The 106024-nt window shown below is 39.8% G+C and overlaps 3 protein-coding genes, 2 long non-coding RNA genes and 1 other non-coding gene across 15 annotated transcripts; 4 read left to right on the top strand and 2 right to left on the bottom strand.

Annotated features, from left to right (window-relative positions):
* The first annotated feature begins 17013 nt into the window (after window positions 1-17013).
* Window positions 17014-26744, top strand: LOC140706955 (uncharacterized). Its single transcript, XR_012086927.2, has 2 exons — window positions 17014-18179; window positions 18522-26744. It is a non-coding gene; the product is annotated as an uncharacterized LOC140706955 (long non-coding RNA).
* A 4788-nt stretch (window positions 26745-31532) lies between these two features.
* LOC140707260 (U1 spliceosomal RNA) lies at window positions 31533-31696 on the top strand. Its single transcript, XR_012087180.2, has one exon. It is a non-coding gene; the product is annotated as a U1 spliceosomal RNA (small nuclear RNA).
* Window positions 31697-43754: 12058 nt separating this feature from the next.
* Window positions 43755-73073, bottom strand: RDH10 (retinol dehydrogenase 10). Its single transcript, XM_020811338.3, has 6 exons — window positions 72782-73073; window positions 70860-71095; window positions 51691-51789; window positions 49131-49276; window positions 47851-47982; window positions 43755-44976 (listed from the first exon to the last, which is right to left on the bottom strand). Exons 1-6 carry the CDS (start codon window positions 73071-73073, stop codon window positions 44853-44855), a joined length of 1029 nt encoding a protein of 342 aa, XP_020666997.3. The 3' UTR covers window positions 43755-44852.
* LOC140706954 (uncharacterized) lies at window positions 51788-72700 on the top strand. The gene is made up of 3 exons (XR_013545449.1): window positions 51788-64654; window positions 66730-66895; window positions 70667-72700. It is a non-coding gene; the product is annotated as an uncharacterized LOC140706954 (long non-coding RNA).
* On the top strand, window positions 73063-87702 carry RPL7 (ribosomal protein L7). 5 transcript variants are annotated; one of them, XM_020811325.3, is made up of 9 exons: window positions 74187-74235; window positions 77371-77463; window positions 78912-79061; window positions 80421-80526; window positions 81616-81782; window positions 82441-82578; window positions 83907-84016; window positions 86019-86229; window positions 87646-87702. In XM_020811325.3, the coding sequence occupies exons 3-8, from the start codon at window positions 79048-79050 to the stop codon at window positions 86225-86227; spliced, it is 744 nt and encodes a 247-aa protein (XP_020666984.2). In that variant the 5' UTR covers window positions 74187-74235; window positions 77371-77463; window positions 78912-79047; the 3' UTR covers window positions 86228-86229; window positions 87646-87702. The 5 variants fall into 5 exon arrangements, with proteins under 5 accessions (XP_078249965.1, XP_078249967.1, XP_078249964.1 ...); XM_078393839.1 differs by lacking the exons at window positions 80421-80526; window positions 81616-81782; window positions 82441-82578; ... (1 more) ...; window positions 86019-86229; window positions 87646-87702 and having other exon boundaries at window positions 73063-74235; XM_078393841.1 differs by lacking the exons at window positions 77371-77463; window positions 80421-80526; window positions 81616-81782; ... (2 more) ...; window positions 86019-86229; window positions 87646-87702 and having other exon boundaries at window positions 73063-74235.
* A 5203-nt stretch (window positions 87703-92905) lies between these two features.
* C4H8orf89 (chromosome 4 C8orf89 homolog) lies at window positions 92906-105467 on the bottom strand. 6 transcript variants are annotated; one of them, XM_020812760.3, is made up of 8 exons: window positions 105104-105392; window positions 103275-103326; window positions 101124-101287; window positions 99237-99387; window positions 97293-97376; window positions 96361-96471; window positions 94122-94186; window positions 92906-93208 (listed from the first exon to the last, which is right to left on the bottom strand). In XM_020812760.3, exons 1-8 carry the CDS (start codon window positions 105141-105143, stop codon window positions 93069-93071), a joined length of 807 nt encoding a protein of 268 aa, XP_020668419.3. In that variant the 5' UTR covers window positions 105144-105392; the 3' UTR covers window positions 92906-93068. The 6 variants fall into 6 exon arrangements, with proteins under 6 accessions (XP_020668419.3, XP_020668436.3, XP_020668428.3 ...); XM_020812777.3 differs by having other exon boundaries at window positions 99237-99384; window positions 105104-105389; XM_020812769.3 differs by having other exon boundaries at window positions 101124-101284; window positions 105104-105383.
* Window positions 105468-106024: the final 557 nt, after the last annotated feature.

Genomic DNA, 106024 nt, shown 5'->3' with positions numbered 1-106024 from the left:
TCAACTTTACCCCCGCTGCTTTCTTTCTGCAGTCACATTCCAGAGCTGAGGGTGAAACAGATTCATCATGTATTTGTCCTACCAGGAGGAATGGCAAGGATCGCACCAAAACACTTGAATTTTAGTTCCAATAAGTCTCTGCATGCACAGGATTAATCCCTATATGTAAATACATAGATGACCATTTGGAGAACCACAGCTACAGGTAAGCAACCTGTTCTTCCTCATATTTTCAAGCACAAACTGGTTGCCTTCTGATCATCTGAACTGATTATCAGTGTTCACAAGAGGGTTTAGTGCTCTTTAATGCCAATTGAGAAAAAGTAGGCCACACTGCATACAACAAAATGACCTTCCACTAAAGAAAAAAAAGCTACGGAAAGTAGCTTTTTTTCTTTAGTGGGCTGCTTTTTATGTGAGCAGCCCTCTAAATGTCCATATACTCTTGAGTCTATAAAACATTTCAAAGATCTATATATCCGAGGTGAGTAGTAGCCTGGACTTCCTCAAGGTGGTGCACTCCATATGTGTTTAATTGGGATAATGTGGTGGATCTCCAAAGCTACATGGACTGCACATATCCTTCTCTGGACCTTGGAGGGTTTTTTTCCCTTACAATAATTATTTTTAAACTGAAAAAGACCTCTTGAACCCTTGAATGGCTTGATTTTATAAACTGCTTTATGGTTGATGTATAAGAACCCCTGAAGTGCTAATGACCTCAAAACATGGTGCACAGGGGGATTTTAGAGACAAATGTGTTTTTTAAAATTCATTTTTAAAAAATGCTTCGGAGAGTAGGGGTGCTTGGGGGGCCACATTTGGATTACTGGGGCCCTTGAGCTGCATGATGTCAGCTCCTGGTCTAGAGGATTCTGGATTGGGAAGGTTATATTCATACCACAACTCTTGTCCTTGAACTGTACAGGAGTAAAAAATTGAAAAGGGAAAGCAGTTTTTGTACAGACTTACTATCTACTTGTTCTTAATCTGAAGAAGTATTCAAAGAGCTAATTTTTTCCTGAGGTGGTATTTCTTTAAGTCGTATCACTGTTTAGCCATAGGCTATACATGTTAATAATCATAAACTTGCTCTATTGTCTGTGAATTCCAACACCTATCTAAGCAATTTCCTGACAAAATCAGGTTTGCTATTTTTATTCTTACTAGTCCTACAGAGCCAAAGGCAGGATTTGTTTCTGTTACCCATGATACCATTTTTGCTGAGCCATATTTGAGATTCATTAAGGATTGTGGCTCACTGGAACAGTTAGAATGTATGTAGTATAGACACACTTATTTTAAAGGGCTTGGGGACCTATTTGTAACAAGTTACAAGCCTTAATTTTATTGTCAAGTAATATTTTAATTAGGCCCTAAGGTCCAACGAAGCACACAAGAGAAGGATTTTCATCAGGAAAACTGAAGGGCTAATGCAATTAAAAAGAAGGAATTTGAACTGGTCAATTTCAGCCCAAATGCACACTCCATTTAACCTTTCAACAGATGGTCTATGTTTGAGGAGGTATTACTGTACTCAATAACCATGGTCCCAAACTGTTGATACATTGCAGCAAGACAATGAAGGTGACAGAGTTAAAGACAGGATGTCTCCCTGTCTGAGGCACAGCTTGGCTGTTGAACACTGTAGAATATAGTATGTGTTGCAGAATCTGGTTGCTGCTGGAAAAAACTAGAATATGAGTTTTCACGTCTTAAAAAAAGCAGACTTAAAGACCCTATGATTACAAAGCAAACCTAAAACAAATTTCAGTTCTTTGGTGCATTCATGTCCAAGGTTGTGTTTGATTATTCCTAATTATATTAGCAGTTGCAATTTTGTTTGTTTTAGATTAAGGTAAGTATACTATCACTCGGCTAAGTTTCCAGGTGCAAAAACAAAATTCCAAAATCAAAATAGAATGTAATAAACTACATAATGTAAAAAAAAATTAAGTCATGGAGTAATACAAACATCTTTGCCGGCCTCTGAAAGGATAACCAAGTTGGTGTCAGGTTAGTGTCTCTGGGAAGGATACTGCACCGCAAGACAGGTGCTATTGAGAGGGCTTTGTTTCTGATAGCCACCTGCCATAACTCAGATGTTGAAAGCCCTTTGAGGCAACCTTGGAATTTGACTTCAGTACATTGGTATGAGAGCAGACATTCCTTCAGGTAGCTGGATCCTAAACCTGAATGTGGGATTGTTTGTAAGCAGAGCAGAGCTAGGAAAATGATTATGACACAAGCAATGTATGTTCTCATCAACATCTCTCTCTCAGTATTTCAAGAAGAAGGTAGCCATATTAATCTGTTGCAGGGGGGGAAAGTTGTGAATCACCTTAAACACCATAACATGTTTTATTTGGCAAGTTTTCATGGACTGCAGCACTCTTCATGGCATATATGAACTATTGGTTCTGTTGGAAGATTTTTTTAAGAAACATGGTGATGCAATTCAGTCTTCTGGATCACTGGTTCTCAACCTTGGGTTACTCAGGAGTTTTGGACTGCAACTCCCAGAAGCCTTCACCACCAGCTGTCCTGACTGGGGTTTCTGGGAGTTGCAGTTCAAAAGCATCCGAGTAACAAAGGTTAAGAACCACTGTTCTGGATGACAGCAAAACAATGACCAACAAATATGCCTCATAAATTTAATAAATCCAAATATGAACATTTTCAGCATATATGTCAGGTTTGATCACAGTTACCAGTAGGATACCCATTGGCAACTCAAGACAAAGATTTGACTATTCTCGGGAATTACACAGAGTTAAGCACATTCTTTAAAAAGACATTTTTCTTTATCAGGGATCAAGTATTTTCAACAAAACACTGAAATTGGTGGGGGGTGCACACACACACGCATATGCGAGAGAGGAGAGAGAGAGAAAAGCAGTTGCAATACAGTTACAATTTATTTGGCAATCGATTGTGGACAAACTGTCTTCAGATAAAAGAAAGGGAAAGGGAATAACCTCCTGTACCATAAAGATTTTACTTCCCAGATATTCCTCCCTAAGTATCCATGTTTGAATGATTCAATACAAATTCCTTTGCTACAAGGTCCCATAATATCTAATGGGATCTGGGATCCAGCTGATTTCGTGTATTTGTTTTTCATCTACATGTCACCTGAAGCACATCAGTATCTTATAACCCCTATTCAGGCTTTGCTTACCTTCCTTTCACCCATTATGCAAGCAGGAGAGTTTCCTTAGCAGCATCACTATCCTTACATGAAAAACAATCTGCAGAGGAAAGGTTTCTGCTATGTATAGACTCTCCATGTGAACAAAGACACAGAGTCCTGGGTAAGTTCACCCCATTCCCCTTAATCCATGGGCTGCCCTTGCCTTGGATATTTCATTTCAGTGGCTTATCAATCTTAGTGTCATCCTCGAAGGCTGCTGAAGTAAAACTAAATGAAACTATTTTATAAACAGCAAAACCTTTGCCATACTATTTTACTATGGTAATGTGCCTTACAGTCATCTGCATTAGGGCAGGAGCACACAAACTGCCACCTTATCACCTTTGTAGTTAGGCAATGAAGCATTTATACTTTAATGCCATGATTCTATATATCTTCATGATCAATCACACTTGAAAACAATCTGTGGTATCTCCCAATGTCAGTCTACATACCAGTCCCAAAGAAGGGCAGTGCCAAATAATGCTACCGTACAATTGCACTCATTTCACACGCTAGCAAGGTTATGCTCAAAATCCTACAAGGTAGGCCTCAGACCGAGACCGAGTACAAGCTGTATTCTGAAGGGGCAGAGGAACTAGAGACCAAATTGCTAACATGTGCTGGATTTTGGAGAAAGCCAGAGAGTTCCAGAAAAACATCTGCTTCATTGACTACGCAAAAGCCTTTGACTGTGTGGACCACAACAAAGTTCTTAAAGAAATGGGAGTGCATGACCACCTTATCTATCTCCTGAGAAATCTATACATGGGACAGAAAGCAACAGTTAGAACTGGATACGGAACAACTGATTGGTTCAAAATTGGGAAAGGAGTACAACAAGGCTGTATATTGTCTCCCTGCTTATTTAACTTATATGCAGAATTCATCCTGCGAAAGACAGGACTGGATGAATCCCAAACTGGAATTAAGATTGCTAGAAGAAATATCAACAACCTCAGATATACAGATGATATTACTCTGATGGCAGAAAGTGAGGAAGAATTAAGGAACCTCTGAATGAGGGTGAAAGAGGAGAGCGCAAAAAATGGTCTGAAGCTCAACATAAAAAAAACCTAAGATCATGGCCACTGGTCCCATCAACTCCTGGCAAATAGAAGATATGGAGGCAGTGACAGATTTTACTCTCTTGGGCTCCATGATCACTGCAGATGGTGACAGCATCCATGGAATTAAAAGATGCCTGCTTCTTGGGAGGAAAGCGACAACAAACTTAGACAGCATCTTAAAGAGCAGAGACATCACCTTGCCGACAAAGGTCTGCATAGTCAAAGCTATGTTTTTTCCAGTAGCAATGTATAGAAGTGAGAGCTGGACCATAAAGAAGGCCGAAGAATTGATGCTTTTGATTTGTGGTGCTGGAGGAGGCTCTTGAGAATTCTCTGGACTGCAGAGAGAAGAAACCTATCCATTCTGAATGAAATCAACTCTGAGTGCTCATTGGAAGGACAGATCCTGAAGCTGAGTCTCCAATACTCTGGCCATCTCATGAGAAGAGAAGACTCCCTGGAAAAGACCCTAATGCTGGGAAAGTGTGAAGGCAAGAGGAGAAGGGGCTGACATATGACAAGATGGTTGGACATTGTCACCAAAGCAACCAACATGAATTTGACACAACTCCAGGAGGCAGTGGAAGATAGGAGGGCCTGGCGTGCTCTGATCCATGGGGTCACGAAGAGTCAGACATGACTTAATGACTAAACAACAGCAATCTCCCAATGGCCAGTTATAAACCAACAGCTAGCTAATTTGCAACTTTCTAGGCTTCAGTTAGGACAAACATTAATTTAACTTCTAAAGGGAGTTCCCCCTTATAATAATGTGCTAACCACATCATTTGTTCAGATCCTTAGTTTCTTTCCATCATTAATGACTCATGAAAGCACTGTTCCTGAGTCCTACAGATGTCCTTTTACAGCTTAATTTAATGAATATTCTCATCAACGTCACTTTAAATAACACATTGGTTAAAATCAGCCTGAGATACATCTGTGTGTGGCCACATCGGACAGGCTGTGGTAAATTGTGTGATTTTCAACTTTTAAAAAAGGGAATTACACTAATATAGTCAGGCTTTTATCTGCCAAATTGCAAGATGTCTTCTTATCGCTATGGGGCGGTATATAAGTCCAATAAATAAATAAATAAATAAATTATATATGTAGATGGCTGTGATGTGTTGGCATAACAGGTCATAGGGCAAGATAGGAGGGTGTTCAAGGAGGACAAAATTCTTGCCATATATTAGGCAAGGGACCCAACCTTAGACTCAGTTGGGACACAATAGGAGCCATAGGTGTTAGGGAGTGCTTTCCTCTTGGATTCTAAAGGTATTTATTTTTTTAATGTACATAAACAGACACACTGCAAAATTTGTGCAGCCTGTGGCCTGCAAGTTACCTTGCTTTATCTTTTGTTTATTTATGAGGAGGCTTCTTTTGCATTTTGGGTACAACACTCAGATGATACATTTGCTATAGCATCTACTTTGACCCTAAGTTCTCTATGACACAGTATTTAATAGATCCTGTTGAGAGGGTAGAACCAAGGAAAAGCACACTGTGAAGGTTTGGTGGGCCACATCTTCTTCCCTTGTTCAGATGGACTGCGGCTCAGAGTAACAGACGGTGGTGGATATTACAAGAATAAAATGTCCTTCTGTGAGTCACCAGTGTCTCTGTTTTACACCACCCTTTCCACTGATCCTGCAATCCTCTGGTCTGCTGTTTGTCCTAGCAAGGATCAGCAGTCACGTGTGGCATGGCGCAGTTTTGGAACAGCTCATCTGCTACTCAAAATATCTCCCATTTCATACCAAAACATATCAGGATAAATCTAAAGTTAGGAAGCTCTTAACTTAGGAGCCCCAGTGTGTTTGCAACAGAGATTGATATAAATGCTTTCCTCCTAGATTTAAGGATGTGTTTCTTTCCTTTCATTCTGCCATATTCCCTTTTAGCAGCCAAGAATGCCAAGCACCTGAATTCCCAAGAGTTCTGATCTGATGTGAGCTGTGCTGTTTTTCATTATACTACAACAGAAGCGTGCAGGACAAAAAGCTATACACCCCTAAACGCTTGCAATGTAATTCAGCTCCTACCCAGCATACTCTGTTCTTTCCCTGAATACTCCCAAGGGAGCCAAGAAGGCCATGAATTTGGTTAGGAGCTGTACGATCAGTCTGTAAGTAAAATGCTTGAGATCACTGAGTACCGAAATCTTGGTGTTAAGGAGAGGGTGAGCCAGAGCTACAGCAGCTAGAATAATCTTTTGGTTGAGGACACAGCAGAGCTTTGTGTGTTTCAAAGAAAGCTACGTATTTCATTCATTACTCCATTAATTTGTAAACAATCCACCCCAAGGTCTGCATTTTTAGGATGGGGTGTACATGAGAGCCAAGTGAGGAATATTTAGACAAGACTGGACTAGCTAGTACAACACAATATTTCCACTGGAAGGAGTAAAAGAAATACTCTAGCCTGCACCACTGTCCAGAGTGGGAGTGGTTAATTTTATTCTACAAAATTCCTATAACTCAGTAGAATCCTAATGTAAAAGAAAGATCTTCTGAAAGCTAAGAAAGGGTTGTGAAAAGGTTTAAGAATAGTAAGTGTAGAATAGAAGCAAACAAATGAGGACTCCAACCAAGAGGTACATAAGATTAGCAATGGAACCGATTGTAGAGAAAATCTGCATGTACGGAAGTATTGTGATAACAAAATAATAAATTATATGTTTAAGTTAGAGGACAAAACTATCAGGCTGGTTTGAGGCATGGAAATACAAGTTTTAATATCTATGGACATATTTTAAAAAAAACATTTAAGCTGGTTGCAGTACGAAAGCAATAAAACAACTCAAAGCTTTCCCCATGTAGAGGATAGACAGTGGAGGTTCAAAAGTACCATGCTTCTGATATCTTTGTAGAATGTGAGAGCTCGTATAACAGCCTTCTTTGCTCAACTTTGTGTTTGTCTACATGGAGAATCTGTAGCAGGCTGGGTCAGCCTAGTTGGCTCGCTTCCTGTGGAAACTGCTCTTTTTGTTTGTTCACACACACTGCAGTTTTGGAGAGAGATCCATAGCCACATGAATGATAATTGTGAACTAAAACTGAGTTTTTGCTTGCACCAAAAGGGAGCAGCCCCTGCTGGTTAAGCAAAAAGGTACAAAGGCACACCAGACAAGGGCAGTCAGGGTCTAGATCAGTTTTGTGCTGTGTGATCACTTAAAATTAGATCAAACTTTACTGCGCTATCAGCAAACCTAAATTCGGGATAAATTAGTTAGGTAGCCAGCCTCACAGTTTTCCCTCCTGGTGCTGCAGCTTGCTGCTGACTACTAGAGCAGTTCCATGCACCAAAATCATGTCCTATATATAGTCTTCATTGTTGGGTCAGGCTGACAAACTCAGCAATGTAATACAAACACATACAGAAAAATAACAACAGATAATTGGTTTATTGCATTAGTTGGTGGTAAAATAAAATTAAAATACACCCTTCCTTTAGCTTCTTTATTACAGACTTGGCATTTTTAAAGCATAAAGTGTGTTATGCACTGTTAAAAATTCAAAGCTTTGAATACCACATGGAAAGAATTGGTTTTAAAAGCAGCCAGCTCATCTCCTCCAATAAATGTTTTACATATGATAACATATAAATATTAAGAGAACCGTAGGCTGCTTTTAAACAAAGCTCTGTTGATTCTTAATAGTTTGTATAATTAACCCAGTATGTTTGAGATCTAGTATGTAATTCTTCCTGGCACAGGATACGTCTTTGTTCCAGTTACAAGGAAAATAACCTATCATAACCTTAGAGGAGAGGTGAGCAGAGCTGGATATGGAGAATTACAATTTCCCAGCAGCTATATGTTTGCAGGGGGAGTAGAGATGGGCAGTTGGGTTTCTCTAGTGTGCTCCCTCTTTGTCTTGTCTAGTCTGTTACATAAGTGTCTTGACTGAAGAAAAATCTATATCTGATAGATACAGGTGGATGTAAGATCAGCTCATGATGGCAACATGCTCACAGAAAAGTAAGCAGTGAGATACATTAAAAGTGTGGTTCTTTCAGTCTGTTGGCAGGAAAGCAAAGGACGAGAGCATCATGACACCTCTTCCAGCTTAGGAATCAGCTGAAATGCCATGCACAGGTTTGTGAAATTTTCAGTGGCAGGGGCAATATCAACAACAGGCTGTAATTGGCATTATATAGCAATCACATTAAGTACTGAAAGTAATGCTGATGGTAAGTGGAGATTGATATACAGCTTCTTTATGGTAATACTGCATTCTGCTAAATAATGTGACTCGGTTGACCATCTGTTTTAAGGTGCTTGTTTCTGCTCATTGCTGGAATTAATCTTGCTTGCCCTGGACAGTGACATGAACACACCATCTGGGTAATTCCCTTTCCCTCTGGCTATATTCATGCGCTCATTCTTAGTCATCCTTCTAATGAATTACACTAAGGTTGCCCGTTATTCAGAGAAACACTAGAGAAACAACAAAAAATAACAAATCAGGGCATTTGTTTGCAATCACTGCTCTTGTCTTTTTACCACCTTCAGAATGTCAAAGGTCTGGATCACATGAGATCATTTCAATAAGAAGGAAATGGTCTAGCTTTTCCCATAGAAACAGAAATAACCTATAAGTTACCAGTGAGAGAAACAGAGCAGAACAATGGGTGGCTCAGTTTAAAATTTTCAAACACAAGAGATTACAAATTCAGTATGCTATTTGCTGAAGAAAGATACCAGGGTGGATGCAGATCAGATCTTTTCTCATTTTTGATAGCTGGTGGTAACATGGGACAGCTCCAGAGGCCAAAAAATATTTGTCCTTTGGATTACAACTCCCTGAATCCTCCAGCCAGCATGGGAGTTGGGACTCCAAAAAGGCATTTATTCTAGACTCTGTAGCTCACTAGTTTATCATAGCACCTGAAATCAGCTACCCTGGCATAGCACAAATGACGTAACTTTTAGAGGCCAATTGCCCAAAATTAAGAAATCACCACAGACATGATCAATTGCATGCTGGGTAACACAACTCGGTATGCAACTGATAACGTCTATCATGATTTCCTGACTGGGACAATTGGCCTTCAAAGGTTACCCAGTTGGCATAACTATGCAAGAGTCTATTCACGAATGGCAACTTTATACCCAGTGAAATAAGGCTCGTTGGTTCCAGCTGCAGTAGTAAGAAATTCAGTTTCCTTGAGAAGATAATTCTACCTGGAAGAACTGAGATAGAATAATTCTTTTACTAGATCCATTGAAACAATGAATGGATGACTATGTATTCTTTGCACAAACACACACTTATTTGAAAAGAACATTGGGGGGAAATTGCCTTTCAGTATCGTGGTCTTGTTGAGAAGAGAGGACTCCCTGGAAAAGACTTTGATGTTGGGGAGGTGTGAAGGCAAGAGGAGAAGGGGATGACAGAGGACGAGATGGTTGGACAGTGTCATCAAAGCTACCAACATGAATTTGACCAAACCCTGGGAGGCAGTGGGTGATGAAGAGTCGGACACAACTTAATGACTAAACAACAACAAATCTTGGTCTTGTGACTGGAATACCAGTTGATGCACCCTGTGCAGTGTATTCTGGCTAATATGCCTCCCTGCAGAATCTGGCTGGAAATTTCAAGCATCTTCTGAAGAAAAGAGTAAGAAGGGGGAAACAAAACAAAATCAAATAATGGAGCCTCATCCATCTGTTGGGACTTTGTTTGGTTTGGTTTAGCAAAAAAAAACTTATAACAGTGGCCAAACATTGCTTTTAAAAAATATATCTGAAGTTAAATGGCCTTGTTCCCATGGTCTCTCCCACAAATGCTACCCTAGCCTGTGATTTATATAAAAGTAGCTGTTCCCTTAATTTCACCCACAATAGCCTCATTCTTACTGTATGAACCTGCTTTGTCAGTATTTGCTTTGATTTATGGAAGATTTCAACCTACCAAAATAACTATCCTTTTTCTTTTCATTAAAGCTAATCCCCACAAAGACACTTTCATCTGCCGATTAGTCATGCTTCTGCAAGCCTCACTAACCAGAGGCTAAGTTATTGATGTGTTAAAGATGTAATCGCAAAGGCTCAAAGCAGCCAAAGAAGCCCCACCATGTTATCTGACAATGTCACCATTTTAATGGGCTTTCCCCTGATGATTTAACCAATCCCTGTGGTAAACAGTTAGCCATAATATATTTAAGTTTTACTAATGGGTCCAGCAAACCAAAAAATTTAAATGTTTCAAAATTAATAATCTGAAAACAAAACAAAATACTTATTATGTGTGAAGTGTAGATGCTGCCACAGTGATGGTGGATGGGTTCTGAACAGCAGGAGCCATAGCATTAGAATAATCAGATATATGAACAGCTATAATTAAATTGTGATGATCTTTCAGGCTCTAAATCAAAATTCAGTGAAGGTATCCATATGACATGTGACTTATCACAAGGTAGTCTTACAAGTTGAAAAAAATCAGAGACTAGAATGGAAGTGGTCTTTTTAGGAGGGGAAACCTCTAGTTTTTCTAGATTCTCAACTTTGCCTCATCTCACATATTTCCCCTGCCTCCTAAAAAAGGAATTGCTGCTCAGCAAGCCTTTAGGATCTATGATTCAAAGTGTACTGCTTATACAGTATATCACCCAGAAGTGCTTAAAACACTCTCTGGGTGGTTTATAATTTTATTATGCAGGCTACACATTGCACCCCCAGCAAGCTGGGTACTCAATTTATTGATCTCAGAAAGGTGGAAGGCTGAACGAACCTTGACCCGGGTACTCAGTCCGCCTGTACTATTGAGTACCAAAAAGGGCCCATATTTTTCTTAGCTAGAGTGAACATTTGACAGATTAGGAGCCCAAAAGGTTTATAATAAGTTAGTGAAGGTTAAGAAAAGTCTGAACATCCAAGCTTGTATTCAGATCAGTTCATGAACTAGAAGAACTTGGGAAGGAATAGTTCTTGTCTCTGTCAGGCCATATTTCTTGAGTAAATGGTGATTGTTGTTTTTTGATGTCTTTTGCATCCCACTTAGTACAAAAAACAGGTTTTTATCTTATGTATGTATGTTACTTCTCAAGAACCCAGTGAGTAATGTATGTCAGAGCAAAATCATGCTTTGCCTGTATGCCTCTCTCTTTCTTCACTTGTTCTAACTAATTACTTTGGAATTTCATAGAGGGTGGATTTTAGTGATTTGGTTAAGTTCAGCCTGATAAGTTGCAGCATGTAAATACGCATTTTCAAGAAGTGAAAACATATAGTCCATTAATATATGCATTTTTCTTGGACAGAATACCTGTTCCACGAGAGAATATGTAGGAATGGAGTTCCTTCAGTTAAATGCTTCCAGAGATATGTTTTTTAAAGTCACATCTATTTCTTTGAATTTTTATACATTTTCCTTGTTTTATGATTTTACACTTTCTCTTTTACACACTATTTTTTTTTAAATGCTGTGAAACCAACAGTTGAAGGGACCTAATCACAAAACATTTTCACAAACAGATACAAGGATTCTGTCATTCATCTGGATTAAGGCTTCACATTATCCCTCTTCCCCCTTGTTATCCTAGTGCTTGTCATTTATTCGGTTAATTTAAAAACATTATAAATTCTTTTCCATCTTCAATTCATATCATTATTGTTTCCCTAAGTTAATTTATCGAGACATCTTAAGCATTTTCAGGTCAGAATAAATTGTCCTTGTTCTCTTATTACAGTATCACAGTACTGCTAAATCTTGGAGTATTTCAGCTGCTAGTTTATTTTTTAATAGATGGTGCTGCGGTTAAACCACAGAAGCCTCTGTGCTGCAAGGTCAGAAGACCTGCAGTTGTAAGATTGAATCCACGCGACGGAGTGAGCTCCTGTCACTTGTCCCAGCTCCCACCAACATAGCAGATCGAAAGCATGCAAATGCAAGTAGATAAATAGGTACCACCACAGTGGGAAGGTAACAGTGTTCCATGTCTAGTCGCGCTGGCCACATGACCACGGAAGATTGTCTTCGGACAAATGCTAGCTCTATGGGTTGGAAATGGAGATGAGCACCACCGCCTAGAGTCGGACATGACTGGACAAATTGTCAAGAGGAACATTTACCTTTACCTTTTTAAGTGAAAGCACCTTATCCTCCTAAATGTTGTCTATTTCACAGTGCTTCCGGAAAGTTTCTCACCTGTGTGGAATGGGTGCAAAAATTGCCAGAAGAAGGAATCTAATTTATTGGCACATATGTATTCAGATATATGGGCAACATTCACATTTTGCATTAGAACTAAAAGTAAAGGGGGCTTGAAGACCATATAGGACAGGGAAAAGAAAGTAGTATATATAAGCAATCAACAGCAGTAGAGGAGAACCTTGAAGCTCCACATATCTTGGCCTACAATTCCCATGAATTGTAAGCCAAGACATCAATTATCATGAATAATGGCGAAGGATTGTAGTTTTTATAGTCTAGAACATATGGATTCCTCACCTTTGGTCTTAACTAAATTAAATTTGATATAAACAACTTCCAAAATTATTTCAAACATTTTGAATGGAATCATCCTATCAGCTTTTTCTGAGGAAATCCATTCCATTGCCAAACAGTTCGTACTGTAGAAATCTAATACCTTGTTATTTGAAACCATCAGTTCAGGTCCTGCTCTTTTATGCAGCAGAATAGAATCTTGCTCCATCTTCTATGTGAAAACTTTTCAGATAACTGAACATGGCTATCATGTTATCTCAAGAATATTAGCCCACCCCAGAGCTAAAGAAAACTTTGTGCCATTTTCTAAGTGGGGTCCTCTGTGTGCGAAGGTTTTGCCCCTCCCTGGGTACTAGAATGTCCTGCCCCTAAACCCATCTTTGAAGTCCTTTGCATTCTTTCCCCCCTATTTGTAACTTCCTCCAGTCTGTTCCTGCCTCAGTTTTGAAGTAATGATGGTGACATCAGCAGCAGGACCAGTAGGAGGGTGAGCAGCAACATCATTGATGGTGCTGCCATGATGGGGAACAACAACAATGGCCTTTCTATGCAAATGTGCTGGAGGTTGCGTTGTGTGTGTTTAGTCGTTTAGTCGTGTCCGACTCTTCGTGACCCCATGGACCAGAGCACGCCAGGCCCTCCTGTCTTCCACTGCCTCCCGGAGTTGTGTCAGGTTCATGTTGGTTGCTTCGCAGACGCTGTCCAGCCATCTCATCCTCGGTCATCCCCTTCTCCTCTTGCCATCACACCTTCCTAACATCAAGGTTTTTTCCAAGGATTCTTTTCTTCTCATGAGATGGCCAAAGTACTGGAGCCTCAGCTTCAGGATCTGTCCCTCAAGTGAGCATTCAGGGTTGATTTCCTTTAGAACTGATAGGTTTGTTCTCCTTGCAGTCCAGGGGACTCTCAAGAGCCTCCTCCAGCACCACAACTCAAAGGCATCAATTCTTTGGCGGTCTGCTTTCTTTATGGTCCAGCTCTCACTTCCATACATCATGACAGGAAAAACCATAGCTTTGACTATTCGGACTTTTGTTGGCAAGGTGATGTCTCTGCTTTTCAAGATGCTGTCAAGATTTGTCATCGCTTTCCTCCCAAGAAGAAGGCGCCTTTTAATTTCAGGGCTGCTGTCTCCATCTGCAGTGATCATGGAGCCCAGGAAGATAAAATTTGACACTGTCTCCATATCTTCCCCTTCTATTTCCCAGGAGGTGATGGGACCAGTGGCCATGATCTTAGTTTTTTTGATGTTGAGTTTCAGACCGTTTTTTGCACTCTCCTCTTTCACTCTCATTACAAGGTTCTTTAATTCCTCCTCACTTTCTGCCATCAGAGTGGTATCATCTGCATATCGGAGGTTGTTGATATTTCTTCCGGCAATCTTAATTCCAGCTTGGGTTTCTTCCAGTCCAGCCTTCCGCATGATGTATTCTGCATATAAGTTAAATAAGCTGGGGGACAATATACAGCCTTGCCGTACTCCTTTCCCAATTTTGAACCACTCAGTTGTTCCATGACCAGTTCTAACTGTTGCTTCCTGTCCCACATATAGGTTTCTCAGGAGACAGATAAAGTGGTCAGGCACTCCCATTTCTTTAAGGACTTGCCATAGTTTGCTGTGGTCCACACAGTCAAAGGCTTTCGCATAGTCAATGAAGCAGAAGTAGATATTTTTCTGGAACTCTCTGGCTTTCTCCATAATCCAGCGCAAGTTAGCAATTTGGTCTCGAGTTCCTCTGCCTCTTTGGAATCCAGCTTGTACTTCTGGGAGTTCTCGGTCCACATACTGCTGAAGCCTACCTTGTAGGATTTTGAGCATAACCTTGCTAGCGTGTGAAATGAGTCCAATTGTACGGTAGTTGGAGCATTCTTTGGCACTGCCTTTCTTTGGGATTGGGATGTAGACTGATCTTTTCCAGTCCTCTGGCCACTGTTGAGTTTTCCAAACTTGCTGGCATATTGAATGTAGCACCTTAACAGCATCATCTTTCAAGATTTTAAATAGTTCAACTGGAATGCCATCACCTCCACTGGCCTTGTTGTTAGCCAGGCTTTCTAAGGCCCACTTGACTTCGCTCTCCAGGATGTCTGGCTCAAGGTCAGCAACTACATTGTCTGGGTTGTCCGGGATATCCAATTCTTTCTGGTATAATTCCTCTGTGTATTCTTGCCACCTCTTCTTGACGTCTTCTGCTTCTGTTAGGTCCCTCCCATTTTTGTCTTTTATCATGTTCATCTTTGCGCAAAATGTTCCTCTAATATGTCCAATTTTCCTGAACAGATCTCTGGTCTTTCCTTTTCTGTTATCTTCCTCTATTTCTTTGTATTGTTCATTTAAGAAGGCCCTCTTGTCTCTCCTTGCTATTCTTTGGAAGTCTGCATTCAAGTTTCTGTAACTTTCCCTATCTCCCTTGCATTTTGCTTCCCTTCTCCTCTCTGCTATTTCTAAGGCCTCGTTGGACAGCCACTTTGCTTTCTTGCATTTCCTTTTCTTTGGGATGGTTTTCGTTGCTGCCTCCTGGACAATGTTACGAGCCTCTATCCAAAGTTCTTCAGGCACTCTGTCCACCAAATCGAGTTCCTTAAATCTGTTCTTTACTTCCACTGTGTATTCATAAGGGATTTGGTTTAGATTATACCTGAGTGGCCCAGTGGTTTTTCCTAATCTCTTCAGTTTAAGGTTGAATTTTGCTATGAGAAGCTGATGATCAGAACCGCAGTCAGCTCCAGGTCTTGTTTTTGCTGACTGTATAGATCTTCTCCATCTTTGGCTGCAGAGAATATAATCAATCTGATTTCGATATTGCCCATCTGGTGATTTCCATGTATAGAGTCGCCTCTTGTGTTGTTGGAAAAGAGTGTTTGTGATGACCAGCTTATTCTCTTGACAAAACTCTATTAGCCTTTGTCCTGCTTCGTTCTGAACTCCAAGGCCAAACTTCCCTGTTGTTCCTTTTATCTCTTGGCTCCCTACTTTAGCATTCCAGTCCCCTAGAATGAGAAGAACATGGAGGTTGCAGGTTACTTGATTATTATAAAAGAGGGTTGTGACACAAAAATGGTTGGGAACCACTGTTCTAACCCCTACACAACAATGGACTTTCAAAGTTGGTACTTTTCAACGTTATCTCAGAGAGAATTTTCTTTCCGTACCCTTCCCATCACAGTGGCCTTTTGATCAGATTAATTAAGGTCTATAATTTAATATAATTGATTAGGGTTCTTATCTATCCACTTCCCTGCCATAGCTTTCTACTCTGTTCCAAGGAATTTCCTCATTCTGTAAAGCACTTACCCAGTAATTACGACCATGTCACTAATCAGTTTTGTTTCTCCTATGCAGATTTCAGCATTATGTTTTGCGGTTCAAGTTCCCATTTTCCAGGCAACAAACAAACAAATGACATATGGTTTCTTTTCACTTGAAGAAAGGAGATGCTTCCTGTTATCTTCTGTCATGTTTGAAATTCCCCCAAATAATCCTCTTCTTGCAAATGAGTTTAGCAATTTTCCATCCCACAGCCATTCAAAATTAAAGTCACACCAATCAGTAATTTATAGGTATGAACTTATTAGCTATCAATTCTGTAGAAAGTGTTAAGATTAGGATACTAGTGCTAATTGCTCAAAAATACCAGTTAATTACAGTATATATAAATATTTTGGAGAGGGAAATATTCTATGGACATTGGAATGTTGACCTTTGTAGAGAGACCTCTTTTTTTGCATACCAAAAGCTATCCAAAAGCTAATAGTTATTTTTTGTTATGATCATGATGATTGATTTATTTATTCTGAATATGTTTATATGGATTTCTTGTACACATCTTGTTGGACACCAATTCTGGGAATTAGACAAATCCATGGAGGACAGTCTATTTTTGAGCAATTATGTATAATCTCCTTGGCCAATTTTTGTACTGTTTCCCACTAAGTCTGTTTAAATCACACAATACCTGAGTAGCACTAGTATCCTCATCTTAACACTTTCTACAGAATTGATAGCTAATGAGTTCATACCTATAAATTACTGATTGGTGTGACTTTAATTTTGAATGGCTGTGGGATGGAAAATTGCTAAACTCATTTGCAGGATGCTTCTGATGAGATCCCTGTGATATTATTAGATAGTAATAATGGCAAGGGACCAAGGCAGGAGTAGGAGCAGGCCCTCTAAGCCTCCAGGTGAGGCTCATGAGTGGGCCAGCAGCTGTTACACAGGCCAGGGCCTGAGCCTGCAAATACCAGGCCACTCCTGGCTCAGGTTGGCCCTGATCCTGCAGCTCCCAGGGTGGTGCAGGCCAGATCCTGACACAGAGGCCTTTGGACTGATTCAGCCAAGTGGTTTTAATGTTCTTAAGGTCTTCTTGACCCAAGGCAAAGCAACTAATTAAATTAAAGGATGGGGGGGGGGGGAGCAAGAATAAGCACATTCATTTTAAATAGCATGAAGAATCCAAAACTACACATTATAACAATGCGGTGCCCTTCCTTGTTCTTTTAATATATAAACCATCCATAAAATCTGAAACAAGATATGAGAGAAAATATAAAATTGCATCAGCTGATTCCACACACATGCCTTCAGCTGGATATGGAAACAAACAAGGAAACAGATCTTGAATTTCCAGAGGCCGCATATTTACATAATATGTACTGAGGATAAGTAAAGTGGTGACCGTAATGGTGATGTCCTGATCATGGGATTCTTGAAATATGTAATATGGCATTGCTGAAGACAGAATGAAGAACCTGGGACCCCATAAAATTTTGAAATCTAAATGTGGGCAGCAGGGACTGTCTGTGCAGGCAAATATAATTTCAAGGACATTATATTTCTAACATTTCAATAACTTATGAAAATATTATATTGTATTCTGAAATAACACACTGCTTATTCTTTTATTCTTTTAAAAAGGTTTCTAACCTATTACAGAAAATCAGCACATCAAGAAGGCAACTCCAATAAGCACATGTGTGTTCTAATTGTTCACAGGGGGATCAAGACTTGAAGGCACTTGATCAAGAGGCTCTTGTTTGTTTGTTTGTTTGTTTGTTTGTTTGTTTGTTTGTTTGTTTGTTTGTTTGATTGATTGATTGATTGATTGATTGATTGATTGATTGATTGATTGATTGATTGATTGTATCCCACCTTTCCACAAAACAAAAACTCAGGACAGCATACACATCTCTATTCCTCCCTACTTTCTTCTTACAAAACCTTATGAGGCAGGGAGGTCAGTCTGAGGGAACATGACCTGACCCAAGTCCATCCAGTCCCATTCATGGCTGAGTGAGATTTGAATTCATGGCTCAGTGCAGATCTGAATACATGTCTGTTGACCAGGTCACTATCTTGACTATAAGCTTCTCTGCATTTCAAGGAAAATGTGATTAATCATGAGATTTAATGAGATTGGTCCTACCACAGGAGATGTGTGGTCTAAACTGAGGGTAAGTAATAGGAGTGACCGTAACTTTCCTTCAGAGAACTGAAGGAAATTACTTGAGACTAGAGTTGCTGGAATACAGCTTCCAGAGATTATGCAAATTGTAGTTAAAAATATAACTCTTTAGCAACATACAGTATATGTCAAAGGTGTAAATATATATGTCAAAAGCCATGAATAATTTGTTTATATTCTCTTCATACTGACAGTATTGCTGTTACTGTTGCAAAGTAAATAACACAACCTGTGCTTTTTGTAAATGCTGCTTTTAAACTGGTTCTAGACTAAAGTATTTTCACCTTTAAAATTTACTGGCAATCTTCTTTACTCTCTTCTCTAAATCCAGACAGGTACATTTCAGTCTTATTGATCCAGAGAAAGGTCAATGGGCAGATGAAGTGAGAAAAGCTACTGCAAGACTACTGACAACAAAATAATCAACAGCTTCCTCAATGTCCAATGACTGAATGAAAAGAACAAATGTCACTAGATTTTTTTTCTGTTTTAAATAAATGTATTTGGTTTAGTTATAACCCCAGAGATGGGATTACTATCTAAGCAACTCTGTTTTATAGTCTCTACAGAGTACACTAAGGGGTATAATGTCATATATTATATTAAAAACTTGTTAAATATAATTATTAATTTACAAAATGGGAATTACTTTTGTGTTGTTATGGCAGATGAAGCATTATAGGAAAGCCTTAAAGCAGTACTACAGAAAGTTAGTAATTGCGAGCCAATGACATTACAAATATACCACATGTGGAATTACTAGAACCACTATGGCCTTAATATTAAGTAGAGTGAGGTGCCTCAAACAGTAGATATTGGGTCTCATGATAAGGCAAATGGTTAGTTATGTACTTCTTTTTTTACTGCCTGAAATCCAGTTGTGCAGGTATACACATGGCATAATGTTTAGAAGTGAATTGCCTTGAGTTAAGAAATACCTATAGACATTATCTGTTGCATGCCAAGTTGCAGAACTCAGTATGTAAAAGATAATGTCTGAAAAGATTTTTTAACTTACAGCAGTTTGCTTCCAAATGTTATGCCATTTGTGTTACTGCGCAACAGGATTTCAGCCACTACATTTTTACTGACAGATAATACTCCCCTTTTTTGCCTCATCTGCCAAAATAAATTGGTTGCCATAAGTTAACACCCTTAATTTCACTATAATAAAGGTATGGAACTTCACTAGGAATGAAGATAAAAGTTTTATCTATGTTAACTTTTGAATACTGCTGTAATTTTGAGCACAGCCTAGGAGCAGACTCCAGTAAGAAAGCTTGCTTAGGTGCCCTTCTGAGGCCATAATACTAAGGTTTTAACTACAAAAGGCACTTTATTTACTGATACATTATCTAATCAAACAGAAACCTCAGTAGGCTTCTCCACTGTGATTATCTCTTAAGGCCATGAGCACACAGGCCTTCATCTTTTTTGTATCAGACTATGTAATGTGTAAACCTCTTCTCAAATCAGTGATCTGAGGAATAGCTTAATTTGAGTGAAATAGTTTCAGTCAAATCATGTGCTCCATTTTCTCTCATGACACCTTCTCAAATTATTTTGCTGAATAGTTTAACACCTGTGTTGAGGGAAAGTAAGGTATGATGCTCTTTACCATATATATATATATTTAAATTATTCATTTTCAATGGGAATAGGATTGCGAGTAGCTGCAGAGGGAATAGATATGGGTGGGGAAAAGGTAAAATTCCAGGACACAAGAGAGTACTTTTACACTCATGGTTGTTGTGGGTTTTTCGGGCTTCTTGGCCGTGTTCTGAAGGTGGTTCTTCCTAACATTTCGCCAGTCTCTGTGGCCGGCATCTTCAGAGGACAGCAGCCCACAACAACCATTAGATCCCAGCCGTGAAAGCCTTCGCAAATACTTTTACACTCACTTGTACAGTCATGCTAAAGAGGAAGATAACAACAACAACAACAATTTAACAAGTTTTAGCAGAATTGCTATAGCTACTAATCTCTCTATTCCCAAACTGGACCTACACATTCTCTTTACCATCATCTTTGCCTACAGTTCCTCATATTTACACATCAGAAAAAGACATTATTGCAAAAGAGACATAGAATCTGGAATATAGCCATCATACCCTTTGTTAGTTATAAATAAAAATGTCTTCAACCCCCTTCCTTCTTGTGAAATAATTCCCTCCTCACTTTCCCTGACAAATTTCCTCTCTGAGGAAGTTCTGGGGAACTCCCTTGAGCAACTGAAAGAAAATGCAGTATCTCTAGTTACTTCCATAAATGATGCCCCCTCCCCTCATTTTGCATTCCTATTTGGAGTATTCAGTGAAGATAAATTTCTTTAACTGTGACGCTTATCTTCATGTTGACACTCTGTCATAATATGAAGGACCATATGGGAAAACTCTACCAAGGAAACTTTTATTAGGCAATATTCTTGAGATACTGTGGAATCTTTGTCACTGTGGAGAGATAACAAAGAAACTGACAGATGACTCCACAGAATACCAGACAGTCTAGCAGGCTGGAAAAAATTCCAGTATTGTTGTTCTACCACTCATTCATGATTTTTCCTCACTTTCTGTAATATACAAGAAAAAACCCAACTGATGTGTTTTTCTCTCACTCAGCCTATTTCACATCAACTCCCCCTCATATTGTAGTTGCAAAATACAGTCAGTGCTTATTCAGAGGTCAAGGTCCACTCAGATTGTGCTGCCAAAAGATTGTGTATTGGATTTTCTTTTCTGAGTCACAGGCAAGCCAATCAAGTATCGTTCCTTTTACCGTAATCCTGTCAAGTGGATTGAATTTTCCCTAGATTTCTTGTAAAGCTGTGGTTGCCTGGATTTGTTGCCAAATCGCCTTATATTAGTACATTTAGATAATTAATGGTCCATTTGTGTATTTCCTTGTAAACAAGCTCTTGATATCTTAACTGCACTGTAACATTAAGACACTCAGCTCTGTATCCCTCTAGTTCCTGAGAAAAGCTTTTTGGGTGCCATTTTTATTTCTGTTCACGAAACATAAATAACCATTATACACCACACACATTTGAATATGGCTTTAGGCTTGAATAAGATAATCAGGAACCACAAAAGACCATCTTGGAATTTATCTTGCCAGAAACACAGTTTGAATATATTCTTCTAAATTTTACAGTGAAGAGAACTAAAACATAAAACTTCATATTGCTTTGCTTTTCAGTGTGTAAGTGCTGATCCTAGTAGTACAACAGCTAAGGCACTACAGCAATGGGGTGGGGATTGAATATAGACATAATATTTGTTTTGTAAGGTGGCTGTTGGATTCCTTCAGTTTTAACATTGTAGGACTTCTCATTCCCATCCTATCCCTTCCCTCACAGTTGTACTGTTGTTTCATTATGTAGTGGAGAATTATTAAACCTCTGCCATTATATTTTTGCTTTTGTTTTCCTCAGATTACCAGATGCAAATACAATTCATATGTTTTTCAATGGTCATATCTCAGCAGATGTGGCTTTTCTATCCCTTCTCAACAACAAACTGCACTTAACAAAAATGACTTATTCCACAACAGTTTGTTGAATGTATACTGGTTATTTTCCTAAGAATTGCCTGAAGTAACATGAAACAGAAATGCAAAGCAATGTATCTGCAAAAGACTAAAACAAAACAAGAAATCCTAAACAGTGCAAATGAATGCTGCTTCAATAGCAACAGTAATAACATAAACACTTAAAATCAAGCTCTGTTGAGCTGTGCAAGACTACTGTTTTGTAAAGTTTTCTTGAATAACTGTGGCTTGGCTTATTGATTAAAATGTATAGGAATTATTACATTACAATTCTGTGAACAGCGCTGGTTTATACTTAATTTTTTCATGGCCAATACCAGGAGACAGTCCCTCTCAGCATGAAAATAAAAACAAGGGTATTTTGATACTTTAAAGATTAACAGTTTATTTCAATATGACCCTTCATGGATTGCTCATGGAGCATTATATTTAGACCACAGGCTTGTATGCATAGGAGTGGTGAAGCTCTGTAGTGTCTAGCTTGTCGTGAAGGACCTTGCAGGATTCAAAAGTTTGCCTGTTTGTGTGATTTTACTTGTCTAATAATAGTTGTCCAATACCCATGCTTTTTCTCAAACTGTACACACACTGAGTTTCTCTCTCTTTTTTTTTTATTGGACTATGGAATGAATAGATTACTATAGCCAGAGGAACAGGGTTTACATTACTAAGAAAGACTGCATCTTCCTCCAGCCACTGGGTAATATTATATACCTGGCTACAGCTGAGTGTATATTGCCTAGTTAGTATGTCAGATAACTTTAATTTGAAACTAATCTGATAGAGGTTTCCATGTTTCTGTCTGTCTCTGTTCACACAGAGACCATGCACATCAGTATAAGGTAATGGGAAAGACGCTGACTGACTTGCAAGCTTTTGTCTTTGATTGGGAAGGAAATGACATCTGCATTGCCTGAAGTCACCCTGAAACCTATTGCTTAAAGTTGATAATACATAATTGCACACTCGGTTTTGGAAATGACTTTAAACAAACAAGCCTGGTCTCAGCATCTGACAATGGTGAATTACTGGACTTGTCTGTTTCTTCTTCACATCTTCCTCATCTCTGTAATGCCCAGTCTGAGTAAAAGTCCTATAGGACTTGAAAGCTTGTCTCTGAGGGTTTTAGTGATCTAATATATGCCCACATTTGTTTTTAGAAGGTTGTGGGGTGGGGACCAAGTGAGACTGAAAAGAGGATAAATATCACATTGTAATGAACTTTCAAAGTGACAGTGGTGCTATTAACACCAATAATTAACATTCAAAATATGGATTACATGCTCCCAAACCACTGCTGATGGTCCTTGATTTTGGCAGCAAGAGTAGCTGTGGAGAGTTTTAGACATTAAAGCCCTCTATCCCAAGGCTTTGAAAGGCTTCCAGAGATAAGAGACATCCTGAGGGAGCCTCAGAACCTGGGGGAGGGGGTGGAATAGGAAACTTTTAATGATTGATAAAAGCCTGAGGCTGATGACATCATCACTTTGAGCTGGCATGATCTTACACAAGAACATTTTGGCCATAGTGGCTAAAAATCCACGGGCTTTAATTAATATTTTTGATGTACATTGAAAAGTTATGACTCTTTCTTTTCAATCTTCCTTTCTGCTTCCCCCCCCAACCATTACTTTGAGAAGCTGAAGAGTCATGAAACTAGATTTTTTTGTATTACCATTTCTGATTCCAGATTTATAGCCATTTAATCTTTTTTGTACCTGTTGCCTTGTTTGCTTTACATATGCCAAGGGGCAATAGTGGCAAAAGATAACATAGTTCATATTATCAGATGATGAAATATATGAGTACCTGGTGCTGTGGACAATATTCTTGCATACCATGATGACAGCATCTAGATTTATGTCAAGCTCTTGTTCCTATTTCTCTCTCCATGCTGTGTAGTTGTCTTATGTCAACAGTTGCTTAAGAATAGAAGGCTGCTTGTAAGCAAGTGTGAGCCAGCTACTTGGAGCCCTGGAGAAGGAAGTGTTATTGTCCAGAATGGACTGTAGATCACTAGTTGTGCATGTGGGAAATCTAATTGGGAACAATAAATGATTACCAATGGTGTCCTGTCATTTTCTTTTGGGAGTCTGCCTTGTAGTGGGTTGTTTCTGGGCACCCAACTCACCATCTTTCTAGGTATCCATCTTGTCATCAAAGGATTGTATTAAAGGAGTTGACTGTGGACAGTAGATTTTGTTCAGGATGGACCATGGAGGCATGTGAATGCATATAATCATCAGTGGGTTTTCAATATAAAAAGATGCTTAGATAGCCATTGTGAAGCTACATGTGAAGTTCACATTACTGGTAAGGTGAAAGTTCTGGAAGTTGTGACAGAACTTCTCAAGCGATTCCTTTTGTGGAGTCCAAGTAATAAAGATGTCATTAGTGATTCTAGGATAGAGAAGTGGCTTTAGCACAGAGGAGATGAGAATGCATTGTTCCAGGTCAGCCATGAATATGTTTATGTTCTTCTTCGTGACCTCTGTGAATTGGGTTGTTCTGCACCTGCACAAGATGTTTCGGAAGTTTCTAGAGCTTAAAAACATGTGATAATGAGACGTTCCCCCGTGGAGTGCATGCTCTGCCCTCCCAAAGTCCCATCAGTTCCTTTTTACCACCACTTCAGTAGGACGTCTTTTGGAAAGCTAGAGCGATACACAGCAAGTATTTCAATCTTCCTAATCATTCTATAATAGATTCTAATCAATTTTCTTTTACGTTCCCATGATTATCTACTGTTTTTCCCCATTTGCAGTTTTTTCTCTTCCCATGGTTTTTCTCCCCCTCCCTAAATCAACGGTTTCTCCTTCTTCCCCTAATTTTATGGCCCCCCAGGACCATTCAAATGGTGCATTCTTTGTGCCAATAAAATACCGCTAATAGACAGGCAAGATCATTGTTTATTTTGTCTGGGAGAACAACATCAGACCCACTCATACCCTTAGTGTAAAAAACTCACCAAACTGGCACTCAAATTATGATTACAACAATAATGATCTTACCTTTGGGAATGGTCCCTCAATCTGACCATGGACCCGATGACATCACCAACTTCTAAAGAGATGGCTTGCTGTGAAACGGCTTGCTCCATATCGAGCCTGACACCCATTCCATCTCATCAGAAAGAACTTTTGAAGCCATCTTTGAAGTTGGGCTCGACTCCCATCTCCAGAGTTCTGACCCGTTCTGACGAGTCATCTAAAAAGAAGAAGGATAAAGTCAAGACAAAAAAAAACACCAAAGAAAATGACAAAATCCACTTGACCCTCCTCAACCAATGATTCAATCACCCATTTTAGAAGAATCATCTTGAGAGGCCCCTGTTTCAACATCAGACAGGGATAATCCTACTCTGACACTGGCCCAGGCTATAGCTTCTATTGCTAGTCTGTCACCCAGTACAGGCTGATTCCTGGCTGATGTGCAATCCAGCCCGGCCTCAGCCCATTCAAGCCCTCATTCATCAGCGCAGACAATACCTGTTCAGCCTTCGGAATCAGAGTTGTCCCATCATTTCCCCCACAAGCACCTGGAGAAAAGACGGCATGTCTCTCACATCCAATATGCTCCTTTTTTAAACATTAGATTTATACCCCGCCTATCTGGACCGATGGACCACTCTAGGTGGCTTCCAATATAAAATTAAACAATAAAACACAACAAATACATGGCTAATACAAAACAACTAGAATAAACTAAAAAATAGGAAAAATAATAATAAAGACATAAATTATTACCCTCACATAGAGACATAAATTATTACCCTGAACTGCTTCAATACCATACCAGAAGTGACTTTAGAGACGGGCATCATCATTATGATCCTTATTATGCAGAAGCATTTGAATTTATTTATTATGGCCAGGTGACCAGCTCATAAAACATATTTATGGTTAAAATATACAAAATGCAGTTTAAAAATTTACAACCAATTCATAAAACATATCATGTGGCTAAAATATACAAAATGTAGTTTAAAAAGATAAAATCAGTTCATAAAACATATTATGTGGTTAAAATACACAAAATGCAATTTAAAAAGGTGTACAACCAGTTCATAAAACATATTATTTGGTTAAAATATAAATATTTCCTTCTTTTGGTTGGGGCCACAATATTTCTCTAAACCACCCTCATGTTAAAACCAGTCGACCTGTGAACTCAGGAGACTATAAGGGAGCTCTGTGCCATTGGTGCTGCACAAACTTTTGCTGCAGAGCATGTAATAATGGAGTCTTGATCGGAAAGAAGTAGCCTGATGTAAAATTCATCAGGTCTCCCTGGATATATGAGAATGATTGGGCTCAAGAGATTAGTGTGTAGATCTCTATAAAAAAGACAGTACAGCAAGACTTGACCTACAGTTTCCACTTGGCCATCATTACATGGGCACAGGCAATCCGAAATAGGTATATGTTGAAATCTTCCTTCCATGAGTTTAGAGGGTAAAACATTAAGTCTTGCTAATGTAAAGGGTCTTCTTGTCTTTGTTGACATTGTGCTCTTCAGATATGAAGCTATTGTAAAGGCATTATTAGTAACAACACTGTATTTGGCCGACTGGCTCATATGCTCTTGAAGTTCTATGTCCCAGGTTCTTTGTTTGAGTGCTGCTTTAGCACCAACATGCCCCATCACGAAAAGAACATTGGTGGAAAAGCCCATTTGCCTTATTTCTTTTGTAAGTTGTAATTTTCATTCTGATTGAAAGGAGTCAAAAAGTGACAACTGTGCCAAGCCTTCTGAAGAGAAGAGAAGCTTTAGCTAGTAATTAACATGTGGACTTTGGTGCGTGCTCTTATGGCGATTAGGCCAGCCTCTAAACGAAGGCCTACATTAGGTGTACTGGGGGGTACAGTCAGAATAGATGTCAAAAATTTAGTTTGAACTACCTCAAGAGGACCTAGGTCAGATAACACCTACATTGACGTGTACTTCGACTCTCTCTGAGCCAGAGCCTTCCTACCGCAAGAGAGGATCACCAAATTAAAACAAACTATCCGACCATTCCAGCCCTTAGCGTCGGTATTGGCACACTAAGCTCAGCATCTCCTTGGGCTCATGGCATCTACTACTGCCATCATTCAACATGCATGGCTCAAAATGAGATCACTGCAAGCATGGTTCCTGTCACTATTTGACCTCATGACAGATCAACAGCAAACGTCTCATTGTAACACCAGAACTTGCCAATCAACTTACCTGGTGGACATTCCTCCCTCATTTGATAATAGGCAGACCCTTCCAACCTCTGCAGCTATCCACACAAGTCAGTACCGATGCCAGCCCATCGGAATGGGGAGCCCACTATCGACATCACAGAATACACAGTCTGTGGACGAAATGAGAACAATCATTACATATCAACCATCTGGAACTTTTGGCAATCATCAAGGACTTTCATGCCTTCCTACCACTCATTGTGGGACGAGCAGTACAGATAGCTACAGACAAACCACAGCGCTGTACTATGTCAACAAAAAGGGGGTACCCACTCACTATCACTTCTATATCTTGTGTTCCCACCAATTCCTCTCATTCAAAGATCAATCATTTGACTACGACAATTCCAAGCCGATGCCATCCTCAGAGAGTTTACCATTGTGATTGACTAGTCTTGGGCACTGCGTATTATGATGAGGGAACAGGGAAAGTAATTTTTGCTGCAACTCAGGCAGCATAAAGTCTTGGGCTGTCCCTGACACTTGGTATATTTGGGGTGCTTGCATATAATTCTTCTGTCATTCTCTGTGTGGGGCTGCCTTCAAAAAGTGCTCAGAAACTTTATCAGGTCCAGAACTCAGCCAGATTGTAAACTTGGGCTGGTTGCAGGAATCATATAACTTTCCCCCACACACACAAACACACACAGTAGTTCCACTGGCTGCAGAACAGTTTCTGGGTACATTTCAAAGTATTAAACCTACATATAAAGCCCTAAATGGCTGGGGTCTAAGCTGTTTCTCTCTTTATGAGCCTACCACAAGCAAGCAAAGATCTTTCTCTTCCAGCAGGCTTTTCTTAGCGACTGGTTCTCTGAGAGGGGTTTTCTAAGGAGATTGTTGTAACTTGTTGCTTTTAAATGTGTTTTTAAAATGGTTTTTATTTACTGTTTTTAATATAATATTTTAGTTCTTTTTTTAGCACTTGCATACTTACCATTTTTAGCTTTTAAATATTGTGTTTTTAATTTTGTATGTAAGCCACCTTGGGTGCTTTTTAAGGTGGGCTAAAATATTTTAAATAAATAAATAAATACACCTCAACTCACTCTCAGTTTTTGCCTTCCTAATGTTATCCCTGCAGTTCTTTGCTACATGCCTTCCTTCATGGCCTTCTTTCCACTTCCTAAATGTGTCCTTTTTTGTTTTCAGCTTTTCTCTGAGGTGTTTTTTTTTTTTTGAAGCCACATTGGTCTTTTTTGTTTGTTTGATTGTGCAGTTCATGGCCCAAACATTACATAGCATACCTGTTGAGCTCCTTGTATATTATTTTCTTTCTTCCTTGGTGTAATATATTGCTTGTGTAATGCTAAGTTACCTAGGCATAGCTATGGAACAGGATTCCAGCCACTGTCTCAGATATTATGGGGAGATGTCCTCTCCCTATTCATTATTGTCAAGTGTAGCATTCCCAGAATGATTCAGGGCCTATGATTTAGGAGTGGGTGACCCTAAGAGTGCCTTGGCTTGATGGACGACAGGATTGTTACAGGCTGTCTACTCTGCTATTTGTTCAATAGGTCAAACAAACAGTACAAACAGTTCTTCTTGACCTGTAAAAGCTGGCAATGTTAACCTGTTCTGGGGCAGTGTCACATCAACATATGGAAGGGTTTTAGTATTATTTTTCAAAGGAACATTTGTATCATCATTTCCTATTCAACAAATGGTGTGTGCTAGTGTATGTGAGAGAGAGGGAGAGAGGAAGACTGTGATCAGGTCCATGTGAGCACATTTATCATCTTTTGTAACAGACATTAATGCTACATGCACTGCCACCCCATCATGCCACTAAAGACTGTCTGGCACTCAAACTATTTCCTTGGCTCAGAATTCTTTAATTTGAACTGTATTTTGAGGTAGACTCCAGTTGCTGGATCTCAGGGTTCCTGTAATTTTTTTTAAGTATGGCTCAATAGCTCAGTGGTTTAAGTATCTGCCTGCAGTGTCAGAGGTAGGGAGTTCATTTTCCCACTGTGCCTTCTGCGAGTAGAGCCAGCCTGTGTGCCCTTGGGCAAGCTGCACAGTCCCAGGGTGCTCCCACAAGGAAGGAATGGTAAACCACTTCTAAGTATGCTCTACCTAGAAAACCTTGTAATGGATCACGTAAGTTGGAATCGACTCCATACCATGCAATTATTATTATACCCTGTCTGTCTGTCTGTCTGTCTGTCTGTCTGTCTGTCTGTCTGTCTGTCTGTCTGTCTGTCTGTCTGTCTAAACAAACCAATGTAGTGAAATCAGTGGACTGACACCAACACTAGAAGCTTTCTTACTTGGTTTCACACAGCCCATTTTCTCCTGATGCCATGCTGGTGTAGTGGAAACCAGGGCTTCTGCAACAGGAACTATTTTATAATGACCCCAATGCCCCAGGTTTATAAAGCTGGAGCTGTTCTTGATGTTTTAGGCTTTATATTGTGCTGGGGGAGGGTGTAATGGTGGTGAGAGCTAGAAGTTGCTAGTGAATGACAGATAATGGTTTCTGGGCCTTGAGACACTAGTTCCATATTTTTTGCTCCATAAGATACACCTGACCTTAAGACGCACCTAATTTTTAGAGGAGGAAAACAGAAAAAAATATTCTGAACCAAATAGTGTAATAAAATATTTAATAAACTATAACAGAATAACATTTGAACTATGTAAAGTGAACAGCAGTCAACAGTGGCATTAAGAACCATTACCACTGTCATTAACAAATGGAGAGACTTAAAGGTTTATGTACTCTAGTTTATGTACCATAAATTTGTGTACCTTAAATTGAAGTTAAGTACATATAAACCATTATCAGCCAGTGATAAGACCTATACCACAGTGGTCCCCAACCTTGGGCCTCCAGATGTTCTTGCACTACACCTCCCAGAAGCCTTCACCACCACCCTCTGCTGGCCAGGATTCCTGGGAGTTCAAGTCCAAGAACATCTGGAGGCCCAAGGTTGCGGACCACTGCTATACCACACTACCTATATTTTACATTTCCTTTCATCCACCTCCTCCCCAGGCTCATTGAGAAATATCTCAACGACAGTTGAGATTGTTGTGCAACTCTGCCCAGCTACAGCTCAAGCCTATATTAAGTAAGAAATGGTTTGTCTGATTTGGCACTGCATTGAGAGGTCCCTTTTAGTTGCGTGGAGGATAAATAGTGGAATTAAACTATTTAACAGCTGGTTTTCCTTATTTACTTTAGGTTATGCAAAAGAACAGCAACACAAAGCTTAACCTGATCCCATTCACCAGAAGTAGCACATGCTCAGCATAAGACCAAATTTCGGTTTTTTGACATAATTGAACGTTTATAGCATGTAAGGCACAACAGGTTAGGCAACACAAAGCCAGGAACAATGTTCTTGGCAAGCCAAAAAACTGAATACAAACTATAGTAGTTGAAATTAGGAAGCAGGTACTGTAATCCAGTTAGAAGTCACAAAGAATTTTGACTTTCTTAATTTTCAAACTACTGTATCAGCAAATGTAATATGTGCTACAGGCAAGAACTCTGTTCCAAAAACACTAACCAAATAACTATGCCCTGTCTCTGAGACTTCCTGGCCTTGTTCTGATTTAGATACATCAAAGAGATACCACAACCATAAGGACTTGGAAACAACTAAAAGTAAGACTGAATTTTGCTTTCCCATGTATGCAGGGTTAATTTGTGATCAGCAGTCAAGTTTGTGTTCTGGCTCAAAAAGCACAGTTAGTTTCCTTGCTGCAACACCCTTTGGAAATACATTCTCTAGTCGATGCCCAGAACTAGTTGAAAAGTTTGTAAGTCAAATCCAAATTTCCCATAGGAATGCATTGAAAATTAATTAATGCGTTCTTATGGGGGGGGAAAGGTCAGAAACATAAAAAGAAATTAAAAGAAAGTCACTTACCATGTACTGTAGACTGTACCCAGCTCCTCACAGTGCCTTGGTAGCTCCCCCCGGAACAGCCAAAAAAGAGCACCAAACAGCTAAAAGCCGGCAACCAGCAGGCAGCTGGCACCTATTTTATGCTCTTCTCCGCTCCTTCCCCCTCCCTCTCCCTGCCTAACAGCTGATCGGCGCTGGTCTGAAAGGCTTCCCAGGCAGCTTTTAAAGCAAAACTAGGAGCTTTTAAGGCAAGTATGCACATTTCTACACAAGCAGGTTTCAACTCAAACAGCGCACCTTTTCACCCAAACAAGCAGCTTTTAAACTAAATTTTACATTTTAAAATGACAATACCAGGCAGCCCCAGGCAGTCCCAGGTCTCTCTCCCAGCTCTCTAATCACTTGGAGGAGCGAGGAAGCAGACAAGCATCCTCTTTGCTGAAAGTTTGAATTTCCCACTTTCCTTGCCTTCGCCGCGCATTAGGTATGCTAATATCTGTGCACTGGAGGATTGTGGGAGAAGCACCCTGCCCTGATGGGGGTCCCACGGGGCACCCCAAAACACTGAGGAGCTCTCTTGGTCTCTGGCAGGACTGGGGCTGAGCAGCCCTGTTCTGAGTGGGAGGTGCAGCTGGGGGATCACCATGCCTTGGGGGGGGCAGGGCACAGAAGGGGGCAGGAGGTGCAGGGGCCACTCCAACTCATACCTGGCAGGGGAGATACCATGATTATGAAAGTGGTTTTCCCAGGGTGAGGCTCATGCATTGCACTTCAGGTGTGCTGATCACTGTGATTTCCCCAAATGTGGGGAAATCACCTGCATAATTTGTGGTAGTGGGGGACTGTGTTTGTGGTTTCCCCTGGTCTTTCTAGAATCACTATTTCCCCTTCAGTTATTGGCTGTTTTCACTGCCCTCTGCCATTTAAACCTGCTGCCATAGGCCTGTTGGCACTGCTGGTTTTCTAGGTGGGCTCCAGGAGGCAGATCCTGGAAAGCCAGCAGCACAGATGGCAGAGTGGTGAGGTCCAATGTGGCTGCCATGGCGAGCAGCTTCTGGTGCCAATTCAGAGGCCTCCCAGCACCACGGTGGGAGACTTCTGGATGATGGTGGCTGAACCCTTTTTTACAGTATTTGCTCCATAAGACGCACATACTTCCCCCCCCTTTTTGGGGGAAAAACTGTGTCTTATGGAGCAAAAAATACGATAATTATAATTCGAATGGGACACAACCAAAATGCCATGTGTAAGGAAGTAATACGAGCATTAGGAATTTCAGATAGTATACTGGAATTACTCTTGTGGGAGAATAGACCAGGAAATATGCATCCATCCATATACGGATGGCAACATGGAACAGGAAGAACCAGCAGCTGTAGCAATTTCCCTGAGGGATGTCAGTATTTGCTTGTTCTCTCATGCCTTGTGCAGTTTTACTTTCTGTTCTTCCCTGACATTTCTGTTCCCCAGTTTCCTTATTTTGAGAATACTGAGAATGCTCCATTGACATGTAAGGGGAAAATCTAGCTCTAGAGATTCACTCACCAGTCTCCCAAGGTGGAGAAACACAAACAACAATTCCATATCTGAACGGTAAAGGAAACGGAATACAGTTGCTTTAAAAACAAATAACACGGACGCTGGGAGCCAGTCATTTACAAACTATGCATGGTTTCCCCTTCTATTTGATTGCCTTGACTTACCTGTAGATATGGAAGATGTTTGAATCAAATATGTTCCCTGGGACTTCAGCTAATTAAATGTTAAAAAAGGAGAAAGTGAAGTTGGTTTCTGGTTTTTTCTGCCTCTCAGAACTGCTGGGAAGTCTTGCTTTCATTTGTTTACGGAATGTGGGTATGCCTTCTAAAATATGTATTTACCTCAAAAGGTGACATGGAGAGCTCAAGAAGATGTTTCACCCTCCTGGAAATATATTGGGCTTTAAAGAAGAGGAAGTGGGAGAAGCAGAGCCTTCAAAGCCAAAAAGCAATGTGGGAAAAGACAGGCAGCATTTCCGTATGCTCTCTAGCACCATGAGTACACAGACCTACAATTTGATGAAAAGTACATTCCCCTTTTCTAAAGGAAATCAACCCTGAGTGCTCACTGGAAGGACAGATCCGGAAGCTGAGGCTCCAGTACTTCGGCCATCTCATGAGAAGAGAAGACGCCCTGGAAAAGCCCCCGATGTTGGGAAGTGTGAAGGCAGGAGGAGAAGGGGACGACAGAGGATGAGATGGCTGGACAGTGTCTGCGAAGCTACCAACATGAGTTTGACACAACTCTGGGAGGCAGTGGAAGACAGGAGGGCCTGGTGTGCTCTGGTCCACAGGGTCACAAAGAGTCGGACATGACAAAACGATTAAACGATGATGACATTTCCCACATATTTTTTTAAAGCCAGGTAATGATGCCTGTGATACCCAGAGTGGGTAGGGGATGAAGTAATGGACTAGGACTCAGGAGGCCTGGGTTCAAATCCCTGTTCAGTTATGGAAAGGGGCAAAGGTGCTGAAGATTTCCTTAATCTTTTTTGAATTAAAACCTCTTTTACAAGTTGTTTCTGTATTTACTCTCTCTGTGTTTCTCTGTGCACACACATGCAAACTCACCATAATCAGCAGAGAGGCTGATTCATGCTAAATGCGATAACTCAACTGTAACATGTCATGACCTTTACAAATATGGTTGGGCCTTCTCCAAGCCACCTGGGGAGGTTACAGTAATACAGACTGAGCTTTTTCAATGACGGTACTGTGGTTGTGGAATATATTGCTGCAGTTTATTTGCCAGAATGTTACTCTTGTAAGTTTTAGGCACTAATTAGTAATAATGTCTTTACCTGTCACTGCTTTGACTTGGCTGGATTTTTTAAAATTTGACTTGATATTCAAATCTGCCATTGACAGTAGATTGTTTTGTTTTGTGTGTCGATAGGTTTGCACTTTTAATTTCTGTACAGATTCCTGGTACTTTATGTCTCATTGTTCTTTGGTCAGTTCTGAACATTACCTTGAATAATCTAACAAATGGCAAAAAAGAAATGTTTTAAATAGTAAGCAGATAAATGGGCAGAGAGACAGGCAATTAACTCCATTCAGGCATTATGAAATAAACACACAAGGAGGGGGGTGTATTATTCCTGTCCTTACATTCTCTTCTTCTTGAGGAGAAAACCCTCTGTGTGGAAAGCTGATTTTCCAGTGGTCCAGATTGAGTGGAGGGCCTGCATGCATAGAGGAAGTTAATCTCTTCGGAAAATCACTATCCATGCAAAGAGATAGGAGGGCAGGCATGTTTTATAATGCCCGAAGAAAGAGAAAAACAGTACAAGCAATCCTATACCTTTCCAATCAGGTTCATGTCCAATTAAATTCAGTGAAGCTTATCCATAGGTAATAGGATATAGGATAGCAGGTGACACTTTTTATCCCTGGATCTAGAGGCAAATATTCTACATGTTGTTTAGTCGTTCAGTCGTGTCCAACTCTTCGTGACCCCATGGACCAGAGCACGCCGGGCCCTCCTGTCTTCCACTGCCTCCTGGAGTTGGGTCAAATTCATGTTGGTAGCTTCGGTGACACTGTCCAACCATCTCATCCTCTGTCGTCCCCTTCTCTTCTCATGAGATGGTCAAAGTCTTGGAGCCTCAGCTTCAGGATCTGTCCTACCAGTGAGCACTCAGGGTTGATTTCCTTTAGAATGGATAGGTTTGTTCTCCTTGCAGTTCAGGGGACTCTCAAAAGTCTCCTCCAGCACCACAATTCAAAAGCATCAATTCTTAGGTGGTCAGCCTTCTTTATGGTCCAACTCTCACTTCCAAACATTGCTACTGCAAAAACCATAGCTTTGACTATGTGGACCTTTGTTGGCAAGGTGATGTCTCTGCTTTTTAAGATGCTGTCGACGTTTGTCATCACTTTCCTCCCAAGAAGCAGCCGTCTTTTAATTTCGTGATTGCTGTCCCCATCTGCAGTGATCATGGAGCCCAAGAAAGTAAAATCTGTCACTGCCTCCATATCTTCCCCTTCTATTTGCCAGTGGCCATGATCTTTGTTTTTTTCTTTTGATGTCTTAATAGTGCATAACTAATCTTACGTAGATGATTGGTGATGGGGACTGTTCTTTTGATATATAATGCTATAATTCAGAGACAATAACTGTGCTAGAATTTTGTTTTTAGACTCCTCTGGCAACTCACTCTTGCTAGATTGTTGGTATGGCGTTGGGGGTGGAAAATACAGAAAGGGGGAAGGGAGGGAAGGAGGCTGTGAGGAGAATGAGAATAGAACTAGCAGACTGGCAGACTTGGGATTGTCACTGTGCCCTTACTTACAGGCATATAAACTGCCCAGAGACCTTTGGGTAGTGTGGGTGGCATATAAGTTAAATAAATTAAATAAATAAACCCCTGCTGTGTGGACTGCGAGGAGCTGGACACCATGAAGCACCCCATTAGGGTTAACTAGAACTGGGACTCTACTGGTGACTATACCCAGAGAACTATCAAACCCCGTGAAGGTCCTTAAGAGAACTGTCCCAAAGAAAATTGCTAATGGTACGTTGTTTCCCCTGTCCGAGTTGAAATAATTTCTTTTGGCTTTAATTTACCTTTGGTGTTGTCTATGGCGTCAGGAATGGAATACAGAGCCCATACTAAGGCTGCCAGGGCTAATGGGGCTCACAAAACAATATTTCCTCAGATCTGTGACAGTATGTGGTTAAAATGGGTTGTAGTGCAGAATTATGGTATATTATTATTTTTCTTGTATACTTCGCTAATCTTTTTCACCATTTGTATACTGTTTTTGCGTTGTTCCCTTCAGAGCTGTAAAATGTCAGGTATAATAAGAAATTTGCAAGGGTCAGAGAATGCCTAGAATAGGCAAAAATTTCACTGATGATGAAGAGCATGCAACTGTTGGGAGAAAATCTAATAGATGTTTAGATCGCAAAAGCTCCTCTCTGACTTTTTAGTTGCAGACCAGTAACTTTCCTGACCACTGAGCTTCAGTTGCTTCCCATATTTTGTTGCTCCACTGCCCCTTAATTGGATTAGGGAAACAAAGGATCCAGTTATCCATGTCTCTGAGACAACAATATAGTGACAGAAATCATTGTTTTACATTAGCACTAGCTAATTGGATTGGGAGAGCAAATTGGCCAACCTCAGTGAATAGAATTCTGTGCTTTGAATCAAGAATATATAGTTACACTATCAATAGTTTTGATTGGTGTGTGTGGGATGATGATGTTGGTGAGGATAATGTTGATTATTTAGAAAGGGGAGTGCATTCCACAAAGTCTCAGTCCAAGCAATGTTGTTCTTTCACTTCGAAGAATTTCATGATGCACTTTCTTTCCATTATTACAAACATACTATTTCCAAGAGACATTTTGTCTATTACTAAGTCAGTCTTGTTATTATTTAATAGCTTTCTATTTATGGACCAAATAAAATTAATACACAAGCCTCCTTCAATCATATGGAACGTAGCAAATGGCAGTTTCTTTGTCATTACAATGCTTTGATTTTTTTTTTGAAAGCCAGCTATGTTTTAAATAAATGAGAGCTTCCAAATCCCAGCAGAATAGATGAGTTGTTCTTTTCTCACATTAGTAGGCATATTTTCCTTGTATAATGAATGGACCCTTCAATATAAAGGATCCGATTAATTTCTGTGAGTATACAATTCCTTCTTGATCACCAGCTTCCACAGAAATAATACAGACTCTTTATGACTACACATGTGGCATTAAAGGGGATGCACTGGAGTGATAACCTTTTTTGTTTCTGGCTTATAAAAGCTGTGTAGGTGACATTTATGTCAAATGATTAGGTGAAAGAGTGCTGTGTTCCTATATTAAGAAAGGTAGCAATGGTAAAAACCCTGTTGAAGAGTGACAGATTTCTACATGAAAATGCTGGGAGAAATCGTTCTGAAATTTAACTATAACTGGAATACATTACAGGTCTGTGTATAGTCAGCATCCTTGTTTCTTTTTAAAAAAGAATTTTGAGTTCTCAGTCTTAATCCATTCGATCTCATAACCAAGATCCTAAATGACAAAATAGATATTTTTTAAAGTATCATGTGCTAACATTGCTTAATTTTCAGGCCAGAATTCAATTGTACTACATAATCACAGAAGGGTAATTGTGCAAGGGGTAGTAGCTAATCTTCTAGTTGCTAATCATACATGCATCTGTGACCCAGCCACATAACTGATTGCACAACAGACATCTGGAAAATGATTAAAACTGGTTGCTTGATTGCCCTTGTACACATGGTAAAATGCATCAGGATCTGGGCCAAAACGTAACCATTTATTTTCATTCTTCACGTATTCATATTTGGGAGGATAGGATGGTTAACTGATTTTGCTTTTATTCAATGAACTCTATAGACTTGTACAGATGTAACAGTTACTGGTGGAAAAAAACTTTCTTAATACAATTCAGCTGTTATGCTACTCAAAGCTACATATTTTCTCTCAGCTTTTAAGTACGTTTTTCTATACAAATGCTGTACACTTCTGCAAGTAACCTCCCTTTAAATTCATAGTAGCCTAACTAATTTCTGTAAAACTTGGAATCTCCAATATTTTAAATACTTTCTTTCTTTCTTTCTTTCTTTCTCTTTCTTTCTTTCTTTCTTTCTTTCTTTCTTTCTTTCTTTCTTTCTTTCTTTCTTTCTTTCTTTCTTTCTTTCTTTCTTTCTTTCTTTCTCTCTTTCTTTCTTTCTTTATTACCCCCAGCACCACCCTCTGGACATGGTCAGCCAGGAAGGAGCGGAACCACTGTAAAGCAGTGCCCCCAATTCCCAACCCAGCCAGCCTATCCAGAAAGACACCATGGTCGATGGTGCTGAAAGCCGCTGAAAGGTCCAGGAGTATCAACAGCGTCACACTCCCCCTGTCTCTCTCCTGGCAAAGGTCATCATACAGGGTGACCAAGGCAGTCTCTGTACCAAAACCTGGCCTGAAACCCGATTGAAATAGATCCAGAAAATCCGTTTCATCCACCAGCACCTGGAGTTGCCCGACCACAACCCAGTCCAACATTTTGCACAAATAAGGGAGGTTCGACACTGTTCAGTAGTTAACCACCAGTCTTGGGTCCAGGTTAGGCTTTTAAAGGAGTGGTCAGATTACCACCTCTTTCAAGGTGGTAGGGACCACTCCCTCTCTCAAAGAGGCATTCACGGCCTCCTGGACCCAAATGCGAACCCCCCTGGCAGATCTTCCAATTAGCCAAGATGGGCAAGGGTCGAGCGGAGTGGTGGTAGAACGGACAGATCCAAGCACCCTGTCCACATTCTCAGGTCTCATCAATTGAAACTCATCCATTAATATTTGACCTAAGCACGGCACACTGGACACATCCTCTGATCTTGCAGTAATGGTGGAGTCCAACCCACTGCAAATCTTAGCGATTTTTCCCTTAAAATGAATGGCAAACTCATCACAGCGAGCTGATGAGCAGTCCGGGACCACCACTAGATTTCCCCATTGAAGAAGATCCCAGACTTTACCGTAATTACTGCTTGGGACTCACTCTGTGTCCCAAAACTATTTACAGCTGGGCTGCCTATAAATAAAACACCAGATTTTCAAAGCTGAGAGGAAGGACCAAAGATTTACAGTGAAAGCCTGTAGGTATCAGTAAATCTTACAGAGTTCAGGTAAAACTTCAAATATGAATGGCAGCTTCCTGCTTCACACATTCACACCTCAATTTATAATGCATCTAAATGCTATTTATTCAATGCCATTAAAAAGCCCTTCCTCTCTTCCATGTGCTGGATGCCTTTTGTCAGGCAGAAAGTTCTATGTTGTTTGAACTATACTGGTTCTTGACCAATGTTAGAGAGGCTTTCTACAAACATTTATGATGACTCAGTAGCAGATTTGGTGATTAAAATAGCCTCTTGTTACCTAGCCACCAAGACTGGGATTACACCAATTTGTGGTAACACTGCTGTGTTTAGATTGCATTTTAGTAGAGACATGAACACATGCTTTGCCTTCAGTTCTGAATACAGAGCATTTGGGCATCACAGAGTCTTCATTTAAGTGCTACATATGTTTAGCCTGAGATTTTCTTGCCTTAAGTGGCATCTCAAATCAAGGAAGACTTTAAGAAAGTTTTTGAATTCATTCCCAGGTGCTTCCAAATAGCTTTACCCTCCTGGAGTTGGCACCATCCAAGTATAAACATGACAGCTAAACACTATGGCCACCATTTTATATTATGGTATGCATCCTTCAAAGATGCCAACAACATTTGGCTATTTCCTTTTATCTATCTATTAATGGCACGTGTTAATCTTTTTTCAGACACACTTCCCATATCTGGTCTTCCAAAGGGTCATGAAGAAATGGATAGGGCTGCTTTAAAGTGCAGCTGCTCTTAATCTCTTCTGGATGATTTCAGAGAACTGCCTTAATGCATACCTGGGAATTCACAAGTGGATTCCCAGCAGATGCATCATTGATAGCAAACAAAATTGAACGAAAAGACCAAACAGCAACCATTAATGCATATGATCGAAATGTTTGACATAGAAAGCATGTAAAATTAATTCATGCCCACTATTTACTAACCTACGTCTACTGTATATGGAATGCTATTACATATGCCTTCATTTTCCAGCTTCATTGCTTGATCACTACTGTATGCAAATTGCTTTTGAAACAAAAAGAATGTGTTTTCCTGTCACTGACCAAATTTCATTGGCTCAACTTACAGAAGTGTATGAAGAAGATAGAAGCCATTTTTCTTATTTAATATGTAGGCTGAGAATACACTCATATGGACACCTGCTTGGGAAGAAGCCACTCTTGAATTCAGTGGACTCCTTTCTAAATAGACATGCTTAGAATTGCACTGTTCATTCATGACAGTGCTTGCTACTGAGCCTCAGGATACTGGGACTAACAATTACAGAAACAAAATTAAGTTGCTTTTCAAGTCACAATTCTGGTCTATGTAGCAGTATCAGGAGTCTTTCATAATCTTACTTGGAGGCTGAAATAGCAACTCTAAACAAAATAACTTTTATATTCTTGGTATAAGGAGTATTACTATTAGACATGGGGGGGGTTCATTTTCATTGATGAAAATGAATCCCACTGGCACAGGTGGCCAGCCCAATTAACATCCACCCCCAGAACCTGCTGGATCACTTACTACACATTGCCGGGCTGGCATCATCGACAGCATGCCAATCATGGCAGTAACCTGGCTAGTGAAGCCCTGCCTCCCTATTCACCTGGTCACTACAGCTGTTAATGACGCCTGTTGCTCACACCACATAGTAGGTGGTCCAATGGGTTCTGGGGGCAGTTGTTAATTGGGCTGTCCACCTGTGCTGGCGGGATTCACTTTCATTGATGAAGATGAATCCTCCATGTCTACTATCTTACAAGAAAAGTAACCTTTTACAAAAAATATATAAAATATATAATGCACAATACAATAAAAGGTAAAGGTAAAGGTTTCCCTTGATAATTTTTGTCCAGTCGTGTTCGACTCTAGGGGGTGGTGCTCATCCCTGTTTCCAAGCCATAGAGCCAGCGTTTTGTCCGAAGACAATCTTCCGTGGTCACATGGCCAGTGCAACTTAGAAATGGAACGCTGTTACCTTCCCACCGAGGTGTTCCCTATTTATCTACTTGCATTTACATGCTTTCGAACCGCTAGGTTGGCAGGAGCTGGGACAAGCGGCGGGAGCTCACTCCGTCGTGTGGATTCGATCTTACGACTGCTTCGTCTTCTGACCCTGCAGCACAGGCTTCTGCGGTTTAGCCCACAGCGCCACCACATCCCTGATGCACAATACAATAGGATCCCCATATTTATGAGAGATTGGTTCCACTCTACCGTGGATATCCAAAACCGTGGATACAAACAAACCCTATATAAATACAACATAAATGGGGGCAGGATAAAGGCTGAAGACAGTTTCCGTTGTCACATGGCCAGCGTGACTAGGGCTGTGGATAGGGCTGTGGCAAATCACAGATAATCAACATTTTTAATAACTCTGATGGGACCCATGCTATTACATATGCCACATTAATATACTTTGACCTGAAATAAAATGTGATAAGCTGCAGAAAACACTAAGGGAGTTCTGTTTATTTTTTTCCAGTTGCATGCACAGCAGTGCATTTCACCAGAAGTACACTGCATTTCTCATGTGCAGATAATGTGGAATAAGATGTCCATATAAGTTTTTATGTTAGGGAATTAGACCATTGTATACTGCCTTTGTTTTTAAAGGTATAAAATATATAAAATTTATACTCTATATGTTAAGTCTCTAAGGCACTAGAAGGCTCAAGGGGTATTTTAGCTGCAATAGATTTTACACGGGTATGTCTGTGGAACCTGTGACTTGATCAAGCTTAAGTACAACTGGATAGAATCCAAAGAGATGCTTCTACTGATGGATCTCTTTCTGCCTGGGAGACAGAAAGCCTTGCTGTAACTTCCATGCACTCCTATAATCTGCACTGGAAGGCAGCAGCTGCCTGTCGTGACCACCTCATTCTCCCTAATAGCAGGACTAGCCCCTAAAGCAAAACCAGGCAACTGTGGCCCTGCACTTGTTTGAGGGCTGGAGTACCCATACCTCCTCACCTATGTTAGGATTGATGGGACCCACAGGCCAAAAGACATCTAGAGGGCCTGTGCTGCCTGCCTATGCCATACAAGCATGAAAAATACTTCAGCAGCAATCACTAGTGTTCTGCCAATATTGCTTTCTTCAACCAACACGGAGTGTTCAAGAGGTATGGTCTGTTTAGAGGTTTCCATGCTTAACAGAAACCTTTAGGATAGCCACTGGAAAGCTGCCCTATGTACTTCTAAATAAGAAGCAATGACCCCTCCCCTCCAGTTCATTGAACATTTGACCTTGAAATACGTAACATGATCACACAAATGCCTTCTGCTTAACATATGCCCAGATTCCATGGACAATCTACAAAGCTTCTATGTCAAATAACTCTCCAGCGTTAACACCATCCCACATCAGCCAATACATTCTCCCAAATAGTCACCCTCCGAAGTGTTGTTTCTCTGCTGGTCTAACTCCCAGTCAGGAACTATAGATCACTCACAACATATATGCACTGCAACCCAGTGTTTCTAGCTTGAACACCTCCTCTGTATCCATCAGGGCTAGTTGTTTCCTTCATTGCGTAACCTGCTATCCAGCATGCCCAGAAGCGTTGTTCACAATGAAATTATGAAGGATGAGGAAAGACAATGGCAAGCTGACTAAAAAAGTGAATTACATCAGATCACATAAATATGTTAGAATAGTCTTCATAAGCCAAATCTTTTCTTTTTCTCTGTCTTCTCACTCCAGAACCAGATTTATTTCCAGCAGTATCTTCCTTAAGGCCTGTGCTACTTTTAGTTATATGGACACAGCAGCGGGCAATAGATACTGGTGTAGAGGGGCGGGGTAAAAATCCAATAAATAAATAAATAAATAAAAATAAATATGTTGTACAATTTCTTGTTGGCTGTTGAATGAAGCTGCAATACAATCAAGGTTGTTTCAGAAAAAACAAATGGAGAGAGGAAAAACATAAATCGCCTGGGATTGCCAGGAAGAGATTGCTACTTTTGAATTAATGGGAGTGAGGACAAGTGGCTGGCATCATCGACAGCATGCCAGTCATGGCAGTAACCTGGCTGGTGCAGCTAGCCCTTATTTTGAAAATAAAGAGTGTATGGGAGAGAAATTCCCACCAAAATAGAGCTGTGAAGAAGCACAGCTCTAAATATCAGAGAGGGCAAGCTGGTGCTCCTACAGATGTTTTGAACTATGATTTTCATAAAATCCATTTAGGATGGCTCATGATCAGGGATTACAGAAACTGCAGTCTGAAACATTCCAGGGCCCTGGAGTAGACTTATGTATCCCTGAAACCTCTCCTTTCAACTCAAAGGGTTTAAGACCTGGCTATAGAAATAGTAATTGTACATCCCATCTCTCTCTATTCATTTTTTTCTGAAACAACCTTGATTGTATTGCAGCTTCAATTAACAGCCATCAAAATTTTTTTTTTGTGTGTGTGTGTATTATAAAAAATATGGGATGCATAATTTCTGTATATATTGTTAATGTAGAAAACTGAATATGTTATGAATAGAGATAGTATTCATATTTGTATATGAATACAAATATCCCCTCACTGGTGGAATTAACGAGGGTCCGGCCCCCTGGGACCAGACTGAGCACTCACGATTCAGCCACTGACACGAGCTCAACAGAACCTTCCTATTGCTCCATTGTCTGCAATGGATTAGCCAGTCCTGGCAGAAGGCAGGATGATGAGCCTCTCTGCCAGGCCACAGAGTGGCTAATCCACTGCGGACAACAGAGCAATAGGAAGGCTCCATTGAGTTTGCACCAGCGGCAGAATCGTGAGTGGACATTCCGGCCCCATGGGGATGGACCTTTGTTATCTCCACTTGTGGGGGGATATTTGTATTCATATACAAATACCTCCATCTCTAGTTATGAACACAAAAGAAGAAAAGGAAAAAAGCTATAGTGTAGTTCCCAGTGCTTCTCTTAATAATTCAGTGAGCAAACTGAATACATTCTAACACATTCCCTTCTTCTGGAACTCCAAAACAGAGGAAAATCCATAATGTGCGGAAGAGACAACATATCAGAGCAAATGTTATTTTCCACCAACGTTTTCACTCAAACTTTTGAGCCACCTCAGAGTTTCCTAAAATCCAGCATAAAAAAACACTGTTACTTTCATAAATTTGAAAGACTAGGACAAGACTGAAACAATATATGTTATTTCATATTTTGTGCTGAAATGCTGCAGAATTATTAATAAGATAGCCAGAGGCATATTGGCGTTTACAATACACAAGTCATATTTTCAAGAACAAAGTGGATCACTTTAATAACCACAAAGGTTGGTCACTATTTAACACAACATTCTAATAAAAAGTCACCATAGGTTTCATTTTATAATAAATTTACAAGTGGGTGGTATACATTTAGATATAGAGGTAGAAGTTCACTTTTACAATATTCCTCTAATACAGATTACCAAATTCAAGGCACAAAATTATTCTTACAAAAAAATTGTAAAAAAATTGTCTTCTGTTCTCTACTTCAAATACAGGTTGTGGAGGTTTGTAAAAATACATTTTTACGCTTCTTCCATGATTATCTTTTTAATGGCACAAGAACTAAAACTAAACTTCTTTTCTTAGCTCAGTTTGCTTTTGAATCTTATGCAAGAGCTCAACTTACTGCAGAGTGATGCGCGACAATATGGATAAATTATTTTTGTCATGAAAAGACTATGTAGTTGTGATTTAGATAGGCCTTCGTCATTCAAATATACATGTCAGTCTGAAAAAAGTTGACTCTGAAAAAACTAAGGGTTATACACAGCTGTAAATTATCTCCCAGTAAAGGGGAGAAGTATCCTGAATAATTTCATTTTGAAAACTTCCTAAAATATTACTTTTTTTGGAAGAATCAGGAAATATTTCATTAAGATGCATCTGTTCCACATTACCTGGCTGAATCCCTTGAAACACAGCCCAGTTACATCACATTTGTTTAAAGTGATTACCCCACAGAAAATACCACAAGAAAATTAATAGTTGCTGAAACCACTGGCCATCTTCTAGGTTGAATGACAACCTCAGGAGTAAATCTTACACAGTTATTTCTACAAAAAAAATGAGTAGCATGATACTGTACATTTAGTAAAGTTTCAAAATGACAAGGGTGACTAGATTTTATGAACCTGCTTTGCCTGTCACAATTTCCAAGATCTGGAGTCGCTTTATATACAGGATGTAAAAAACATTGATCTTCTGTTCACTATACAGGTATAAGATCCAAAAAGAATGCCACAGTAAAATGTTAAAAATTGCATCTGCTAAATGCAGACACACTTCACAATTGTCATAAGTTTTGATCATAATTAAGCCACCGAACAGTCCTTTGTAAAACATTAAATTCCATTTTTTGCTTCGTTGTTATTTGTAGCCTGCTTTCGTTGAGCAATGAAAGGGTACATACACTTGTCTGCTCCCAAAAACCGGTACATGCACACTACTGCTTCAAAAGGCAGGATGCTGAGAGAAGAAACAAAACAAGAAATATTATAAAAACTTTAGATGAGGTTAGAAAAGTACTAATTTTTACCAAAAGAATTAAGAAAGCTAGAACTACTATCTATAGTTAATATACTCTCAGTAAAAGGTAAAGGTTCCCCTTGACAATTTTTGTCCAGTTGTGTTCGACTCTAGGGGGCGGTGCTCATCCCCGTTTCCAAGCCATAGAGCCAGCGTTTTGTCCAAAGACAATCTTCCGTGGTCACATGGCCAGTTCGACTTAGACACGGAACGCTGTTTACCTTCCCACCGAAGTGGTCCCTATTGATCTACTCGCATTTGCATGCTTTTGAACCGCTAGGTTGGCGGGAGCTGGGACAAGCGACGGGCGCTCATTCCGTCGCGTGGATTCGATCTTACGACTGCTGGTCTTCTGACCCTGAAGCACAGGCTTCTGCTCGCGTGGATTCGATCTTACGACTGCTGGTCTTCTGACCCTGAAGCACAGGCTTCTGCGGTTTAGCCCGCAGTGCCACCACGTCCCTTACTGCCACCACGTCCCTTACTCTCAGTAGCAGCTGGTATCTGTTGTGGCTTGCTGGGGCAGAAGACAGAACACAGCTGAGTAGAATTCAAGGGCGAAATGGGTACTTATACTCACAAAGCAGGCAAGCAAGCTGATTGTTCACCTCCCACTATGTGTGAGTACCTAAGACAGGACCCTCACCTTCTGCTCCTAATAAAGAGGCTGGCAGAAGTGGCCATGCTGAGGGAAACCTGAAATTGTGGTGGTGCAGTGACCCATGTATTCTGATGGACTTGCTACTTTGTGCTCTCACTGAAGGCAAACAAAAAAGTAGCCAAAACCAACAAAGTAGTTGGGGGAGACAAAGAGCATTTTCAGCTTATTTGCTACTGAAACAGCCATCTCTCTTGTATAAGTAAGCAAAGCCTTCCAGAAAATGACAGATAATTGTTTAGGTAAAGAAAATGAACGTGTAGATTAGTGTTTGGTGTATGAAGTGTAGGATGGAGATTAGAAAAGTCTAAACTACTAAAAATTTATATTCTACTATGGTTCTCATATACGTTCTCAGAATTTAATATTAATTTATTGAAATCAATATATCCTGCCCTGTGTCTAGAGATCTCAGGACACATTATAGACAAAAAAATCAAATGAAAAAATGAAAAAAAAAAAGATAAAACAATTTAACAGAGTAAAACAAAAGACATGAGGAAAATCTGCAACCCATAGTTAGAGTCAAGCTATGGTTACTTGGTCCCAAAAGTCTGCATGAAGAGCCAAGTTTTAACTTAGCACCAAAGTGACACAAACATCTGCAGCAACTGGTTTCTCTATGGAGTCAAAGAACACCCGTTTTTAAAGATAGCAGGAAAAATAGAAATATTTCATGAAACCCTGAGGATGCTTCTTACTTAGCACTCCAAAACAAATTGATGCATTACCAAAAGAAAGTCTTCTAGAATGGTCTGCTCTTAGCTGCCCACACCCTGGATCTTTTGATGGCTTAAGGTATAGAAATAATGTAAGCAACAATTTTAATTAAACTGATCACTGCCTGTTTTAATATCAATGTATGTTGATACCAGTTTTAATATCAAGTCATTTCCTTGTAGATTATCTGGAAGCTGAGAAGTTGAGTCATGGAAACTAGACTTATTTTGTTAGAAAAAGTTGACCCTGCCCTCCTGAAGCAATAGACAAATAGCTGCTACATACCACTTTTACTCACTTCACTTCATGGAAGGAGCTTGTACCAATTAAGTTAAACCAAGTGCACCATCAGAAGGCAAACATATAGAGTTGTTTTCCAGCCCAGAGGTTACAGGGAAAGGGCAAATTCAGTACTAATTAACTTTCCCCACACCACTAATTAAGAAGAACATCTTGCTTTTCACTCTTGTCCACCTGTGAATTCCACATGATGAACACTGTAGAAAAAATGTTTGTGAAAGATGCTTTATTAAATATGGGTGGCAGCTGGGCCTGGTGTAAGGTTTTTACCTTTCTGTGAACTATAAAAGTTCCAAACATCACAGGAGTCAAGAGGGAGATATTGTGTATCTCAGTGCAGAGTACATTATTTGGAAGCAAAAGCTCAGGTTCAATCTCTGTCATCATTAGGTTAAAGGATTAGGTACCAGGTACCGCAGAGAGCTTCTATCAGTTAGAGTAGTCCAGTGTTTCCCAACCTAGGGGTCAGGAATTCGAAGGTGTCACAAAGTGTTTTTTGAGAGGTTGTGGGTGTCCTTATATATGTTGTAGACCTTGTTCAATAATTTCTTCCTTGACCTTTCAGAGCCAAATATAGACCAGATGGGTGGGATACAAATCAAATCAAATCAATCAATCAAATATGTATATGTATGAGAAACAGGCCCTTTGGAGGAAAAAGAAGCCTCTACTTTCTGAGAAGAGACAACATTACACTATTAAAAATGTCTTTTTATACAAACATGGTGGGGAGTTGCAGATTATTATAAAAGGGGGTCATGACTCGAAAAAGGTGGTAGACAGTATCAGACTACAGAGATAAAAAGGAAAATGGTTTGTAACAAGGCTGAGAGGATGCCCCTATGAGAACACTGCATCTATGCCACATAAAGTTTTACGTTTCTTTATAAAAAGACTGTAAGCTGTAAAATAAATTCTCATATGTATTCTGATTCCCAGCCTCATACAAGCTCTAAGGGATTATAGAGCTTCTCTACATGAGCCTGTTTATGCTACCTAATTTTCACTGTCAGTACATAATTCCAACTGACTGAACAGGTTGCAGACTAGCAAGAAATGTCATACAGTATTCCTGTAAGCTCTTATGTGTGAAAGAAGCACATGTCAAGTGCTGGTCAAGATGTCTATGTAGTCACCTTTTCATAAAAGTCACCATATACATCAGGCGAGGTGTGCAAATCATAGGCTGGTCTGTAAGTATAGCTCTCATAGCTTGTTTTACACAGTAATCTGGTTTCAAAGGTGGAAGGAATGGCTCAATTTCTTTTCTGAAAGAAAGCAGCAAGTCACACTTTAGAAATGTGTTTACAGAAATGTACATGTAGTGAGAAAACCCAAGTAATGCTAAGAGCACTCATATCTCGCTGATATTAGCAAGGGCAAGATTTACAGATGAGATCAACTTTCTGCTACTGAGATCAATGGGACCTTTATTATTTAATGCACTTTTAATATTGTACCTCTGTCAATAAGTGTCTAGCATTTTACAATAAAACTAGAAAAAAGATTATGATACAACAATTTTTTAACAAGCAAGAACACAATAGAAAATTACATGCATGACAGTAACAGGGTGTAGATACTTTAACCCTCCAGATATTTTGGACATCAACTCCTAGAAGCTTCAGCCTGTATGGACAGTGATGAGGAATTATAGGATCAGTAGTCTAAAAAGATCAGGGCAAAATCCTGCTAGGAAAAGCAAAGCATAATAGTTCTGTGCAATTTCTAGCTTGCTCCACTGGGAAGGGTGGAGCATTCACACGGGCAAGGAGTTAGTGAATATCTCTTGCACAAACACTAGAAGAAATGCACCCATGCCAGAGGGTGTTGGGTTAAAGGTTCACCTGCACTGCTCTAAACCAAGGAGGTGGAACTGGGTAAAGAAATTATAACTGAATGTTCGGTGGAAGCATGGGGGGGCAGGTTTCCCCCAGCACTAACATAAATCAAATAGCAAGAAACCCAACCTGATCTCTCTGGGGAGGGAATTTGATGGTCTCATGCCCTTAAACAGTTTCTTAATTAGAAAGTTTGTTCTGTATTGCAGAAGTATGTAAATATAAATTGAATAAACACTGCCCCAAATCCTGTTACTTATTTATTCTAGTAAAATGCAATTCTCATAAATCTCAGTGGTAAATTGCCAAAAGTTAAAGAAGTTCTGGAGAATTCTGGGAGTTTCAGTCTAAAAAAAAATAAAGAGAGAGAGAAAAGAATGGCACAGCACTATAAGAGGCATTGATGTATTACCAGAAAAGCAAAGGCTAATGAGCTGTTAACTTTGAGCTCGGGTTGAAAGATATTCACAATAATTTGTAAGTAGGTAAATGTTTTATTTCAGCAACCCCTAAATCTTGGTATTTCAATGTTTTCCTAAATGAAAATGGAAATAAGAAAGAGCATGTTTGTTTACCTAATTCTGCAGCCTCTGAACATTCCTGTGTCTACAAGGTAAGGGCAAACCAATGTTGTTTTAATACCATCTTTTTCTGCTGCTTTCAGTTCATGGCTCAGAGATTCATGAAAACCCACAGCTCCAAATTTACTGGCACAATAATCCTAGATTGGGAACATAAAAACAAATTTGAGGACTTTAGCAGGTTAGAAATTAGCTTTTTGTGTTTCTAAATCCAATATTTCTATGCAAAGCAACATTAAACAATGCTGACTTTGTCATTCATACTGCTTTATGTGGCTTTGTTTCTATTCATCAAACAGGATCACAAAGAAACAAAACAACAACAGTTCACCCAGATGTCTTTACCAAAGTTTGGCATGGCTTTCCATCCGTGTAAAATTAATAAAGTATTTCTGTCATAAGAAATTCAGAGAACAATAGCAACAGCTAACCTCATTTTTCTTAGCTTTTACGCTTGTAATACTGTTTATTCATATTTTTAAAAAATATACACAGGTATATTTGGCTTCATACCAAGTTTGGAAAAAAAGCAGAAACTACAGTGTGCAGTTTGTCTAAAGTTCTCAATCATTTCAATTCTTTTAACTATTGTTCCCAGTTCAGAAGCAGTGGAAAAATTAAGAAAGGAAATCAATATATTTATTTATTTATTTATTTATTTATTTATTTATTTATTTATTTATTTATTTATTTATTTATTTATTTATTTATTTATTTGATTTAGAGAGAAGATGCGTTTTGAAAAGAAGAACATGAGTGAAACTTCCATGCATAACTGAGCTTCATAGGCCAAGAAATCTTCATCTCTCACCATCTGCAATCTTTGCTCAAGATGAAGAAAAATTATTTGGGATGAGAATCATAACACAAAATACAAAGAAGTGCAACTTCTACCTCTTTCTCGTTTTATATTTTACAGACATGGGGCAGCAAATGGGGGGGGGGAGAGAAAGAGATACATGCGGACCATTCAAGGAAAGGAGCCAGGACAACAGTGGACAGGATTTCCATTAAACCACCGCAGTTAGGATGTGTGCTGCTTAACCCAGCAACTTTCCATAGCTTCCTGGAAATTTGGTTACTCGCAATGAATACATAGGCTAAACCAATTCTAGTGTGCTGTGTCCAGTCTGCTTGCTCACTAATGAGTTCTTTTTATACAGCATGCCAGAGAATAATGGCCAATCTAGAAAGACAATCAGAACACTTGACTAATGAATTATTACTGGCAGTGTAAAATAAGTCTAGCAAGACAAAGAGCTATTAGGAACAAAAACAGACTGTTAGCTGTGCGCTCCTAAAAAGCAGAAGGAAAACTGATTTAAAGAAAAGATCCTGTAAATTCTGCCAACCACGGACCTTCGAAGAAATTACTGGCTTGTGTGACTGATATTTTTCTGCTACAAAAAGTGGAAGAAGAAACTAGAGAACTATCTATCCTGGACTTGATTTTAACCACTACAGATAACTTATTAGAACAAGTGGCAGTAAGGGGAAAGTGACATGCTCTACTGGAATTCTTGTTTTCAAAGGAAACCAAAGCAGAGTGTAACCACATAGGTACGCTAGGTTTTATGAAAATTTTAACAAAGTCAAAGCAATTATAAATAAGGACCCGTGGCAGGATAGGCAGGATATCTTAATAAGAAAAGGTGAATGAGATAGGTGGGAGTTTCTAAAAAAGGAAATTCTGAAGGCACAACTACAGACAATTCCAACAAGAAAAAAAAAGCAGAAGACAGAAAATGACCAATGAAGTTTCACAAAGCTCAGAGAGGACCTGAAAATAAAAAAGAATACATATTGGAAGTGGAAAGAAAGCCAGGGAACAAAGAAATAGTGCAGACAGGGAGCAAAGAATTGCAGGGATGGCATTAGAAATGCCAAAACTCAGAATGAGCTAAGATTAGCAATATACGCTAAAAGCAACAAAAAAGCATTCTTGAGGTACATGCGTAGCAAAAGTGCAGTAGGAATATCCACAGTAAGGTTTCAAGAACATATAAGGATAATTCTACTACTTTGATTACATATTTCAAATATACACCTATCACCAACATCTTGTCTAAAAATACAAGTGCTTCTTATTTGCCCTGGTGATATCTGTCTCTCATTTAAGCAAGCCAGTCATCACCTTGTTGTAAACAAACTGGCTTTACACTTGTATATGTGGTCACTGGATTCCCCCTTGCATTGACAGTGTTAAAGGAAGACCCACACAATTCTGCACATGGTTTCCTTCAAACGGGATACTGGTCTATATGTTCCTCTGTAAGAATATTGTTCAACAATATCTGGATTCTTCAATCCGTATTATATTCTAATACTTCATTGTGCATATGTGATGATGTTGCTAAGCTGTGAGAATAATTCTTCAAAGGTATTTCTTGTATTTCCAAAAAGGATTACTTATTGCCTTTCTTTCTGCAGTGATAGTTGTGTGGTAGCTATTTCTAGAAATTAAAAGCATGTTGTTGTTGGCTACATTATTACCTATAACTTACACTCACCAGGACCTTAATTTTCAACAACAGTTTTAAGAAGTCTAACAAACCTCCACTCCAGCAGTACTGAATAGGCCAAGGGAACTTGCAACAGTGACAATGTGTCCATGATTCAGTTCCAGCATTTTGGGAAGGAATGCTTTTGTAGTCTGTAAAAAACACACATACAAGAGTAAGTTACTAATTCCTTATTAAACCTGATTTGCTTTCACACAAAATGCAAAACTACAAAGGATCTTTATACATCAGAATAATTTCTAGTTTTGAGGCACAGGTTTACAACGCTTTGCAAGTGTGGAGTTTAAATGTAAATAAAACTACTGCAACAAAATGCAGAGGTCAATTTATTTCTTCTGTTACTATACATAACTTAATTTGCTCTGTTTTGACCTGAAAGCCAGTGGCCAGGCCATAGTCACAAAACACTTTGAGCCATGAACGGCAGGAACCTAGCATATTTGTTTGGGACAGCATGTTTGTAAATTCCGTCTCCTTTCAGAACAGGTAAAAATACTGAAGCATGGTTTCACATTTTGTTTTTTGTGTTGTGGGAATCAGGGTACAGATGCCACTCTGCTTTGTTTGTCTTCCAACAAACAGAGACAGGATTCAAAGTTTGTTCTAGATGTCGTCTAAAGTCCATCTTAGGTCTGTTCTACATTCCATCTCTGGTTTGTCAGGAGAGAAACTACCTTCTATGCATCACTGACAGGAATTGAGCTTGATGATTCATAGGGTCTCTTCCTGCTCTGCAGTTCTAAGATGGTGATGATGGTGACTGATCAACATAACTAAGAAATAACACTTATGGTTCATGGTACATTGTGTTGCACAGACTAGGGACATATGGTATAGTCAGAGGCTTATAGTTCAGTCTGGGAGACCTGGGCTGGGCTCAAATCCTCACTTGGCCAGAAATATTACACAACAATATTACTAATTACTATAGTATGACTGCTAGTTTAGCAAACACAATTTCATCAATAGAAAAATCTATTAAAAAGACCCACAAGTGCTCATACAGCTATCTGGAGATGCCCTAACTAACTGTTTACAGTAAATGTTTAGATGATTGATCTTCTGTAATATGAACTGGTTTTGATTAGTATTATCCAAGTTGCATTTACTAGCCACAAAGAACAGTGATATGGATCTCAGAACTGTCTGATGTCTCTTGACACTTTTCACTGGAATATTCTAAGTCAAGGCCTGGATAAGTTCTTTTCTTGGACTATAACTTCCTGAATCCCCAGGCAGCACAGAGTCGAGTGCTAGGCTCTAATCTAAATCCACAGTCCATAACCAAGTTTTAAACACAGAAAACATTTGAAACAAGCTAGAGTTTAAGGGTCAGTAGTATTAGCTCTAACCAAAGACAAAATCCCACATAATGTTGTCTATAAGATAAAGGTAAAGGATGCATTACTCCTTTCACAAACTGGATCACTGAAAAGTAGAGTGACTTCTTACATGTGAGAAAAGAGGAAATGCATGACCAAAAAAGGGAGGGAAGATGATAAAAAAAATATTTAAAATGTACACATATACACATAAATGTGGAACTGCTAGATTTTAAAAAGAAGTACACAATACCTCTCACCATAACAGAAGTACTGTAATATTCCCTTGAGGTCAGGAACACTGATGGACACAAGGTTGACAAACAACAGTTTAAATTAAAGGGACATAAAACAACTGTCAGACAACATGCCTCATGAAGCTCCTATTTCAGTTTCTAACCATAATACAAGGGGTTGGTTTACCTAGGATTTGATCTTAAGGCTGGGCAAAATTTGGTCCTCCATATGTTAGACCACAGCTCCCAACAGTCCTAAGCAGCACAACCAATAGTAAGGAATGCTAAGAACTGCAACCCAACAACATCTGGAGGTGAATGCTTTACTTCTTATTTCTACAATGGTACATAAAACATTTGTTTAATAAGTGCACTTATATCCCCTTGTTCTGTTAGGGATGATGCATATAATTGGCTCCCCATTCCCTTATTTTATCCCACAGTCCTTGTCAAGTACTAGATGCCATACAAACCATACAGGTAAAGGGCTCCCATTACAATTCAAGACAATGCTTTCAGGATGTGTCTTGCTAGTTGTTTTTAGAAATCTGAGCAACTGTTTGAGGTTTCTTAGACTAAATGTTGGCAATCTGATTTTTTTTAAAGTTGTAACAAACATGCTAGGTCAGAACAAAAATAAAAATAACCAACATAAAGACAGTACTGGACAACACCAGCAATCATTATGTTAGACTGCACAGGGAAGCCATTGAAATCCACAAACACCAGCAGAGCTTCAACAAAAAAGAAGAAAGTTGAAAACTCAACAAAGCCTGGCTCCCAGCACTGAAAAATGCAGCCTGCAAAAGTTCAATGAACTCTACCCAGCTATAAGGACCAGTGATCACTGCACATAAAAGACCAGCTAACGACACCCATCAATCACAGTGACAGATCATCTCTCCCTCTTATCACAACAATAAACCCACAACAGAAAAAAAAAATCATGATCACCACAATCACCCATCTCCTGAAAAGGACAAAAACTGATCCCACAGCTATAAATACCCAACTATCCAAACAAACTGCACCAGAGCACAGACAGAGTTCTGATTCCTGTCCTCTGAAGATGCTGGCCACAGAGACTTCCTACATTAGGAAGAACAACCTTCAGAACACAGCCAAAGAGCCCAAAAAACCCATTGCAACCATAAAGTTATTTTGTAATCTCACCACACCACACCTGTATATGCCTCTATAGACTTGGCTGGGATTCCACCTGCAGAAATCTATTTGAAAGATTAAGACATCTACAACCACTTTACTGCAATCACTTTGCAGCTGTCATGGGCTTGCAGGAAGTGTCAATGTGCCAGAATTGCATTTCTGCCAAAGTGACTACATATGTAAGCCAGAAATAGGACTCATTTTTAAGTTGCTACACAATTAAAGATGACCTGATTCATAATCATATTGGTAGCTTTTTTTAAGTTAAGTGACTCAATTTAAAGAAATAAAGCATGAAACTTCGAAGCAGCTAGTCACCTGGTTCACTTTCTTTTATTTAAACCACTTGGCAAACAAATCTGTTCCCTGGGTAATTGACGGTATGAGTAATTTCAGCTTCATACTTGTAGAAAAAGACTACAGCTGACTCAGTTTAATTCCATGGTCATGGTGTCTCTGTGTTTTCCCATCAGAGATGTAAGAACAGTTTCCTTTAATGATTTTCACATGTTCTTATAGAGCTTTTTTTTGCACACAGGTGTTAAATGAGAAGAACTCAGAACTCTGAACACCACACAAAAGAGGGTTTTTACTTGGCAGCTGATGGATGACAGAAGATTAACATGTTCTCCCAATCTTGCTTCTACCACTGATCAGCATAAAGATTGACTTTGTTGTAGAATTTACTTGGTTTATTGAGGGGAAATGCAACCATATACCACTATCTTAGACCCTAGCATGAATCTTTTATTGTGTTAATCTTTCTATTCCACCTTATACGTCTAAAGAAGTAGGTGAAGGTCCACAAAAGCTTACATGAAATATATAAGAGTTAGTTTTTAAGGTGCCACAATTTTTTTGTCATTTTTATTTTGCTTTTGCCTGATATGCTTGCACAGACTAACGAAACTACCTATTCCAAAACTACACGTATGTGGGGTTAATGAACCCTCTTGGTTTAAGTCTGAACCTTAAAGGAACTATCCAATGTTTTAAAACTATATAGGGAATAAGATCCAGAATCGGATAGCTTCTCAAAAGTTCAGATTGAAATCTGGAGTGGATATATCAACACTGCGAAATCTGAGTTGCCAGCTTTCACTGATGATAATAAGAAGACCAGCTCTCTTTACCGAGTAAATCTGGCTTTGTAACAGTAATCTCTGTCTTAGTTACACCACTTCTTAGCTTCTATGATGTCTTCTACATGGGTTTACCTCTAGATAGTGTTTGGAAGCTTTCCTTGGTGCAAAATGTGGGAACTACAATGTTAACTGATGCACATATTGCAATATTGTCCTGATATTGAAAGACTTCCATTGGGAGGCCAATTGCCTCCCAGACCCAATTCAGGCTGCTGGTTTTAACTGTTAAATCCTGAAGTGATTGAGGATCTGCATATCCAAGGAACCATCATTATGAATCTATCTGGGTGTTAAAATGCTTGGCACAGACCTTCAAGAAGAATAGCACCATTAGAGACCTACATAATGGATATACAAGAAACAGCTTTCTCCCGGTTTGCTCCCAGAAAATGGCATGCGCTCCTCTCAGATCTGTGATCCACTCCCACACTTTCTGCTTTTAGGAAGAATGTTAACACACACTTCTTTAGCCTGATGACTTAAACTGATTTGATTATGAATTATTATAGCGATTATAGCAGCTTTAAATTATTTCAATGTTTACAAAGATTTTACCATATGATTTGTTCTTAATTTGCTCTTTATTTGTTTTAAATTTGGTTTTAAGTAAGTTTGTTAGCTATCTTAAGTACTCTTAGTGGAAAGGTAGCAAATAAGTAATAAATACATAACAATGTACATGGATATTTCATTCTTTTTCACTCATTCACTCACACACACACACACACACACACACACACACACATGGACAGGAATTCTTGTTTTCTGTGTAAAATGCTGGATTCTGACAAACTCTGTACACTGTCTGTTGCACAGACACATTATACATTATCACGTTGTGAATTTGTACTTTTATACTCAAAGGCTTCACAGACTGCCTTTTCTGATTTATTTATCATCAGTGCCACCCACATAAAATTCATTTCTTGCCTGGACTGCATGAAAAAATAGTTTATTCTAGGACAAATAGACTTGTTAGACATCTAGAAGGGAGTCCATAAGAGGTTGAATAATATTTTAGTGATTCTTCCATATACGAGAAATTGCATGGGAAACCATCATCTGCCTGGTTGAAATGCTTCCAGGCAACTACAATTTCAGTTTCAGTAAATCTTGCTATACGGTATATATGCAAGCATGATTGATAAATAAATAAATAAATAAATAAACAAATAAATAAATAAATAAATAAATAAATAAATAAATAAATAAATAAATAAATAAATAAATAAATAAATAAATAAATAGTTCTTGTGGGGTTTTTGGGCTCTTTATAATTGATTGATTGATTGATTGATTGATTGATTGATTGATTGATTGATTGATTGATTAAGCTGTGGGATAGCAAATTGTTCATAATTTAAAACGCTGACATTTCCCATTAACTTCCTTGATTTGCTTTGCCCAGTTCAAGAGAAAAGACGATAAAACATATAGAGACCAAGCTGTTGCAGTGTGGGCAAATGGTGCCATTACACCTCGTTTCAACATTTGAATCAATCTTTATTGCTTTGGTTACCTAGCTTCATGTTGGCTATCTGGCTACCACCACAGCCTCATAGGATTGTAAGTGAGGCAATGCAAAAATCTGAGGCAAGCTGCAGGATACAAGGAAGACAAGGAAGGATTTTGTTTCTATGACTGCATTATAGATATGCTCCAACGCAATTCTAGACATTGCAAAACACTGCCTATGTACAACATGATCCAGCTAAAATATAGCTGCTTTCCCAGTTTTATTGTCAATAGAAACCATGCATGTTCCATGTTCTGATGGCCTTAAGAAACAATTTTAATACGCTAAACAAGTATTTGCTTGTGATTTGGCAACTTTAGGATTGTAACATTTTAACTTGTGGTGAACTCTGTAATCGTCCCTTCATTTCCCCTGAAATTTTTTATTCTATTCTCAAAGTTGTTAATGAAACAAATGAAAAAAAAATGATTCAAAGTATTATAATGAGAATGATTATGTATGGAGGCTTGTTAGTACCTTTGCAAAAAGATCTGGACACAATTAATTGCAAATATGGAATAAAGCTTTCACAACAGCAAATACAGAAATGTGATCAATAGAAAAATTACGTAATATGCACCAGAATTAAATCCATCAAAACAAAACAAGAAGGTAGGACTCGCTAGCTAGCAAACTATCTACTTAAGGAAGCAGTTAAGAGAAGGTATTTCACCAGCTTCTTTCCACCATTTTGACAGCACAAAGGAACTTGCTTAACTGGTTTGACAGCCATAAAAAGAATTTCCTTGAAAAACATGTAACAAGCAACCACTCTTGATGATTCTAGGATTGGCAGGACTCTGTATACAGTGCCAAAAAATGCCAAGTCACGCATTGAGAAAATATGATTTTTTTTTTAAATCAAGAAACATATGGGATTTATTTGCTGTAATCTAGATGTGAAATTGTGCTGCATGGAGCATTGTAAAATCAGATAGTCTAAAAAAGAAAAGAAAAAAATGTGCATGAGGTAAGTGAAGAGAATGGCTAAGTGCACTAAACAGCAATGTTTCACCAAAAACCATATAGCTTTCAGCAGGTACCAAACACAGCCATCTCTGCTTCCTACTTCATTGTTTAAGGCTCACACCTAGATAATATATATAAAATTGGTTTGAAATCTTTCAGCACACATTCTGTAAAATGGATTTGAAACTTTAAGACACAAATTCTGCAGTAATATTTATTTAGGGTCTATAATGTAGAAAATATTGCTGCCATCACTTTGCCTACATTCTTTGTTACACTGTATATATTAATTTCCCACTAAGTACTGATCATTACACAACATAACTGCCAAAATCCTATTAGCTGCATCCACACATTTAATGCAGATGTTTTAATATTTGGAGGTGAATTGCCTCAAGGTGAGAAATCAATGTAGACACTTTCTGTTGTGCCTCACATCACAGGGCTCAGTGCACAATAGATAATGCCTAAAATGACTTCTTACCTTGAGGCTATTTGCCTCCAAAGTTATGCTGAATTCATTACTCTGGCATAAAATTAAAATAGGATTTTGGCCCCAGCTGCCTTCAAAAGGACATACTTTTACTTGAGTAGGAACACAGAGGTAGTTTTCTGGAATGCCCTTATAGCCTATATACCAGCAGTGATAGAAACATCCATATATTTAAGGAACCATACAGTCAGTGAATCCTAAAATAATTGAGTTGGAATCACAGAATAATTATGTAGGAAGGGGCCTATAAGGCCATCAAGTCCAACCCCCTGCTCAATGCAGGAATATAAATCAAAGGATATCTGCCAAATAGTTGTCTAAATTTCTCTTGAATGCCTTCAATGTTTGAGCACTCACCACCTCTTGAGGCAATTGGTTCCATTGCCATAGTGGTCTAAACAGTTCTGAACTTTTTCCAGCTATTCAACCGACATCTGACTTCTCGTAATTTGAACCCATTGTTCTGTGTCCTCTACTCTGGGATGATAACATATCCTGTCCATCCTCTGACAGCCTTTCAAGTATTTGAAAAGTGCTATCATATCTTCTTTTCTCATGGCTAAACATGCCCAGTTCTTTCAGTCTTTCCTCATAGGGCTCGGTTTCAAACCCTTGATCATCCTTGTTGCCATCCTCTGAACTAGTTTCGATTTGTCAGCATCCTTCTTGAAGTGGAAGGAGCCTAATAAGACAATTGGGTCCAACCTCTCTGCTCAATGATTGAAGAAGACACAAATACATTCTTTTGCTAAGTCATTCTGCAAGATTAGGGCCACTCTAGAAAAGGCTTTTTAACCTGATGATCTAGTGGATCTTACCAGCAAACTCATGACCAGGGCTATTTTAGTTAATCTCTGTTGGGGTTTTATAACCTTGCATGCTGCCTGTAGGTTTGGTTGGGAGGGGCTGTAGGTGGTCCTTCAGATAACCTGTTTCCAAACTATTTAGGGATTTAAAACTGAACAGCACTTTAAACTGGGCCTGGACACACAATGGCAATCAGTTCAACTCAGACAGAGGCTGTGTTATTCATCACATTTCACAACTAACAGCAGCAGAAAATTGGTACAAGAGTAAAAAAAAAATGACCCTCCTCTCTGTCCTGCAGTCCAGTTCAAATACACCACCCCTTCCTTCTGCCAAGTGCAACTGCTTCTGGTGGGGTAGGGTCAACAGCTCAGGACAGCTGTTCACTGGTGTACTACTACATCTTGTGTTCAGACAGAGTTAAAATACTTTTGTTGCTTTCTTGTGTTTTAAAACTGCTTGCGCTTGCCTCTTTTTTCTTAATTACACACATTTTAATTGTAACAGATTACACATTGACATGGAGTGTTTCTAACAGAGATACAATTTAGTTCATTAAACTAACCACTGCCTCATTTCTCTGTGGAAGAAGAATAACTGCATAGAAAAGCTCTTTCCCTTAACAAGAGACACTACTCTCCTGAGCACTTCTGTATGGGGTTAACAAGATGATGATTACTACTCAATTCCAGTTCATCCCATGTTACCTTACTACTCAAATGCAATAATATCCTGCATTTAATATCTAAGATGAAGCACTACAGAATACTCTGTAATAAATTTAACATTACAAAGATTAATAAGTTGTTGCCAATAACATATTAATGGTAACACTAAATTATCCAAATACTCAAATTAAGGCAGGACTCAAGGAGAACAACAGAGAGGATTTCACTAATAAGCCCCCCATAAGTGGGAAAGATATCTCAAGAGTTTCTAAGGAGTAGGCAAAGAAGTGAGTTACGTTCTAATTTAGCCCTATAGCAATGGGTTGCTCAAATATTAGCTGAAGTAAGGCATACACAAACATCAGGTTTTGATTGTCTCAGTCTTCTGCCTGTCACAGAAAGTTAACCTCTAGTCAAAGATAAAATCAAAGGTTAGAATGCCAAAATTGTTTGCAATACAAGACTACAGAGCAGGCCGACAAATTCTGAGTCTACTTTCTTAAGCTCATATATCAATTTGTATTCAAAATGTCTATCTTCATGGAAGCCTTTTCAATACAGACATATTTGCTATGGACATCCTGCACACCATATAGCTCTCAGAGGTACACCTTGGGTCAGGTTATTATGCCTCACCAAGTCCCATGTGCACTGACAGCAAAAGCCTATGGTTAATGCTAGAGAGAGGCAAGCTGTTATTCCAAGAAACTTGTACATCATTGCTGATCTTACTGCTGAGCAGCTCCTCTTCTGAAGAAGCCCAAGGATTCCCTGAAAAATGATGGTTGGCAAACTGTTCCCAGTTCTAAGTTTTTCAATAATATCTTCACTTTTTAGGCACCTCTCTGAGCCACATTTTAAAAGAACTTTTCAATTTCAGGGCAACACTTTTGCATCCTATTCAATCAATTTTCATATCTATTTTTCCTGCCATATATTTCTATCAAAATCCATAATTGACACTAGACGACCAGCCCTCTCTTTCTCTCTCCCAATACCTTTGTCACCTAAATCTTGGAAACAACACGGTCAGTTTTAAAATTGTTATTTTTGTGTAAAACAGGAGGTCATGCAAATTAATGCATCTTCAAAAAACAACATATTGAAAATAACATTTACATGTTACATTGAACGTGTTTTTGTTTTAGAGATTAGACGCATCAGTTTGGTTTGCCTTCTGTTTAACATAAAAGCATTGAGCTTATCATTAACACGGTGACACTTAACACATCATTCTTGTGCTCAGTCCCCTCCTTTTCACTCACATCCTTGGAGCTCATGAGGCACAATCTGAATACCTCTTGGCTACCAGGAATCTCCACTGAAGGACAGATGGCTGCCATCAGTCAGATATGACAACATTTAGGTAGATGGACTAATATATGGACACACTATGCAGCTATGTTCTCATGACCCCTTGAAAATTTCTTTGGGTCTTGGACCACTTCCAACATTTTCTAGTTCTATCAATCAAATATAACACACATAGCTCATTTTTAAAATAACATTTTATGTTTTAGTATTGACAAAATCAAAACCAGTGATCAGATTCTTAGTTGCACTGCAGAGAAGGGCCTTTTTAAGTACTGAATTTTAGGGTGACAAAAGACACCAACATGATTAACTGGCTTGGCCATCCTGTCCTTACAAATGCAGCCTCTATCGCAATTATGAGGAGGAAAAAAATAGATTAAAATATTCTCCACTGTTCCTTCAACTTTCCCCAAAGCACCTGGATGGAGTTCACAGAGCACAGTTTAAGCACATCTTGTCTAGCCCATTATAGAACATTTTGCAAACGGACATCAAGAGATTTCCTCTCAGGGCCAAAGACTGAAACAGGCAGCTCTCAGGGTCATCAATGAATCATGGAACAAACATTTTATCATTTAATGCTTTTTTAAGTACACAGTACAATATCAGCAGCCAGACAGTTAATTAGCAGCAAAAGCCAAATATATTAAGATGGAGCATTATCAATAATAGTATTTTTTTTTCAGCATCTCAGACTGTCTGCCTCAAATATTGACTCCTGACTAGCTAGCCTCTAAATAGTTTACCCACTGTTTATTATTTACTTCCCTTATTAAAAGCCTACCTTGGTTCAAAACTATCAGGAAGCAAAAGAAATTGGCACAGGCTTTAATAAGAACAGCAAATAAAGAAAAACTCCATAAAGGTTAGTTTATTTGTAGGTATAGAGTCTAAGCAGCCAATCCCCATTAAAGGAGTTACCTTTTGTCTTACACAGTTGCTCATTATATAAAGTTTCTTAGCACCTAAATCCTACGTCTTACTTGCTAATGCATTCCATCCCTACTTGTGAGAATTCATCACCTTAGTTGGATTAACACCGGAGATGCTTTCCATTTGGCTAGAAAGAAATGAATAATGCAAATATCCGTGCCAAACAACTCATTCTTAGTCAACCACATAAAACCAACTCAAATTTCAGTATTCTTAGTCAGCCATATGTATATTTCCCCCCACTTTAGGTCTTCTTAAGTGGTACTATGGCCATTTTTTAATTTCATGGAATTTAGACAGGTGATTTGGGGAATCATGAAAGGGAAGTTACTGGACCTAATCACCACTGTATTTGTACTGCCAGAGACAGAGAGAGATGTTTGTGGTAAATGCTGTCCAAGATGCCAAACTATCTTGACTGGCTTTGGCTAATAGGCACCCGGACCAAGCTGAAGGAGGAGTGCCATTTGCTGCTCCATCCAAAGCAGTGCAATGTCAGTCTATCAATACTATAACTGAAAGGAAGACACACTTTTAACAGAATGCCTCTTAGTTTTTGGTTTCAGAGCAATGTCCCCAGTATATGTGGAAAAAACTAAGACCCAGTGACAATTTCTTACTAGAAGCAGCAGCTAGGGTTGTCATTTTCTAAACAATCTCACTTCCCTGTCAGCCCCCAAGTATCATTTCCTATTGTTTTCCAGAGGGGTAACTATCCTTTTTGGAACAGCATGTAAGACTGCACTGGAGACAATATGTGAAGATCCTTCCTTCAGTACCAGAATAAATTAACCGAGTTCAACTCTGGATTGAACCTATTGTCTACACCAAAGGTTGACAGATCAGCGTTCTGTCTGAGCCTACAAAGACTTCAGAACACAAAGAATTTTAGACAAATAAAGGCTGGGACAGTAAAAGTCTGGTTTTAAATTACGTTATTTAGAAAGGATGATGAAGTGTAACAACATAAATGCATAATTATGATTCTCCCTTAAATAGGTGCTCAAGCAAAAAAAAAAGATTTAATATATAGATGAGGTGTATTTCAAGAGGATAAACAATATTGGTAGCTCATATATTTATTCTATCTCACAAGAACAATCAGAAGAAATTCAATTTCATACTAGAAACTCAGTTTAAGAAGACAGAGATCTGCATACAGCAGAATTTCCAGCTCAACGAGAACACTGAAAAAAATTTTCTACCCTCCAAAATATCATTTTCCTTCCTTACACAACACAGTTCAATTAAATTTAAGAAGATACAGGACTGCACCATTAAAAGAGTAATAATGTTGGAAGGCTGCATCAACACATGTATACAAGACAGGAGAGAATAGTTTATTAAGTTACAACAAACACAAACACAAAGCTTTATTACTTAAAATAATTGGTTACCAAAACATATCAACAGCACCAACATAACATACAAAGTATTAGCACTGCATAGTTACACATAAACCATGGCTGTGTACTTAAAGTGACACAGCCTCCCTCCTTCTTTAAGTCTTTTGATGCCTTGCACTTTTCTTCTTTGCTGCAAAAGCAAATTTTGCTACTTGATATGTAGCGGTTCTATCATTACCCACAATCAGCACATATAATTAAACCAAGAAGGACGTACAACACAAAGAGCTAGGGATGCCATCAAGAACTTGACTTCTGGGCAACTTAATGAATAATGAAAAAGATCTTCAGCTTCCCCTGATCTGCAGACAGAATCTTGGATGGAATTGGATGTTGTCCTATATTCCTTCCATGGCGGAGTTATGCTAAGTCTGAAGAAGTGGAATTTTATCCATGAAAGCTTGCAATTTGTTTAATTTTTAGTGGTGATGGCATACATTAAAAATGAATAACTGTTACTGATTTTCTTAAGGGACAGTAGAAAGTTTGAAAAAATAATTCTTCAAACCAAATAATGTTTTCTACAGTGAGTACCAGCAAGAATACATTTGTGAGATGGTACACAGATCCAGCAATGTAGAATAAAGGCAGTTTTTTTTTACTTTGACCAGGCTGCTTAACTTTATTAGAGATAACCTTGTTAAAGTTTAACTTTTTTAAGAGACTAGAGTGGACAAGGACTCTGTACGAATTCCATTGCTGTATAAAATGGGTCTGACTGAGTTCATCCTGTACTCCTAGGATAAACTCTGTAAAGGGGGATACCTTTTATTGGACCACTAACATTTAAATGAATTGCAAGCTTTCATGGATAAAATTCTACTTCGTCAGCCTTAGCGCAACTCTTTCATGGCTAGTGCAGAAGAATTGTCCAGAAATTGATGGTACATGTCTGTGAGAGGTGATGTAAGTTCACTTATTAATTCAAAATCAGTCAAGGATCAGATAATACACCTGAAGAGAGTTCTAGGCAAAAATCAACATGGAAGCTATTAAGAAATCAAAGCCACTTGTCTGCAGGTAAACTCAATTGCTCAAAGTTTATGTTGCTTTGTAATTTGAATAAATTAGTTGAGAAAGGAGAAAAAACATAGAAATAACAAAAACAGAGAAAATCCAGGTTTACTGAGACACATTTTGGACATCACTTTAGTTGTCTTGCTAATGTTCCTTTGTTAGGACATGAGCCTACATAACACTGAGGGAATACTTGTTAATGCTCTTTCTGCTGAAAAGTCTGTTGGTCTATATTTAGACATCTGCACAGAACCATCTATCTTTGACTTTAGCATATGCATTTAGTCAAACAGTTGTACTAACATATAGATTTTATTAATGTATACACAGAAAGGTCTACAATACTATTAACATTAATCCTGCCTGGCTGGCATCATCCCAGATTTCTGTGGAAGGGGTAAAGAGTCGCTGTGTGCACAATTTAAACATGGTAGATATACATGACATTTCAAAGCTATTTTTAGCTCAGCCTAAATGTTTCCATAAAAACAGTAGGTTAGGAGACAGGGTCTCTCATTCCCTTCCTTCCTATACAAATGCCCCTCTCTGGTTTAGCCATAGTTTTGTGTGATGTATATACTTCACTACTTACCGTGGTCAGCAATAATCAGGATTGCCCTTTTAACTAGAATGTGAAGCAAATTTGCAAATGCTGGCTATTTGCATTGACCATAGCTAGCTAGCACTGATGAAGATGAGATGTAAACCACAAGGAGTGGGGATCAGAAAAGAGCATGTTCTTTATCTGCCAACAGTTGTTAGGAAATAGTCAATGTTACGTATAATGCTGGTCTCCTTTTGTATTATAATGCTGCTTCAATGCACTGCTTTGCTGAACTTCAATTTTATGATTCTCCATTTTGGTCTTCTATGAAAGATGCCTTGAGAAGGTTTTAACCTAAAAGGCAGCTTTAAAATATTAAAATATTCTACAACACTGCTAGAGATTATAGTTTTATATTAGTGTTTGAATAGCTTTCAGATACCTGATGCCCAGCTTCTCTTAGACTTAAAAATGGTTCCCCTGAAGTTCATTGGAAGAGCCCATAGGTCAAGTATGAGATTTTCTGTATCACCTGCAGATATTTACTTAACCTAGACCAGAGAAGGAGATTCCTGCTGCAACCATCCTTCACCAGTGGTAATACAAACCAAAACAAGAACTAGTCAGGTTGCAGGTTCTAAGCTAGGCAGCAAAATATAGCTGTAGGATCCATCTCTGTTCTACAACAATAACTTTTTGTCTTCCAAGTACTGCAATTCATTTCCATCCTTTGTGCAAGAGAACAGCCAGGTTCTGCATCATTTGAAAATATTGATTTGACTTCTATAACACCACAAGTAACATAACTAGATGTTGCTCAGTTTGTTAAAGATCTTCTGCTTAGTTTGCACCATAAAACAGGCACACGATACAACCTTGGCTTGTACTGAAATAAATAGGTAGGTACGTGTGCACAGAATTGCAGTTTAGAACAAAGGACTGGCAGTATTCTCAATAATGGGGTTGTAACAGTTTTCTTCAAAGCATAATCTATACCCAACAACCAGCATAACAACATTGCTACAAGAACACGAAATCATAAACAACTATCTTATTGGCACTATCAGTTGTGATAAAATATGGATCATATTTTCTGGGTTTGGTAGTATATACATAGGCGAAGGATACAAACTCAATCAATATTGCTATTTTTCACTATGTGTGATTTGGCTACATTGCATGTTCTACCATATAGATCACAAGTAACCTTCTTTGCAGCCATATGCACACAGAAGCACTGCTCTCCACCACCACTCTTTGTAGTTATGACTCAGATGTACATATAAAAAAGAGTGCTGGACAGCTGCTTCCTCTTTCTGCTTCAGATAGCTTTGCCCGTTTCAGCTATAATCAGGAAAAGGCAATCTCAGTAAATAGACAGTGTTCCACTTCAACAAGTTCAACTGACTGGAAAAGCCAGCATGGAAACAGCAAATTCATCTTCTGAATATGGGGCATCAGTGCTATGATGGCAGAGTTACTTATAGGTACATATCAACTGAAATTACTTCAGTTATTTTTCATTTATTATTAGAAGGTATGCTGACTGAACTGTTCTATTGGATTTTGGATCAAATATACAGAAAGATAAATAACCAGATGATAACTCAGAAACAAGATATGTCTTCAACAACAGTTTCCTTGGTTGCTGCATCTGTGGTTCAGTTACATTCCAAAAGGCAACTATCAGAAGGGGAAAGGTAAGATTTTATAGCTACTGAAGGCCATGTTTCCATGGAAGACATGGATCACTGACAGAGTTTGTTGTTTTCTGAAAAGTGTAAAGTACGTCTTCCCATTTAAATCACATTCAAAGCAGTACTCTCCATGATGAACTAGATGGCCAGATATGGGGCAGTATATCTACTGTGATACTTAAGATTGTATCCAAGTGGGGCTACTTACAGGAACCAAGGTGATTTTCAGCCATTCCTCCCCCTGCTGCACTGAGCCACCCTTCAGAGCTGATTTGGGGGAGCTATGAGAGGGATATAAAAATAATGCCTCCCCGTTCTTCTACTGGTGAATTCCTTCAGCAATGGTGAGCATAACTGCATACATTCCTTAGATATAGCCCTTGATTGATAGAAGCATGTCATATTGCAGAAAGGGAGGAGCAATAAAACATGTTGGCTGAAATCTTGTGCACAAACATAACTCTTAGTGGTAAAATTCTGCGATTTGATTAAATGTTAGTAGGCATTGCATTATGTGCTGCCTGCCATGTTGTGTGACTTCGTATGCAACAGAAAATACCTCTGGATATTTCATAAATTATGGTGATTTGCTGCTAAAATGTAAACCTTTTGCATAACTGCACAACAGAATGTTGGCCATTAAAATATTTTAAACTAAGGATTCAGCAGGATTCAACTTTTTCAGAACTGAGATGATAACCTTTACAAACAGAGTTTAGGATTTTAGCTGGCTGATCAGTGTCGGGATTCATGTGTCTTAATAAAAGGCATGTTAAAAACTCTGGAACAATAGCATTCATTCAATTAATAACATTCATATTAATTTACATCATTTCCAGATGCTAATGTTTCACATTTTGTCTTGATATTTATGCTGTTCATCCACATTTGGATAACAAAGTAAATGCACATATGTTAGTTTTTGGCTGAGAAACAAATAAAAGCTTAAGCATTTGCAGAGGAAAATTTCTTTGTAAAGGAAGTTATTAAGAGAACACTTCAAGTACAGAAGTTGTGGGCCACTATTTGACTACAAAACAATGTTTAGTGCATTACTAACAATGGTTCTGAACCAGAGTAACTCCATCCAAACAATGTGAGAGCATCACAGGAGTACTTCAAAGGCAGAGTAGGAAATATGAAAAGGATTTCTAGAATATGATTAATATTTTAATTATAACACATTTTTTTCACAATAGACCTAACTGAATTCAATGGTACTTCCTTCTGTTCAAATGCATAAAGCATCATCTTACATGGCTTCAATCCTATACATGTTTACTAGTGAGTGAAGCCCGTTGAAAAGATTAAATATGCACAGGAAAACACTGTTAGCTTTTTACTGTTGCTTAGTATTTTAAGATGAGTCTTTAGAATGTACAAGGTCATAAATAATTGCTGATACACGCACTGGAGAAGAGCAGCTGGATAGTTCAGGATACTCCCATATTTTAATGGTAATGTTGTCGTAAGTGACAAAATTTCCAAGAACTCTAAATTTTATAGCCATGACACAAGGATATACTACCCAGTTAACAGTATCTCCTGCTTTTACAACTAGACAGATACAATTTGTTTCATGTGTAAAAAAGTCTTACATTCTATCTGTAAAACAAATCAGAACAGGATCCTTCAAATTTTGCAACTAGTGTATGCTGAAACTGTTCCTTCTTTCAATTCATAATTTAATTCACCCAGTGGTATGCATTATGACTCTAAAGGGTATACTTGACATGAGGTCAAAAACCATTATTCTGCTTTCCTACTAGGTATTTATGACAGGTTCAAGAAATACCTAAAGCTGACAAAACTGTTTCAATATTACAAATGGTGGAATTATCGCTGTGCATAATATGCAGTGGCTTTTAAGTAGATTTTATAACACAGTTCAAGTAATCCTGAGAACATCCAGGCAGCAATGCAATTCCTAAGAAGATTACACTTTTTCAATGTTTTTAATATAAGTCAGCCAAGAAAGCAGAGTAGGCAAATGAATGCCATGGTTCTCTCTACATAACTGTATTGTCCAGTACTCCAGGGTGTCTTTTCTGATCTAGGCTCCTCCAGATATGTCACCTTACAATTGCCATCATTCCCACCATCATGGCTTGGCTTGCACAATGGGAGTTGTAATCCAAAGCAAATGGAAGGAGCCAAGCTGGGAAAAGCTGAAGCCGTGCTGGCTGGCAGTGGTGGAAGTTATAGTCCAACACATCTGCAGGGCTTTCGGCTGTGGAAATCTGGCATTCTCACTTACCTTTGTGTAAGGCCCAGTGAAGACATTACACAAAATCCTGTTGGTCTAACTTCACACTGCATAATCCAATTCAGGCAGGAGAAATATTTAATTTAAAATAATTAAATGCTTCCTATCCCCCCACTTTCAAGTCCTGGGGCTTCCTGGGGGCCCTTTTGCCCCATGGAAACCTTTTGAAACCCTGGGGTACAGGTAGAAACCTTTACAAGTAAAAAAATTGCTGCCAGATCACTGCTGGCAGTGCCGAGCCTGGTGCTGATGATTCTATGGTGTTTTGTTTTTGTTTTTACTTGTATAGGATCCCTCCTAATTTCAGGCCCCCGAGGACTTCCCAAGGGTAAAAAGGAGCCCTAGGGAGCCTCAGATCCTAAAAAGTGGAAGGTAGTAGGTTTCAATTTCTTTAAATTACATTCTTCTAGAGCCCAGTCCAGGTTAAAAGGTAAAGGTAAAGGTTCCCCTTGACAATTTTTGTCCAGTCGTGTCCGACTCTGGGGGCGGCGCTCATCCCGCTCTTCAAGCCATAGAGCCAGCGTTTGTCCGAAGACAATCTTTCCGTGGTCACATGGCCAGTGTGATTTAGACACGGAACGCTGTTTACCTTCCCACCGAGGTGGTCCCTATTTATCTACTCGCATTTGCATGCTTTCGAACCACTAGGTTGGCGGGAGCTGGGACAAGCGACGGGTGCTCATTCCGTTGCGTGGATTCGATCTTACGACTGCTGGATCTTCTGACCCTGTAGCACAGGCTTCTGCGGTTTAGCCCACAGCACCACCACGTCCTTTCCAGTTCAGGTTAAGATAGTGCAAAGTTATGCGACAAGATTTTGTGCAATGGGATAGTTCTATGTGTGCAAAGGATTGCACTGCTAGTGACAGATGCAACATCAGTTGTATGTCTACAGAGATATCTTAACACTTCAGTGGTGGTACAGCAGAACTAAGTTATTCAAAGGAAAGTTCCATCGCTCTCAGCAAGGATGGGAGGTATATGTTTCCCTGGGACTTTGGACCGCGGTGACCATAGAAAATAGTGGCCTCAGTGGCCCAAGTATATTAAATGGTGTAAGTTAGCTTTCCATTTTCAGTATAAGACTTTTCTTGTGGTCAATTCAAACAACCTGGACAGAAAATATGGTTTAAAAATGTACCGCACTATGAAGTCATTCACAAGAACCAAGCGACCTCCCACTGTCAAAATTATTCACAAAACTGACAATCCTGTGATTGAGAAAATGAAAACTCCATGAACATTTTACCTGTACAACATAATCTATTGATGTCTCTGCTCTACTTAACATTAGTTAGATTCAAATCCCACTGAAATTAATAGGTATCCAACACTTATATTCATCTAACACAGCTAACATTCTCTGGATCAAGCTGAGTGAGTAAAAATACAAGCAAGTAACATAAGGACAGCTGCAAAACTAGACCCATCCCCTGTAAAAACTCACAAATGTTGTTTTAGAGGGAGAGGTTTCTGTCAATTCTGTAAAATTATTTTCATTTTACTAGGAAAAAAAATACTAAACATGGAAAGATGAACCAGGAATTTCTTATGGCATCTGGATGATGAGTCCTCCTCCTATAGCATGTATCTTAATGGACTACAATCCACTTTCTCAAAAGCATGAAATTTACAACATAGTAAATGTTTTTTGCTGCAAAAAACTAACATGACCATATCGCTACAAATAAAAATATTTACCCAGAAGTGTGCGTGGCAGTTAACCATCATGGTCCTCTCAATAAGCTCATCTGGGCATTCTAAGAGATGGTGCCCAGAAACCACTCCAGCATTGTTGACCAGGACGGAGACTTCACCAACCTCCTTGCGGACTCTCTCAGCAGTCGTGTATACATTCTCTCTTTTGCTCACATCACACGTATATGTGTGAACTTGCAAGTTGTAATGAGGTAGCACTTCCTCTTCACCATGCCCAGCTGATGAATCAAGACAAGCAAAGCAGAGGATGAAAGAGGCAAATCAGATGTATTTTTGCATGTTTAAATATCAAGAAATATGAATCAATTGGACAGGATATTGCCTCCAGCCCCAAAAGACAGACAGTGTAACAGTGAAGTATTAAGTTCTACAAAGCTTATAGTCAGTGATAATTTGTGCTCAACAGAGATATACTGTATAATAAAACTAAGGAACAGACTGACTTTAATCCCAAACAGAACTGACAAGGCTGAACCACAGGTAATTTCAAAATGGAATATCTGAATCAGAGATCAGTGGGAAGGGGAATGTGCAATGGCAGTCTATGTGTATCTCCTCAGAAAGAAGTTTTGGGAAGTTCCCTGGCCTTATTTCTAAATGTGAATAGCACTGCAATTATTTCACTAGATATACACACAATGGGCTAAGTGTAAACAAACTAAAAAGGCTGCAATCCTATACTGTACCTACTTTGACTCAGAGTACATACCATTTAACTCAACCGGATATACTTCCAAACAGACTTGTATGAAGAAGTTTGCACTAAATATAATCAAATAGAAACGCCAAAGCTTCCTTTCTACCTGAATTATACTGCAGGACTCCCACAATCCTTAACCCAGATTTCTACACAACCAGTACTTCAGCATGTTCCCATTACACCATCTCCAGAGCAACTACCATTCTTCCAGACATAGATTGACAAAGCACCCCCAGCTTGTTCTAGTGAAACACACAGAAAATTTTGTAAGCCCTAAGCCTTCTATGTAACAAAATATTTCCAGACGTTTTCCCACTTCTATATAACAGCCCTATTAATTTCACCAAGCACATGGATTATTTCTTGTCTTATCCCCTCTATAAAATGTAAAATAATTAAATAGATAAACATCAGAGTTTAATACTTAGTTGGCCAAACTGTCCCTTCCCTCTCCCATCCCACAACCTGTTTTCTTGGATTTTTACCTTAGGATTGTTTACAACTTATATGCAATTTAGCAGTTCCTAGCCAATTCCAAACAAAAATATCATATTTCAGATTTGCCATGTGCTTTTCAATCAAGGTAGCGTCTAGTACCTACTGACTGACTTTATCCTTCTATCCCCTATTAAACAAAGACCAAATTCCTTTCTAAACTTCTTGGGTGAGAACTGAGAACATTTCCCAGGGGCTGCAATCCAGCCAATATAAATATGAAGGGTATCATTCCCCTTGATCCAAGAACTTTTGAGTACTGTATATTTAAATGAAGAACCTCTGATACCACAGCAGATAAAGTCATTCTGAGACTGTTACAGAACAGCAGTGCATGTTATTGGTCCACTACTGCTCTAAAAGGGGCTTGTGCACATTTCTTCTGTAAAGCACCCAGGCGCCCTCCGAAGCAGGAGCATCTTCTTGCTTTCAGACAAAGAAACCTCTCAACCTCCCGCAGCAGGACTAATTCTGAGGGCTAACCTAATGAGAGGTGAAGCCAGAAGTGCTCAGCAGCCCAACCGATGAGGGCTAGTTTTCGCTCCGAACGTTACTCCTAAAGCCTTTAGGATCTGAAACCATCAACCACCACTCTTCATATACACCTTGCTGTTCTCACCAAGAAAAAGAACAACTAAACAGCACGGGCTTGAACAATCTAGGGCTCCCCCCCCCTCACCCGCTCGGAAGTTGGTCAACGGGACGGTACCTTTCTGGGCAGCGACCACGGCTTCCTCGGAGATCTCTCGGTAAATGTGCCGCACCATGCCCGCCGTCTCCTCGTTGCTCTGCGAGTTGATGTCCCACAGCACCAAGCGGGCTCGGCGGCGGGCGAACTCCAGGGCGAAGAGCCGGCCCAGCCCACTCCCGGCGCCGGTGATGAGGCACACCTGCCCGGCCACGCTCTTCTCCTTGGGGCGCAGGAACCACTTGGCGGCGGCCACGACGAACGCCCAGAGGACCTTGAAGGTGACCACGAAGAACTCCACGATGATGTTCATGGTGGCGCCGGGGGGGGGGGGGCGACGGACCCGGCGAGCGACTTGCGTGCCCCGGTTAACCGCGGCGGGCCCGAACGGACCGGGAGGCGACCTCCGAGTCCTCGGCACCCCGGAGTCCTCCCTCGGCAGCGCCGCCTCAACGGTTCAAGGAGGGCAGGCGCGCCAAAGCCTCGACCGCACCAGCGACCGGCCCCTCTGCCTCCCCTTTCGCGACGCGGTGCGCCGGAGGGAGCGCCCCCGTTGCCTCCACGCCCCAGGGGAAAAGGCAGGCGCCCGTCAGCGACCCACCGGGGGGGGGGGGAAGAAGCCGCCTGCTCCGCCTGCGGGCAGCTGGGCTGGAGCCTTCGGCGGGCACCCTCCGAGCCACACGCCGCCGCTTGCTCAGGTTAAGCCTCAGTGCCCTCGGCGGTGGCGCTTGGCTAGGGGGGGCAAGGCAAAGAAGCCAGGGCAGGGCAGGGCAGGACCAATTTCAACGCGCCGCCACCGAAAGGACGCTCGGAGCCACCCTGGAAAGCCCACGCAGACCCCGCCGCGGCTCCGCCAGAGAAGCCAAGTTTCAGGAACAAGTTTCTACCGAGGCGGCGGGTGGCCCTTCCTAGCCAGCGCCCGCTTCGCCTCTTACACCCAGTCAGTCACCGCCAGGCTCCTGCGAACGGGCGGGTTTTTTTTTTTTCGGCCACCTTCCCACTTCAGGGAGGAAAACACAGGAAAAGATGAGGGACCGCCGCCGCCACCGACACCTCCGCGGCTCTTGCGCGCGTCCCTGCCCGCCCCTACCTGTCCCTTCTCCTGCCTCGCGGCGGTGCCAGCGTCCCACCCCTCGCCCGTCAAAGTGAGCATTTTCCCACCGCTCCAGGCCCTATATAGTCCCGAAACGAGGGAAGCGGGGGGCCCTCCTCCGCTCACCCTCCCGCCCCCCCCGAACCCGGCCCCGCCCCCTAGCCGCGCACTTTGCATTCCTAGGCCTTCCCCCCGTCCCATTTCCGCCCAGCAGCGCCGCCCCTCGATTCAGTGGAGAGTCCCGAGACGCTGCGGACACGCCGCGCATCCGCGCAACACTCTCCCCCCCCCCCGGGCCGGAGGAGGGAGGCCCGCCCAGCCTGCGGAGCGACGCCTGCCGCGGAGAGGGAGACTCTCCGCGTTTCTCTTGTCGCGAGTGCAGGTACAGGCGGTGGGAGGCCGCGGCCCTCGGCACCCTCGGGTTATTAGGAGTGACTCCCATTTAAATCAAGGGGAAAAATATTTGTGGCAGGATGAAGAGCAACGAATGTTCTTACTTCCCGAGTCTTGTGCCACTTTAAAGAGCAACACATTTTATTTGGCATAAACTTTCCTGAACTATGAAGCTTATGCAACGAGACAAAAATAGGCTTCGAGACTAATAGAGTTGGTTGTTGTGGGGTTTTTTCGGGCTCCCCGTGTCCTGAAGGTTGTTCTTCCAAACGTTTGGCCAGTCTCTGTAGCCGGCATCTTCAGAGGACAGGCGTAGCACTAATAGAGTTGTTTCGGCTTGTGCCACACGACGGATGATTCTACTGTAGGAGTCTTTGACAGGCTGATCTTCTGCATTTTTATATTTTTAACAGATTGTACACCGCCCAGAAAACCTAATTCGTGGGCGGTTTAAAAGTGCAATCAATCAATGAGTCTCTAAACCCTTTGAAGTGCTGCCGACTGATCGAGGAGAGAAACGGGCTGGAGGTGTAAACGAAGCACGTTGCTGTCTTCCACCGATCAATCCACACGCCCACCATCTCTGAGCGTCTCTCCTCCGTTGTCCACGGCCCGCTGTCATCGGACCACCGCCCGCCCGCCTGACAGCTCTCTGCAAGCCTAAACCTGTCGCATTGAACGGGCGCAACCCGAACCTAGTTGTGCACACGATTGGGTTGCAGAGCTGGCAATTGGAGTTGCCCCCCCCGCCCCCCGCAAAAACAGAATAGAATGGGGATTTATGACAAGTTAATGGTTGCAGGATTCCAACTTTAGGAAGAGAAATATGTTATTTGTGTGCTACTTAGGTCATAGAACTTTGCTGGGAAGAATAGGGAGCAAGGTGCCTAGTGCTGGCGATCAGAATGGCTTGCACCATGTTTTAAGGCGAGCGGTTGAGCCCTCAAAGCACAAAAAGGCTGCAGTTCCCACACGATCTCCTGATGTTTTAACTTCTTTGACTAATTTGAAAATGCATGCTGGGAGATGTAGTTTTTACCTAACATCCCCCCCCCCCCCATTAGTAAGACTCTGAGATTGATTGCTGTTAAAACGTAAAGCACTTGTGGGTATTTTGAAGTATGTACTTGTAAATTGTTTTTAAACTCTTTAATACTGCTTTTGTGCTGCAAACAATTTAGAGGCTTCACATTAACAAGTGATATACTTGTACTGAAGAGGAAATAAATATGTAGGCACCATTAACTTTTAAATGGGAGTCACTTTAAGTAAGACTGATACTTGGAAGGGCAGCTATGAAGGAACTGGAAAATATCTTCAACAGTAAAGATATGTAACTGGAACACAAGATCATAGTATTCCTGATAATTATGTGTGGATATGAAAGCTGGGTAGTGAAGAAATCTGGCAGAAAAAAATCATTGCAATTTGGTCTTGGGGGAGAGGTTTACAGATGCCATGAGCCATCAGAAAAACAGAAAAACCACTTTCAGAACACGGCCAAGAAGCCCGAAAAACCCACAACAACCATTAACTGTTCTATTTTAATGTTAGCTTTTGTGGACAAGGCCACTTCCTCTTATGTTAGCCTTCAAGGTGCAACAACAATTTTTGTCTTAATTTTTTAAATTTTCTTTTGCCTGATATACAAATAAATGAGTGCTAGATTAGTACTAGATCTCTTCTTCGATGCACACCTTAACATGGTGAGGGAATCTGAGTGTGTCAGAGAAGCCAAAACTAGAGATGGGGATATTTGTATGCGAATATCCCCCCACGGGTGCAAATAACAAGTACTCTGCAACCTGAGAGAAAGGCTTGTCCTCCTGCCTTCTGCCAGGAGTGGGTAATCCATCCTGAGCAACGGAGTGATAGGAAGGCACTGTGGAGCTCGTGGCAGCGGCGGAATTGTGAATGGTCAGTCTGGCCCCAGGGGGCCGGATCCTCGTTATCTGCACCTGTGGGGGGATATTCATATACGAATACCCCCATCTCTAGCCAATGCTGTCCAGAGGCTAGACTCCCATTTTGAGTCTAGACTCCTAGCAGGGTTACTCAAGGCAGAATGGTCATACCCTTTCCCCCCCAAAAATAAGACCTAACCTGAAAATAAGCCCTAGTATGATTTTTCAGGATGTTTGTAATATAAACCCTACCTCAAAAATAAGCCCCAGTTAAGTGAAACCCTGCCCTCCACTATTGTGGAGCAACCAAAAGAAGATGGCATAACTTTATTTGAATAAATATAGATTGTTGTACATGAAAAAAATGAAACATCCCCTGAAAATAAGCTCTAATGTGTTTTTGAAGCAAAATTTAATATAAGACCCTGTCTTATTTTCAGGGAAACATGGTAGCTGAAGCACCAGACTAAAATGCATCCACCCTTTTCAAGGGTAACAGCTGCATCAGAAGAGAATGGATGGTTCCAATGGTGATGAGGATGGAGAAACATCTGGTGGCAGCTACTGGCTGCAGTGGTAGCTGAAGGTGGCAATGTCAGAAGATATTTCACAGACAATGACAGTGACACTTCAGCTAACGTTTGTTAGTACTGCACAGAAGAAGACAATGAAAAAACACTGCTGAAGCTTCCTTACCTTGAAAACCCTGTACTGTAATGAGAGTCCAAAATGAAACAAGAGATAGTGCTGGAAGATGAGACTTCCAAGTGGGGAAGTACTCAATCAGTTCTTTGTCCTGCAAAGGGCAACTACAAATAGCACTGTGACTATATTAAAGCTGAAAGGATGTCTAGTGGCTTATATGCACAGAGGTGAAATGGAAATCTGGTGGGGCACAACATACACAATTGTAACATGTAACATGAGAAGTATGAATCAAGGTAAACAGAAAACCATAAAGCAAGAAATAAACATTTAAACATTGCAGTGCTTAGTGTGGGTGAAATAAAGAGGACTTGTATGGAACATTTTCAGTCAGACAACTACAAAGTGTTTTACTCTGGAAATGACAAACTCAGAAAAAAACAGAGTGGCTCTAACACTGAGGCAAGATGTAGCATAGGTAGTTAAGGGTTATAATATAAGGTCTGACTGAATAACGTTCATCAGACTTCTGGGAAACCCTATCAACATAACCATAATTTAAGTCTGTGCTCCAGTTACAAGATGCTGAAGAAGATGAAATTGAAAGCTCAATGTCCAGGAGGACATTGATCACACAACAACACAAGAGATGATGCTTATAATCAAAGGTGAGTCGAATCTAAATATAGGAAACAAAGCAGAATCAGATGTTGGCAAATTTGGTCTAGGGATCAGAACCAAAGCAGGAGAATGACTTGCAGAAATCTCTGAAGCCAGCAATCTATTTATTGCAAATATATGCTTCAAGCAACCGAACAGACAAGTGTACATATGAAAATTCTTGGATTATGGTTATGTATTTCTTTCAGAACAATTCAATTTCATTAGAAGTCATTTCAAGTCCCTGATACTTTCTGCCAGTAAGATGGTTTCATCTGCATATCTTTGATTATTGATATTTCTTCCACCAGTTTCCACTCTTCCTTCTGAATCTAGTCCAGCTTTCTATACATGTCCATATGATATGTTGTGCATATAGACAGAACTGATAAGGAAATATAATGCATCTTTGTCTAACACCTTTGTCTATAATAAACCATTCTGTCTCTCCATATTCTGTCCTAACAGTAGCTGCTTCTTTTTCTTAACATGTGCAGAAATACCACAAGACTATCCTCCTTTTTCATCTGAGTTATTTTTGTTTTGTCCGTTCTTTTTTAAGTTTCTTGTCTAGAGATCTAGCACTAAACTAGTATATCCATCCTAGCAATAATATGATCTAGTACTAATCTGTCAAAAACAAAACAAAACAGAGGATGATCACACTTGAAAATGTGTGTTTGAATAGTTCTGGTTTGAAATAAAGTAGAAGCCCCCAGCAGCAGCAGGGGGAAAAATACTGCTTTGATAGCAAAAAGACCAAGTCAGGTTAGCCTTTGTGTTATGTGATGATCAGAAATACTTCAAATTTATTATAACTGCAGTAAATCCTGCAATATTTGATCATGTAGTCACAGCCTGAGTCTCGGAAGAGTAGCAATGAAAAAATTAGAAAAGATTATCAAGTGTTTGTTTCATTGGAGATCAAGACCAAGGTTGTCCACACTGTTGTATTCCTGATCACTATATACAAGTCTGAAAGCTGTACAGTAAAGAAAGCTGACAGGAAAAAATATTTTAAATACAGCACTGGAAGATTTCTTTTCAGATACCCTGGACTGCCAGAAAGATGAACAAGTGGGTCCTAGAGCAAATCAAATCTGAACTGTCTTTGGAGGCAAAAATGATAAAACCAATGAAGAAAAAAATATGATGATGGAAAAGGTTGAAGTCAGCAGGAAAAAAGGAAGATTAAATAAGATCTTATAAGTTTGGAACTAAAAATGAAATTCTAAAGTGGTTTCATAGCAGTTGACTTTAAAATGCTTCTTAACATCTTCTGTTGTTTTGAAAATAGGCTACGGCAAGCATATATATATATAGGAGGCTATTGTTCACCTCCGCTGTACTTTATTTATTGCCTAAGATTCTTGAATCTTCCCATCATACTAAGCGGTTATGACAATCATATCTTTATTAGAGTTCCGGCACTTAGCAAGCCACCTCTTTTTCCTAGTTTTGTTCAGGCACGACTCTAGTCACCTAAACTAGAGAATGGGGCTTTACGTCCAGTGATCCCTTTCAGAGAACAGTTTCCCGACTCTTTATGTTCACTGCGCAAGCGCGAAGCCTTTCCTTTTCCGGCAGCAGCCATGGCGGGCGAAGAGTGAGTAGTACTTTCTTGTTAAAGATAATCTGTTGTCATCCGTGACTTTGAAAGCGTTTTCTCTGGGTTCTGTTTTCGAAGATGTACTCTGTGGGGTTTCGCGAGTTAGGAAGACTTGGTTAAATCGTTCTCTCCATCGTGGTCTGGAGCGGAGGGCGAGGGTTTTACGAAAAAGATGCGGCCGGGCGCTCGGCAACGGCCCTGCTTGGGGTAGGCCGCGCTGGGAGTCCCATTTTTGAGGAGAGGAAGCGGGACACGATGGCAGGGAGGAGGTAGCATCCCAAGTCGGTGGCTGCCTGGCCAGTCGGTTGGCCTCCATCGGGCCTTACGGGCTCGATATTTCTTGCGACCAGGCTTGGGCCTCCTTCCAGCTGCCTTACGGGACACGCGTACAACCGGGGTTTGATTATAGGGATAGAACAAGAGAGTTTGGGAAAAGGGTGCTGAGAAACAGTTCACCTTTCTTGCGAAACCGAGGGCTGTGAAGTTTCCCAATGCTTTCATTCTGGGCGGCGATCTAGAAGAAAAGCAATGGAGACTTCCAAACTCATCACTCCCCGTGTACAGTATGTGTCTCTGTGTTGGTCGGGACTGGTACTAGGAGTTTGTTTGTTTATTTATTTATTTATTTATTTATTTATTTATTTAATATGCCGCCCACACTACCCAAAGGTCTCTGGGCAGCACAAGTTTGGAAGTCCCCATTGTTTTTTTCCTGGACGGTCATGGAATCATTCTTGAACAGAGGGTTGACTATGAATATTGGAATTTTAAGTGGATTCCGCTTTACTGTCCGCTTTACCGTGTGTGGCTTAGGAAGACTTGGCTAAATCGATCTTTCAAATGTTGTCTGGCAGGGAGTTCACAAAGGAAAATACAGCCGGTTAGTCTTAAAAAAAGTACTAATCTACTACAAAGTCATCTCAGCTTTCTAGATCTCTGGTTGATTATGTTCATAGCTGTACAAAAGCAGTATCATTGTGAGTGGAGTGAATTTATTTGTATGTGTTTTAGTTGCTCAGAAATATATGCTACCTGTTTGAACAACTAGAACTGTTAAAAGAGGATCTGTAAAATGTGATCTGAATGCACACTTTAAGTCAAACCAGGAAAAACACATACCTTACTAATGCTTTCAAATGTCTTGAAATTGTATAATTGTTGTTTAGCAGTGCAAGGAAGCATACTATAAGTAGAGGAAAACATTTTGAAAAGGTACATTGAAACCAAGACCATTTGACAACATGTGTCTAAAGTACTTGGAAAGATTATTTAAGTTACCAAAGTTAATACAACTATAATGACATACTTTTCCAGCTCCTCTGTGGCATATTTACTTATTTTTGTTTTATGATACAGAGCCAAGAAGAAGGTGCCTTCAATTCCAGAAAGCCTATTGAAGAAAAGAAAGGCTTTTGCTGATTTAAAGGCTAAACGTCTGAAAAGGCTTCTAGTCCAAAAGAAGGTATGATTTAAGAATGCAATTTTAAATGTACAGTATTTGTTGGGACTTACTGTCTGTAAATTATGTTTAGGATTGTTACCTTGATAGCTCTAACAGATGGTGCACTTCGTGTGTTTTTTTAAGAATGGGATTAGATTTCAATTCATGAATTGCAACAGTTCCATTTTTTGTCAGCTGCAGGTGGTATATTAACCATTATGTTATTAACCCAACTACCTAATTTTCCCCATAGTATTTTGTATCTTCTCCCTCTTTCCTGAACAGATAAGCTGGCACCGGATCTATTTTCTATAACACGTTTAGCAATATTGGTCAAATGCGTTAATTGTATATTTTAGCTTTGTATATGTGGCCTCCAGGTATTTCTAAATTTAGTTCCATAATCTCCCTTGGGTCAGTGGTGCTGGGAATTATAGTCCAAAATGTATAGAGGATTCAAGATTAGTGGTCTTTTTTAGGTGAGATAATAAATTCCTTTATCGTATTATTTTCATAAATTTCTGTCTGTTGTACCAAGGCGAATGGGCTTCCTGTCTTTGCTATGCTTATTAAAATTCTTCCTTCCTGATATTTGCCAACCCTTGCTCAACCAGGCCTTTCCTCTGAAGAAAGGATGAAAGGAGAATAATTTTTCCCCTGAATGCATTATAATGTTTGTGTGTTGAAAATGTCCAATAAAAGTTGAGCTTAGAAGAGTAAAAGAGAAGTGTTTCTACCTGGTTATGTGTTAGTTTCTGGGTTGTAGTCAACTTTTGAAGTATCTTGTGTTAATGAAAGTCAGGGTCACTATGGAGGAGTATTCAGACTATGTCTGGGAAGACCCAACTTCAGATCTGTACACAACCATAAGTTCTGTGGATGGCCTTAGGCCATTTGCTATCTGTCAGCATGTATCACAGGATTCTGTGAATGTTAAATGGACACCATGGATGTCTCCATCATTCCTTTGCAGCAGTGGTTCCCAAACTTGAGCCATACCATATGGTTGAACAATACCTCCAAGAATCCCTAATCATTATTCCTTCTGGGTGGCACTTTTGGAGGAAGGATGACAGCAACAAAATCTCAGTAGTACAATTCTTATTTCAGATGAGAAAGGAGGAACGAAAACTCATCTACAAAAGAGCACAAACCTATCACAAAGAGTACAGACAGATGTACCGACGTGAGATTCGCATGGCCCGAATGGCCCGCAAGGCTGGTAATTACTACGTACCTGCTGAACCCAAACTAGCATTTGTGATCAGGATCAGAGGGTAAGATGAGCAAATGTAGTGCACTGATCTTTAATGCTCAGTAGTTCTTTGCAGCAGCACTGTTTTCCTAAGTGGCTAGTCTAAAACAGGTTTTGGTAGACATTTCTTCAAATTGACCTTACTTAAAATGTCACCCCTAGAGTTTCTAATCAATAGTTGCTACTAAATGTTTCGCTTAGCTGGATACTTTAATATGTGGCATACTGATTAATTAATAGCATTTTACTTTCTTATTAGGATGATACACTATTTTTAGATATGAAGGATAATGTGAAAATTATTTGTTTTTTGGAGCAAATATGAATGGTATAGTTGCGATATGTGAAAGTATTCTGTAAGTAAAGGGATCTCTTTGTAGCAACCCATCTTTGATTACTATCCATGTAATCCATCATTATGTCTTACTTTTCAGTGCTTTTTATTTTGAAAAAATTGGACTAAATTTTTACAGCAAACATTGATATGGATTATTGAGAATTGTAATAGAGTACTTGTGTACCAAAACCAATATCCTTAATGCTAACTGACAAGAAAAGTTTGTTTTGTAAATAAAATTGCAAATAGTTTGTTTAATGGAATGAAATTAATTTAATGGAAATGGTTGAAACATATATATACTGTTTTTCTGAACTTGGGATTATTTTATGATACTTTCTAGAATTAATGGCGTTAGCCCCAAGGTTCGCAAGGTACTGCAGCTCCTTCGCTTGCGTCAAATTTTCAATGGCACATTTGTGAAACTCAACAAAGCATCCATTAATATGCTGAGGATTGTTGAACCTTACATTGCATGGGGGTAAGTTGCACCTTGAATTTAGCGGTTGCCAATAGAGTATGTGATGTGATCCTTATGGGTAGTGTATTACTCATGCACAATTCTGTTTCCTTTTCTGCTAAGTCTTGTGTTGAGAGAAGTAATGTCTGCATCCTGCTCTAGAACAAGAATCTGCTATCAGCATCATTGTCTAATTAGCTTTTAAGATTAATGAAGTGGAGGGGTTGCTCTGCAAGGTTGTAAAGAAAATGTTCATCTGGACCTGAACTATTGCATGACCATAAGAGGTGTACAAGATTCTTTTAATTCACCAGCTTCTATCTGTTAGCTGAGTGACTTTCATAAATTAATTGCATAACTACAGTGTTTGACACAATTTTGTGCTCTCCTGCAGTTAAAGGGTGGGATATTTTCCCCCATGTTCATCTCTGCATCTTTTAATCAAATGCCTTCACGGGATGGATAGCCTGTTACTTTTGAAAGGTGGTGGGATTGCATTTTCCATCATCGCTGTGGCTGTTGGGTGTTTCAGTCAACAATTTTTAGACTTCCACATGCTCTCCATATTCTAGTCAGATTTTCCTCCTAGTAAACCTAAAATTGGATTTTCACTGCACCACTTTTCCCAGTCCTTGCGAGAGAGAACTGCTCCCAGTATTTGAACCTGAAAGGTCATGTCTGGGTACATTTGCTTAATAATTTTTAGAAAGTACATATGACTTGAAATCTCAGTAGGTACAGTGGTGCCCCGTTTAACAACGAATCCACATAGTGATTGAGTTTTTGCGATCGCAAAAGCGATCGCATAACGATGTTTTAAATGGGGAAACATCGCTTTGCGATGATTGGTAAGTGCTTTGCTTACCGATTATCGCATAACGATGTTTTAAGAACAGTTGATTGGCGGTTCCAAAATGGCCACTGGGTGAAGAAAATGGCCGCCCGCTGTGTTTTTGCACCCTTTCCTCGCTTACCGGGCAGTGAAAATGGCAGCCGCATGGAGGATTTCTGCATAACGGTGAGTTTTGTGCCCATAGGAACGCATTAAACGTGTTTTAATGCATTCCTATGGGCTGTTTTGCCCCGCATAGCGACGAATCCACATAGTGACGATTTTTTCAGAGCTATGCGGGGCACCACTGTACTTGCATATTCTGAAGCATCTCTTCTTTAAAATTAACTGCTAGCAGTTTTTTTGATGTTGATATCCATAGCCTGTTTTCCTTCAAGCTAATAAATTTGGTGTATGTATTTTTGTAGGAGTAATCCATAACGTCCAGAATATAAGGAATTTCTCTTGTGCTGTCAAATTAGTTAATGCAAAAAATTTTGTTGCATTTTTGTTCCAGTTATCCCAACTTGAAATCTGTGCATGAGCTGATCTACAAACGTGGTTATGGGAAGATCAACAAGCAGCGCATTGCTTTGACAGATAACTCTCTGATCAAAAAATGCTTGAGTAAGTGTAGCACATTTTCCAGTCATTGCAACTTAGCAGCATTGTTTTAGTGATAGCAGCATTTTTGCATTGATGGTGATATGATTTTAGTAAGTGTCTACATTGATAAACCTATTGTATATTTGCAATTGCTCTGAATCTTGTAGTTGTCTTTGGAGTTCCATTTATTGGCTTATGTGCTTAATTTCTTCAATCATTTTCTTTTTAATTCTCCTCATATCCGTGATCCAAGTGTTTTGCCATATTCCTTATGCTTTCATAATTTGCCTATGTACTATTTACATACAAGTAGATACCATTCTTGCTTGGAAGAGAAATAGTGGTGCAATTAACCGGAAAGTTGGGGAATACGACTATAGGGTGTTATGTTGGAGATGTGGGATGGTTGACTTTACAGTTGGTTCATGTAACATTTGACCTAATGTTTTAGTAAAAACAGACCTGTTTCTAGGATGCATTAGCTGAAACAATTCTAGCAAATAAAATTCTAATTTCTGTACATTAATGGGATTTTAAGCCATGAAAGCTGTGAGGTACAGTAAGTGGCTGTTAGAAATAAGTCTGACTAGGCTTTCTGTTTAAAAAGAATCTTTTTAAAGCTGAAAGCAGTATTTTCCACTGGCGCTAATATAACTATGGTCATGGTGGCTGGGGGGGGGGAATTTTGGTGGATTCGAGAGCAGCACATATGGAATCCCAGTGATTGTCTGCACATGTTATTAAGATCAATATGTTTTTAAAAGTTTGCTATTCAAACTCATTACATGCATCACAGTTAGCCTGTACCTTTTCTAAATTTTCTTGCATGAGAACCCAATGCAGGAAGGAAACTTAAGTTTTTCAGTTGGAATGTTTCTTCCAAGCAGGGCTTTTGTTGACAGCGCAGGTGCTTGCCAGATAGAGGGGAGGGCATTTCCTTGTTACAAGGCAGCAGATTGACCTGTTGAGAGATGCTGCTTCCACCCCCTTGTCTATATGGGCCATCACTGGTGATACAGTAATCACTCATAGAAAAATACAAGTACCCAACCAACAGAGCCAAGAAAGTCCCTAGTACCAATTCCACCTCAGTCATAAACTGGACAGCCTGTAGTACATTCTGCTATTTCACCTTTGTACTGGCTTACCACAGAACAATTGAGTCTACTGAAATACAGTGATACAAAGAGCAGGAAAATTTCTGTTAGCATTTACTAATGCAGCACTTTAGCATCTTTTTGAAATACAGTACAAGACTGAAAATACCATTGGAAACTAAAAGTAAACTCTGAAGTTGTATAGAGGAGAACATTGCATTTATATATCACATTCAGTGTTTTTCACTGTATTCCAGTAGCTAGAATTGTCTTGTGTTCAGCCAGTATAAAGATGATGTACTACAGACTATGCAGGGGTGAAATTGGTGCTAGAGACTTCTTGACTGTCTCTTAATAATTATAATGTGCTTGCAAGCCAGTTCTGACTTACGGTGAATTTTTTCAGTGTTTTCAAGATAGAGAATGCTCAGAAGTAGTTTACTATCCCCTTCTTCCTGTGGGGAGCCGAACTCCCAACCTCTGGCTCCACAGCCAGATACTTAACTATGGAGCTATCCATCCAGATGGCTCCCTCTGGGCCATTCCATTAAACAATTTCAATTCTTCTATTTATAGTTTAGCATTTAACTTGAAATTAGCATAGAAACTTGTAATTAAAGTTATTTAATGGCAAACAACTATAAATAGACTTTTAGCTTAGTATAACCTGGCTGAGATCTTATGGAAGCTGATTTGATGGGCAGTCGTGTGTTGGTGATGGACTGTTTTTGGGTTAATGGCAGAATGTCCTGTAGGGGCCACTGTGGTGTTGAGTCTGAAACTAGGCTTCCTTGGTGCAAGTTCCTCAATGGCTTTTTAGTAGATTGAAACCTCCCAATGTGTCCTAACGGCTGGTTGTTAAAAGCAGTGAGAATGGTAAAGCATTTGGTTGCTAAAATGTCCCTTTCTTTTCTCATTTTTTAAAGAAAAGTATGGTATCATTTGCATGGAGGATCTGATCCATGAAATTTACACTGTTGGCAAAAACTTCAAAGCAGCAAACAACTTCCTCTGGCCATTCAAGTTGTCTTCTCCACGAGGTGGAATGAAGAAGAAAACTACTCACTTCGTAGAAGGAGGTGATGCAGGAAACAGAGAAGATCAAATTAACAGGCTCATAAGGAGGATGAATTAATGGTATGATAGCTGGAAGAACAATGTGTTTTATGATTATTGAAATAGATACTGCACTTGCATATATGAAGCCATATGATTATTTCAATTTTTTTATCATCATACTGCTAATTTATATATTATGTGGTATCAGCATAAGAATTCTAAATGGACTGTTTCAGACATGGGCAAATATAGAGGCTTTTGAGAGTTTTTTTATGAGCAGAGTTCTGCTTATGTGGTGATAATATTGGAGGAAGAGGACAGGTGACACGTGCTGATTCCTCCTTTCCCTGCAAGCTCCTACACATCTGCTCTGGAAGAAATAAGCACTAATAGAAGTCTATTCAGGTGTTTGTTTTTCTAAGTGCATAGAGGCAACCAGGGATATACATTTTATCCCTTCTCTTCTGCTCATGAATCCCCCATGTTTGGCAGGGGAGTCCTGCCTAGGAGCTGTAACTGTTCAGAGTTCCATGCAGTCTGAGTTCAGAAGGGGAAGCTGAAGCATGAATATGGTTTGGCTAATTAATGTATTTGTATGAGGGGATGTGCAAAACAAGATCATTGCCTTGCTTATACTGGGAAACACTATGTCAGATTTTTGCTACTATGCTAGCTTGCCTAATGTACAGGGATAAATTTGCACAAAAGAACTACTTTGCTTTGTATTCAGACATTATATTGCCATTAAACTTACCAGCAAATTGCTTGTCTCTTATTGAGAAGCAAAAAATTTGACATATTTTGATCTAGGCTAACAAATGCACTTTCAAATAGCACTCTGAGAAAAGAAATCAGTGAGGGATTGTATCAATGCTCAAGGAATGATAACTGCTATGGGATACAGATTTAGGTCTGTGGGCAATAAATGCTTTTGCTATAATTTTGTTAAACACGTTTAACTATAACTACTGTAGAAGTCTTAATAGTTTATTATCCATGAAGTGAAAAACACAACTTTACAAGACTTTCTAATCACTTGGAAGCAAAGTTCCCCCTAAGGTGTGTGCCCGTGCCTGTGCCACTCTGCCTCCCTCCACACAGGGCTTCTCTGTGCACCGGCAGTGGTCGTTTTCAGCAACTTTGGTTCCGGTCATGATGGGAACCTTGGGGGGGGGTGAGTTTGAATCATATGCATGGGTGAAGTCACACATACAAGGGGCAGAACCCCACACAGCAGGGCTGAAAATTAGAGGGAACATTGCCTGGAAGAATTTTTACTCCACAAGCAACTAGCTAAGTGACTTTTCACAGTAAAAAAAAGTGCAAAATGTTGTGTGGCTTAAGTTCTTGGAAACTCTTAACCGATTAAAACATACTAAGACAGTAACTGTCACTAAATTATATCCAAACTTGTCCACTGCATTTTTGTAGAAGATCAGATAACAGCTTGTGCAGTTTACTGGTTTTTTAATGTTAATTTTTCTTGTTTTGTAGGTTCCCAGAAGATGACTTCTCTAACTATTCTTAATAAAAACCAGAAATTCTGTGCAATTGATTGTGCTGTTCCTCCTTGCTCATAAATTGACTGACAGTGAAGCAGAGTACCTCTGAAACTTTTTAATGCATTAAATATTGTTTAGCTAGTTAAACTATGAGCTTTTTGAAAGCTAAAGTTAATTGTGTCAAATTGAAGAGTGAGAACACTAGTACATAAGAATAGGATTCCCTTTGTCAGAGTTCTTTGGCACACAAAACCATGGCTGACTTTTGAACTGCACCTAGTTTGATAGAAGACACATGAATGACTATGTTTGAATAGTACAGCATGAATTGAAAATATAAAATAGTTTCAACACTGATAAAACAAAGTTTTATGCATAGATGTCTCAGCATAAAGGTAAGTAAGTTTATAGCTCTGTCTATATTGGCATGTAGGTATGTGCGTCCTGAGTCAGTTTCAGTACAGACAAGTTAAAATTGAAAACATTCAAAGAACCCAGACTCCATTACTCTGTTCTGATTTTTCTGGGAGGAGTACCAATGGAAGTACTTGCATATGCCATAAATTTTCAAGATACAATTTTGGCAATTTATGGCACCTCGGGTCTTTAGAGTTTGCATTTTGGTTCAGGCCAAACTTCAGTGAAACTTGCCAAACAAGCAACTTAATCTTGCAACAAGCTTTATTGAACTCCATAGGTTATTTGAGTGTTTAAAGGATTTTTTACTTTGCTCATTAGCCCAGAGATTCTGCCAAAACATTTTTGCTTTGTGGGTGGCTGGGAGATCTAAAATAGTGTTTATACATGCACAGTATAAACTATGTAGGCCAAGCACACATTCCTCCTGGTGTGGCTAACTAGGGTTGGTTCCTACACGATATATTGTAAGGTACACATCCTGAGCACAACTTATGGATGTACTTGAGTAGTGTATATTTTATAGTACGGCCTTGTGGATTTGTTAATGGAGGCAAGGAAGGCTGGTCTAGAATGGCAGAAACTCCTCTTACCAAAATGGGTAATAGATGCTGAATTGTGAGAGTGCCAACGTGAACAGTGGTCCATCGGTCCAGATAGGCCGGGTATAAATCAAATAAATCAAATAAAAAATAAATAAAATAAGAGACAACTAGTGGTCTGTATATGGAGTACAGTGGTGCCTTGACTTACGAAATTAATCCATATTGGAATGGTGGCTGCATCTGAAAATTTCTGTAAGTTGAATCACCATTTCTCATGGGAATGCATTGAAAACCATTTAATCTGTACGGCTGTTTTTCGTTCTTATGTAGAGGTGCCGTTCTTGAGTTGATTAAATTGTACTCTACCACTAGGGGGAGAATTTTTCTTTTCACCTAAGATGAACTTAGGTTAAAAGAGGGCAGGAAAGGAGGGGGGAAGGGAACACCTTCTAAACAGAACACCTTTAAAAACAAGCACCTTTTAAATAAAAACAAGCACTTTTTAGCTTTAAAAAGGGGCAGGAAAGGAGGGATGGGGGAGAGAACACCTTCTAAATATAACACCTTTTAAAACAGGCACCTTTTAAAGAAAACCAAGCACCTTTTAGCTTTAAGAAAGGGCAGCAGAACACCTTTTAAACGGAACACCTTAAAAAAAGCTACAGAATCCAGCAAGCATTATTCCAGCACAGAAATCATGAAAAGAGAGACTAAATTGCATTTTACAGCCTGCTTGCATCAACAGCCAGCACAGCCCCTCAGAATATTTTCTGATTTTAAGAAAAGACTGGAATCTAAACTGTATTTTACAGCCTGCCTGCATCAACAACCAGCAACCATTATTACAGCAAACAGATCCCCAAAGGAAAAAAGACGAGTCACATTTTAAACCCACACATTTTAAAATAACAGAGGTCACAGTACACAAACCCCAGGAGTTGCAGAATGCAAAAACACTATAAATAAATTTTACATTTTAAAACTATACAGTCAAATTTTCACATTTAATTTTAATTTAATATTAGTCTATTCACATTTTAAATCCACGCTGCAAGACCCATCAGAGCACAGAAACAACCCCCCACCTAGCCTACCGCCCCATCTGCAAAAAAAACCTGTACAGTAAATACAGTGTATGTACTCTCCCAGAACAGGCAGTCTGTTTTTTTAAAAAAAGTCAAACATCCAAAAATAAAAAAATTAAAAGCCAAAAAAAAAACCCCACCAAAAAAAAACACAGTATGTACAGTACAGTGCCAGGCAGTATCAGGTAGTCTGAAGACTCCCTATGCACTCTAACCGCTGGGACAAGCGAAGTAGCGGACAAACAGCCTCTTTGCTGGCCAACAGTCAACTGAAAGTTCAAATTTCACACTTGCCGCCTCCGCTTTTTTTCCTTTTTTTTTCCTTTTTCTTTTTTTTTGGTAACTTGAAGCTCCGGACGCAAGTCCAAGCAATATTTTGCAGCCGGAGCTTTTCATATCTCAAATTTTTCACAACTAGGGACATTCATAAGTTGAGGCACCACTGTATCTGATGTCCTAAAGGCTGCCAATCAGAAGCTGTGTAGCAGTATAGGTGAGAGATAACAGGGCTGCATATAATGCAGTGGGCCACCGAGGGCAATTTGCAATCTGGGGGCTGCATGTGACCTACACACTTCAGGTGCATCCCCAGAATTCAATTTTTTCCCCTGATGGACTAGAGGGCAAAAGAGAGCTTTTCTTTGCTTTCTCTTTGTTGTTGTCAAATCCCTTTCTCATTTTTGTAAGAAAAAATATGTGGGGGGAGAAGGAGCAAATTGAGACCTCTCAAGTTCCAGGAACAGCCATGTGTGGCTGCTGAACCTCTGGAGTTTGCCCGCCCATGTCCTAGTGAGTGATAGGAACCTCCTTGTGTCTGGCTTCTTTTAATGACAGAAAAGCTAGTATTTTTCTCTCTCTTACATGCTTAAGTAATAAAGCTAGTTCCAGAAGACAAAAATGAGCCACATCAATGTTGGGAACATTGGTTCTGGGCTGTTGAACAAGAGGTCTTGCACAACCGTTTTAACTGAATCTGCTGTTAAGATGTTAAATATTTGCATTCTGGAAGATCGTATGTGCAGTTTACCAGACTGGGAGCAGCTGGGTTATTTCTCGAGACATTTGAATATTGCTCAGCTGTGGAGCAACCAAGAAAACTTAACATATTGGAACCAACTGTTCAGAATACTGTATAAACTTTCCGTACACGTCAGATAAACTGTTTTGATTTTATAGTCAGTGGCTGTATTGTAGCAGCTATGTGGTTTAATATAACTATCTACTTGATGAAGTTACAAAACTACTGGAGCCATTTATTTTAGTGCTAAACCAGCTTTGACAAACCAAGTTGGAGCTGGATATACCTAAAGGGTTTGTGTATGTATGTGTATGCGCCAATCTTTCATCCCCTTGCAGCTCCCTGTAAGTTGCCTCATGCCTGGGATTTTTCCATAGCTAAAACAAGGGAAGAGAGGATCTACAAAACTTGTCTGCTTCAATGTGAAAGACTTCACTGTCTTAACCTGGTCTGTGGATAGTAGGGGCCATTTGTATATCACTGAACACATTTAACTTGCCTGATTTCATAAACTAAGTATTTGTGGGTTTTTTAGATAATTTTATTTTATACAAAAAATACACCAAAAAACCACAAAACTAATAAAGTATTTGGTTAGTACTTCAGTAGGTACTTCAGCATCTTAAAAAGCAGAGCCATCACCTTGCCATCAAAAGTCCGCATAGTCAAAGCTATGGTTTTTCCTGTAGTGATGTATGGAAGTGAGAGCTGGACCATAAAGTTGACCGCTGAAGAACTGATGCTTTTGAATTATGGTGCTGGAGGAGGCTCTTGAGAGTCCCCTGGACTGCAAGGAGAACAATCCATTCTAAAGGAAATCAAGCCTGAGTGCTCACTGGAAGGACAGATCCTGAAGCTGAGGCTCCAATACTTTGGCCATCTCATGAGAAGACTCCTTGGAAAAGACCTTGATGTTGGGAAAGTGAGGGCAAGAGGAGAAGGGGACGACAGAGAATGAAATGGACAGTGTCATCGAACTGACCAACATGAATTTGACACAACTCTGGGAGGCAGTGGAAGATAGGAGGGCCTGGTGTGCTCTGGTCCATGAGGTTACAAAGAGTCAGACACGACTAAACGACGAAGAGGACACTACCAGAGGATATACTCTTCAGGCTAGGTTAGGAAAGAACCCTGCCTGAAACCTTGGAAGGTGCTGATTATAAGGCAGCTTCCTATGTTCTGACAGCCCAGTTGCATCCATTACATGCATTCTTCCTGCCTCATCCTCATTCAATGCTTTATTTATTAACTAAATGAAAGTATTGTGCTTTGCTTTCTGTAATAGTTCTCTGCAAGATAAAAGGAGGATTGTATAGTCTATATGAAAATAATGGGGTGGCTGTTGCTATATGTCCCCTGATGATGAGAAATTTATTTATTGGATTTCTATCCCGCCCATCTAGACCAAAGGTCTACTCGGGGCGGTTTACAAATTTAAAAGCAATAAAACCAGAAAACATAGATCCAAGGTGGTGAAAGTATAAGGAATTAAGTTAATTGAACTTAGTATAACCATTAAAGACAGAAATAGTTAATGTAGAAACTAGTGATTTAGGAGCAGACAATCGTACATGTGCAATGTGAAAATGTCTCCTATAGCTTAAATTTGAAAACCACATGAAGCAAATATACTCTAATGCATAGCAGTAAATGAACTAAATAAATTTCAAGATGAAGTTTCTACTTAAATCCCATACTGGCAGTGGCATAAATGTAAAATCTAAGTCAAAGCTCAGAAATGACTGAGGCTATGGTACTTTGGGCACACAATGAGAAGACAAGACTCATTGGAAAAGATAACAGTGGGAAAAGTTGAAGGCAACAGAATAAGACCAAACAAGGAATTCTTTCAATAAAGAAGTAAGAGTTTGCCTTGAGTCTGCAAGAGCTGAACAGGGCTGTTAAAGAAGAGACCTTTGTTAGGTCACTGATTCGTAGGATTGGCATAGGTTAGAAGCAACTTGGTGGCAAATTACAAGGCTCACAATACAGCTGTTTTAGCCAAATACTGCTAAAGAGTTGCTAATGTAACACCCATTTTCTTTGATGTTTGTCACTTCTATAACCTTGCAGCTAGTTTGTACACGTGACAGGTTTGCAATTTTAGAGACTGTGCAAACTGCTAATTGCTTCAATAAATTATGTAACTGAAAACCTACGGCAAATAGACAGTGACAACATAACTACAAATATATAAAATGTTTATTAAATAAGATTTCCCTTTTACATTAAGAGTTTCACTGATTAAGAGTACCTGTGAAAGGAGGCTTTGTAGGTAGTTTGGGGCAAGAAATGATTAACTCATTAAGTAATTGCAAAGGAGCTTGCTCTTTGGCCAGTATATGGTCTACATCTCTTGTTTCTTGGTCTTCCTGATTTTTCTGCTTTTCTCTTGATGAACTGTTTCACATTCCAAAGCGGCCAATTCAGAAAGTCGTCTGAGGTATTCAGGAGGAGCTCCCCTGAGAGGGTCTGGGAAGCAGTAACCTAGGAGAACAATAAAGGACTCTGCTTGATTATTCACCATCACTGTTAATTTATTTATTGAATCTATAAGGTTCTCTTGCAAAGCACCTGAGGCAGTGTTACACAAACCACCACAAAGAAAAAGTGGTAAGTCACTTACTACACCTTAAAATAAAACTTGGGGGGGGGGAAGCTATAAGTGGGCTGGGAGAGACTTCAGGATACATTTGGAAACACAATCTTCCTAAGGCAACAAGTGGAAAGTAGGTGCCACACTCTGGCTCACATAGGGAATCAGAGTGACACAGCCATTCAAAAATTAGTTACCAAACAAATGGACAAATTCCAAATTTTTTAAAAGTAACAGCATTGGAGAGTCTTCAGAAGTGGCCTTAGCTGGGCTATTCACTTCTAAATGACTTCAGTAGCAGACCTATATGCCAGAGAATAACTGCAAGATGCTAATACAGAACAATAAATCCAGCATGTTATTGTATAACTGTCTCAAAGATCATTGAAATACCCAGTAAGTTCTGAACAATGCTCATAGTAAAAACAATTTATATAATGCCTGAATGTATTTTTTCTCTGAAGTCTCATTTAGTTCACTGTGCTTGCTGCCATGTATATGCATCAGCAGCCAATATGCAATGAAGCACATCCCCCAGATATAAAAAAGTGATGTTGGTTTTAAAAAATTGTGACTTAGGAATTTTGGTAAATCCAGAATAATGGTACATACCTCATTAATTCATTTTCTCCTACTTAGCTGACTGAAGCAGTTAAACATTGAATTACAAACACCAATACATATATTATGCCTTGACTACCTGAAGTATTAAAATAGGCAGAAGGATGTTCATAGTAAACTAATGAGAAAATGAGTCTATCTTTAAAATACATTCTGGTCATAACATGATTAGGAAATAGTTACCAGAGTTGAACTTGGATCCATCTGGAAATGAAATTAAACTAGAATATCTGTTGTGTTTTTTCAGCCTATAAATGCACAAGAGCACACATTAAGCAATAGAATGTATTACATTGTTAACTCAGTGGCAATAAACACTGACCTCAAAAATATTGTGAACATGTGAATGGGAGATCAAAGCACCTCGATTGATGAATCATATGCATCTGGTGCAAACATTCCTGTATCAAAAACACTACTTGCTGGAACAGTAACCACCCAAATTCCTAATAATAACCCTTAACAGGCATTGAAGTCTTTGTACTGGTAGACTATGACACGGGGGGCTAAAATGATCAGAACCTTTCTCTAGAGTTAACATTTCTGAGCAACAGAAATAGGAAAAGAGCCAGTTCCAAGAATTTTTTGTGCTAGTTACAGCATTTTCACAAATGTTCTCAGTCAGCAACATTTCACTTGCATACAGCCTGATATATGATAATGAAAAAGCTAATGGCTCAATCCTACGAATTACCTCCTGGGCACAATTTCTCACTGTGTTCAGAGGAACTTAATGAACTGTGTAAAAGATTGAAACCTAGAGATATTTAATCATTTGGAGCTAAATTAATTGCTAGCCTCAAGTAGACTAGACCCATTGCATGAACAGGATTTGCCAAGTAGGGCCTTACATACATTCCAGTGGGCCCACTATAGCAACTAGAGATGGGCACGAGCCTTGGTTCAGGGATTTGTGCTGGTTCGTACATGTGAGACCATAAGTGTCTCACGTTCTCTTCTCCCATTCTGTCCAGTCAATGACCCATTCACCGGTTGGAGCACACTCCTCTCTTCAGCTGTTCGACCAGTCTCTGGCAGTAGCATAGGGTTGCCCGTCCTGCCTCCTTGTTCGACTGGGCGATCAAGGGAGCAGAACAGGGAAGCCCATGCTCCTGCTGGAGACTGGTTGAACAGCTGAAGAGAAGGAGTGGAGCGGAGCGCATGTCAGCTGGTGAGGGGGGGAATCCAGCCAGGGAAGTGGGGGGAAGGAAACACTTAGCACTTCTGGTGCCATGTATATGAATGGGCACGAACCTCCGAACTGAGGTTTGTGCCCATCTCTAGTTGGGACTAACAATCATGATAATTACGTACAGTACAAGCAAGAAATATTTCTTGCAGCTGCTCAAACCCAATACACTAAATTCCAGAAGTCTGCTCAGTTTACAATTACGGCCCAGTATCCTACTGCTAGTCCCATCCACTAAATCAACTGCTAAATTGTACATCAACAATTCTGTAAATCCCACAGGTTTATTCTAGCAATAGGATACCGACCAATGAAGTTTTAAAAACACACTCAACCTCCTTATCTTTATCTTGCCCACTAAGTTCTCAAACACCTCTCCAAAGAGGTAAGTCTTCAATTGCTAACTGGAGGAAATGAGGGAAGGGGCCAATCAAACCTGAGGAAGGAAGATCCAGAAGTTGGGAGAAGCAAAAACAACAAGAAAAGCTCTCTTGAGGCCTTACTTGAAAGCAGGCTTTGACCAAGATAATCTTACACTGACTGGAAGGGCCACTAAGGCACAATCCTATTTCACTTAATTTTTCAAAAAATGATCCACTGTAGGAGTGGTTCAACTCTTATTAGGCTTGCATAAGGAAGTATCTAGTACTTCCTTATGCAAACAGAAATCTTGATCCTCTCAATTTGAACTTGCCCAACTACTAGTCTGAAATCAAAAGGGACTTTTGCAGACTTGAGTATTATTCTCTAGCATTGCTCAGCTGGATCCTGCTGGATGAAATTAAATGTGACTGGCCTGTTGAGTCAAGTCAAGCAGGTATTCAGATGGGTAAAAGTCAAGGTGATTATGCATGCCCACAGAAGAGATGTAGGATGTAACTGAATATATGAAAGACTAGTGCCATGTGAGCTGACTTCTTCTAATGCAATGGGACATTTTCTTCCTCTCCCCTGCTGACTCCCAAGTCCAATATGAACAAGTTACCCAACACTCCAAGGCAGGAAAGTGGGGTCCATTCTATTGGAGATACCCATTATGGTTGGTAGATGGACACAACTGGATGCAATTCTAAATAGTTTTATTTTCATTGGTAAGTCATTTTTCCTTTTTAGTCATATAACCATATTTCTAGAACAATTTTTATAGGTGAGTCTAGTGAAAAACTTTATTGGTTTATTGCTATAATTGTGGGCACTACCTTTTTCTGAAGAAAGTGTTTATAAATGTCTTACCTCACAGCACCAATTTCTCCTGCTCCACTGAGCATCTCTGATGTCTTCAAAGGGTCTGGTTTCCACGAGTACACCCTTCTTTTATTTATATCCCCCATGGCTATTTCTCCTCTACACAAAGATCATGATGAAGAAACATTGCCAAAATGACAGGTTTTACAGGAATGCAAATAAAACATGATACAACTTCTCTTTCATATACTAGTGTTGTGAGGAAGTACTTATGGCTTAAAATAGACACAAAATTTGTATCGGCCGTACCATGTTCAGTTGCTTGTAATTTCCTCATCCATAATACTTAATGTGTTTATTTCTAGCTACAGTCTATATACTGTGCATATCCAGAGCACATGCTTATTCTTTACTATGCTTCTATTTTTAGTACAGCTTTTAAAGACATAATGACTTAGGAGAATTATAAGCAGTGGAATGAATTCATTAACTTAAATTTTGCAGATCTGATGGCATCTATAACAATTCTCAATTAAAATGCCAGAGCTACAACTGGCACTGCCTTGGTCCCAATGTATCTGCTTCAAAACATGTGCAAACAAGTGCTGTATGCACTCTTGCCGTTGACTACAACCAGGAATGTGAATTACCTGTGTGTATACATAACTAAAGTGCCAATCATTTCATGGGTAGGAAGAGGAAGTGAATGGATATATTAGATCGCTCCACCCCCACCATCACCAAATATGATTTGTGGTATTGAACTCATTACTGACCCAGTTACTGAAGTAGGTTTTTAAACTGTAAAATCTGGTACATACAGTTCAGCCACCACACACCTGCATCCTTCTGGGTCAAAGTATTATTCATTTTGATATGACAATGCTTATTGTTTAGGAAAACAGCTTTGAATCCAACTCAAGGGGTAAAATTCTCTTATTCGAACTTAACTGCCTTAAAAAAACAAAAGGGAAGCTTACCTGCTTTTGTATAGGTTTCCAAAAGTAAAGTGTGAGGAGGTAGATGGAAGCAAGCATAATGGTGGTAAGCCAAGCTCATCATTACTGTAAGAGGAGATGATGATGATAATGATCAACACTACTACTACCACCACCACCACCACCACTACTACTACTACTACTACTACTACTACTACTAATAATAATAATAATAATAATAATAATGCTAATAATGCTAATGCTAATGCTAATGCTAATGCTAATGCTAATGCTAATGCTAATGCTAATGCTAATGCTAATAATAATAATAATAATAATAATAATAATAATAATAATAATAATAATAATAATAATAATAATAATAATAATAATAATGTGGTGAGGCTCAAACTCCCATTTTACTACTGCCAAGCTCCTCTAGAAGAGACATGGTATAATCAAGAGATTTGGGTGTGAAGGGCTCACTCCTTGTGAACTCTGACCAAACCAGTCTTCTGAAAGCTATGTGTACAGGTAGTAGTACAGATTAGCATTATTATTTTTAAAGAACTAGATTATTTCTTTAGTGGATTTTTTTGGCCAAACCTTGTTGGCATACATTTATGCCACACGAGCTGGATGACACCATCCTCTAGTGACACAGATTTTTACTGTAATTAAATTAAAAACTTCCTATTCCCCCCTTCAGGGTCTGGGGCTCCCTATCGATCCTCTGCACCCTTGGGAAGGCTTTGAAGCCTTGGGATGAAAGAAATTATGGGAGCCTTTCATACTGGAATTCAATTAAAAATATATCTGACATCAACCAGTGGTGTAAATTTATGCCAATGGTTTTTCAGTTATTGAATCAATGATTGTGATGCATTTGAATTTACTGATAAATTTTGTAAGAAACTGTTTCCCCCCAGCTGTTATGTCTTTTTTGAAAGAGTGCCATCAGACAGCTGGATAGCTCAGTGCTTTAGATATCTGGCTGCAGAGGATAGGAGTTCAATGCCCTATTTTAATTATAACGTAAACCATGATTGTTTTTATTAATTTTACAACAGACATTATAATGCTTGATAATTTATTCAGACAACATGTAGCTTAAATGGTTGCAAAGGGATCTGTCTGTATTGAGCGATGTCATGCTCATGTCCACAAAGCAACCTGTACATTTTAAAGCAATTTGCATACAATCCAGCGTGCTCTGTAAAGTATTATCAGTACTGTTATCGCGTTGCAAAAGGATTTGAAAGCAATAAATGGCAGCTTCATGTTCTTTGCTAGTTATATACTACAGCTGAACTAGGTTTGGTGCAGTAGCAAGCAAAGTTTTGGCACACAGACATCACAATTTTATTTATTCATTTACTGCATTTTTATGTCTCCTTTCTCCCAGTTGAAAGGACTCAAGGTGGTTCACAATAATGTTTAAACAAACAGGAATTAAACAAATACTGAAACCATTAAAGTGCTATTAAACATTAAAATGCACATCTAAAAATAGCAACTGATTTCTATGAGAAAGGACTTCTATACATAGAAGTAACACTGGTAGCGCTGATTGTTGAAATTGGTAGAATCTGGCTCTTTTCTATGAACAGGAAGTTGCTGATATTTTGATATAGCTACCTGATAGTTCCAACTATGGCTATACAATGCTTTCCTAATTTATTATTTTGAGATTCAGATTTGGGTTTAATCTGATCTGGGCCTGATCTTATCAGACTCACAACTGAATACCAATCAATATTCAGAAATCCAGGTCTTCATGCATGGCTGTAACTTTTTCCTGTTTTTTCATGGATACACTTGAACTTCAGAGAACTTTGAAATTTAGACCTGTCAATGAGTAAAGTCTGGATCTCCACCTTCCCATTCCCATCACCACCCTAGTGTTTTCCTCATATGTTGCTGTTTTGCACTATGAGAATAAAAATGTTTAGGGTCATATAAGAACACAAGACAACAATATCATACCTGTTTGGAAATGGATTAGCAGCTCCTTGTGCCATCAATGTAACAGGAGAGGAGGCTGTTATTGCTGAATATCGCTCACATTCCTGAGTACGACTTGGCATTGCAGCATTTCCATCAGACTTTCTCAGGCCATATGCACATGTATATTCTCCTCAGAAAGATAATTTGAAGTAGGTTACATGGAATATCATGCCTAAACTTCAAATACTATACTTATAGTTACCATCTTAATGCTAACTGCTTAGAAGGTCTGGAGAGTCCTTCTCTGAAATTGTACTTACAAACACATGCTACCATGAATACAGTTCTGCAGATAAAATCAAAACAAACACTTGGCTTTTTCATTTCAAAACCACAACTGAAATTTGTTGACCAATATCTACAATATAGACATTCTGATTAGAGATGAGGGTATTCGTATACGGATATGAATAGCCCCGCACAGGTAGACATAACGAGGATCCAGCCTCACTGGGCCAGATGGTCCACTCACTGATCTGCTACAGGCATCACGGAGCCTTCCAATGGCTGGAGATCGTGTTCAGCGAGCCACTCTTCAACCTAGCAGAGAGGCTTGTCGTCCCGCCTCCTGCCAGGAGTGGTGAGCTGAATGTGACCTCCAGAATCATTGGAAGGCTCCGCAAAGCCTGTGCCCATGGCATATCAGTGAGTGGACCAATGACCCCATGGTGATGGACCCTCCTTATGTCCACCTGTGTGAGTGTATTCATATACAAATACCCCTAACTCTAATTCAGATCCTTATAATGGGGACCTTGCTATTGGCATTTACACCATGGAACCAGAACCATAGTTTCCTGTGGCCCTTCGTTGCTTCCTATGCAGCTCCTGAATCTTATGGGGGCTCAGTTACTTCTTCTGAAAGGAAAGCTGCTGTTCCTTGCCCTCCTTGTTTACCTGCTGCTAGTAATGGCAGGAATTATCTCAGTGGAGGCTGATAGATGATATAATTGTGCTCAAATCTGTACTTGGAAGGCAGAGAGGGGAATATAAGCAAGCAAGTGTACATCTGTCTGAGATAAGATGTTCATGCATGTGCACATGAACATATGTGTACAGGGCTGAAAAGGCTACATGCTCAAAGTTTACAGTTTCCATCTGCTGGAACATATCTAGTATTATTTTATGATGCCTACCTTAATCTCACCTCACCTACAGCCCAGGAGCAGGATCTGATCTGGTCTGGTCTAGCTTTTTACAAGCTGAACACAATCTTCCTTAAGAGATAAACCATTTATGGTATAAGAATGACCAACTTTCACCACCTCAATTGGAGGGCTGCCACTGCTCCCCAACCTTCTCCTGATAACAAACTCCCCAAGTTTTTTAAAAATACGTTTTGGCTTGAAATAGCCAATTTGTGCACTGTATGAGACACAATCAACCAGCTCAGGCATTACCTCCTCTGCATACCTTATCTCGGCTCACAGATCATTTATTTGAATGCTGGAAGTGGTGGGAAATTCACTTCTAGTTTGGAAAAGAGGCCTCTACTCTAAATAATTTTCTACCCCCTTTGTAATGCTCCAAATGGCTCCAATCTGAAGCTTAAAAACAAGTGGGAGATGTAGGGGTCTAAGAGCCTCCACTCTACCTTGTTGTAGGCAAATGAAAAAGAGAAGGTATTATGGTTGAATTGCTATGGTTACATCAGAAAAGGACCATGGACAAATATGTAACAGGGACTTGTTCAATTGGTAGTCCCAAACAGAGTAAGCCACTATATCATAAATCAACACCTATGTAAATTCCACTAATTAAAGAGTTTACTCTAGTTGGGAATAGCAACTAGGCCTATATTTTACAGTTTCTTTTATGAAATTATTTTACAATAAATTTGCAATATGATAAATTTAAATGGTGTACTTTGTTTCATCCTTTTTGTTTTTATCACTGCATTCTTCCAACTGTTCTCAAACAGACGACCTCCAAATGATTTTCCTGAGACGTTGGTATCCGAAAATCTTTGGTCACATGTTATGATTGGCAATTTTTGTTCTTTTGGTGGCTGAGAAGGGAGACACTTGCTGCTTCCAACATCAAAATAAAACAATACAGAGGACACATGCAAACATTAATTAGTGAATGCTTTTCACTTGTTGTCAGGCATAAACATTTGTAACTGGGTCATCAAGAAAACTGGTTGCTGGCACTGCCATGCTTTAAACAAATTCTACCAAAGGTCTCTTGGGTAGGATCTGCCTGTGTAATGAGAATGGTGGCAGCAGTAGCAGATTGTCACTGATTAAAGACACCCTTCTGTCAATATAGGATGCATGCAACTTCACTGCATTGCATGCAAGCCAAACACACCCCAAAATTGCAAAAGAAAGCCTTTAATCAGCAGCAATCTGTTGCTGCCAATGATGTCATTCCTGTTGCTCAGATGGACCTGCAAGACAGGATGCCAATCTATTATTCCGCATGAACTCCTCTTTCTCCGACTAACTTGCTGGCTAAATGGGTATTATGAAAAAAAATCGGTGGCTTCAAATGTTCTAAATCGAGGAACCTCTTTTCATATATATTTGTGAGAAACCCTGAACAATGGCATCAATGTTGCAAAGAATCTTGGGACAGAAATAGTGTTCTGGGATGCCTGCTTTATTAATGGAAGGCACTGTTGTTAGCTTCTGAACCTCACTCTTGCTCAATATGAACTCCTGAATGCACATCTGAGTGCACTTCCAAATGTGCATTTTAAGGGAAAATTGAGTGGAATGGACAAGATGTATTTCAGGGAAGATTCCTTCTATTATTGATCTTCCTGTTAAAGGACATCAGTAGGTCTTGAAAGAAACAGAGGATTCTCCAAAGGTAGGTTGAAAGCTGCTATTTTATCACAAATGCAATAATCCTGAAGTGCCTATTTCATTTTCTTTTCACTGCCATAATTTTATCAAGTTATTAAAAAGACAAACTTTCTGTATTCTGAACCATTTTTGTTATCATTTAAACTTTAATGTATCTCAGACAATACCCTCTGATTTCCTTTTCCTGTCTCGTACACAAAGAATGCTAGTTGAGATGAGAAACTTCAGAAGGTTAATGAAATAAACTCCAAAACTGTTTAAATTTAAGGAAAAAATAGGATGGACGAAAAACGGAGCATTTGTCTCTAAGCATCTCTCTCTGTGTATCACCAGCAGACAGTTTCAGCCCTGTGATGATTTACAATAGGAAGAGACTCAAGGCAGCAGCCTACAACTATACTGTTCTTTGTTGTTCATGATGGAGGTTGAGGAGAAAAGCAAAAGGAACACTTGGTATTGATACAGCCTTGGGCTAAATCCAATGTGTTGCTTGAATCCTGAAACTTCCTTCCCTTTTGGGAGCTGCAAACAGATGGATACCCAGCCCTCTGGAGCTTTTTTAAGGGGAGGCGTACTTTACGGACTGTAGTGAGGAGAGATTGTCCTCTCCTGTCACATATGCTGAATTCCTCTATTGCATGAACATCCAACGTCAGATATAGTATCTTGTCAATATGCAGTCCCTCATTTACAAAGAGATTAGATTGCCCCACTACTACGGTATAGCAGGGGTCTCCAAACTACGGCCCACAGGCCACATCTGGCCCATGTTGCCATTTTATCTGGCCTGTTGCTTTCAGCCCGTGTGCTTGGACGAAGGTGTATATCTGTCCATCTGTGTGTGCATGCGTGCATGTGGGTGTGTGCAGGCAGGCATGCATGTGTGCGACCAGGCATCTGTCTGTGCAGGGGCTGATGTGTGTGTAAGTGTGGGTCGGAGTGCACATGTGTGCATTCCTTTGGTCCTCAAAAATATCGCAAATATATGATGTGGCACTCTGTGTGAAAAATTTGGAGAACCCTGCAGTAGAGCTATGGAAGAACGATCATGATTTTTTGAAAGAAAGTTGGGAAAAATCCTAAATTATTTTTAAAACATACTATGGGAGAAGGAACCTTATCACATGACTTTGATATTTCTTTCACTTTCATTTACTTTTATTTTTATTTACTTTTATATCATGCGCCACATTGAAATACTTACCTTTCTGAAACACAAAGAATCTCTGGAAGCTTGCCATCATGTACCTCAGAATCTGCAACAGATAAAGTGGTAATTGTTCACACAGATCCAGTTATTCCATTTTCTTATGAAAATTTACATTGCCAGGTATATGCTTCAAAACAATGAAATAAATATTTTATAGTAACAAAACTCCTACTTTAGTTAATGTGCACTCAAGCCTACCTTGCCTGTTTTGGTGGTCCTCCTAGGAAAGTGATGGCGCACCTATGGCATGTGTGCCATAGCTGGCACATGGAGACCTCTCCATGGGCACGTGAGCCAAAAGTCACTGGAGCACCCCCCACCCCTGCAGCTGAATTTCAAACTGCACAATGGTAAGCCACCTATCCCTGCTACCTTCCTTGGTTGCGGCACTTGTAAATCAGTTCTTTTAGAGATCGGAGATAAGGCTGCTTTATTGTTTACTGCTGTAGAACAGCCTGGGGCAGTCAATCCGGCTTGTGAATTACTACGGCTTGTGAATTACTACTACCGCCAGATGTGACTGCAAGCAGGAGGGAAAGCTCCAATTAAGGTGGGAAGGAAGGTGCGAGTGAGGGACATGTGGATTCATCAAGCTTGTTTAAATGTAATATTGCATCTGGGTCCCCAGATGTTCTTGGACTAAAACTTCCAGAACACTTCACCACTGGCTGTGCTGGCCAGGATTTCTGAGAGTTATAGCCCAAGAACATCTTGGGACTCAAGGTTGGGAACCACTGATCTAGACAAATAATCACATCTCTTGACACTAAATCGCACACTCACTAAATGCAGATTAAAATCTTAAAGCTTGTCATTCCAAAAGGACAAGCTTTTACTACTTTGAATGGAACAGCAAGTTAATCATTAAATGCATGTTACTAGACAACTACTCCTCTTATTATTTTCCTCTTTCAAATAAACAGTACTGTAATAATAATAGCAATGATTATTATTATCACATTGCACTTTTTATTTCTCATCACAGCTGGTGCATGTGGTTGGACCAAAGGAGCAAGTCTAAACATTAGCAGTCAAGACCTAAAAATATGCTGGTGAGATGGCATATTTCCAAAATCACTGATTTTTTGTTTTCAGGAAGCAAATTGATGTTTGTTATTCCTTTTTGGCACCAGGACAACTCTTACTGCTATTGTTCTATTTATTAAGACTCAGCTTTGTTTTCTTTGGTCCTCTCATGATTATGAGACCTCTTTTACTTTCAAAGTTGAATCTCTAATAAGGTCTCCTTTGTCTCAACTCGTTGCAATCGAAACCCTGCTTCCTCCAAGCGCGACGTGGAGGAGGGATGGAAGGGGTAGCTACTCGAGGTTTGCCCCAGCCATCTATCTCCTTTAATAGGGGTTTACATGCAACGATCTTCTGCTGTCCGTCATGGGAATAAACCCCATTTGGTTCAACGTGACTTCCTTCTTATGACTGGAGTACATACCTACGGAATCACACACAGCTCCAACAACTCCTTACAACAGTGGTTCCCAACCTGGGACTGCGACTCCCAGACACGCCGATCAGCTGAACTGCTGGTGAAGGCTTCTGGGAATTGCAGTCCAAGAACACCCGGGTTTCCCAAGGTTGGGAACCACTGCCTTACCACATCCTTGTAAGGTAGACCACTCTGAATTCGAAATACTCCTTTACTGAAGTTACTGGGCGGTGAAACAGCAGCACGCCCTAGCCAGTTTCCCCTCCGTTCCTGAAGAGGCAAAAACAACAACCATGTGGCAGCGCCCCCCCCCCAGGCCCGCCCCGCAAAGCCCCCCCCCCCCAAGCCCGCCCCGCCGCCTCCAGGCGCACTCACGCACCCCCTTGCTCCAAGCGGCTGCGCGGTCGACTCCTACTCATCGCGGCCCTTCCGCGCTGCTCGCTCGGGGAAAGGCAAAAGACGGCGGCTCAGGGGCGGCCAAAGAGCCGGGCCCTTCTCCTCGGGAGGCTTGGGGGAGGAGGCAGGAGCCCCTTCGGGCGCTCATGGCCCTCCTGCGCGGCAGCCGGCGCCCAAGAGCGGAGCGCCAGCATCCCGGGGCCCCCTCTCCCCCGCCAGTCTCCGCTGCTGCTCCTGCTGCAGCGCCGGCCCGGGACAGGCGGGGAACGAGGCCCTCCGATTGCTAAGCAACCGAGGGAGCCGCAATAAAGAGGCGCGGGCCGTCCGGCCGTCCCGGCTAGCAACCAAAGCGTGGCTAGTGAGGGCGTCGTGTTGGGCAGAGCTCCGCGGCCTGTCATGTAACCATGTTATCTGTGCCACGCCTCTCAGCGAGAGAAACGGTCTCCTCCTGGTCGTTACTCTGCGCTGGGAAGAGCTGCACCGGTTGAATCTGCGCCTGTTTAAACGCAGGATTAAACGAGGGAGGTTTTGCGGGTAGAGGCAGCTAAAAGTCAATTGCGATCCTAACAAGCTTTAGAGCACCATAAAATATAGCACATTTTGTTGTGGAGCACACCTTTCGTGGGTTACACTGTCGTCCGCACTTCATTTGACCCATGAGAGGCGTTTGGTGGGCACAACTATGCATCTTAATTATGTGTAGGAGGGCGGAACGAGAGGCAAAAAGAGGACTCCCGAAGTTATGAAATGAAAAAGGATCAGTTTGGGCAACCACTCTTCTCTCCCCGCCCCCCTTTCTCTTTCTTTAATTTTGCCAGCCTGCTGAAACAGACCAACATCCTTCGGAATTCACTTCCATGGAGCTCTCGTTAGCTCTATGGCGTCTGGCAGTTCTCATCCTCAC

Source organism: Pogona vitticeps, chromosome 4 (genome assembly GCF_051106095.1).
Source record: "Pogona vitticeps strain Pit_001003342236 chromosome 4, PviZW2.1, whole genome shotgun sequence".
NCBI lineage: Eukaryota > Metazoa > Chordata > Lepidosauria > Squamata > Agamidae > Pogona > Pogona vitticeps.
Note: the sequence above shows the minus strand (reverse complement) of the source record. Positions and strands in the feature narration are given on the sequence as shown.

Bases quoted from the DNA above. Each gene is read 5' to 3' on its own strand.
- RPL7 (XM_078393838.1), top strand. From the start codon at position 73,063: ATGATGTTCATGGTGGCGCCGGGGGGGGGGGGGCGACGGACCCGGCGA. The intron at 74,236-76,641 runs GTACAGGCGGTG...ACCCTTTTCAAG, and splicing joins TTCTCTTGTCGCGAGTGCAG to GGTAACAGCTGCATCAGAAG.
- RDH10 (XM_020811338.3), bottom strand. From the start codon at position 73,073: ATGAACATCATCGTGGAGTTCTTCGTGGTCACCTTCAAGGTCCTCTGG. The intron at 51,790-70,859 runs GTAAATATTTTT...TGTTTTTTACAG, and splicing joins ACTGCCACGCACACTTCTGG to ACTACAAAAGCATTCCTTCC. The intron at 44,977-47,850 runs GTGACTACATAG...TTCTTCTCTCAG, and splicing joins ATGGTGACTTTTATGAAAAG to CATCCTGCCTTTTGAAGCAG.
- C4H8orf89 (XM_020812760.3), bottom strand. From the start codon at position 105,143: ATGAGTAGGAGTCGACCGCGCAGCCGCTTGGAGCAAGGGG. The intron at 101,288-103,274 runs GTAAGTATTTCA...TGATGTTGGAAG, and splicing joins ATTCTTTGTGTTTCAGAAAG to CAGCAAGTGTCTCCCTTCTC. The intron at 93,209-94,121 runs GTAACTATTTCC...TTGTTCTCCTAG, and splicing joins TGGATCCAAGTTCAACTCTG to GTTACTGCTTCCCAGACCCT.